Source organism: Numenius arquata, chromosome 10 (genome assembly GCF_964106895.1).
Source record: "Numenius arquata chromosome 10, bNumArq3.hap1.1, whole genome shotgun sequence".
NCBI classification, from domain to species: domain Eukaryota; kingdom Metazoa; phylum Chordata; class Aves; order Charadriiformes; family Scolopacidae; genus Numenius; species Numenius arquata.
Window position 1 is genome coordinate 31,176,786 of NC_133585.1, and position 144,179 is coordinate 31,320,964.

Sequence of the window (144,179 nt, forward strand, 5' to 3'; positions counted from 1 at the left end):
ATTAAAACGTCTGGGCTTGAACATGATGTTTCTGCTTTATTTTCTCTGCCTTCAAAATAGGAGTATATTCAAGATTTTAGAAAATTATTTATATAGTAATTACAGAGTGGAATCCATAAGTTTAAATATCAGCTATTGTTAAATATATCTACTTGAATGTCTTCAAATTTGAGCATCTCTAAACTTCACTGCATGTGGAAGACTGCAGTACATAAGTGACAACACTAATATTTAAAGCTGAGCATCTAAAAGATTGGCTTTATTAATAAAACATTCTATCACAAAGCAACTGAATATGTTTTAACATCCTTTATCAGATGTCCAAAGAAAGCGATGAATTCTAGAGAAAGTAAGATGATGTTGTCGCTGTTTTTAATAAAAGACAAATACTTCAGGGGATATGTTTCTATTTCCTTCCTGATAATGACTAAGGTCTTGCACAACTGTACAGAATACAATGAGCTACTGAAGGGTATACAAAGTTATAGCTGCACTCGCTGAGAACATTTCCTTAAATGTGAGCTCTCTAATATTACACATAACCTTTCATAATCTATAAAATCGTAGGCTTGAGGGGTTTTTTTGGAGTTGGTCAATGCCATTATTGCTTTCGAATACAAGCTGACTGACTATAAGATGCTTAAGAAATATGGAAGAAGCAAATCTTTAGTACATGTAAGAAGAGCAAAACCAAGAATAAGAAAAAAAATGACACAAGTTTCATTAATTCTAGGAATAATCACTAATTATTAAGTGAGTTTAAAGAGGTTTACATTAGTGCGTAATATTTACTTTGTTAAAGTGAGTGCCTAAAAAAGATATTATATATAATTATTATTATTTAATAATATGAATACATTGAATAGTGTTACCTGTGGACTGACAATAATAAGAGGGCACTTAACTAATTCATTCATCAATCAGGAAGGAATGATAAATGGAGGCATTTTAAATGTGTTAGGTAAATCTCAGGTAAAACGTGTCTATCTGAGAAAATAAAAATGGAGTATAAAAATACAGGAAGGAGAGAAGAACCGTGGATGGATAAACCACTCTGCTTTATAAAAACTGACTGACCTGCAGTTCAGAGCATAAAACCAAAATTTCTCTCCCATTTGAAAGTTAGAAGAGGCTTAGCTAAGAAGTAAAATTACTGAACAGAAAGTTTGTTCTGTTTTACCTCAAACCAGGACAGATGGTGACCTCATTTCTCCCAGGAACAGTAGTCTGTGTAAGGATGGACCTACAAGCTGCAGAAACCAATCCAGGGAAAAGCTCATGAACTGCATGATTTCCTAACTCCTTTTCCCAGCTGCTTCCTTTGTGGGTAAAAGTGAGTATATATGACCACGTTTCAAACCTATCAAGGTTAAATTTGGATGTCTTTATGATATTGCAGTGTTACCTCAGGTTGCTGTTATGCTTGATACTTGTATGGGTCCCTGCAACGTTCTGCCTGCTGGAGCCCACCTACTGTTTATGTACTGTATGTGATTTCAACAGTAAAATTCATATGGCTAATATTTGTAGAATCTAAGTATAGATCTCTAATGTAGTCTTAGTTTGCTGTTTTCCATTACAGAAAGAAATTCTTACTATCCTTATACTCAATGGCTTCCATACTGAGAATAATTCCACAAGCGAGCAATCTGGTGAAATCTAAGTTCCTGTGGATTTTGCCTCATGTCTGAGTGCGATGGTGTTCAGTATGCTGTGCACTACAAGTGAAATTTTCCCTCCCCTATTACTAAATTCATAGCTCCTCTTGGTAGCTCAACTCCTTTGGACACACCAGAGAAAATACCTTTGCGTGGTTTCACAAATCTGTAGAAAATGAGATCTTTTGAAAACTAGGATTTCTCTCAAATTAGACTTAAGTGTAACAGTGACTTCGGAACTGCTAGAGAAGAAGGGGACAGACTGATTTACACCTGAGGAGCATGATCAGTGTTTTATATCCTGGCCTACTGTTTAACTTCATGCATGTGCAAAATTCTTGCTCATTTCAAAACCTGGAAAATGGCCTAGAGAGTTAGCATCCTTATCTCCAAATTTAAATTTACTGCAGGAGATGAAAAATGGCATTTCAATACAAACACTCAGCAAAACATGGGAAAGTAACTTTAATTTAATAAGCCAATTATTTTCCTATTAATTGAATGTGTATTGATTGTTGCAAGAACAATTATTGAGTTTAGCAAGTATGAAAGAGATTAATCTAGTTGCACTCTAATTAGTTCAGAATTGCATGGGCAATACAAATACATAATTAGAAGGAATTGCACTTGTAGGAAAGTTAAGGATTTATTAATGAAAAATACTGTAACTGTATGAGTACATATCATAGGATTTACATAAGAATTCAGGGAAGTAACAGTTTTAGAAAACTGCTAGTTTATAATCTCTCCAGTTGCCTAAAGATTACACTTACACGTGTGAAGACAACAATGATGAGACAGGTACCAGTCATGCTTATAGCATCTGTATTAAAACTATTTTTAGTCACTAAATAAAAAGCACTTTCCTTGCCACCAAAGCACTGAAAACCTGCTATAAAGAAGAACAAAAATGCTGCGCTGTCAGTAGATGGCCAAAGAAGAAAATAATTTTAAAAACTGCCTTTCATTAAAGTTCTGTGTTCCCTCTTGCAGACTAGAGGCCGTGTAGCAAAGAAAAGCGCAGGATGGATGGGATCTGTTCTGCCAGAGGATCTATGCATGATTAAAACAACCCAGTGAGATTGTGGAACAGAGGGGTGAGTGGTGCAGGCTGAATGAGGCTGAATGGCCTCTTTTCCCTATACACATACACAGAGCGCAGTCATGAAAAACTTTACACTGTAATTCCTAAATGTTATTAAATTGAAATGGTTTCACTGACAGGCTTGAATGATTTTTATACAGGGATTTTTAAGGAGATGGACCATAAATTTTAGCAACGCTGGGCAGTATTTTATAACTCTATAGGCCAAATGAGGTTTGTGGGTCATTTTGAAGCCCTTGCTAGCTAAACAAGCAAGCAATGTATTTAACTCTATTGTCATTAATAGGAAAGGAACTGTTGAGATGCGTCTCATAAAATGCTTAGAGAAATTTGGTGAAGCATTATGTTAGGAGCAAAACAAAAACAATCAATCAAGGAGAAAGGAGGAATTAATCTTGTTGCTGCAAGATCACACAGAAGGAACTTAAAATGTCAGGTAGTTCAGAAGAGCTGTAGTTAAGCATTTAAACTTTTCCAGGTGTACTCAGACAAGAGCGAGTATTATAAGAAGTGATTTTTTTTTTTTTTTTCTGATAAAATAAATCTAGTTGTCTGGTGATCAGATGCAGTAGAAACAGAGATGTAGAGTAAAAAGAAAGTAGAAAATTCTTAGAAATTTTGAGCATGTTAATGAAAGAAAAGGACTTTTCTCAGATACATGGAATAGGAAAAACAGTGTATTTGTGAAAGAAAAAATAGAATAGATAATATTTGGAAAAGAATTTGCGTGTGTCTGAATCCTGAGGAAATTTTTTTCAAGACTGCATTTTCATTACTGTTTTAAAACCACTATCGGTTCATAACGTTTTCCAAAATGTGCCACAGAAACTTGTTGGCCCTATTAGTAACTGTCTTTCAGAACATAAAACAATAAAATGACTTGTCCAAGGTCAGAGTGGATCAATAGTGTCAGTGGGGATCAAATCTCATGAACTCCTGTTTTCGTGCTTTGCTTTTGTTACTAAGCTGTTTCCCATCAATTTCTTTGGCTGTGACAATTCAAAGCCAGTCAAATAACTGTGCATATTTCATCCTTGCTTCTCCTTTGTACTCTCTTCAAACATATTTATTTTGTGAAATAGAATGAAACTCCATCTGTCTCAATTTGTTTGAGTTCTCTCTCTTTCACACTCTTCCCCATTAAACATTCTAGGTCATAAGCTCACTGCAGATTACCGGCTCCTTGCCCATGTCTTCCTCCCCATTCACAGTTTCAGTGCCGGGAGAGCAGGGGGCAATTAGCAGTCTTCTGCAGCAGCTCTTTCATCCACTGAAGACACAGACTGTGCATTACTGGCTTTTAGAGTGAGAAACCCAGTAGTGCCCCTTGGCCTATCGCTCGTGTGTCAGTGGAAGAAGCTGAAACAGCTGTTTCTCAGAGGACAGCAAATGTATCAACAAAACACTTTGTTGTGATAGCTACCTTGCACAAATCTAGCCTCTGTACCTAGATGTGGCAAATAAAGGCTATTTTGGGTTGACAAATATATAATAACTCGTGTGTAGAGATTTGTAAAAAGCAAAGTTTGTTCTGCACAACTTCAGTCTTTTCGATGTGCAGGGCCTAGGAAAAGTTGGTGTTCTTTTAGGTCAAGGAGATGTGATTTGCAATGTTTTCGCTTAGGGTAAACTTTGTGTAGGATCCCTCTGCTCTGGGACTGTGTGTCCTGACGCAGCTGCTGCTCTCTCTTCCTGTTCCCTTTCCCTTTCTCCTCTGTTTCTCTTTTCTACTTGTGCTTTTTTGTTTATTAAACTAAAGTAACTTTTAAAAATTTTCCTCGGTGCATATTTCTGCAAGTTTTATGTGGTGGCAGGTATGGGCAGAGTGGTAGGCTTGTAATCAAACATACATATTGGTTCTTGCATTTGTGTACTTACTTTAGAAGTCACACCAAGAGGAGGAGCAGAAAGTACTACCTTTGAAATAGCTGTATTCTTATATTCCTAAGAATTACTGGGATATTTCTAGCATAAGTTAGACCTCAGTTCCATTGTCTTCCTTTCTTATTTGATTGCATTCTCTTTTAGTCATCACTGGTCTAGGCTAAAACCTACACCAGAGCAATATTCAAAGGATGAGAAACTCTGAAGAAAACTATTCAACATTCAAAATGTATGTATTTGTATGAAAGTGGATGAATAAGAGGGAATAACTAGGTAAGCTATTGCATTCTAAATATACTGTAAACCTAGCTAATGCATCAACTATTAACAACCATAACTATGCATTCACAATATATTTATTGAAAGACAAGAAAGTGATCCTCTGAGTATGTGTTTTCAGGACAAATATGTCAATGATGGAAAGTATTTGATTCTCTTGACATGTGTTTGAATCACTGGTTTTAAAAAATCACCTCTCAAACTTGACTGATGGTGTATGATATCGTAAAGTAATAAAAATGTATGTTCAACATACATCCATCTGCAAAAATGTTCATCCAATTTTTGTATCGTCTTAAAACACAAAAATCTCTTAAACGTGTTTACGTAGGAGCAGGTTATTTGACTCATGTATGGTTTTGCAGGCATTTGTTAAAGAAGAAATCCAAAATTAGAGACTGAAAGGTGTACATTTCACAGTGGGAGTAAGAAGCTGTTTTTTAAGCATGTGGGTAGTTCAACGTTTAACTAACAGCAACAAGGAAATGTATTTCCATTTCCAGTTTCCTATAGGCACAGTAGAATGCGGTAAACGAGGTCATTATATCCTACTGTACAGACTATAGATTACAGGAATTCAGTATGTTTCGGCTCCAATTTATTCTAAATCAGCTATTGTTAAATGCGATAGCTTAACCTTTTCGAAAATCTTATTTGTACTCCCTATAGCCTGTGGTGCCAACTAACTGTTGAACAACCATGCATATTTTTAAGCAAATTAAATTCAAGCTGTAAAGAACAGAGTTCTTTACAGAGTGATTGGACAATAGAAATTTTCACTTTGGTGCAATTTTTTACATTGCAATAGAAAGTCACATTGTGTGTGATTCATGGCATAAATGGTTTTGAAATACCCCATCACCTTTCAAGGCTTCCTTGGGTAGTTTTTAAAGATTAGGAAAGCTCTCTAGAGTAACAGGGCCTATTAATCCTGAAGACTCTCTCTAGTTGGGAGAACAGCTGAATATACAGAAATTTCAAGAACATGTGGAAGGCAGAATAAAGCCCAAAACATATGTAATGCTGAACAGTGCCTAGTAGAGCTATTCTAATCTCACCGGCACCACACCCTGGGAGCTATAATAAGTGTAGAGCTGTGAGGGAAGATCGAACAGATACATGTCTGCGGCAATGATTTTGGGTCTCCCAATTTAGACATGGCCAATTTTGCCTATAGTTTTCTCTGATACTCTGGGAAATATTTGCAGGATTCAATTCATATCTCAAAAATTGAATATTGATTAACTTCATTTGATCTTTCTTTTTTTTTCCCTGCTACAGTTACTCTAATTCTGTTGCTGAATGTGATACCACGAGGCTACAGATTGTAGCGTGTAGTTAAAGTGTGTTCTGAGTAACTGAGACAGAGTTAAATCCTATTTCTTGACCGTCAGAGGTCGATGTGCTGCTTTAGCACTGGAACTGTTCAGGGCTACAGGTGAGGAACACAGGTCAGGAACACTGATGAACTGATAAATAGAATGGCCAAAGAGAGGATAATCCTTTGAAATGTGGAGGGGGAGACAGAACATGCTCACTTTTTGAAATATGTTTGGCTAAAAAAATTCTCACAGAATCTCATTTTGGCCCTAAAGGTCCAGCATATATTTGTTTGAGGTTGTTTTGCTTGTTTGCTTTTGTAGCAGTGTGCTCAACAGTATGGAATAATTTTGTGTTGTATCTTCCCCAGGAAACAGTTTAGGTAAGAAACAGAAAACATCAACATTGCATGTGTAGCTGCCACTGTATATTTGTGCAGCTTGTCTGAAGGGTATGCAGTAGTGAATTTGATGAAAATATGTTATTTAAAACCAAGAAAATAGATCAAGCAGAATAAAACAGCCAGAAAGGGCATTATCTTTGTGACTTAAGGTGAATACTTCTGCAGTTAAAATGGTAATTTTAGTATTTTAGGAAATAAAAGGAAAAGATAAGCCAGTAGTGAAACATGTAGGACGTGGAGCAAAACTCCCTGTATCGTATTCTGACTAATATCATCATATACATTCAGTAAAAGACATCACCTGTCACTAGATTTTAGAGTCTAGCTTTAACCATTAGAATGGGAGAATAGTTTTAAGACATTCTTCAGAATCATCTGGTGAAAATACAGCAGCTAGATAATCTTTTCTCAAAGTAACCCTCAACTTACAAATAAGGTGTAAGAACTGATTTCTGTAGTTACTGTCTCAAACAGAAAAAAAAAATATTTTTTTTCTTCCATTCCAGATGCTACATTAGAAATTGATACTATGTCACACATCTTTTTAGGTGAAACTGTTTATTATTTCAAATCAGTTTCTACACTTAATGCAAGATGTAGTCTCTGTAGTTGACTCTAGTTGCTACCAGAAGAGCAACATGCACCATAATGTAGTACACCTTGCCTGAGAGTTCGTCACTACTTAGAGCTCCCATTTAGATTGGTGAGATTACGGATGATGTCTTCTGAATGCTGCACATCTAGTTCATCGCAAACATTCAGAGTAGATATTTTTTTTTATATTCGGTTATTTTTTTTTTATATTCGGTTATTTTTTTTTTAGCAGAACTCTCTGCTGCCTTCATCTTCGGTTTTGACATGCAACATTAACAAGGAGAGTATTTGCAATATCTATTGCCAAACAAGTAGTTTTGAAAATAGATGCTGACTGGATAGTCAATGTAGCTAACAGATGGTCTTGTAACATGTTCTTTTGAATCACTAAAAAAGAAAAATAGATTCACTTGAGCTTCTTTCTCTCAGCAGACGAGCTCTATGACAAACAATAGAATCCTGCTGGTTCCTTAGTCAATTGAAAAAATACATTGTCTGCCTCCAGAAGACAAGGAGACAGACAAATTTCCTAGGAAAAAGAGCCTGTAGGTGATATCTGCCCTCTTAGTCTAACTCTGTGTGCCTGAGAAGAAGTATGAAGAGCATAGTCCTTCAGTACACCTATGCTATTGTAATGCTATATTGTTAATGCTTCTTTTTTATTTGGTGTTTTGAAAACACTGATTATTCCTAATCACAGCCTGCACACAATTGATCATTATCAGCTGACAGATGGCAATGAGTTTGAAAAACATTCTCTTTATAAACATTTTCTTTGGATGCGTTCACATTTTCTATACTTTATTGCTTTTTCAGCCTTCGAAAAGAGAATTAATACAAAATCAGGATCTTTTCTTTTTAAAACCTCTACTTCATCTGCTGTTCATAGCCTGTGGCATGAACAGCTAGTTATTGTGTTGCAAACAGGATCATAACAAATCTGGATCAGCAAAAAGAGAATATATGAAAATTCCCTGAACCTAATTTTTCCATACTAAATCCCATGAAGTTACCGCTAAGCAGTAGCTTTTTACAAATCATAACGTGCTTTGGGAATGTTTTCTACTCACTTTGCATAAGTGCCAGCAAGCCCTTCAATTGACAGAATAATTTTGTCATGTGTTTTACTGCTTCTAAAGTCTTTGCAAAATAAGCCTGTCCAGTTATTTAAGTGTGCTTGGTCCTGAGATCATGTCCACCAAATCTTAATTTATCAGTTACATAGTTAATAATTTAACTATGGCTTAAGGAATGTAACATTTAGGCTCTAACTTTTGTATGCTTCTATTTTTAATAGAAGAAATAGGACTTTCGAAAACTTTTAGACTCTGAAGATGGCATCTAGACTTTAATAAGCAGGACCTCCAATAAACTTCAAACTGATCTGAAGAAGATGAATGAGTTTCAGTTGATTAAAACATCCATTTGTTACTAGGTTATTAAAGATGTCATTTGCTAAGATGAAAGTGCTTTTAAAAGCACTATTTTAACAAGTCCACCCTATTTCTTTTCACAGACTTGGTCAGTGAGCTTCATCCATGTATCAGCATAAATTGACAGAGTCAAGTGAAATGCATGGCAAGATGTCTGTATTGATTGGCAGACATGGCCTGTGAAGCTATTATGGGCACGCAGTGAATTACCCTTTCAGAAACTGATTGGCATCTTTGCAGCCATAAGCAGCTTGATGAGGGCTAATGTGAGGAGGGAAGAGGTTCCAGCATATGTCCTTGATGATATAGGTATATATCTATTGATTTTGAAATGGGAATGACAATGTCAGTGTGTTGTACGTGTGCTCTGTGTAGCAGATAAAGTAGCCACATTCTCTAGTGGGAGAGGAATGTGCCTTCTTCATTTTGTCATTCATTTTCGACAAGTTTTTTATTCAGCTCTGGGAACAAATTTTGATAGTGAAACGCTTAGGGATGTAAATTCAAGAAACAAAATTTCAACTTCTTGTGATAGCAGCTTCAGAAGGTATTAGAGTCGCGTTCAGAGTATAATACTCATAGTAGGGATATACACATGCGTAGTTTTGTATGAAAAGATGCAGATGCTACAAAAATGAAAAAATTTGTGTCTCGATATTGATGAGGTTTGTTTTGAGAAGAGAAGGAAATATAGTTAAGCCTCTAGTTCTGAAATTTTAGTATTTTTTTGTGTTCTGAGACTGCTTCTGGCTTTGAAAATACTTTGCATCTGTTAGAGACCTCAGAAAAAGATCAAATTGAAGCAAAACATCCATTTTTCAAAATATTTTTTCAAATAATATGATAAAATAATGTTCTGTTTTTCTTGCTTTGCAAACTGAAAAAAAAAAAAATTCTTAAATCCTAATAATCCTAATAATTAAAAAAAATCCTTTAATTCCCAGCAAACTAAAAACTAAACTGGGCTTCTTCCCACCACCACCCTCTTCCCCCTTTTTTCTTTGTAGTAATAACATATACTAGTTTCTGTAATATCTCACCAAAAAAAAAAAGATAAATCACACTTGTAACATTATGCAGATATGTTACATGTACTCAGGTAATAGTCTTTGCCAATGTCCTTCAAAGCGTAGTTAGTTTCTAAACAGTAATTCATTGTCTCAGCGTTATAAATCTGGCTTGGTGATCGGTACAGATGCAGTTTATTTTGTGTCACTACCCACATGTTTTTCCTGCTTTCCACATTTTTCTGCCACAGGAAGTATGAACATCTTTGACATACTGACTGCATTTGTCTATTTAGTCATGAATTTCAATAATTGTTTTAAAGGAGCAAAATTGTTCTGCTCTATACTAATTAAGAGTCCACAAAACAAATCCTCCAAGGCTACAATAGATTCAGCTCCCCAGTTTTTGTCTGAAGTTCATTCATTTCTCCTTCAAGTTAAAACTTTGTCTTGGGGAGGGGGAAAAAGCAAAGCAAAACAACACCTATATACAAAGAGAATAAAATCCTTAATTAGTAATCAAGGAGAGGAGACTCTGGAAGGAGATATCAGTGAAGAATAAATACTATGCAATAATAAATGCACTCAAAAATAACATTGCATAAGTGATGCAAGGAGAAAAGAAAAACATCATTAGGAGATTCATCAAGGAGATTCATGATTGTGTATTTTTTTCAAATATGATGAGAGTAATGTTAACATTTATCCAAAACATTTTTTCTTTTAGTGCCACTTTGAACTGAGTGCAGTACTTCATACATTGTACAAAATATATCCCATTAACCTTTCTCCCTTTGTAGGAAATCAAAATGATCCCTACTCTTCTCACAACCTCTGCCAAATAACAGTTCTGCCACAAGTTTGCATTTCATAGACTTGGCTCTATTCCAGATGATTGACCCCAAGGAACTTTGCTCAGAGTGTCTAATTTACCTAAGAACTTTCTACCATAGGTTTTATTGAAAACTGTAAGATCAATACTCAGAGGACTCATTTTTCCAGAATCTCAGAATATTGTAACCTTTAAAGAAGCAATGATACAGATCTTTGCTTTTTATAGTAAAGAAAAAGTGCTTTAAACTATTAGGAAATATATTAACATGTAGTGTGAGAAAACTATGAGGAAAAATAATGTACCCAAGAAGCAACTCACTATTTGCTGAAAGTTGTTCATGGGACGAACAAGGCAGCTCAGAGCATCTTATATTATTCAGTTGTACATCTTATACATCTCAGTTATCTGAATGTCATATTAATCTCAAACTAGCATCTTTTCCTCATATTTACGTAGCTCAAATTTGACTTGTGCTATGTTGTGCTATATTACAAGTTGGAAATTAGGAAGTCCTGTAACTGTTGGGTTTGGGGAAGTTGTTTTGCTTAGATTTTTATACTCCCCATGAAATCTACCTTGTCACTTCCAGTGCTACCATCCCATACTGTGCACAGTGGAGTAAACAAGGGAGCGTTTGGCAGTTGAGATGGCTTCTGTTTTATCTCTTAGAGCAATTTGTTGTTGAGTAAGAATTGCAGACTAGTCTGGGAGGTCCTGTGGTGTCCTAGTTTCTTATTACTCATAAAGATAAGATGGCACAAATTGTTTCCAGCTTTAACTATTGTTTCTGTTGGCAGTCTGGGGAACTGAAATTAGTTCTTTCTATTTTGGCTTCCACTCACATGTTGAAACGCCTGCCTCTGTCTTCACAGCACATTGGTTAGTTGCTGGCTTTTGAAATGGGAAAGTATTACGATCCTATTGCCCCCAGACTTCCTGCCATTTTTTGCAAAATGAAGTTCACAAACATTGTTATATGTTGAACTTTCTGAGGTTCTCCCATAACATCAAGATTAATTCTGCTGGTAAATGTTTCATATGAACCTTTGCAAAGGTTAAGATTCTGATTTCAGAATACAAGTTACAGTAATTGGAATTTACCCTCTGAGTTATTGCTGTTTTTTTCTATGAAGGTGTAGACTTGTTTTCAAAAGTCAAAATAAGCTTTTAAAATATCTGATTTTACTCCAACGTCACCCCACTCCCCAAAAACTGCCACCAGCTTTCCAACGCTTATGGTAAACAAGCAAAACAGTGCTAGCAATTTGTACTTTTATTTTCTTACAGACAAAAAAAAGGTAATGACTATCTGCATGTAAACAAGCATTGTAAGAGTCTGATTATGATTATTGCTCTTCATTGCTTAACATCTGTCTACATCTTATTGTATCTCCCTCCTTCATCTTAATCCATTTATCTCATTTTCATCTTATATCTTTCTTGTTAAGAAGATAATAGAGACTACAGTGGGAGATTACTCAGTGCTATGTTCTCTATGTCAGTATAGTGACCAACATCATAGTACTCAGCCTGGCTGAATGCTAAATTACTTATTAAACCTGTGCTCCTAGTGAGTGACTGAATGTATATTCAGTTGCCAGCTTCCAATTTTTATATCAAATAAGAAAAAAGTCCCACAGATGACAGCCTCATTCACTATGTGGCCCTAATTCATCCCTTGAGCACTGTCCATCCTACACAAAATGCAATTAAGTAATTAAAAACTGTATCAAAATGGATACACACAGGGGGGTATAGGGAATTAAAAATGCACAGTGTTAATTCTAACATTTCTTCATTTTTTTAGTGCTTTACACTGCAGACTTAATGATCTTTTAACAGTTTTTGCATGTAGCTTGCTATGTTAAAAAGTAAATTGAAAGAAACTCAGAACGGCTATCGGGGTGGGGGGAAGCATAGACGTCCATGTGGTTGGATAGGTCAAGTCAACAGGTCAGACTTCTTTCTATTCAGCTAACAAGATTTATAAACAGTACAAGTTATAAATTCTTGCCCTCTATGAAGGTCAGCCACAAGAGGAAGATAAGGCATGTATTTTTCCAGGAGTTTCTGTATAGTATTTGCTGATAGAAAACTACACTATGTAAGAACTGTAGTTTTTATTCCAGATTTTCTGTATATCCGGTCACCTCTTCCCTTTGTGCTAACACGGGATACTCTAAGCTCCGTGGATGTTTTCCTGAACTCTTCCTGCTCTGCTCCCTAATGTGTAAGATTATTAATTTCAAGAGTATTAGTCATAAGATTAGTAATTTTAATATGATTTTCCTCTACCCTCTAATTTTTCAGTGTGACCATGACTACGCGTGCCAGGGGGGCAGTCTACCTCTGACTTCAAAGGTCTGTGAAAGGGACTAAGACCAGACTCAAAATTAATGTTATAGGTGACAGTTAGAAGTAGGCAGGATGGTACTGGCTTTATTTATAAAAATGTTATGGTAAAGTGGAATGTGACGAACATTTGGTGGACAGCCGGCTTAACATGAGCCAACAGTGTACCCAGGTGGCCAAGAAGGCCAACGGCATCCTGGCCTGTATCAGGAATAGCGTGGCCAGCAGGACCAGGGAAGTGATGGTACCTCTGTACTGGGCACTGGTGAGGCCTCACCTTGAGTGCTGTGTTCAGTTCTGGGCCCCTCACTACAGGAAGGACATTGAGCTGCTGGAGCGTGTCCAGAAGAGAGCCACCACGCTGGTGAGGGGTCTAGAGAACAAGTCATATGAGGAGAGGCTGAGGGAACTGGGCATGTTTAGTTTGGAGAAGAGGAGGCTGAGGGGGGACCTCATTGCCCTCTACAGCTACCTAAAAGGAGGTTGTAGAGAGGTGGGTGTTGACCTCTTCTCCCAAGTGAATAATGGCAGGAGCAGAGGAAATGGTCTGAAGTTGGGGCAGGGGAGGTTTAGATTAGATATTAGGAAGAATGACTTTACTGAGAGGGTGGTCAGGCACTGGAGCAGCCTGCCCAGGGAGGTGGTGGAGTCACCATACCTGGAGGTATTTAAGAAACGTGTAGACATGGCACTTCAGGGCATGCTCTAGTGCCCGAGATTGTTGGTTTGTGGGTGGTTGTGGGTGTGTGGTTGTGGGTGTGTTGTGGGTGGTTTGTGTTTTTTTGTTTTGTTTGTTTGGGTTTTTTTGGTTTTTTATGGTTGGACTCGATGATCTCAAAGGTCCCTTCTAACCATGAAGATTCTGTGATTCTGTCATTTATCAGGATAAAATCTATGATAAATCTTAATATTTTTAAAGACTATGGTGAAACTACTTAGACCTTGAAGGACTTTATAATCCAAGCAAAACACACCTCCACATACTGTTGTGGCAATATTAAAAGTATGCAACATGTCAGAGAGATTTGGGCATAAGGTGAAATAATTTTTATATTTTCCAAAGTAATTGTATAATCCTTGCATTCATCATAATACTTGCTAAACTTACATGTATTAAAAAGATAAAATGTTTATATTTCATGTCCTTCTAAATGCATTTGAATTATTTCCGTGCTTGTTAATTCTGAATTTGAAGTACAATATCTGACCTTGCTGTCCAGTAGAATTATATTTTAAATGAAAACCCGTGTAATTTTTCATGGATCCCTGCAGGCTTTCAGTTAGAACTGTATGTCAGCGCGTAATGCAAGGTGTAACTGCTGTGTAGTCCATCAGCACAGTGACATCGGAAACCGGTTTTATAAGTTCTTTTTTAAACAAATGATTACACTTATTTAGAATCTATTGAGTCAATGATTGTAAACAATATCAGAATTTTCTCTGAAAATAGTCTGTAACTTACTGAGGAACATGAGAAATGTCTGCATGAGTATGCAGTATTTTGAAACACCTAGAGGAAGAGGTGTGGCTTGACAAAATAGCATTGAAAGAAAATGAAATCTAATTGCAATAATTATGATGTCAACAAAAACATTGTAGATACAGACTTTCACCTAACTAATCTAAAGTGTTAGAGGGAGATAAAAAGCCTCTTTTTTTTGTTAAAATAAATATTGTTTTCCTGACCTAGGTCTTGCTTTGTAGATTTTAAAGTCTGTAATAGCCCCCAGGGGAGACATCACTGTTCTTGAAATGTGTGACTCTAAGGCCTGTAGTGATGTTGAAAGGAATGACAGACAGATGCCTCTTTGTACATTTGAGTGTAATGCTGTTTAAAAGAAAATGCAACGTTTAAATGGTCCCTGGTCTTTTTTTTTTTTTTTTTTTGGACATATTCAGATTGTAGTCAGCTCTGCAGGGAGATTTAGCTGTCTATTCTGTCAAACGGAAGACTGGGAACTATACACAAGTTAGCAGAAGCCACAGATGAAATTTTCTTCTTCAATTACACGATAAATTCTGTTCAAAAGAAAATATTGTATTCCGTTTTTAATTTTAAATGTGACGTTTCCTTTCTGTTCCTGTCCTGCCAGACTGCTGATAACCTCCCAGCTGGAGGCTGTTATCAATGGGAAGGAGGTCGAAAGCACTGATCCCAGAAATAGGCAAAAGCTTGAGACACTAAAGATGTGAAATTAAATCTAATTCAAGAAGGAAGTTTACAATGTAATGAGTCCTAGAGTTTAAACCTGGGTACAAAATACTTATATTTCTAATATGAGTATATTTGAGTGAGGAAGTTTTCATAACAGTGAGAATTATTCCATACTGTTTCTAGACTTGCTCTATTGAAGAACCAGGACACTTGCCTCTTACACAGAAGTACAAAGGCAGCACAAATTTACCATCTCTGCATGTTGTAATGGTGATGCAACACTTCAAAGGTATTGTAATAACAAAAGTATTATCTACATTTCCTTTAAGTCCTTTGTACATTAGTTGTGTGTTAATTGGCTGAAGAATTTGCATGCATTTCTGTCATGGAGTTATGAAAATGATGTTTCCTTAAACATTCATCACTTCTATGAAAATACATAAATAACTTGCTCCAAATAACTTTTTCACTTTCAGGAAAGTTGCATTTAAGTGAGGCATATCTTGGGGTAAGTCCTGATATGGCAACAGTGAGCAGAACGTATAAAAGATATTGTGTGGTTTTAATTTTATATGCATGTTTTAAGACTAAATAAGAATGAATGGGACATCTATCTCAGCCCCTAAGTTTCTTACCATTGTGGTCTGGATAGTTCTACATGGAGAAACATCGCTAAATCCTTGCTCTGTTCTCGTATTCTTACTCTAAGAAACTGCTGCCTAGTTAGGTATGTATGTGCTAATTCTTTTTTTGTTTCTTGAAGTCACAATAGACATGTTTGTAGAACAACATGTACTTGCTTATGTTGTTAAAAGAACAGAAATTTGATTGCAAACTTAAAAGTATTTCTATCTTTCATCTTTTAAAGAAACGTTTCTTTACAATTTTCTACATCATTCATTGATGACAAGAGTTAATGTTCCTAACAGAACTGTGGATAGGTATTTTTCTCTCTCAAATATGCCAGAATCAACACTGTAGTTTAAATGTTTTTATATTTTAACTCAAGTTTTATAGAGAGTTTCTGCACTGCAGAGATTAAAATTTACATAGTGACCACAATGAAAGCATTGTCTGCAAGTGCAAAGAAAAAATACTCCACTAATGAAGAAAACATCGAGTTATAAGAACAGGTAAGGGCAGGATGGATGAAAGACCATTAGTGAATTCACAAAGAAATTTGGGTTGGATTTCTCACCATTCAGTAGAATTGCATCAATCACCATTCACATCCCTGTTACCTAATACTTCATGATTGATTCACCCCATTTAACCTATCATCTTCAACATTTGACTCAACTGATTTTTTTTGTGCTTTATACAGCAGAAGTGTGAGGCACAGGAGCAAATCAAAGCAAGAAAAATCTTTCAAAGTGGTTTCTGTTAGCCAAGATTCAGCTGAGCATCTTTCAATGCATGTAGGCTAAGCTGACTGTGAGGTGGGATTTTTCGGCATTAATTATAAGGCAGGTTAAATAGTGTCTGTTTCAGAATGGGTACAATCTTTAGCTTGTTGGCAAGTAGAGAGGTTCCAATTCTGCCTGTAAATGAAAGGAACTAGTGTTTGCCAATTATATCAAGCAGCTGTTTCACAGACAGTATTGCTAATAGCTACCAACTAAACTCTAAGCTGTTACTCTGGATTGTTTAATGAACTGCCTTTAATAGATAGTAAATGCTAACCTCTGTATCTCAATTTATTGAGCAAGAAGGGAGCGATATTTAAAGGCACATCTTCATTCAAACTTCTGTAGCGTCACAGGATCTGTGTGTGCCAGTGAAGCAAAGCAATATGAGACTCTTTCCTACACAATATAAATTTATAAGAATCCTGGAGACAATTGTGCTAGTTAAATTCTTTTTGACAGGGCATGACAAAAGTCACCATGCTATACAGTGACTGTATTTTTCTCTCTTAAGCAGGTAGTGTAGGCACTTTATGTAAACTTACAGCTTGTATTCCTCAGTTAACTGCAACAGACTGATGATAAAATCAAAATACATATCTCATTAGACATACCAATCTATGTAGCAGTTTTGAGTGGTAAAATTAATAATAGTATCAAAAACAATGTATAGTCTTCACCTAGAACATTAAGAACTTAAGAATTCTACCATAAGAAAACAAAAAAAAAAAAAAAAAGGCAAGGAAGGAAAAATTAAGGACATTTTTATAGACCTGTTGCAATCAGCATTCTCTGTGCTTTTTATGTTATTGTTTTATGAGCAAATCAGACTAGAGAAATTACATTTATAATAGGGGATGCAGGGAAACTACCACAAAGCAAACACACAGAAAACAGAGATACAAAATTCTGACTTTACAGATGGCTGTTTTTCTTAATTATATGGATAACAGTTTAGAAATACCTAATTGGTCATGCTTGACAAGTAATAGCAGTTTTTCCAAGATAAACAAATGTTCACATTTTTCATACTTAATCAGGGAGTTTATGTGCAAAAATGACCACATGTATCATCTATTCTAAGCTTCCTATGTTATTTTGTAATAAACCACCATCTGTACTTTGATTTTACAGAATCTGTGTGTGATGACCACGGAATCTGATTATATGGCAGATGGGTTTGGGGAAGAAACAAGACTTTCTTTTTTTTTTTCTTTTTTTTTTTTTTAAAGTAAACTACAGAAGCTCACTTCATTAATTTAGAGATGTCCCCAAAGCAAGTCTATTTTGCTTTTATTTGTCAGGTACTGCTCTGAATACTCAATAACTATCTTAGTCTTGTTTTCCTATGTCTTCCAAACTCGTAGATGTTACTTGATGAGTGTATTCAGCTTGTGATAGTGTGTATTTGTTTCTGTGCTGTATGTTTGCATATTGGTTGTTTATTTTCTGAGTTATTTATGTTGTAGTGAATGAACTTGTCCATTATGGTTAAGATATTAATTTATTCATATGTTGAGAGCTTGGCAATTTAACTTTATTTTTTCCTAGTTACTTGTTTCATGAAACTTTGTAACTCTGTAGGTTTTGTCCTAGTGAGTAAATATGCCTGAAATAACCATTCTTTACTAACTTTTTTGGTGAGCAGCTCTTTTGCACCAATAGTATTTCTGGGTTTTGTTATTTAAAACATTTCTGTAACATGCTACCAGATGGGCCTGTGCCGGGTGGGAGATTTGCAGTGGAGGGGAGTGTAATACAGCTGGCTCCCCACATGTCAAAGTGCAATCTTTCTCCCTTCCTCCTCAGAAGTGCTCCAGCCATGTCTCCAAGCCAAACTGGGCACACACCATGCAGTGCATCTGATTCTAACTATGTGCAGTTCAAGAGCACTTAGGTAGGAAGGCAGTGAGGAATATTTAATGCAATCCAAAATCACACCTTTACCTTATTTCTCAATAATTTCTCCATTTAGAAGAAGTCTTAGCTATCTCAAAATAATCTGAAAAATCCTCTCTACTCTACCCACCCCACCCCAGCCCATCACCTTCCCTACCCCAAATCCTGGAAAAATGGAATATGATCAGTGAAACTGGGAGGATATTCAACAGCAAGCTCTCATCTACTCTGAAAAAGCATATGGTGACCTGAAAGTCACTCACACTATCTTTCTACGCATTTTTTTCTAGTCTTTCTTCCTCATCATTCTCAGTTTGGCCTTTAAGAGTTGCTCTGTCTAAATTATGCTCCTTAGGATGCCTTGAGCACACTGCACTCTAGACCACTTTTACTGTCTACTCTTCATGCTTTCAGGGAGGACAGCTGACACTGGGATAGATGTTAACAAGATTCCACGTGATTAAAAATTGTGCTCAGTGGAGAGTACCAAATGGACATAATCTTGGCCTGAATGATCATGAGAATGTAATTTTCTCCACTGTCTTGAGCTAATTTAAGCTGATTCTGATAGTGTGAAATGACAAAATCAGAGTGGAGAAGTATTTTATCATATTACCAGATTTAGAGTAACTTCCAGTTGGGCTGAGTTTTGAGAAGCAGTCTATTTCCAGGCTACCGCAAGAGCATCTGCTCTTGCATCTTGTGCCTTACAAATTTGCTATTTTAGTAATAGTGGATGTGAAGAAGGAAGGAAAATTGTCATTGAAGATATTCCCAAAATACTTATGACGGTAGCTAGAGATGCTTCATTCTGTACTGCTTGTAAATGGGATGGGGACTTTGTGGGTTTTTTTTCTTTTTTTCTTTTTCTTTTTTCCCTTCCTTTGGTTGCTAGTTTGCTGTTAGAACTGGCTTGGGTTAGTTGGATATTCACAGCTCCAAATAATTGGTAGGTTAACACCTGTTATTAGGGAACAAAAGAGGAAAGATTAATTACACTTCCTAATTACTCCTCCTCATGAGGGTTGCATGCCCAGTTTGAGCTGCAGGTGGGAATGCCCTCTTCTGAGGGACTGCAGAAGAAGCACCAGGAGAAGAAAAGTTCTTAATATCTTTGTCCATCCACACACTTCTTTCCAATTGCCCTTGGGCCAGGAGGGCTCTAAATCTTGGGAATATAAAAATGTGAAAAGGTTTGCTGCAGACACATGCTCAGAAAAATAGAAATACATTTATCTGAACTTTACGAGCTTATTAAATTGTTGAGAACTGGCTTGAACTAATTTCAGGAGAATAGGCTCTCTCCCAAAAATCACTGGTACCTATTGTTCCAGGTCATGCGGGAACAGCTACAGGCATAAGCTTTGTTGTGATATTTCAACACTTTTACTTCCAATCTCAGCTTGAATCAGGGAGTATAAATGTATGCAAAATGGAAATTGGCTGTTAAAAAGGTGTCTTGGTTTGCTTGTTTGTTTTAAAGTTTTTAAAGTTCAGTTTGGACATGTTTCAGTTTATGGGCTAGAATTTGTGTTTCTTTTTATTACATTAAAATCCGTACTTTTCTCCTTAGCATATAAAATAAAAGTAAAATATAGAATGAAATATTATAAGAAAATATGCAAAAAATATACACAGTATATATAAAAATAAAATATATAAGAAAAATTATAAACAAATATACTGAGCAAAAACCTTCTAGAATTTTAATGTGTTGAGCTTTTACAATGTGAAATTCAGTATTTCCCAAATCAAAAAAGAAAAAACAAACAAACAAACTAGGAGATAAATAGTAGTACGGTAGGAAAATAAAAGTAAGATGGAAAGAGAAAAATCCTATACAGACAATCTACAATAAGCATATCATAGGCTGATTTACGTGCTGGCTGAACCTCATAAAGATCGTTGGCTTTTTCTGCCCACATAAGGCTACTTGCAAAGAACTGCTGTAGACTTGAAATCCAGGTTCTGTATTACTGTATTCCATTAGTAACTTGAAAGGAGTTTAAACAATTTAATCTTATAATTTTAAATCTTTGGGATTTAGGCAAACTGTTCCCAAGTGGTTTAAAACCATTGAACATCATTTAGATATTTATCAAAGCTTGAAACACTGAGGAAAATGCCAGAGGAGCAGAAGCACTGTTGTGCTAATATACACTAGAAAAGCTTGAACACAATCAACTTCATAAAGGTTGAACAGTTAGCTTGAATTGTTGGATAGCATTACAGAAATGTTCTTTTTAAATGTTCCTCTTGCATGACATTTTGATTAAAAAAATTCCCACTCTAGACTATCAATATACCTACATTAAGTGGATTTTTCATAGGTATTATAACAGGAAACCTTCCTCCAACAATACGTTTCCAGTTGGATCCTTCAACAATGTATTCTTAGCCCTATTAAATCTAGTATCTTCCGCACTGATTTATAACATATATAAAACCAGTTACATGTAATGTTTATTCATCACACTGAACTTGCTGGGACAATGAACAAAAATAAGTATATAGCAGCTGAATTATATTCTTTAGTAATATAGATTCAATTAAACAATAGGTTCAAACACAAATTCATATATCTTAAAAAAATATAAGCAGTCGTTTTTGTATGATAGGGACAGTTATAAAATGGAAGAGATTTAGGGCATTAGGTATTTATGTATATTTATGTGCATGTGTATAATAGTTATATATACATTATATGAAATAAGATGTAGCTAACTGAACATAACCTTTCAGAATAAAAATGGGGGCATGTCAAATGGAAGACAGCAGACAAAGATATTTCATTGTACGTGACGTGAAATAACTACTGAAGAGTTCATGAACATCCAACATCCACAGTTTTGAAATGAGATTGCAAAATTAAAAACAGAACTATAAAGAGATCTTTAAATCGGGGTGGGGGGAGAGGGGAGGTGGCAACGCGGGGCCGGAGGAAGCCATGGTGCCTGTCTAAAGTGTTTAGAACTGTTTAGTATTGCAAGGAGTTATGTTTAGCCTTGATCAGCAAATACAGATGTTGACATCCTTATGGGTGGAAGGTTCTTTATGAAGTTTCTGAGAGTCAAGGGGTGGGGGACAGGCTAAGAAAAGACTTAACAAGACGCGTAGGTGGTCCACTTCTGGGGAGGTGACATTAGTCAAATTAAAACTAGAAATCAACAATTATATTTCCATAGTGAGGAAAATAGTCTGGAATAAAACAGGGTAGCTTTGGAACATTTTGAACTCTTCAAGACCTTGCTTATTTTTAAATATAATCTCAAGGTAAAATATTAATTTTCAACTATATAGAAAATATTGTTTGATGCACCTGAGGAATGTTAAGATTTTTGGGTCCTAGTTGATGCGTATTCTGAGTTAGTAACAAAAAAGAAAAAAAACCCAAACACCAGACCCCAAAACCCCACACCACAAAAGCTCATATTGCAATTTTGTGAAAATATTAAATAAGAGCTAGAATTTTTTAGGGGCAAATCACTTGAGACAAGTAACTTTGCCTCTTAAAGGAAAACGAAAAAAATGTGTTCACAGACTCTTCCTCTCTTGCCATCACTGCTTGACCCCCAGCAACCTTTTAAAGCAAAAAGGATGAGATCCTGAGCTGAGGCCCTCAGAGATACAGCTCACGACACAGAGAGATGATGCAAGCCAAAGTTATCAGTTGTTACAGCAGGAGACCAGAATCCCACATACCTGTCTGAGATGCTGATAAGAAATCCAGCAGGGTTAAATCTTCCTGATTTGATCAGTAATGTTCAATTAAATCAACATAATCTTCTTCCTTAAAAAAAAAAAAAAAAAAAAAAAAAACCACAAACCAAAAACAAACAAACAAAAAAAAACCAAACAAGAAATTAAAAAAAAATCTACATTCTACAGAAAAGATATGCTGCTTGCATTAGCTGTACCTGGGAACTGAGTAAAGTCCATTTAAGATGAAGGTGAGATTTTCCTCATGGAGCGTCTTTGTCCCTCAGTAAAATCTGTTGACTGGTCAAGCGTCACTACAAGAACTCTGGGTCTGTAGTCCATGGCAGTTAAGCAGTCTTATGTGGCTTTTTGGCATTTCATGCGTTAAAGAAAGAAGCAGCCATTGCTGCCTTTTGCTTTGATCTAGTCATGCTGGTCACACTGTTATTCATATTATTATCCATAACTTTATGTTTTATTTTTAAATATTTTAATTTAACTGCAGAATCAGAAACTTCAAAGATGATAATGACTACCGAACTAGTCCATTGTTCAGTGTGACACAGAAGGAGATCTACAAAAACACGTCTCTGATCCAAACCTCATATAGCTGCGTGCCAAAGTGAATAAACCCTGCCTTAAGCAGTAGAGGATTCTCAGCAGTGTGTTTCATCATGCTTTGTGACAAATAAGGAACTTAGTAGAGGATCCCAACACTATTTTCCCTCAATGTTTTATCCTTTGTGTTTTCATACTAGAGGACATAAAATGCACTTCAGGTATGTGAGTATTAATTACGTGGTTTCACTATGGATCTCATCCACAGTAACTGCTGCTTCTCTTATTTTTCTGTGAAAAGAGTTAATGGAATGAGCTCTGTAGGTTACCTCTATTTTCATGGTTGCCATATTATGACCCTGATTTTCCCCACTCTGACAAAAGTTGTTCTGGATTAAAATGTCTTTACATATTAATATATCTTAAATACCTGTCCCTCCTGCTGTTAGTGTTCATTTGATAGTGTCCCAGTTGTTGTTTTCAGGCTGACAGATTTTCCTGTGCTTCTTAAAGCCCTGCCACATAAAGTATCATGAGATCATGCCTAAAAGTGACTCCCTTTTTTTTGAACGTTAGAATCATACAAGCTGAGAGATGTCATTATTTCCTAATTATTATTTCTGTAGAGAGTAAATAATAAATCAGTAGACATCCCTAGCAGACTTGTAGTGGTACATATATATTGACATCAAAGTTTCACTGAGTTCACTGGAGCAATGATAAGCCTACACAGATGATGATCTGTTCCCACTAATGGAAACATGACAGGATACTGCAACTGATATGTTCATTTTTCAATTGCTCTTCAGTCAGAGTAAACGTGACTTACAAGATCTTGGGGTGAAAAGTTTCCTTAGGTCAAGTACAGCTATTTATTAGGGTGGGATTCAGTTACCTAAACAGAGATGTGTGGTGAGTGACATTGTAAGTACCCTGGAGTGTCCAAAACATCCATGTCAGGCTGGCCAAACTGTCACAGGCTGACAAGGAACCTGCATTCTTATAGCAGAATACAGTCTAGAATATTTAAAACAATAATAAATGTTTCCCAGATTTATATAAAATATATAAGTTGGTACAAAAACCTTCATTCCATTCTCAGAATTTTTTTCTACAGTTTCTCTATTTTCATAAGCATTCTGTTGCTCTCTGCACAAAAACTAAGTTTACCTAACAAAGATAACATCAAACCCAACAGACTTTGGCCTCTCCCACCTCTGTATAGGGTGTTCAAGACTCCAGAAATTTAGGAATCAAAGATATTTCTTCTTTGTAAACATCAGACATCAATGATATCACAGGTCTGATTTTTTAGCTATTACTTACTTACAGGATTAGTCTTTGACATGTCAACAGATAGCTACAAATATTTTATTCTTTTCCAAAAATCTGAATATAGTTTTCTTGTTTAGTATCTCTATTACTATGCTTGGGGTTTACTGCTGTGAGCACTGTTGTTTTGTAAAAACATAGCCGCTGATGCTATAAAAGCTGCCCACAGATGATTTTTAAACTAATCTTTTTCATCCTGTTTTTTTTTTTGTTTGTTTGTTTGTTTTTAAAACGATATTTTAAAGAGAAGTCATCTTGGACCAAAAGCTTGCCTTCTGTAAACTTTCAGATCTTGTTAAAAATTAAGTTCTGAATTCTCTTAATGAGAAAGTATGTTCTGTCCTATATATTTGTTTCTTAATATAAAGAAAAATGAATGTTTCTGTTGACTGAACCAGACATAGTCTGAACAAGACACCAGATGTGTCTTGATTTTCATATATCATTTTGTACTTTCATATATCACTTTGTACTTTCCAATATTATTTGTGCCTTCAAACATATTCTGTGTGTTTTGGCAGCTAAATGTTCAAGGTCATTCTGAAATTCTGCTTTTTTTTCTTTTCTGCGTAGCACAGAATTTATGTAAGGAATAGTTCTCTCTTACTAATTACAGTCATTTATTTTCAACATTTCTGTCTTGTAAAGCCTAGTTCAATTTTTTTTAATAAAAAAAGAGAAACAGAAACAGCATGTTACAAATACAGTTTGATGCTGTATATGTGTATGAGATGGGAGCTGTATGTGTGCCCGGATTTTAAATCTGTGAGTGCCCTACTTAATAAGGTAATTTGGGGAAGGATTGTCTCTTACTAATGGTTTGTGGTAGCCTAGCACAATGTCCTGGACTTTGGCTCAGCTATGAAGGTCCTACTGCAATACAAATAAGTGATAATAACAATGTTCTAAAGCTACTGGTCTTGCTGAACTTAACCTATAACATCCCATTTCTTTAGACACAGGGCCAAGCTCTTCTGCACTAAATCAATTCTTCCTCTTGTTTCAACCTTCTTAAAATTCTACATGCAGATTGCCAGTTAAGTCATTACAAGGACATATTCCAGAGTTTTAGGCATTTGAAGAAACACCAGGGAATAAGGTGAAGCTTGGTACTTGCCTTGATATATTTTTATTTACTGATCTTCTGTTTAGTGCACTTAATTTATGTCAGATAAATCACTTGAATTCTTTTCAAAGATCAAGTGGGGAAAATGTCATAGCATTAAGCATAAGTATCCATTTTTTCCTAAAGGTCTTGTTGTCCCTAGGTACATGCATGTAGAAGGTTCTTTGAGACAAGCACTTATCCTGTATTTTGAACTCTTGTTCTCTGGTTTTTACAATATTCCAACTTTGTTTATATTTGGAATCAATTTCACAAGTGAAGATTGGCTACTTAAGTTAAAATACAGATAACTGAGATTAGCAGTTGAAAAAGAGGTATCTGTATTTCTGCAGCTGAAAATGTAGATTATTTTCTCCCTATTATCAAGACTGAAGTCACCAGGTGGTGCTATTACATAGTATTGCAAGACGTTCTTTTGTAATTTGTTTGGGTTTTTTGTTTTGGCTTGTTTTTTTGTTAGTTTTGGGTTTGGTTGCGGGTTTTTTTGTGGTTGGGTTCTTTTCCCCCCAGGAAATACTGTACAATCCCTTTGTTTTACAGTTGAAAGAAGCTACAGCAGCACATTGGCCAGTGGCTTTTAGTTTGGGAGTAGAAGGACTTTGTGGGAGGTGGGCATTGGTGGCTGAGGTTGTCTTCCTCTAAAACAATATGGTTGCCTTTGTTCCCAGTCTGCAATAATACATAAATTGATACAACATACAGTACATTTTTTGTGGCCCCTTGAACCACAAGGAAAGCAAAATAAAACTTGACAGTAGGTCAACAATTGTGTTAGAAAGAGAAAGCAGGTATCAGACGGATAACTGTGCTATTTTTTGCATGGAGAATAATATCATGACTTTGGGGATGGTTTTTTTATCCCTTTAAGAAAAAGTCTTCATGATTAGTTTCCTTTTTCCATTGGATTACATTACAGAGAATAACCATGAGAGTAACTATTCATTCAGATGACATTGATTTAGATTTTTATCAGCAAAACCAGTTGAAATCCTAAAAATGTAAGTTGAAAAAAAAAAAAAAAAAGGAAAAAGGTAAATAGTCATTATCTGCCAGTACATGCTGTAGCATAATAGAGTGATAAAGAAAAATACCTTAATGGGAAGGTAGCCATCTGGAGTTTAAGAGAGTAATGATTCAATCTGCTTCAAAAGATTCAGCAATTTTAACATAAAAAATCTTGTTAGTGACTGAGATGAGAATCTTCTATCACCCTATACATGGAATGTGGATGGTGCTACTTACCTCACCTCATTAGCATTTTAAGTAATAGCAAAGATAGTTATGTAAAAGGAATCTGATTGGGGGGAAAAAAGTTTTCCTGGTAACTATTGATATCTATTTATGTAGTTCACACAGGCATGTGCATTTCTTTTTTTCCAGGTTAGACTTTATTTTTGAAAAAGCTTCTGGTGATGGTTTCCTTGCTTTGAGGTTTAACTGCCACATTATGCCTCTACAAAGTTGAATGCAGTCACTTTTAAGAATACCCAAAATTAATGATGATCAATATGAACAATGTCCCTGTTCACCATAAGTTTTAAAGTAATTTTTGTAGTGGTTAATGCTTTTATGCTTGATGACTTTGGTAGGAATGATAAAAGTAGCTTAATTACACCAAAGTCTTTTCATGGACGATATCTAAACTAGATTTGAAATATCATTCAGCTAAGCTTTAGAAATAGACACTTATTTATGCTTTAAATATAATTTCAAAATGTCTTAAAATTATTCTAGGTATGTAACAATTGCCTGTGTCAGAAAGAACAAGAACTTACATTTTCCATCTTCCAGGGTGGTTGTTCTGTGGTCTTTTTATTAAGCAGTTATGATAAAGCTTTACAGTTAATGCAATTTAGGACATATCTGTGTTGGATAGACTGGGATAGTAGTCCAATGCAAAAGTTGTTCTTAGGAGAAATTACTTTTTTTATAAAATTCTGTCTAACCTATTAAACAATTTCTCATATGGGTAATAATAAATAAAAAAGGTCGCTGCCATCTTTAACAGTTTAATATTGTCTTCATGTATGTAGTGTTGAAGAATATAATTCATGCATTACACTAGATTGCTCTCACTAAAATGTACTTTTAATAGTTCACATCATTTCATTAACCTCTTGATACTTTATTCATCTCCATCAGAGCGACATCATACAATCAAACCAATAGAAACACATAAACAGACTATTCTAGTTACAGAAATAAGTAGGAAAGACAGATTTCGATGAGATCAAATCTTCACCTTTTTGGTTTTTTTTTTCCTCTTCACCAATTTCTTCTACCTGAGCATTTCTTGCTGTTACTTTCATCTCTATATGGCCTTCCATTCAGCTCTAATTCATTAATATGAGGAACTTGAAAACAGGCTTATGGTTGCAACGCTAAAAGCTTCTTAGAAGATATGAGAAGCAGCACAGTTTTTAATAACATTTTATCTAACACTGATTTTACAGTACTGTTATTTTGATGGTGTCATTAGATTTCCCCTTTCCATTCCTACATTTACATCATGAGAACTGAATCAGGTTCTCTGAATCCTAGAGAATGTTTCCCTTTTGATGATTAAGTCATTGCTTTTTTTATGAAAATAACACATCTCTGGTTTTCAAAATGGCAAGCTTTATTTTGAACCGTATTCCTGAGTTCTATGCTACAACACTTTGTTCTAAACCTTGATGATGTATGACTCAGAAGTTATATTCTACAAGGATTTTAATAGGGAGGAGGTCAGCAAAGTGAAAGCATATCACAGATAAAAGGGATGCTTACTGAATAGAAGAGTTATATTTACACATGCTCTTTAGCTGTCTGAGCACAGAAAACACAGGTACAATTATAAACATTCACAGATTGAATTCTTTATTTTAATCTCTAGATAAATACACAGTTCGAGATGTCACAAATAAGTTTGTCATCCTAAGAATATCTGGGAGACCTGTCTTGTTGGGAGGTGCTCCAAATCTTTGGGATTTAAAGAAAAAATGGTTCAATATAAGAATAGTATTTTATATACATATAAATTGTGCATCACTTGAAATCTCCCTCTGTCCTAAGAGAACAAAAGAGGTCTTAAAGGACTGGACCTGATTTGGGGCTTAAGGAGCATCTAGAAGATATGCCTTCTAGAGACATCTAGAAGAAAGGAGGTAAAACCACTGGAACAAGAATTTGAAAGACAACTTGTTTTGTCATTTGTGATGTGCAAGGTTTCCTCCTGAAGTGAAAGAAAGTTTTAAGTGTGTACAGAATAGGTAATTAATAGCAAAGTTAAGAGAAGATCCAACTGAAAGCTATGAAAATTTTGGAAGCAGTGAGGACAAATAAGAACAGAAAGTGATGTCAGGGAAATTAAAATATATTTTTGCTTAAGCCTTACAGGAAGTAATATAAATTTACACGTGGTGGTTTATTATCTCCAGTATATTATTTTTGTTCTCATGTTAAAGAATTTCTGCTCTTTACTGAGTCACAGCTTTGTTCTTCAGATATTCCATCTCAGTATTTATTTTTTTTGAACAAATTCTTCCCCATTCCCTCACCAATTAGTTATGCAAATTTTTCCAAACTCAGTTTATAGTCTGTCTGAAACTCATCCTAAATAGGACATCCAAATTTGAATAACAAAATAAGATACATACTATCTCTGATTATTTTCTATCTATAAAGAATGTAATTTCTGTAATGATACTACAGCTACTAGAAACATTTTCAGGAAATCAGAAATAGGCTAGTAGGACATGTAAAATAAAAGATAAAACTTTCAGATTAATACTACTTGTGAAGTCACCAAATATAGCAAGATATTTACTTTTCTTTTTAGATGACATATGTGGAAAGTAAATGGCTTTCCAAATATCAAACCAGACTTGTTTAATTCCAAAGTCTCTGGGCTAACTTGACTCTCCTATAATTTCCATTCCTCCCTTCGATTTTTGACATCCCAGATGAATCTCCCAGTTCCTGAACTTTTTGCTTATGATTGAGTCTCACTTCTAGAATGAGCTCCGTACTTTGTCAGCCCTCTTTCCTGAGACATCTCACCTGCTGTAGCTCCCATTTACAAGGTAAGGATGTCAGACAGTAGCTGAATCCTGAATTCTCCAAATTTCTCTTTCCTAATTAGTGTTTTGTCTATCTTTTCTCACAATGCTGCAAAATATGCAAAATTCTCTTTTGTAAGAGGAATGGAGGAAAAAAAAAAGAAAATATTTTGTTAACATGTAAATGGAAACTAGAGTGCATATGCATAATTGAAATTAGCAATACATTTTAACATAATGTAACATGGTAATAATGCAATTTAATCTGAAAAAGTCAAAATAGAGTTTTAATTTATGTTTCTGGATTACATCTTTTCAGCTTTAATTTTATGTGTATTTAATCTCCTCTATAGGTTCAAAACCAACACTTCACTGATTAAAAACTACAGCAAGTCTGTGCATTTCTTTGGATTAAATGAAGTGGGGATTTCTCTAGCAGGAAATAGTCATATTAATTAATACAATTAAAAACATGTTCAATGTTGATCTTGTATCACTATTTAAGAAGAAAACTACTGTATTATTTGCATATTGAATCACAATTTTGTTCAGTATAAATTTCAGTGGGAAAATTAAACTTCCCCAAAGATTTAGTTTGTATTACTAAATAGCAAGAACTAAGGAATCGTTAGATAAATGCTAAGCAAGTTAACTGATAATGGTTCATGTTTATCAAAAGATAAAAAGTAAAGAACTTCATAAACTTAATATACTTATCACTAAGAAAGTTATATATTATAACACTTCTGAGCTAGAGAAAGAAAAACTAAAGAATAAATATTAAATTACAAGAAAACCTATAAAAAAAAAAAAGGAGGACTCTTTAGAGTAATAATGATAACAAAGCAGATGACAAATGACAATATGTATGTTAATGAACACCAGTCAATTTATTTTCTTGAATCTACTTTGAAGGACATCACATCAAGAACATCTCACAGAACAAATGACAATCACCTGACAGTAGTCCTTTCCCTGGAGGGAATTCATATCTAAAACAGCAGAAGTATTTGTGAAAAACAAAAGAATTTACCATATGAATCGAAATTAGGCAAGGAGAAAAACTCAGATGTGATGAAATTGCTTTCAATGAAAACAGGAAAAAAAGAAAGCTGGGGATGAGAAACATATCTTGAAATTCATGAAGGAAGAGCAGTCTGAGTTTTCTTGGAATTCAGTTTATACTCTTACTTTTTCAAGGCTGAAGATAGATCTAGCTGATTTATGTTAGTCCTGTGACATTAAAACAAGATGAAAATGTATTTTTTCTTACATTTTTTCCTTTTTTTATTTTTTTATGGTATTCTTTTTTAAAGTCCTAAAGAGGAATTTTTTAAAGTAATGAAAAGATCCAGACTTGCTAGTGTTTAGGTTCATGTTGCTCTTTACCTGTGCACAGTCCCATGGACTGCAAAGGAATACCTGTGTTTTAAATCCAACACTCACATAGATAACTGCAGTATCAGTGATTTAATCTTGTCTGTGTTGTCCACTAATGGAAGATTCACTCAGAATACAGATTTATTTTTTTTTAAATAAGTAAATGTACTACTACCATTACATGTCAGTCTTGTGTTGACATGTGCAGTGAATGTATAAGTACTGACAACATCTAGGAATGAATTATTCTTGTATAACACTGTACTGTATTTGGCGATACTTACAGTTCTTGCAGTCCATGGCCATGCTGGAAAATGCTGACATGCAGCTTCAATTGTTCCTTTCCTCCGATGCAGTAAGTGCCATTAATCTTTTAATCAGCTGCCTCAGATGAGTAGCCAGATCCCATAGTCTTAAACCTAAAAGGAGTTCTATGGGCTGCTCCAACAGGCTTAGACAGGTAATTAGGAATTCAGGACCAAATCTAAAATATCTGTAGAAAAAATTGTTTAGGAATGTTGAGTAGGATCGTACACTCCTGTGATTGCAGCCGTCATATATTAAGTTAAATAACTGCAATATAATTTTGTGTTTGCAATGGTGTACTAGAACAAATATCCGGTCGTTACTTTGTCTTGCCTTCATGCATACTTGAAATGTGAAGATTTTTGGAGGAATAAGGTTTGGTTTTTTCCTTCTGTCTTTTCAAGTAGGGGTGGTCTGTGTACTGAAGCGCACAAGCTGTTTTCATGTTCTCTCAAGTAAATCATAATATGATGGGTGAAACAACAGGTGTTCAATTCATAATTGCCCCAGTGAAAATAATTTATCATCTGAGCACAACTCCCACTAGGGAGCTCAGAATATTTACTGTATTTGTTATTGTATTGGAAGAAAAACCTTACGAAATATATAGATATCTCTGCTACATTCAGATTTGCCTGGATATATCCTGTCTTCTGAGCATTTAATTTTTCTGTTATATATGTTGACAAATATATAGGTCATATTTTTTTGAATGATTTTAGGAGCCTTAAGACCAAGTTTCAGCTGACTTCTATGAATTGGGAGGATTAAGCTTTAACTCCTTCAGACTTGCTCTAACCCTGACTTTTATGTTAATCAATAAAGAAAACAAAATTTTTGAGGTATCTTTTGACCCTAGAGCCAAGTTTGAATAATTAATTATGCTATAATATGTTCACGGATTTCTGTAAACAAGGTGGAGCTTAAAAGAGGAAATGGAGAGGAAAGGACTATAGTTCTGCCTTAAAGAATGTAGGCATTCATCTGGACTGAGAAGATAGAGATTGGGATCTCTTCCCTTGAATTACTGGAAGCTAACGACTAGGGCCGTCTTCTCAGTTTACAAATCTAGATCCAAACTCTTTTCTCCGAATAAATGGTAAGAGGAAGATTGGGAATAAGAACATCTTACAAAAAAAAAAAAAAAAAAAAGCTTCCCACTGAGGTGTTCAAAAGTTACATCTAGCTTCAAGTTTCGTGAATGTTGTGCTAACCGAGGCTGATCATTTTTGGTTTTAAGAAGGCTGGCATCTGCTTTACTTAAAGACAGACAGAATATGCTCATGTTTGCCGACTAGACTCTACATATCCATATTAGACATCTTGAAATCAGTATCCTATATAATTATAAGTATGGCAAGTGGAGCTTTTCTGCATTGTTAGTGAGAGTGTTGAGTCGGTACTGCAGAACTTTTGGTATCAGTGGTGATGCATTAATCCTTTGCAAAGACCTGCGCTTGGAGTGAAGAGTACTTAAATATCTTGTTTAAATCTTTATTTTTAATCCCTAAGAAAGATTTACCTAGTGCAGAACTCCATACTGGCATCCTGAATGTGTGTGAACTTCACAGCATGTATTTGATTTTGGCACTTAGTCTGAAGGTATACACTGGAAGAACTGACTTCCATTTTGTGGTTCCTAAGGGATGCTAAGTGTTAACGCTCTCCACTATCTTCATGAGGCTTCAAAGTGCTCAGTAACTTCAGTATTATGCTGTTAATGTGAACTCTACAGGGATAGATTACTCATTCATAACCAGTTAAGATTTTGTGTGCTATGTGTTTTCTCCCTTTTAGGAAATGTTTGCTTATACTTTGCTACCAAATATAAATATATAAGCAAAAGTTGAAAAAAAAAAAAAACAACCCACAGATAAAACTTTAAGGTCCTGTTGTCATAGACACGTTCTTTGTAAGATTATAAAGCATTTTTTCTCTGTTAATTCTCACTTATATTGGCTGAATTCTCAGGATAATTTGCATGCTATATTGCGATTATTCCACTAGGAATTGCTTTGATGGTAAAATTTAAAATTAATGTATTTATTCAGGTCAGAAACAGAATCAGCAAACTCCAAAATGTATGCTGATAAAAATTGTTTTTAATTTAATTAGAGCTGTATAAGCTAAAAATATCTATATTGATATGTGCATACATTGAGATGTACTTTGGTATAGTTATGGGTGATTGTCTTTTAACTTATTTCAGACTTTTAACTCTCTTAAAGTCCCATTAAGATATGAATGCTGAGAAACTAGATTGACCATATAGAAAGTAGAGATCTAGAAAGAGAATACATGTATGTTTTTTAATTTACTTCTATTTATTTATCTAGTTTCCAAGATATGAAAATATTGCTGCTTTGTATAGCAATAAGGTCTCATACAAGGCATGGCTGAAGAAGTGAAAATGACCTTACCTCACAGGATAACAAGGTATCATAAATAAGATATGCTTTGAAATGTCAAAAAAAATTACGACTTCCACAAAACCTGGGCAACACTTTAATTCAAGATTTGCTGTGTTTTATTTTTATTATACTTTATTTCATAGGAGAAAAAAAAAAAGACTGCAGGAAAAAAAAAGTTGTTTCCCTAATGTAAGTTTTTCTTATATCTGTACCAACTTTCTATTTCTTTTTCTATAATTAAACTGGTGTGGAAACTATATAGCAAATATAACGCTATACATATATATTTGCTTATATTTAAGTTATATGACTTCTTTATTGAGCCATTCTTTTAACATTTTTTGATGTTTCTAGACCTTTGAATCTGCAACCTCACGACTTGTTATAATGTATTAATAGTAATAACATTCTAGGTTGTTATGTCACGTAGTTCAGAAATACTGACGTGATCTCAATCAATCAATACTTTTTACCAACGTGGTGGAGATCCTGAGGTTTACACTCATGGTCTCTCCTCTTCCCTCTGAAAGGTCATGGATATTTGCCATCTGCCTTCTGGCCACTCATGCCTGATATCTTGATTTCATCTTTGACTTGTCTTGTGCTTTGATCTGTGTGTATGAATCTTGCTGACTTATTTTACTTTGATGTCTAAAGGTGGGATATTTCTTCCTTGCTCACACTTGCAAATTCACAGCTAAACCCTGATCATCTTGCATCGTCATTGGTGTAGTTTCCTTCCTAGACTTGATGGCTGTGATCTCTCTCTCTCTGATTCAAAAAAGATGCTGCTAGAAATTAACTTTCTGGATTGTTTCTCTGTTTCTTCTTCTATTGCTCCTTCTCTTTCAACTGCTTGCATGCAAGTTTCTTGTCAAGTATTCATAGCCCTGCAAACTTGCTTTTACTTGATCTCTTCAATTGAAATGTTTAACATTTCCATTATAAGGTAGACACATTTCTGTCAGCAATGCTCCATCATGACCAATTCTCTATGTTCTGAAAAGCATGTTTGAAGTTCCTCTGACTCTACACAGAAGCACGGCTGTCCATCCGTCAGTTTATCCTTTCATATGCCCAAATGTGATGCTATTTCTGTCATCATCCTACCATGCTGCAAGCTAATAATGACTAGGCAGGAGGTTAGGTTAATTCACCATTCTTGCAGTCTTCTGCCTCTGTACCTACAAATGACCCTCAAATTCCATTCATCTATCATATGATAGAAGCAGGGGCATTTAGCATATTTTATACACTTCCCTGTGAAACACAGTTCAATATGTTTGGCCTCAATTCTCATCACAACTTCTTTGGAGGGGCTGGATTTGAGCCCTTTGTAGAAATCCCCATTTGGGATGCAGTGAACTTTCATATGCATCCATTATCAGTAAGAGAGCTCAAAGTATACTTCTTAAAGGTGGGATACTAACTATGATTATCTAATATTTCTCATTTTTTTTACATAGCAAAGTGAAATAGAACGGCTGTCTGGGGCCGGACAAAAAATTTCAAAAGAAAACTGTTTTGACAAAATCAGAAAATATTTCAGGAACATCTCAATTTCAAAATATGTTCATGAGGTGAAAGATTCCAATATTTAGCTTCAAAGTTGTGGAAATACTTTCTTTCAGTAGTGCTTTTTGAGACACTTTGTTTTTAATTGACTTTATGCTAATACATATGTGATATCTTACTGTCCAAATTTATATCTTCAATATATTAATTTATGTATTTGAATATAAAACATTTATTATACTGTAGAAAGTACAAGGGAATTTTTTTTTATGCTATCGCAGTGCTGAATTACATTTGCCTCTTCCTACCCCTCAAAATTCTAATTTTTTAAAGAATATTAGACTTTGTCTCTTGTGTTAATCCTAGAATTTTCTGGAGAGCAGAAATTCCTACTGCTCTTCCAGTCCTGTTGGTTTATGTTTTCTTTCTTCATTTATGCAAGCTGATTGTTTCTGAAAAGAATTATTTTATTCTACAAGGGGTTGGGGGTTATTTGCCATTGCTCAACCCTACACAAATGTTGGTGTATAAACCACATTCATGTGTATCATCTTGAATTTCCAAGAACTCAGCGTTCTGAGAAATTTCGGTGTAACTGTGCAAGGCTGTGAACACAAAAAGGGCAGAAATTGCTTATTAGTGACAAATATGCAGAGGTATTTTTTTCTTTGTCTTTCTGATAGAATTCAGCACAAGCTTGGAGGTAATGATTAAACAGCATTGAGTAAGTACTACTGAAAGAAAAAAAATTAACATATTCTACAAATTTAATTAGAGAAACTCTTGTAAGAGTGTGGAGTCCATAATAAAACATGCCTGAATTTAGTATCTGTTTAAAAATTCCATAGCTACGTGCAGGGACCTGTTTGTTGTAATGCTATTTGTCAACAGCTCCCATAAAAAAGAGTAGGAGCAGGCAGGTAGATGGTATGAGTCTGCATCCTGGTCAGTGTAGCATCACTTTCTGATACTGGATGGGTGATTTATTCACAGAAATCAACTTTGCAATTCTCTTGCATAACATTTACCTTCAGTGTATGAGACTTCACTTTGTCAATAGTTTTTGGTATTATTATCTATGACAGAACAATAACAGATTGGCAAGAAAAAAAGCCAGCATACTGTTTCTTGTAGAGAGGAAATGGCTCCTATTGAATGTAAGTGTTTTTATTTGATGCACTATTCCCCAGATGGCAAAATAAATATTTTAAAAGTTTGTACTGCATTCCTACTCCCTGGGCAGTTATGCCTTACAGAAAAACGGTGGGGGCCTTTTTCTTGTTTTTCCTTTTGTTCTTGGTTTGTTTTTTTTTCTCTTATCACTTCTGTTACTATAGAATTACTTGGTCTCTGTTTAAAGCCTGCTGCTTTAACTGCAATATTTTTTTCCATTCTTTATGAATAAGATCTGCTCTAGTAGATTTTTCTTTTGCTGCTTTACTCCATTTTATTGTGAAAGGACAGCTATGTATAGTTTTACTAGCCTACAGCAAACCTTTTAGTGTTTCTTAAGCATATGATGTTGAAGATAGAAAATAAAGGAAAGAATGTCTGATTTTATAAAAGTTAACAGACTTCCTTGAGTTCCTAGATGCTCAATGAATAACTAAGTAGAGACACAAATTTACATAAATCTGAGGGGCAATTAGGGGGAAAAAAAAAAAGATGCCTCATATTTTTATTGCATTCCCTTACTTTCATGAGTAAGATGTTAGAAATGTAAATCCTAGGTGTGTTAAACAGGGAGGAAGTGAAAATTCTTCAAATAAATAAGAGGAATAATCTTTTGGAGACGTACTAAAACGCAATGAGCAAAATGCAAATCTATAGGAAGGCATTTGAGATGTTAAACTGTTGCAGAGTTCTAGGGTCAAATCAGTGAGTAGGGAAACTGTTTAGAGAAAATTAAAGTTGTGGCTCTTAGTTATTACAATAAAGACTTTCATTAGTGTTTCTGGATAATTTTAAAAATAATTTTCCCTTTTTCAGCATTGTTTCATTTTACATGTGAAAGAATTGCCTTAACACAAAAATTCTTTTTTTTATTCTCTTATAAACTGAGTTAACAAATGCTTATAATATACTTCACAGCTGGCCTCATGACAATGCTGACACTGGGAATTTAGAGAAGCCAGGAAAATGTCTAAACATGCTTAGCTTTAAAAAGTAAAATTATATGGATAAATAAAACAGACAAAACCTCACCCCATCCTCAAAAGAAAGTGGTCAGCCAATATGTATTCCTTTATCAGTCTGACTTTGATAGGCAAATAGTTTTTATTTTTACTTCCAAAATATGCATACTGCTCTCTTATAGAAAAGAAGAAATATTTTGTTACCTCTGCAAGTTATCTAGAAGTGTATATTTGCAGTATGTTTCTTAATATTATAGTTTTACTACATTTATTTTTCTTCTAAAGACCAAAGAAGCAAGAAACTCTTCTGTCTTGACAAGTGGAAGAAGCTGACATGACAAGTCAGAAGTTTCTCTTCCTGTTTGGCAATAAGTGTAGGCACTAAAAGAAATTTTATTCTGTTTTAAACACTGCTAAAAATAGATTCATTAATAGCCTATGGAAGTTTGTTTTTCATTATCTTCGATTGACATTGACAACAACAAACACTTGCAACAAGTGAGATAATGAAAAAGTCTTTGCCATTTGCAGTACAATGGAATTAAAACCCAAAGTAGGACTTGTTTCAGCTTTTATACTAGAACAACTTGTACTTTGTAATTTATTTGGTGACTCTCCCAATAACTTCTGCTGACTTAGTTTAAATAAGAACTCAATCATGTGTTCAAGTTCTTAAGTTCATACTTTGGAATTTATATGTGTAAATATTCAGCCAAGTTCTAACAAGAAAAATCAACTTTTTCCATGCAGAAGGGTAGTTGATCTGCAGGCCTTTTCTCAAGAAGCTAGTTGGGGAACAGATAAACTCTTTGCCATGGTGATCTCACTACTGCTCACAGGTAAAAGATTATCCTGAACTACCAACACTGCAATGCCTACCCACAGAACAGGGTAGGCACTTCTGCTTATTGTGTCAAGAGTCCACTCAGTCACTGTACCACTGCTGACTCCAGGAAATTTGAACAAGTTGTAATGAGTTTGGTGCCCTATCTTCTAGGCTTTTGAGTTCTTGCTGTCCTGAACATTCTTCAGGACAAGTTCTTAAATCTGTTCTACAACAGATTTCTTGGTCATCACTATTAATTGATGCCCTGAGTAGATATTCAGGAGATGAGACAGAAGGCGCCCAAAAGAAATTGCGCCGCTTTCAGGCAGGTTCAAATATCGAGGCCGGGGAGGGGAGGAGAGGAACCACCAAAAAAAAACCCCAACTAACAAAACCCAACCAAACACAAAGTCGGTTAACTAAAAGATGTGTAGCTAATTCTCATTCTTAAACTCATAGAACACTATTCTTGAATTACAGAATATGAATTAGCAGTATGTCAACTGTGTAACTGTTGGCTCAGATCCATTCTCTCTCACTGTAAAGTGAACCGCAGCAATTTTATCACACAAGTGATGCCTTTGATCCGTTCAAGAAGGACAGTATTTTCCCCTTAGAAGTGGAATATCATTCTGACAGGTCTTTAAGATGTTATTTGTCATTTCAGATGAAGCGTCCTTTTTGATTATAATTAAAATCCATTGAAATTCAAAGGTACTTATGAAGGAACTGAATTTTTGAGTCCTCTAGGTACTTCACAACTTGGGTTTTCATATCATAGCAGACAACCCGGCACGTGTTTACCTCTTAGTTGAAATACCATCTTTTAGAAGAAGAAAATACCTTTAGAGAAATAGTGGAGGCAGACACCATACTAAATATCTCTTTTGTATTGGTGAAGACTTAAATAATTTAATTTATTTCATTCATCAGACTCTGAGAATGTTGACTGAAATGCTGATTCTATTAGACCTGAAAACTCCCAGTGAGGCCAAGGGTTTCACCTGAATAAGAAATATACAGACAAGTTCCAAGTTGGATTGGCTGCTCCCAAGTCACATGATGAGCTTTTAAAAGTTATTTTATTTTTCATTCTATGAGAGCTAGAGGGCAACATTGTTTCAAAAGACACTGCAAAAAGTCTGAGCTGCAAGAAGTTTTGAGCTAATAAAAAACTCTGTTCTTACATCTTCTTTTAAATAAGATACTTACCTAAGACATCATTCCATGAGGACTACTCAATAGGGTGTTTTAAAACTGGTCTTTTCATGTCCAGTGGCTGGTAAGGATTTATGAAACTGGTGGATTAGATAATACATAGGATATTCAGGATGGAAGATACATTCTCTAGTCTTTCACAGTGGCTGTGTAGGACAAAGAAACATCCCACTAAGACTCAGACACATCTAGGGATTAGAAGTGACCATAATTAGATTACACCTACTTTTTCTTTTATACAAATGATGCTTATTTGAAAAAGCAGTAGCTTCAGAGTTCATGTAAATTGGTATCACAGTGTTTACTGCCTGACCTGAATGTGTTTAGTATAGTTCTGAATCCGGTCAATGTTTTTTGGACAAAATGATCTAATAGATAATAATTCATTTATTTGTCCATCTGATGGATTCACATACTCTTGAGATCTGTTCTATTAATGTGTGTATAACTGTTCCTGTTTTATTGCAAAGCATGATTATTTTATTTTATTTTTAATGATGGTCATAAAAGACATTTTATGGAGCTTGTGAAGTTGGTAAAATGTCCTGTCTCCAAGTACCAAGAAATTCAGAAAGGTGAAATAAAAATTTCAAGCGAAGAATAATCTCAGCATCTATCAATAAATTCCACTGTTGTGTGTTTGGCATCCAAATGTACAGTAGCAGATCAATTGAATAACTACTCCACAGAAACAATGAGCTCAGAAGTTGTATGGCTGGATCATCATGTTCCACTTGGAAAGGAAATAAACACTTTAAAAATCAATCCTCAGTTCTGAGTGGAATAAAATCTAGAGTTGTAGAAATTATCCATATCAAATTGCTTTCAAGCAAATTGTTTTGAAAATATTGACTTGGGGTCCAACAAATCTGCCTATTTCTTCCTGTTTTATTTTATTTTTTTCCTTTTGGAAATTGGATTCTAAGTGAAAGTATTTGATTATATGAAACATTCTGATTTTAGCAAAACAATCTATTGTAATGAAACAGTCTGAATAAAAAATGTTATGACCATGGTAACTTGGTTATAGTTGCTTATGGTTAATATATTTTAATTCTTGGTTAAAAAAGATTTTGAGGTTTTGCTGCAAAACCCTACAGAAATATGTAAAACAGCAAATTGGAATAATGTCTCCCTTACAGAGATAAATTCACAGAATAAGTAAAAATGTCAAGCTGGGATTTCAGATTTTTTTACCTCATTGTTTTTTTATTTATTTAGGTATGTTATTCTGTATGCATTTTTAGTGGATTTTGAGAGCTTTAGAAGCTTTTTATTACTTGTTAATCAAGCAATAATTTAATATAGCAATATTAAATTATGTCTTGCTGTAAAGATAGTTAAAATATAAAAAATATAAAGGTCTTGTTTATCTTTCATTGATAAATGTGAGTATATTCATGGTAGCTTTGCAGAAAAGTATCGTTGAATTTTAGAATGTGTTGTCTATGTGCATGTTTGTGTCTTAATGCTATATGTGTGTATAAATATATATAACATCTATTTACCCTAAAGCTGTGAAGTTATATTTTGACAGTTGTCACATAACTTCAGAGTCAGTTTCACTTTTCTTCTCTTGTCTGATCTGAAAACTGTGTGATAAAACTTAGAAGCTCAAGTCATCCCGTTTCCTTTATGTAATCTCCTGCACTTTTTAAAGTGTCCCTGTCTATTTTGCTCCACAGGAATCTTGCAAGGACTATCACTCTCATGATCATCCAGAGTTCTATTCCCCCCTCATTAAATTAAGAAGTTTAATGAGTATATTAATTTTCCGGCACCTTTCTCATGCTGAAAAACACATTGGTGTTTAATATTTTTATATTAAGGAATTATAGTTCAAAATAGGAGAAAAATCCCAGAATAGCCATGACCCCATTCATAACTATACTCCAAAAATAGTGACAAAAATTAAACAGGAATGGAATTTGGCCCACAGATCTGAGTGGCTTTTAGGAGAAAAGGAAAAGGAAAAAAGTAGTATTGAGGGTATATTAACTGTGGCTGCTTTTACAAACCAGGGGGGAAATCTATTTGTCATTACCTTTAGAATGATTCATTTATATCTGCCATCAGAGCTCCAGTTTTCTTCTCATGCTTGTTGAGCATTGTTGACTTTAGTTCTTCCATAGCCCTCTCTCTTCTTCCAGTTCCATGATTATTTAATGAGAAAATGTTCACAACACTATCCTGGTGGTAGATTTTCTGTGTTTAGTTATTTCTGCTTTGAGATCTCTCAGCTCCTACTCCTACTTGCTGGTGGCACCCTGAAAGGTTTGGGCTAAGAGATCAAGCATGGAGCATCAACATTGGCATAATTTGTCTCTGAATTATGCAGTATAGGTTCTGATACTTAATCTCAGCCCTTTATGACTTCAGTGAATTCAGTCTACAGTCAAATGAAAGAAGTTAATGCATACCATGTCGTGATGCATAAGCCCATGAGTTTTAGGAAAACTTTTCTTCACGTGTCTGATATTTACGTACATAACTTCTATGAAGCACATTAGTTACCACGCAGCAGTTATTTATAACTGAAAGTTAGATTTAAAGCACAGCTGAAAGTTTGTTCTGGTATAAAAATTATAGCTGTGTGACCTCAGTTAAGGCTTATTGAGCATCATTTCTGCTGCAATTAGGTTACCAACTATATGGCACATCACAGTGCATGCTTTAAGGGAAGAGCTCTTCAGACTTCAGTCTTTTTAATACTGCTCAGGCATCCGGCAGTATGTCCACTGTGTCCGAGGAATTATATTGGCAGAAAGACCTGTGACCTGTATGTTACCTTAAAATAAAGCTTGATGAACATAAACAACAGATACTATATTTCTGAATTTTCTAGATGCAGATTAACCCTGTGCTTTTGTATGTTTATAAATTTTATGAGAAAAGCCCAGATTTTAAAAATACGCTACTAATGCTGATGATCTATTTAACATAAATAACAATGGCTCTGGTTTTTTAATCTTCACAATATGACTTTTATTTTCCAAATTGCTTATTTTAGTTAATCAGCTTTGTCTAAATAGTTCTGTTGCTATGAATAGACTTCAAGCCCCTTTTTGAGCCTTAGTGGAAAATTAAGCCATTCAAGGGGGAAATATTTGAGTCAGGCTTATTTTTATGATTTCCTAAAATAAATAAATAAAAGGAAAAGTTATCATCTTTGCACATTAGTACTTTTTAAAATAAGTCTGCGGAAATGAGAATTAGATGCTGAATACCACTTTTGCTTTTGTATTTCCTATTGCTGCTAGTACCTACATAATGTGAAAGATTCCTTTTGGTACCTTTCAACACATACCACTATTTTCTTTTTAATTATTTTTTGTTTATTTCAGTGTCGCATAAGTGGAAGCAAACATAAAAGAAGAAATCAGTGAATATCTTTTCAAGTGAGATGGATGCACAGAGGTCCCACAACTTCACAACAAGTAAATGTTAATCTAATATAACCTCAGGATATATATTAATGGCATGTTGGTTGAAGAGTTGTAGTAGTTTTCCCAAACATTCATGGACAGCAAGAGAAGAGAAAGATTTTTAGATTTTGTGTTCCAGCCTGCATTTTGGAAAGGATTAGCTAACATGTTCAGTCCTCTGATTTCATCAAGAAGAGGTCTAATTGAGAGTGTTTTAATTATACAGCTTCCGGTTCAGTTTCTATAATGTTCAGTTGGAATAACTTCAAGGAATACCCTTTCACAGGTTTGTTTAGGTAAGTGATTTTTAAGTAAGAGATTTTTAAGTAAGAGATTTTTAAATTTAAAGAACAGAACAATGATAGTTATATAAAATGATAATTCCTTGCAATCTCCAACCTGTTCCTGTTTTATAAAGGTCATTTTCCTGCTGTAACATTGTATTTCTGAATTGAAGCACAAAAGTACTACTCTGTTTTGATAACATAAATCAAGGTGATCTTGTAGGTAAGAGATGATTTCAAGCTTGCTGTACTTCATTAAGCTAGTGCTCTCATACTGTCACCCTATTTAATCATTTTCCCTATCCAGTTAGAATATTTTCGTTTGCTTTTCTTTTCCTTACTTGTCTTAATTTCAAGCTTTTTCATCACTCTAAATATCAAGATTTATCATTTTGCACCAAAGAATAATCATATCATTGCAACAGTTTTAATATTTGTCATAGCTTCTTAATGTTTTTAATTAGCATGACTGTAACCTCCCTCTGTCATAAAAACACTCAGTAGAATCTCCTAATCTAGAAATTAATGTTTAAGAGTAACTGAAGAGTTATTTATTCTCTGTTCTTCAAGGCTAGAAGTCTAATGAATTTATCTACTTGCTTCTTAAATACAAGTATTGCATCCTGGAAACATGCCCTTATTGCATATTAATTATGTGCTTTTTGCACCATGGCATGCATCTATGAGAAATATTTCCTTGTAAAATGATTCATATGATGTGCAATTAAATATCTACATAATAATTATATAGTGGCACTAAATTAATATGTGTATTAGGTAGCATTGAGCTATTACTGATTTTTAGATTACTTGCTACCTGAAAACCCTTCCCTTAAAGTCTGACAACATGGAGTGCATTTTCACAGTTCCTTAAACCTGGTAATTTCTTTTGTTATAGAGATATTATTAATTGATGAAAGCTGTCCTGGGGAGGAAAAAAAAAAAAAGTGTGTAGGGGGTATTTCTATGGGGAATATTCATTTTTGAATGTTACTTGTTCCACTAAATTGCTATAGGTCTGTTGTCCATTTCCAGATGAAAATACACGAAAGCTGGAAAGTTTCCCCAGAAAGGTCTGTAGCCAGACACAGTGTTAATGAAAATTGTAGCTACGTTGATTCAGTAATATTCTTAGAGTGAAGTTAACAACAGATTTTTAACTGTCCTTGTATGACTTACCATACACAATTGGCTTGTTGTGATGGAAGAGGTAAGGTAACATGGCATCTCAACTGTGCCATGAAGAGAGATCTACAGGAGACAGACAGGTTGTGCAGAACTGGAGCCAAAACTGGGGAATCCATTTGCCTAAATACAGCTCAGCCCTCTTCACCTTCCCATGCCAGGAAAACCCTGGCAGCAGCACTGAGTCCTTGCTTTGTTGTCTGTGGTTTCAGTAGGACAGCTGTGCCATGTGGCTCGTGAGATGATGATTTCCAGTCTCCATGTGGGCTCTGACTACTACTCTATGAAAGATTAACATCTCCGAGATCTGTGTCTGATACATAAATTATTCACGGGACTATGTCACATAAAGGTATGACTAAGCTCATCTTACAGTGTTGACTTCAGTTCCTTCTTCTTTTACAAGAGGACTGTTGATGGTTACATACTGAGAAAGGGGGAAGTATTAGCACAGGATCATCTTTCCTCTCCATTAAGTTTATGCACTTTGGCTTCACTTTACAATGCACAGCATGGTGGAACAGAGACTCCTATAGAGAGTGCTGCTACTCTTGCATAGCCTAGACTGCTGATATGGTTAAACATGCTCGCATAAATTCTTGGAAGTCGTTTACTGCCATGGAGTTAGCTAAAAAAAGTTTCAAACAAATAATTCAGTGATAATGCAGCACAAATTTCTCTGTTTAGCTCATGAAAAGGTCCTGAGTTTAAAAGGTACCTTTTAAACCAGTAAATTCAAAATTAAGCTAACATTCTGTCCAGGGTGTATTCTACCAAAAGAAGACAAAAGAACTGGAATGAATTCACTTTTTGTTTGGTTTATGTGATCTTTATTTTGCCCATTTGTAACAACACTTAAGAAATCCTGTTCTTCCAGGATTTTACTGGGTTTAAACATGGTTTATTAACAATCAGCACGTGAAGTTATTTCAGAGTAAAACAGAATTGATGCATATAGTGCAAACTCAGAATGTCTCAAAGCCAGTTTTGAAAGACAGGCATTTGTCATCTCTTGAATCTTTACACACCTGTTAATAGCACTTGACAGTGGTTTTCTGTTCCTTTCTTCTTTTCCTGTTTAAAACTGATCATAGGGATTTGCATAAGGAACAGAGCTCTTTCCAAGTGTCAAAGAATGTATTGATGATAATTTCTCTTATCCCTGTATTAAAAAAAAAAAAAATAGAAAAAGAAAAAAGTTAATCTTCAATTACATAGGGGTTACAACAAAAGCATCCTCCCTGCATTCAGATCCACTAGATGAAAAATTATTAGAATTATTTTCCACTTAGGATAGGTATCCTCAGCAACACAAAATTTTTTGTATTTCATCAAAAGAAATGAACCATTTTTGCATCATTCATTTGGTTATAGTCTCTACTTGACTGAAATGGTGATATCATTACTTCAGAGCTATTCTTTGTGTTCACAAACAACTAACCGAAAGAATAACAAGGGCTTACCAAAGTAAGGCTTAAACAGGGGTTATGGAGGTAGGGAATTTGTTTGTTTGTTTGTTTCTGTGGCTCCTGGAAAAGCAATGGAAGATTTGGTTCCTCAGCTGGGGATACTTTCTCAGGGTGTACTTCTCTGTTTCAAAGGCCAGCTTGAGCATGTCAGCAGATTGTATTTGATGCCAGTTTCCATACAAAAAACCCCAACCTCAGAGGTCACATTGTTTTCTAAAATGCTTTTCCATGATCCAAAGTCTGTCAGCTTTATATCCACAAGTGGTGTTTATAAAAAGAAATAACAACAAAAGAACCACAGTGCCGAACCATGTGGATTTTTGTACACGTACTGTTAGCACTGAGCTGCTTCTGCTCTTTCATTTCCAGCACTTGCAGTCATATTGAGGTAGAAAAGTTAGCTCCGAGTTAAGCAAGAGAGTTGCCAAAACACAAATTGTCATTTTCCTGATGAACAGAAAACAGGGTGAAGTTCCCTGCTGTTCTACAAAATCTGCTGGGCAGACAATAAAATCCAGTTTTGAAGTTTGATTCTTGCTCACATTCCACTTCCGTACTGTTATAATCACTGCTTACCTTTCTTATTATCAGCATCAGTCCTTGTTTTGGCTAAAGTAAGCATTAAAATAAGTATTTTTACATTTTCTATTTATTTTAAACATTGTATGGTTTTGTATCCGTCCAAGAGCTAAGTTTTTTAAAACCACTTTAATGGACTCTAATTATTAGTGCAATTTATAAATATAACTTCACGCAAGACTAATCAAATTGGAACTTAATTTATTCACCTCTGTAATGAAAAATAAACATTGAGCACAACAGTCAAGGCAAATATTTTCTTTTAAATGCTATTTCTCTTCCATATGTTATTGTGTTGTAATTTCTCAAATTTTATTAACAAATGATGAGAGTGTCTTTCCTCTCCATTTGCAGTTTAGATTACAATAAAGAGATCATCCTATTGGTAGATCCTTTCTTTCAGGATCACATTGTTAACAATTTTTATCTTCTAGCTGTTTCTCTTGACTTAAACCAAACAAGAAATAATTTATCCAGCTGTTCAGCAGGAATTGCCACGTAAGGAAAGTTGCAAAAGCTGGGATGTAACGACCACATTAACTAGACTAGTGCATCCATACCACTGTTAACGTGCCAGTGTGTAATTAATTAAATCTTTCTCCCGTGCTAAAACCATTATACAAAGCAAACCTACACCATAGTGACAAGCATAATATGGAGTTATACTTACTAATTTTTCTGTTATCAAGAATATAATGCAAATATTTTCAAAAGAAAGAAGGGAAGAAAAGAGGAGGGGTGGCCCATTCATTAAAATATGCCAAAAAAATCAAATCTGTTAATAATAATTCTATTGCTTTTTCTTTCCATTGCTTGAATAACACTCATTAAGTTTATATTTAGGAAACCTAGTTGAGTACTACACTACATGTTATTGGATAGGAAAAGCAGTCTACCTTCTCTGAGGAGCACCATGTTAATCTTCACAGTGCTATTCCTGTATGAGCAGACATCTAATGGCTTAGTGCAAAGTGGGAAAGTTTCAGGAGGATGAGCCTGAATGATGTGACAGGGTCACATTATTCCCTGTACCCAGCTTGGACTCCACGCTCCTTTTGTAGAAGGTAAAAGGGCTTTAAATCCTCTTAGAGAAAAGAATTGAATTGTGATTTCCAAATGAGTTGTAAGTGCTTTAACTGTAAACCCATTTGATTAAAAGGGAGATATATATACGTATAACTGAAATCTTTAAAATTAAAATCACTTATGCTTATGCCAGTTACAGAAAATTCCAGCTCTGAACCCCAATTTTATGAAGGCATCTCTGTATAATGGGAGTCTGTGTGTCCTGAAAAAGGAATTCAGTTTAAACAGCCACTTGCACTGTGCTAAGTGGACAGCTGGTGTGCTAAGATCAGCAACTCCCCTTGTTCACTCTTGTTAATCCTGTTTTGAGGAGCCTAATTCTCCTAATAAATTATGTAAGAAACCTAAAGCCAATTTAAGGATGCAAATATGTTACAAGAGTCAGGTACATATGAGATACGTTGTTATGGTAGCTCTGTTTGTCTTCTCTCTTTGATTATTAACACTTTCCTAATTTTAAGAAAATCCTTCTCCAGACTCAAGCCATTTTACCACTTCTCCTTTTAACTGTTTGAGGGCATAACTCTGGCCTATTAGATTATTATATACTATTTAATGGTTTAATGTGGAAAGAAAGTTTATTCCTTTATCCCTGGCTATCAATATTGTTATTTGTAGGAGAAATTGTCATAATTTCCAGTCTGGCACTCACACTCTGCTCAGCTAAATAATGAACAAAAGGATTAGAAGAGAAAGATTAACATATTGGACTAAAAAGCTCTTTGGGGGAAAAATCTAAACATACTTTATATGACCTCTATAATTTTATGTATTTAATGACTTCAAAACTACTATGTACTTGCACAGTCACACCAACACATAAATCCTATCAACAAGCCTGCTACAAAATGGTCTTGTATTTTTTCTACCAGATAATCCTTTCTTTTGTAACGGATACAAGCTTCCATTTTGACACTATGGCTATATCTGTTAATGGTTAAGAAAAGGGGGAAGGAGAATGATGATAGAAGGTGGTATGCCAGTGCACAAATGAATGGTGAAATGCCGTGACTGACTTAATCTTGCTTCAACATTTAAAAAAAAAAAAGAAAAAGATATGAAGCCAATTTACCATTGCCTTAACTAAACCATGTAGTTGTAGGTATCCACTACTTCAAATTTGAAATTCAATAATGGAGAACTTCACCAGCCTGTGGTGTACATAAGGTCAAACTTCATGGTCACAATGATCATCTTTGAACAACTCAAGAATCTATATGGATGAATCATTTCCTTGAGGTCTGATTTACTATACAATTTTTTCTGAAAAACAATTCTTAAAACATTGAATAAAATATGAACTTGTCTGATACCAAATTTCTTGAAACCAGTCATTAAGATTTACTGTTTCCATTATGAATAATGTCCATTATAAAAGAAGAAAAACATGACTGTAAGGCAAGCATATATTTTCTGTCATAGCACAGCAGTTTGTCTTCAATGACTGATGTTGTTTGCTGTTTGGGAAAGTAATAACAGAGAAACAGCAAGTAAGAATTGTATTTTTAGCAGAAACTCATTGTTCATCACATATTATTTTCATTCATTGATAAAGTGAATGCTTATTATTGTCAATAATAATGACAAAAAGACAGCTGACCTCATAGCTTAATAAAACTACAAACACCAATGAACAAAGCATAATGTAATAACCATTTATGACAGGTCATATGTACATTAATAAGAGACAATTGTTTTATGTTTTTTCTTAATGAGGAAACAGTAAAAGCATGGCTGTTAGATACACATGGAAACATATATGTTTCTTGAACTCTTTGAGAAGACAATCCTAGGTTTGAGTTCATGAGTTAGCAACCTCAGGAGCTGGCAGCAGCTCAGCTCTTCTGGAGGTACGTTACAGGTGGCTTTGTTTCTTCCTTCTCATCTGTTGTCATTCTCCTGTTTACTCTTTGTCTTGAGAGGAACATCTTCCAATCTCCTCTTTCTCTTGCTTCTGCTCTGTTTAGAGGAGGGCAACTACAGTCAGTAACTAGACATTTCCTGCCTCGTGTAAATACTTGAAGCCAGTAATTAAAGCCCAGTCTCATTTTCCACCCCCATCCCCTGCATTGTTTGAAGAACTGAATTGCTGATGACTCTGGGGAACCTGAGCTGCTGCTGACTGCGGGCAACTAATAGTTGGCAATATTCTCAACCTGTTTTCTGGCCTTGGAGGGCTGTGATTGCCTGCTTGAAAAAAGAATGAAACAAAATATTTCCCCAGAAGCAAAATGTTATCATCAAAGTAACAGTAATTTTCTGTGCAGTATCCCATTGGAGGAGTCTATGGTGTGTCCCTCATGTGCTTGCTTGCTCAGGCTTAGCAAGGGTGCTGGGAACTTGCATGCACTGTAGATGATGCAGGATAGAATAATGCTACAGGAAGCTCTCTGAACAAGGAAAGTACCGTACCACATTGCAGAATTCAGTTATTTATTTCCACTGCTCCTTTTCTCTTTGGTCCTGCATGCCTGCCTGCCTTGCATATCATTGCAAAGCCAGAGACTGTTGCCATCTCATCTCTTTGATTCCTTAGGGATCAACTGTGTTTATCAGAGACCCACACTGGTGCTGTCACTGTGTTTAGTGTAAGGTAAGGTGAAAAGCTGAATGCGAGGACAGAAAGCAACTCTCATCTTCCACCCACAATCCAAGCCAGTCAGTAGAACCCATGGCTGTTACAGGGTACATTCTGTGCTCCCACATGGTGCCTACAGTGCCTGTGGGGGCCATTAGGAAGTAGGCAAAGCTCTTCAAAATTTACACAGGTATTTCCTTCACAGATACAGATTAGAAATTAAACTCAATTTGTTCTATGTAATACTTCAGATGTGTAAAACATTCTGCAGCTGAACAAAACGACACTAGGACTCTAGGACTGAAATGATGAGGGTCAGTGTTAGGCTGTATTTCTACTCTCTCAAAATAATACTATATACTGTTACAATGCATGTATTTAAACTTCTATCAGCCCTACTACGAAATATATGGTGGTTTCTCTTTTTGACATGGATTCAAACTCTGTCTGTTTGTTAGTGGAAAACTCTGTCACCTTCTGTGTGAATGTTTCTAAGTATCTAAAATAATTTCATCTAATATGATCAAAATATTATAGAAAAACATTTTACACAACATATAATAGTGTGCAGCTACAATATATTTCAAAACTTGACCCTTATTATCTGTATATCTATGATGAGATTTAGATTTGCTTCTTCACTAAGGAAGTTTTAGGCAAACTTTCCAAAACAAAAATCAAAGAACACTTGAGGAGCTGAAGAACTACATTTGTAATGAAGACCTAGTGTTCTGTACAGATAGTGAATGAAACTCCAGGAACATGAACATTTTTCATCATAATTTTTCATAGTAAAGATGTCAATGTAATAGAAGTATGTTTTTAAATTAGTGACATTTGCAAATTGGTTTCAGATTTACGAGAAAGCTGTGCTGGTGGGAAATAATCCAAGAAAGGAAGCTCAAGAACCTGTTAATTACAAAGTACAATTCTTGCTATGTCTTGAGCTACCAGAAATAGCTGCTAATTGCTACCAGCCATCCCTTTTCACTTCAAGCTGATCTAATTAATTTCAAAACACACTTGAATTTCAGAGCCTGGATTTCTAGGTTTCAGAAAAATTATATGCTCTTGTAGACTTTAATAAAAACTCGCATATCATCTGAATCAAGTAGATGCTTTCAGATAGATCCCATGTTAGGTAGATCCATGGCACATTTTCCTTTCTGTACCCTTCTTTCTTTATATAAAATACTTCTGATGATACACAACGTGTTTGATGTAAACATTTGAGATAACTGTGCTTGTAGTTAGGAAATTTTAACTCTACTTGTATGTAGGACACAATGATAATTTAAAAAGAATCTACTTTTTTTTTAGTGGCAATATTGATGTACAATTTTTGTTAATTCCTCACCTCACATGAAGGTGAAGTATTGCAGAAATTAACTGTAGATTATAATATGCAGTTTATATTTTGCATTCTACAGCCCTTTTTCAGTATTTCAACTTGATTTCTATTTTGTGCTTAAGAGTTATCCTAGAACCCTCTCTGCTTTTAACAAATTTAGAATCTGTATTTGGAGACAAAGATTTTGTTTGAATTCTGCCTAATATTAGAAAATGCTGCCTGCCAGCTGTTTATAAGAAGCATATGTGGGTGGGTGGTAAGAATTCTTAAACACAACTGTACATTAAACCCAGATGAAAGGGATATCAGCCATTGTAGTTCAACACTATCAATTGCAAAACAAGACTATATAGTAAATTAAGGTTTGCACAAGTTTTCAGAACATTATACTTGAAGTTTTTGAAGTGGAATGAGAAAGCACATTCACATTATTTCCTTAGTGATATTAATATCCTTTCCCACCACAGTAAAATCAGGTGTGTGTTGATTGGTTTGCTTGTTTATTACCTGCAGAAATCACAAATTTGATGAAGGTGTTCTGCTTGCTCTCCTGTGTAAAGGTAGACTTTGGATCCCTTTTTAAGTTTGACTGAGAGACTTAGCTGTAGGTATTTGATTAGCCAAAGAATTGTTTGTTTAGTGAGTAACCACAAAGTGTGCTTTCCTTCAAGTATCTGGCCAATGATCTCCCTTTTAGCCTGAAGCAGTAATTGTCTGTGCATTTTAACAGTTCATTTGCTTTCACTACACTAGTTTCTTAGCACATTGGATTTTACGCAGTTTTGAAGTTACCCCTTGTGATGGTTCAAATGAGCGTTTGTATTAGATGCAGCGCAATAGAAGAGATTACTGATACTGGCTGTGTACATTTTTACACAGATAAGTGGTATCTATGGATACCATCTCAAAAAGGATTTATTTATATGTCTTGTCTTGTAGCAATGATAGATGAAGGTACCGCATTTAACATATAATAGTATTTTCCCAGGTTTTGTTTTTTCAAATACAAATACAGCCATAAATCAAATACTCTCTGTGGGCTATCAGCATTGAATTAGAGAGAGTGATACATTTATGCAATATAGTCTTAGTGGTGTCTGACCACAACAATCATTTCCCAGATGGATAAAGAAAACAAAAGAATTAAGCACACTGAATTCTGAGCAGTCTTTTGGCTTGAGGAATTATGTGAGGATGCAATAGCATTCCTGAGTCCTATAAAGTTATGTGGTCAGCTTCTGCTGCAAAATAGCAGTCTGTAGCAGAGCAGTAATAAGGGATGAACTTAAATGTGTGCTGCAGCCTCAAGGGGCAGCATAGCTAGGGATTATAAACACACAGTTTATAATATTCAGTTTAAATGCAGTACAGTGAAATTAACCTTATTTTAAATACTTTTTGCTGTTGAAGTTTGTTGGCATGAATTACTAAAGCTTCTCTCAATATAGTGGAGAGCTTTTTATTTATAGCAGAGTAACTTTAGACCAAAGAAATTAGAACTGCATTATAAGATTGAAACAGGAAAAGAACAGAATAAAGACTGAAGTATATTGCATTTTCTTTCTTTCTCAGGATTGTCCCTTCTCTCCGGGTTTGATCTTTAAAAAAAAAAAAGGGGGTGGGGGGCAGGAAGGCTTTGTTTTTTACCCTGTGCCATTACAATATTACAAGCACATGTCTTTTGTAAACTCCTGTATATATTTTTGTGTAAAATTGCCTAGTATAATATATTATTTCTAAAAAGTAAAAGTAGTAAGAGTTGTTTAAAGAAGAAAAAGGATGAGGAAAAATTATTGGCCCTGTAGAATTTATCTGAATGTGCTATTTTCTTATTGTTTGCTCTCTGAGATATTTTCAAGTATTATAACACTCTTTAGTTAACAAGGACTTGCTATTTACAGGGTGTTTGCTCTCCCTCATTTAGGGATGTTAAATTTAGCAATATCTTTTATCGATGAGAAGCAGCAAGTGCCGTACTATACCAAACTGATTTTCCTTCCTTACTTAAATATCTTACTGTAAATATCTTGTACTCTGTTCTCAAGATTCTTATTTAGGCCTGCAGTACAACCACATGCTGTTATGTAATATTGTGTAAGTTAACAACAGTCTGAAAATGTACCAAAAATGTCAAGAAGCTATTTTCATGTAGACGATCACAGGTTGCAATGCTTGAAGAATGTGCTTGTTGTCTTAAACATATATATATATAATTGTGTGAGGAGCAAATGCGATGAGTATCAAAACAAAACAACACCCAATTTTGAAAAGCGAGAGTTTATCCTAAGCTTGCAGCTACTGGCTTCAGCTGAAGACAGTGCTGTATCAGGTTACTGTCTGCTATAACTTTCATTTACTGTTTCATCCTACAAATTCATCAATTTATACATTAAGTTCATTCTTAAAGTGAGCTGCAATATTGCTGCTCAGTAATTTTTCATTTTGTTATTTTGGTAATTTTTTGGTAATTTGGTAATTCCATTAGGAATGTGTTATTGTGTTCTTTAAAAAAAAATCACACCACCTTTTTATTGCCTCCAAGGCATTCTTTAGACGATGGCTGGATGACAGAAGGTCACCAGTTATGTCACATCATAACTGAAACCTGTGCCTAAATGCTCTCAGTCTACACCTTTGCCTTTCGTGACAACTTGGTAAGAAAAGTTAAAAAAGGTGAGAGAGATGTGTGGAAAAAGTAAAGTCCCTGTGGCAGTAGACCCTGACCTTCTGGATTAAAGGGATGTTAGCCATTCTAGAGGCTTAAGGCATACTTAGTTCTTAGATATTTTTTTTTTAATTATTTAAATCAGTGGGAGTGTATTTCAGTGTGATTGGACTTTTGTTCTTCTGCAGCTGATAGCAAAAAAAAGGTGTGTATTACTGCATAGTTATGGTATTTCTCTGTAGTGTTCCTTGCTGTCATTGTGTTCCAATGTTATGTTTTCATGTCCATTTACATTCCTGATTGAACCAAAAATGTGGACTTGAAACACAGGGTAAGTCTTTAATAACTCTCCCGGTGGGATTGGGGTTTTTCTTTTTTCTTTTTTTTTTTTTTTTTTTTTCCTGTTTTTGGTTTTTTTTTTCCTGATCATGTCACCAGAAATGTGAATTGTTCCCTTTGATTTTAGACTGAGCTGTATGCTCTGAGATCTACATGTATGCATACACAGAACCTCAAAGAATTAATAGAGAGTAATTAAGATCACAAGAGTAACTGGGATCCAAAATCACACAATTGGTTAAAAAATAGTCTAATTTCAAGTCAGATAAACACACGGTATATGTTTATCATGAGTATCTGCACTAATTTAACATTGTGACTAGGAAAATTTTAGATATGATAAAGCAATAAAAATCTTCATGTTCACAGTAGGGATAATAGCTAAGATGAAGGGAATTTTAGCTGCTGATAACTTAGATTTCAAATTATTAAAAGAACATTTTAAAAATCTCAACACTTGGCTCTATCTGAACTAAATCATATGCCTCAAACTTCTAAGGAATAAGGTACTTGAAGTTATTAAAGATATTTCAGATGTAAACTGATTAAATGTATCACTGATAAACAATGTTAATTGGAACCCATATGGAAAATAATTAGTTTTTTTAAATCAGTGCTAGAAGACTATACCCTGAGACATCTACTCCCGCTCTCTAGTCTTCTGTCATCTATGCATGTATGTATGACATGGCATGACATCTTGCCAAAATAACAAATTTAAGATAATCAGTTAATCTCCAATAACAGTACAATAAATGGAACACGTCATGAACAGATAGCTACATCCAAACAGCATGCAATTCATTTTACCCAGGGAATCAAATGTTGTAGCACAAATTCTGTGAGCAAAAGCATTCAACCACAAAGTAACAGAAAACACTTACCCAAGCTAAGTTAAAAAAAAAATAAATAAAAAAGCATTTTGTAATCAGTAGCAGTCTTTATAAAACCATTCCTCCTCCATTGCCTTAGTCCCTATTCCTAAAGGAAACCTACAAATTACTGTCAGAAGTTGACCCTGGAGTCATAAATCTAAAAGAGATTAGCAAATTACAAATCACAGACTCAGCAGATATATTAGTTTTCTGGCATATCATAAATTTCCTCACACCCAACTTCCAACTTAAACCATCAATGTTCGAAAAAATCAATATGTAGCTTTCTCTCTCTCTATAGAAGAGGACTAATGACTTAATCATCTCCCTCTCTCCTAACAGTCTTTGCTATTCTTCTGGTTCAGATTGCTATTTTACCTCAAATTGTATAATTGATTTATATAGTAAATTAATCCCAATGAAAAGTTCTGATGTCTCTTGTTTCTTTTTTACATTTGTGTCAGTCTTTTTGAAAGAAATGTAAGAAGCAGCAGAAAAGCTAGAATTCTTTAAGAATGCAAACTCTTCAGTGACTTCAAATGACATTTGTACATAATTTCCATTTTAATTCCAATACAAAGGCACTATTTACTTGATAGAAACTGATAATTATGTGATAATTTGTGATAATTAAAATTTTATAAATGTCATATATCAGAAAGTTGCTCTATCTGCTCAGTGCACAAGATTTGGATTTAGATAAATACAACTAAGACATTGAAAGAGTCACAATTTTGTGCAAAGCAACTATACTGTCTTCACATTTTTGTGTGAACATTAGCTGCAAAGTTCCTCCTTACAAATACATTTGAAATTATATTCAGGGTAGTCTACTCTAAATTTTCACAGGTGAAATATTTTAATTCTCCATAATTTCTTAAGTTGTTATTTTTATTCTTGTTTAAAATGCTTGTCATATGTTTTTGTAGGCCAAATTGCTATATTAGGATGTTATACTGTAAAATCAAGTATAATTACTATGGCAATGCTTTTACTATTTCTGTGAATTGTCTGAAGCCAGGAAAGCTTCATGAGACATTCTTGGTGTGATAGATGGATTAGTGTGAAGTTTAATGTGTGTTAATCCACTTTACATGGGAGAAGTATGGAGGGTAAAAAAATGTAAGCAGGAATTACCTATTTTAAAGTACAGCATCATTATTATTAAATACTCATCCCTAGGGTTCCATTTTATGAGTTGTGGGGGAATCTAACCATGTGACTGTTATATCTGTATTGGATTATACACTTCAAGGCTTCCCTTACATTAACTTATCTTCTTTTCTGAACTTAATTTCATATTTTTCAGAAAAATGCTTCCAGCTAGTCAACATTAGAATCTGCCTCATAGCATTCTTTAAGGCTCTGCTTTCATGAATAGAAGAGAATTGTGCAGTTTTTGTTGTATGCAAATGTAATATATCCTAAGGGGTTTCAAATATGGATTCACCAGTTTCACTAGACTCCCTGAAAACAGCTTGAATAAACTAAACTGTACTAAGGCCCTCCAAAGCTGCAAAGCAAATGCTTTACTTTAACAGGTAGTATCACTGGGATTTAGGAAATTAAGATAAATTATTAATATGCCCATCTCAAGGAAATGAGTACACTTAGAAGCACCTGAGCAGGTCTGGAGATTCTGTTCCCTTTTCTAAATGAAAGATATTTGTGATTAATAAAAATTAGGAGCTTTTGAAAATTTCGTCAGATTAATAGCAGAATTTGCACACCAATCTAACATTTAGATCTATTTCAATAGTTTACTATTGACTGATACATCAAGAACATTGTACTAGGAAGACTTTCATACACATCTGTTAATTCTTAAATGGAAAGATCTGTAATTCTTAAAAAAACAAAAAAGCTTTCCAAAACAAATCAATTCAATTTGATAACACTTGCAGACTTTGGTAGTTTTGAAAGGGATACAAGTTGACAAAGAGTTTGCCTTGGAGGTATGTGGAAACCACAAACATTTTCCCATCCACAGCAGGAATTAATAGCTAAAAGTGGGATTTCAAAGACAGATTTTTCAAGATTGGTGTCATCCCCTGAACCATATTGAAGAGTCTATGTATCTGTGGAAGGGGAAGCAAAAACTAGCAAATGTAAGGAAAATAGCAGATTAAAGCTAACCAAGGAAAGTACTAAACTAAATTTGCAATGCCAGCAAGATTTGCACAATGAAACTTGACAGAGAAAAATGAAAAATTTTACAAAGTGTTTGAGATTAAATTTTTCTATTAAGGAAAGACTTGCTATTAGTTTGGTGAATTCCTTATCAATCAGCAAGGACTGAAGATGAACTAAAAGACATATAATTTTTTAGTTTTTTTTTTTATTTGAAAAAAAGTCCTATTGTGGAGAAGTAAACAAGGTATTTGCCTTAAAGAACTAACACTGAAATGAACAAAGACATTTTAGAAAAACTATTTTGAAAGTTCTGCAGTCATATGGCTGTTGTGAAAGCCAAATATACATGTATAGTGAGAGATTGCTGTAAAGGTCTGAAAATTTAAGGCAGATGAAACATTTTTTTGTAAATGGCAGCCTTTTCACGATTCCATATATGTGTGATCTCCTTTGGAAGGAAAGCCTCCAGCTTCACTTAGAATTGTAAACAGAATCTGACAGAAATCTGATAAGAAAAGCTTAAATTGATACCATTTAATATGTTGTTTTGAAGTCTACCCATAGATAAAATTTCTGAGGTATATACCCACTTTTCTACATAGTCTAACATATAGGACTGCTTATTGGAGACTTCAGATGCTAGTATGGCTTGAGTACATTGAGGGGATGACAACATTTAGGTACAGAAACAAATTACCTAGCTAACACAGGAATGTATAGCATCAGTGTTTTTCTTCTTTGTAGCATTCTTTTAAGGGATATGGATGAGAAGTGGCTTTTCAGTTTAGCTTAGCTAGCCGAGGAGGAATTGTAGTTATAGTATAAATAATGCAATTTATCCTTAACAACATATTTCGGTCTTCAGCAATGAAGAAAATGCCTGGTATGGAAAAGAACGACAGTACTTTCTGTAAGTATGGAAACCAACATCAGTTTTCTTGCTATGATAACCCAAGGCAAATGCTTACACCGATGATTTGTTTAATTGACCAAGTCAGAGAGCAGTCAGCTTTGAAGAAAAATCATCTTGGAAAGTTTGTTACGCACGGTTTGAAATAATAAGCGAAATGAACCTTTGGACTGAGGAAGAGCGAGCACCATTGCTTGCTGCTTGTTTGAAGGGATGTGGACGTATTTTGCTCAGCAATTTGTCAGAAAAAGACAAGTGTTTGCAGACTTTAGCAAGAGCTACATTATCTTGGCATTCTAGAGCTGGGCATCAAATAAAATTGGCAGACCTGCAGAATTATAGTAGATAAAGTGAAGCATCTATACCATAACTGTCCAAAGAGAAGACCATTGAAGATTACTATGTCAAACACATCTGGTTGTCTCTAAAGACCTCTGAACTAGCTTATCTAAAAGACTTATTTAAAAATGATTTATTGATAATAGAAAAGACAATGAAAATAAACTCCAACTCTTTGTTAAACACTCCTAAATATAATTTGACTGGCATTATTCAATTTAGCGAATCTCTAAAATCAAAAATAAATGAAGGTAGGTGGATTGGAGAAGCAGTTGGATCAGATGCATGGAAAAGTAAATGTCAGGGCACATGCTAACAGAAGATAAACAAAACCCACAAAGAGTAATAGGTGCTAGTTTTTTCATCACTGTGAGAAAGAGTCCAAATCTCAAATACAGTATAAAGGATTTTCCTTACAATAACAAAAAAAACCCGCAACAAATGAAAAAACCCAAGCAAATAAAGACACAAGCCCCCACCACCATGTTTTTTCTGTATAAGCGACAAAAATTCTGTGTGCCATAAGGAACAGGGTTTTTCCTGAAGGCAAAAAAAATAAACATTCCATTCATTTAAATGAGCATAAGTATAGCAGAGATGCCTTGGAAGGTAGAGGCATCATATAATTTTGATAGCAAAACCTTACCAACCTATGCATTGTGGTATTTCTATTTTAATAGTATATATTTTCCTGACTGTCTTGTCTTTCACATTTTGATTGATTGTAAGTTCTTAGTTGATAGAAGTAAATTTAGTATATAGATTAATGTCAATTTACACTGTCTTACTATGTGGTCCTAAAAAAATAATTAAATTGTTTAGATTATTTTCATTTTGAAGGAAGATAACTGAAAATCAGCTATGCAATTTTCATCAACTATGCAAACAAGAAAAGTGTTTTCTTTGTTTTCTTTAACTTTTCATTTAACTTTATGTAAACATTTGACAGTGAAATTTGAAAAGTTCAAAAAAGGTGTTTAAAATTCAAATTAGACTTTTTAATCAGCACTTAAAAATCTTCCAAATACTTGATTAATAATAAATGCAGTTTTCTTCATTACTGTGGTGATTTGATGCTAATGTTTTATGAATATATTGGCTTTTAAACTTCCACATTGTTTCCAGTCATCATATAACTGTAAGAATATTTGTACTTACATACTTTTCTACTGTGATTTTAGCTGCTGCATATATAGTTTTGGCATACGATCTTGACATAATATACAAATCTGGCCATACTCTTCCATGCTGAGAAAAAACAACGTCCGGTCCAAATATTTGAATCAAGAAGAAGCAAAAATTATTATGTGTTATTTTGAAAAGTGTTAAGCTTTCAGACTAGCTACCCTGACTTGCACAGGTTCCCATGATCCTCTGATTTACATGGAAGGTGCATGTACTGAGCAGCTTTCAGAATTAGGCTGCATTCCTGAATGCTTTCATATAGTTGACAGTGCAGGAGTATGAATTTAGATGCTTACCTGATGGTATCTGGCCTTTTTGTAGTTGTTACTCTTTTTACTCTTTCCTCCAAAATGTGAAGAATGAGGTGGGAACTTGTGCCTTCCCTTTCCCTAATGTGCAAGCTCAAGGAAATACTAATGGGACCTCCTGCTTTTTTCTTTATCGATGTTTCTGTCCCTGTTAGCTACACACATAGGATCATGCCAGTAGCGTTATTAAAACAGAACTGAAAAATATGAGTTTGTCGCTGACAAAACAGACTTTGTCTAGTGGCAGGTAACTAAATTATCTGAAATAATAATTTTGGATTGTTTTCTAAATGATCAAACTGGATTCAATATTGCTGCAACAGTATGTTTAGTATATTTTCATAGGGGCAGAAGTTAAGAAAAATTCAACAATATCAGCAATATTTTAAATAGGCTTAACACATGGTATTGATTCTCCTTACATTTTTTTTTTTAAACAAGTTAACATTAGAGAGGAGAAATCAGCTTTTTAGTCTCTCTCCTCTTATTTCTGTGAAGACAGATCTCTTGCCAATCTTCTCAGAACTTAGAGGGAAGTGCAGAGGTGGTGGGAATACAGAAACCCTGCCTGGAGAGCGCGTGTATGATGCTAGTTGAATTGGGGCATCTCAGGAAATAATTCAGTTTATAAAGAGCCAGTTTAGTTTTACAAGTGTGAACATGTCCTAGGAGGTTTTTTTGTTTAGTTTTACAAGTTTAGCTTTACAAGCATGGTTTGTTACCCAGCGTGCAGCACATGAAAAGATGACTGTTAGTGTAGGAAATCCCTAGAAATGAAGGCTGCCTTTAACAAGCAGACTGAAGCAATAGAAATTTAGGATTGTGATAGGACTCAGACCACTGGGAATACAAAATTTCCAAGGAAAAAATTAAAATTTACAGGACTCGGGAACTGCAGATGCAAGAACAAACTCTGGATATTAAAGATAAGAAAAAGAAGGTAATATTTTTTTTAATGTGTGTGTTATTTTTCTATACAATCTCAGGAGGAGGGGGAAAGTGCAGGATGAGAAGAAATGAAGCTAACAGTGCCAGGAATAAATCCTGACATGCTGAAAAAGCTGATAAAAGTTGTTAATTAGTACTGTTATTGCAAACAGCGTAAGATTATATGAGAACCACAGTTGTATTTTTTTTCTGGTTTTTTTGTTTTGGTTTTTTTTTGGTTTTTTTTTTTAATTTCTGGGCTTTTGCAAGCAACTCAGAAATATTAAAAATTTAGAGATACTACAAAATTCAAAATTTAAGACAATCTATCTTTTAGATTTTAGTTTTGATAGAGGACAGTGTTTAGAATTCTCAAGAAATGTAACTTCTATTTAAATTCTTTGGATTGTTTTGAAAGAACCTCCCAAACCCAAATCATAGGTAGTTACATGAAGAACAACAAATAAACACAAAAAGTAACAGCCCTATGAGTAAAATGAGCTATTACAGTTTTTGTTGAACTAACTTAAATTGGACAATACAATTACCAAATCAAACTGGGTCAGTGGGTTAACTACAATTATAACACTCAGCAGCCAGCAGTTACCAAATTCATACAATTCATACAATAGGATAATGAGATTAATTCAGCCAATAGCCAATTCATACGAATTCCAGCCTCAAGAATACACAGAGATTTTCTCATTCCAAAGCACAAACCAAGTGTAATGAACGCATATAGTTCCTAAAGGAAATATGGACTGCTGATTCCCCTAAAAAATACTTGACTATAATCATGTTAAAAAAATCACAAGAATTAATACAGAATTGTCTTGGTAATATTTTTTATTCAACTCTGGCAAGACATAACAATTCTAACAATTTTGTTTGCTTAGATTCAGGGAACTACTGTGGGTGCCTTTTTCTAGAAAATTCATACTATATTCAGGTGTGTAGAAGAATGTATTCATTCATATCTCTGAAGAAATTCAGCAAAGTGTGTTTGGTGTGATTTTCTGCTTTTCCCAAGAAAGAACAGATGGAAAAAGAAAAAACCAAAGTTGTTTGAAAGGTAGGAACCTTTTATAGTTCACTTCTATAGTATGAACTTTATACTTCATAGTATATTCAGAATCAGCTGTTATCACATCCAGGGTTTTCTTTTGGTGATATAACTTGTGGCATTTTGTCTTCATGAATCCTAAAGTTAGGATTTGACTGTCTTGATTCACATCTCTCTACAATATCATCTTCAAAAAGCAGAATTCATCAGTCTGTCTTAACTGAAAAATTCACCATTCCTAATTCTTCTAATTGTGCTCTCTTTAATGAAAACTAGTGTAACTATTAGCAATGGAAACTCAAAAAAGTGAGGAAAAAAGAAAAAAAAAAGAGCTAGAGAACAAGAAATGTGACGACGAAGAAATTTCTCCACCCCAGATACTTGCTGACATACCAGATAATGTGCATCTTTATGAGTGTTGTTGGTGATGCCAATTTTATTTCTATACCAAGATGTAATTCAGCAAATTATGGCAACTTCTCCACAAATTATGAGTTTTATTGGACCTGCTGAAACTAAACAGACATCTACTTCTGATATCTGATTTTGGTTTGGACCCCGAGAGCCTTCAAGGATACTCCTGGAGCAAGTAATTCAAAGGAAAGTTAGCAATGTAAAAAGACTGTCAACAGTCTCTCTAGATTTTTGTGAAAAACAAATGAGTTGGAAGGATTGGTTTGGTCAAATAAGCAAAAAAAGACCCCAAAACTATAAATGAGACTTACAATTTTTAAAGAATTTCAGAGCTCCATAAAAGCTAAGATCACAGCAAGAGAGTGCAGGAGCCCGACCAGCCACACTGCAGCAAAATCCAGCATCTCACAGCATTTTCTGGTAGAGCACCAGCAGATGCAGAAGTGGCATGTACTCAGACAAAAGGAGCCACTAGCTGTGTTTTTTTGGAACAGAACAGTTGCATCAACTCGTCTTTGGGCTCAAGTTGAATGTTAGAGTCTGGATCCAAGGCACTGGTATCATGAAGAAGCCACTGTCGAGTTCACCCTCATGATCACTGTGCACATTATTTAGATTCCAGCCCATGATATGAAAATAAAGCTCTGCCCAAGAAAGTCACTACTGGTGGCAGACGCACTGAACAGGGCATACCTTCCTGAGCACAACACAGATGGCACTGTGGAACAAGAGAGAAAGTCTATCAACATGCTACATTACCTTCGCATCTGGGAGGCTCCAGGCAATCCAGCAAAGCACTGAAGAGGATCGGGTGCTGCAGGCAGAAAAACAGTGCATACTGTGGGCAGAACCAGCGATGCAGGAGGTTATGCCTATTACACGAGAACTATGTAAAATATATATATTCAATTTATTGAGTAAATTTAATTAATATCTAATTAATTTATTTAAATTTGTATTTAGTTTCTTTAAAAATTCCTTGAGTAGAAATACCAACAGATTTAAGAAATGATATCATGAAATAGCCACGTGCTTGAAATGTCCAGGCAAGAACAGTTGACCGAGAGCTCTATAAAGCAACGTGTATTGCACAAAGAGATTAGTGGCAGGCAAAACAAGAAAGCTTTATAGATAGATTTGTGCAATCCCACTCTTAATCTAATGAAAGACTGGAATCCAAAGGCCATGCTCCGCAGAGGATGGGAACTTAATAGTCAGGAGATTATTAGTTTACTTTATAGAGCTGGACTTTCTGGAGAAAACTTAGTCAAGACTGAGGATCAGAAAACTAAAGGCACGTTCTGCCAAGTATTGTAGATCTGACATGCTGTGATTAGCAAATAGCCTCAGCACACAAAGCCACAGATTTCAAATGTTCAGAGCCAAAAGGAAATTTGAATTCTGATTGTTTTTTTCAAGATACATACTACACAGTAAGGAACAGATTTTTTTTTAGTAATACAGCCAGGAAATTAATGGTCAAGGCAGTAAAAAAAAAAAGGGGTAACCTCCTTTCTCCATGTGCCTGGAATCACTGGACCAACAAAGATACTTTCAACTGTAATCAATGCAGTGCATTGCATATTCCCATTTCCTTTTCTGTTCTAGTATTTGATTCACTAGCTACCTTTATCAGGGAGTACTGTAGAAATGCTGGGTTTTGGCTGTTGGCTCAGGTGATTTCTGAACACTACAGATGGGGTTACGGTTAGAAATAGGTCTGGCTGCAGGTGACTTCCCCAAGGCCCCGTCAGTACTGGAGGGAGCAAATTTCATGAGATAACACACTTTAGCATCATTTTTTAATGGTCTATGGTTCGTTTGGGAGTAGTATTAAAAAGTTCTGCAGAGAAGCCTGTACTTAGAAGTGAAGCGAAAAGGTCATCTTTACTTATTCTTCCGTGTTGCTCCTTTGCCATTGGGGGAGGGAAGGGAGGAGAGTCACACAATAAAAACTGCTGGAAGTTTCAGAATACTTTTTCTCTTCTGAAATTCAAGGTAGGTGGAAAAAAATCTTGTGCTAAATTTTCAAAGTATTTTTTTTCCCATTTTTGAGTCAGATAATAGGGAGCTAGATTATTAATAATTATGCTACCATGAGATGTAAATCTGAACCTTTAGGCTCCTTGTGCATTGCAGCTGAAAGAAGAAAAAAAAAAAAAAAACCACAACAAAAACAAACCCTAAAAACCAATTCATGAATACTTAACGAATGAGCAAACATTTGCATCATATAAATATTTTCTTTCTCCTCATCAGTATTCAGGGGCTGTATTGCCATCTGGCAAAGGTTTCAGTTGACTAACACTGAAGCAATAAATTAATACAGTAAAAGATGCTACCAACAGTTTTAAACCAATTAAAATGCTTGAAGCAGACTCTATGCATGTTAAAATGTCATGTCATGATCCTGCTGCACAGAACCAAAGAACTGTAATGAGCCAAGTGTGAATGAGCAAAGTTTGCAGGATTCAAGGGTATTGCTTGGTGTGAGCCTTCTGGCATGCACAAATATTCTCGTAATTCAAAATGTTAAACAGTCTGACCCATATTAGGCTGGACGCTAGTTGTACTATAGAACAGAGATTGTCTCATGCTCTTGTAGTCTTTAATTTGGATCCAATAAGAACAAAAAAAAAAAAAAAGAGTAAGCCGCCAAGTCTGTATTTTAGCTCTCCCATGACCATTCAAAAGCTCCACAGAATAATGATTCTGAAAACCCTCACATTAGAAAAGGGTTTGCTGCGTGGCGACAGAGAACAGCAAAAGGGAGTTCTGGGGGATAACAAAGACCAAGCAGCAGCCACCTGTGTGGGTCTGTTTTGCCTGGGTTTGGATTGCAGGCTAATGCCTGGGCTGCACAGGATTCCCTGTCCAGAGTAACCTCCTCAAGCGCTGGGTACCTGCAACCATTCTTCCAAGAAACACAGCAGAGCTTGCTGCTCTCTTAAAAAAGGGCTGGTTTCCTCCAACTCTTTATGGAGACTGTAGAGATGAGTGCTGTGCTTAGAAGTTTGAGACTTTCCTTACAGAAACCCCTAGTGGTCTGACTGCTTTCTTCGGGAAAGATGTCACTGGATTTGCAAGCTGCATGAAAAGCTCTTGTAGCAGTAATGCAGAGCAATGCCATAACCTCTCGTGAAACAAGCTAAAGAATTTTATTAAACTTTATGGATTTAATTTTTTTTTAAAGCAGTATAACATACTTTTAAAAAGTCTGTCAAAAGGATCCTATCAAAGATCTATTTCAAGGTTTCCAAGTCAGGAAATGCCTGTGGGACCATTCAAGACAGGAGAGAAGCACGTTCCCAAACCTGTCAGTTTGGTGTGTTGGTTTTGTACAACATAGGAAGGAAAGAAAAGAAAAAAAAACATTTTCTATCCTGCAAAAATGACTGCATCAAAAATGAGAAAACAGTTTTCAAGAACATGCCACTTATTTACTTTCTACAAACATTGTTTATGAAGGTAGCAATTGTGTGGCTGTGTTACTAGAAAATATATAATGCTGTTAATGTCTTCTGCAAGTATAATGCAGGAGAAATGTGAGAAGGGTGTTTATGATTGTAAATTAATATTACAAGAAATAAGTTAAAACAATGTAATAAGACCTACTAATGGCAAGATTATGCTAGAACATGTGGGGTTTTTTCTGTTAAGAGTCTATTGCTGAGGATCAGAGCTAGCTGAATTATACATGAATAAAGTACTAGAATAGATTTGTGTCTCTCAGAGATATGAATGTTAATAGATGATTGTTACTGAAATATTTGAGATTTTAAGGTAATATAATAGTTGTAAGTATTTTGGAAAGGACAAATGATCGCTTTTAATGTGGGCTGATCACATCACTGCAGGAGAGAGAAGAGAAAACTTATCCTTTTTTCATGAATGGCAATGATTTAAAGAATGTTGAAGGAAAACGCTATTTTTCTGTGGGTTTTTTTTCTAAAGTATGTATTGCTGCTGCCTTGTACACTTGTACAAGTCAGACATCCTAAGATTTCATTTCTGACAGAAAAAAATGTTTTCTAGCTTAATGAATTAAGTAACTTTATCTATATTCTGCCAAAGTAACTTAATTTGTATATCTGCCTTATATTTTAAAAAAAAAAAAAAAAAAAAAAAGAGAGAGCGTAAACAGTTCCAAATCCATTTAATGAAGGAAAATGTCATTTATTTGGACTGTAAGATCTAACATAATGTCTGTCATAATGAATTCAAAATGCTCAGAGTCGGAGTGCTGGAATGTTACGGGGGAATGCTACACAGACTCCTTAAGCGCCCCTTGATTATATAACATTATTGTATGACGTATTTATTTATGTTATATGTAGAGGAGGTTGTTTTAGATGAAATTTCAGTCTTTAAATAATGGTTGTGATTTATTGAAACCAAATCATTTTTCATGAAGATGCTTAAACAATGTAAGGTTATTTTCTATGTGAAGCGAGACATTTGAGAATTAATTTACAACTCCCCGTGATAAACTTTCCCCTTATTTCTGTTTTGCAGTGATCTCTTTAAAATAACTTCCATAGACTGTTGTATATCAGGGAAAGAAAAGCAAAGCAGTACTTGGGAATTGAGGTTGGTTTTCAGCATCCTCATCTTCATAATCACTAAGGAACATCAGCCTGCACCTAAGCAATCTGCACCAATCATGCAAAAGTAAGTTCCACTAGCTGAAGATTTTAAGATCTTTCAACAAAATGATTGTACTGCTGGCATGATGTATCTCCACACAACTATCTGTTCTGGCAGTTCTGCAGTTCCTTTGATAGAGAAGGCAAACTGGTTTTTAAATTGTTTTCTTTTATAAACATAAAGAGCAAACTCTGAATTATCTATATCAGATTTTGATCTGTTATGTGATATGTGAGAAGGCAATTAACTATAAGAAGGTATAGAGTCTTATTTTTCAATAGCTTCCAGAAGGGATAGTGTCTCCAATGCTTTCACTAGTATTATGCTAGCAGCAGCAAGCAATGGTAAATTGTCAAAGATAAAATCTAAAACGACTTTTTCTTCTGCCACTATTCTTAACCTAGTTCCAGAGCTGCCTTGAAAAGCAGAGCAAAGAATGGGTTATTGTGTAGTAACAAAATGCTTTAAGAAACCTTTACTCAGATGGGAGGTAATACACCATTGAAAATATATGAAGCAGAAGTTTTACCAAATATTCTCTTTTCAGGTATGGGCAAATCTTGGTAATTAGCGCTGCTGAAATTTTCAGTCCCAGCCTGTATTTCCTCACCGGACAGGGGCAAGTTCCCCTTGCTAATGGAGGGTGCACCAGACTGGTGCACAGCAGCCTGGAAAAGGCAGACAGACCACCTCGTCCCACCCTTTCAAGAGAACATGACGAGCAGTCAATGGAGAAACGAGGTACGCCCTTCATCACAATGCATGTAGAAGCATCCTTTTTCTTGGGCTTCATAAATTGTTGCTTGAGATCACATCCTTGATCATTAACCTTGTGAAATGATGAGATAGTTACAGGGAAATGAAGCAGTTTCTGCACGTCCTTCAATGACAGATGGTTGAAGGGGGTCTGATTCCTCTGCTGCCCTTCCTCTCCTGCCCAGCACAGAGAATGGTGGAAAGAGCCCTCTCTCTTCACTCACCACCTGTACTCCTTGCACAAGATACATTCCAGAAAATACGTCCTTCTGCTCTATTTAGCCCTAGGAAGCACTTCAAATTTATTGAGGTGGGGGGTCTTTTGTCTTTCTAAATAAGCTCAGATTTAAGTGGTTTGAAGATTGGTCTGGCTTGTATAGTGTCTTTCCATCTCTAACAAGGTGACTGCATGGCCACTAGTCAGCCTCAGCCTGGACATACAGGAGTTTTCAGTTTCTACAGTGCTGTTTTTTACTGGAAAGGGCGAAATATCCAGCAGAACATGGGCATTCTTTAAATTCAGACACCTTGGATCTTCTGGCGAATTGAATTAAAGTAAATAATTTGAAAGTGTATCCAGTGACCTTGCAGAGCACATTGTAGCTGCAGTGAACCACTTAGCTGATATGTTTTAAGCAGTCTTCTATTATTTGAATAATGTAGTGTTGCTATTGATGTTTAAAATACAGGTAATTCTTCTGTACCTTCCCAGTTGATGTATCTTAATGAACTAGTGCCAGCTGAATGGGCTGAGTCATTGGTCTATTGACCCATGTTCAAAATAACACTCAGGAGTTAGTCTATTTTTGTCTAAAATGATACAGGGCAGATATAATCTCGAGGGAAGGCTCTGTATAAAATAGAGATGAAGATGCTATTCCCAGACTAGATAGATAAGATGGTTGAACAGGCCTTTTGCAGGTATGATTGTTACTGCTACTGCTCCCATTGAGTTTTAATATGTGCAGAAAAACTTTTTTTTTTTTTTTTTTTGTTTCAGGGTCTTTGCAAACTTTTGCCATGTTCATTTCAGTACAGAAATTTTGAAAACTCCAGCTTCAATTAGATAAGCAACTTTTAAATAAAAGAAGACCAGGAGAATTAGGAAACATAAATTGATGTATTCAGTCATAGTCATCTTTATTTTTGCAGTCTGCACATAATTGTTATAAGTGATAATAAAAACCTCTTTTTGTTCTAAAACTAAAACATTAGCAGTATGCAAATTGGCAGAAATATCAGCGCAGCAGTTCACACAGGTGTAGAGTGTAATTCAAAGTTTCCTACATAATATTCTGCCCCAAACTTGCTTTGATAGCTAGAGAAATATGTAGATTGAACTTATGCGCAGAGAGTTATAAAAGCTAAGATGCTGTCTTTATTTTATCGTTTTAGTTGCAAAATTATTATCCCAAACAAACCCTGATGGAGTTGTTATTGTTAGCACATTTTACATCTCAAGCATGATACTTCTGCAAAAAGAGACAAGGATTTTCAGCAACTCTAAAAAAGAGACTTTGTGAGGTTCATTAAGACTTCTGAATACTGAGAATTAGAATGGAAATGAAGATTGAGAACTTTAAGGCTTACCCCAAATTATTTACATTTGCTTAAAATTCATTAATATGAGAATATATTTTTAATTGGTATTTCCTGCATTTTACAGAAGCCAGAAATATACAGCTAGAAAGGGGAGAAATTTCACAATACTCTTTTCAGAGAATTTAGTGAATGATATCCTACCTGAGCTTTAGTGTCTGAATCAAAAGTATTTCAAATCTCAGCCCACACTGAGACAAAAAATTTAGTATAAATCTTGTATAACCAGAGATTTTCCAAATTCCTGAATTTTACCTTAACTTCCCCTCTTTTAGTTGCCTTATGCAAAATACCCCACTTTTCTGTACACTGTGAAATAATAATTTAGTAGGGGGAATAGTTATAAATATATCTTGATATATCAGAAACCTGTTTTCTCAGGATGAAATCTGAAATTCAATTGTCTTATTAAACAATGCTGCAACTTCATTTACATACTATTTTCTATTCTTATTTTTCATATATCTCTTGTATCATATATAAAATTGTATGCGGAATATGTTTTGCTATATAAATCAATACTAATATTTGAGGCTACAGTTGCAATTGCAGTACTAATATTAACTGCTGCTTAATCTGTTGATTGAACAACTGTTTTGTATGGTATTATCAGAGATGTTGACTTTTATGGCACTGTGGTTACTACAAAAATCTACAGAATTTATAACAGCATTTAGAAATATGTGACTTACAAACCCGAGAGTGTATCTTTCTGAAGTCACGTATCATTGCAGCCTGCAGCTCCTACAGGAGCTTCCTTCAGGCAGTGTAGTGACAGGACAAGGGGTAATGGTTTTAAATTGGAAAAGGGGAGATTTAGATTAGATATTAGGAAGAAATTCTTTACTGTGAGGGTGGTGAGGCACTGGAACAGGTTGCCCAGGGAAGTTGTGGATGCCCCATCCCTGGAGGTGTTCAAGGCCAGGCTGGATGGGGCTTTGAGCAACCTGGTCTAGTGGGAGGTGTCCCTGCCCATGGCAGGGGGGTTGGAACTTGATGATCTTTAAGGTCCCTTCCAACTATAACCATTCTATGCTTCTATGATTCTATGAAATATGTAGGGACTGCAAAGCATTTAAAACTTGGTCAGTATGAAGAGGAGTATTTTGAGACAAATTGACAAGCAGCCTCCAGAACATCATCTAAGTCTTGGACAGCATGGGAACCCAAGCAGAACGTGCTATTGTACCTGTATCCTGCCTGGGAACAGCTGGAGGTTGCACAGGAGAATGTGATTACTTTTCCTGACTGGTGATCCTCAATTATAGGTCTTCAAAAGCAACTTCATGTGCTGCCATGAGGCTTTCTACCTGTGGCTTGTCTTGATGGTGTCTGTCTTTGTTAAAATTCTCTTTACAAATATTTTAACACTAAAATAAGTGTTAGCATTTTCCCAGTAGTTTTTCATCTGAGACAAGTCTTAGCCAACCAGTGGTACTGTATGCCATGGTACCTATGTCAACAGCTGTAGTATATATGCGACACTGTAACGCAGATGATTCGATCACCTTGTGTCCACTGTCAGCTTGAGTTACTTGAGTAAACTTACTATCGGTGGTGTGAGAAGCATGGTACAGTACCTCAGCTGTATTTTGTTGGCTAGGGAGGGATTCTTTCCTTAATATTCTCATCCTCAATGTGGAAAAGTCACATAATCGGATGAAAAAAAGTATCTATTCTAGATCCTGAATATCTCAACTTTCATTGGTTTGCCATTTACCTTAGTGTTTGTTGGGTATCAGGCATTTGAATTAAATAGCCATTAATAGTACAGTACATCCTGGCAAAACTCAAGAAAGCTGAACCGTTATTGCAGGGTAATAGTTTTGTTTGTCATTATTTTTAGCAGTAACTGTGATTTAGATGTATGCTCCTAGCAAAATACCAGCCACAGAAACATCTTGGGTCATCATGACAGGTATTTACTATTCTGGTTTATGGTTACATGGGAGCATCTAGATATTTTTTTTTTCTTTTGTGGTCAAAAGGGAAACTGCTAACTCTGTCATTGAACCCTTAACTTTTGTAGATCTGTTCATCTTCTGGGAGTTGCATGGGAAGGGAAGTTATATGCAGGCTTTTCTTCATGCAAGCTATAAAATGGTTTCCTCTATAAAATTATTTAACGTTTCAAAAGTTTTATCAGGCTGGATATTGTGGTTTTTTGCTACAATATGAGAGAGATTTATTTAGAAATTTTCTTAAGCCAACTAGAGAAAAAGCATGCGTGTGTGATGGCTTAAAGAGAAAGCCATCATCTTGGTGTTTCTAAAACACTTTTTTCTGTTGTTGTGCTTCACCACCCCCTATCACCCCTCCTTTGCTTTGTCACATCTCAGAAGATTTGTGGAAGGAAAGTGTAAAGAGATTTTCTCAGTTTCCTAGGCTGCAGGCTGATTAGACCTGTTGAGGTGCACTTTGGCTCTGTGACAGCGCTTGACAAAACTTGTAGAGCTGGTGATTCCCTTGAGGGAAGTTTTTAGTACATAACTCTTAAATAAGAAAACATCTGCTGTTTTTCTTACGATGTTTCTCCCTTCTCTTATTCTACCTTTCAAAATTAAAGATGTAGGAGACAACTGAAAATAGTCTTATTTTCCCCCTAGAATAAAATAATAAGCCTTTTTAAAAAATATTGCTTCCATACACAAGTTAAACTGTTGTTGAGGTTCATCACAGAGGCAGATGGGTCAGAAAATCATCACAGAATTTACATTAGTGCCCATAATTGCTAGCTTTTTTTTGCTTTTTTTTTAATCTTCCAGCTTTTGGCATGGGTGTTCACAGAGCAAACTAATTATGCTGTTTATCCTTCTTTGTGATATAAAAGCAATTCTATGGTCTGGCCTGGACATCCGTAATAAGTAAACAAAAAAAACTTCTTCATAAATTTCTGCACTGGATGGTTTTCATAGATCACTGAAATTGCCATCTTTAGAGGTCACACAATTACCTCTCAAATCACCATCAGTATGTTTAGAATAAAGTCATGTTAAAATCAAAGCAGCAAATAATCCAAAGTCACCTGGGAGTAATGCATTCGGATCCAGATGACAAATACTCATAGAAAAACTTGCTAAAATCTTCATAATCTAGGAAACTCGAGGATTGCCTTACTATGTATTCAAAGGGACACTTCTTCCAACTCAAAAAAAGTAAAATTTACTCCAGTCATTCAATTATATACAACTGTAAATAGTTCAAATAGAACTGGTAATTTTTACTAGAATGTATGTGACAACTTATGTAACAATACTCCATTTCTCAGGATGTTTTCTGGCAAATAATGGACACATAATAAACCCCTTCTGTATTACACTGGGACCAACAAACAATGTGGCAGGCTGTATCATATCTTACACCTTGGCTGCTTTTCTGCTCAGTGCTGCTGAGAGAGAATATTGAGCTGGCATTCCTGGTGCAGCTGAGTTCAAGACACAAAACACTCATTTCACTGATGGCAAGGTTCCGACGATCCCGCTTCCCTAAAAAGGCAGCACAAACCAGTAGGTAATCACAATAAATAAGAGCAATAGCAAAAGGCAAAACATCTTTGCAATATTCTCTCTTTCACAGGTCCAAGTTACACTACAAAGGTTTTCAGGAATTCTATAAAATGCTTTTATTTCATATTTTCACACAATACAGTTAAGGAAATTACTGTCTGCTGCAGGAGCGGAAAAGAGAGGAGTCAAAAAAAAGCACAGTAGAATCATGAGAGAGATTTAAGGCATGAAAAAAATCTACAGATTTTGAAATTCTGTTATATAAATCCAAGAGCAACATTTTAAATATCTGATTGTTTGAAAGTTTTGAAATAGATGTTTTTGGTTAAAAATTTAGTGTTGATTTCTAGTGCTGAGGGATTTTTTTGTCCCATCAAGATATTACGGCGAAATTAACTGCGAATTGTTTGACAGGAAGATTTCTAGTAGTCCATATTCAGAGCACAAATTACCTATACCCTTGTGTTTGTGAGATTTCAGGGCTTCTACACTCTCCTCATAAAGAAGTTACTGAAACAAAAATTACTTTTTTCCACTTAGATGCATTCAAAACCTTGCTATCACTTTTTATTAAAAATGTGAAATGAATTTTTAGCAGAGCTTTGACACTTGCATTGTTAATGTGCCTTCAGGCATGTAATTAGTAGAAGAGTTTAATCTTTTATATTCCATACTGATCAAAGTAAATAAGCTCAGAGAAGCTATAAAGTATTGACCAGCATCTTTGATAAAAAAAAAAGTTGTAAGCACCACTTGAAGATACTTTCATAAACTTGAATGCACATCATTAGTTCTGCATATAATAGAGAGCATGTTCACTTATATTGCTATTATTGGTATATCAATCCAGCCCATAGATTGTTGGGGCTTCTTTTCTCCCTTTCCCTGTTTTTATTTAGAAACTTGTGTTGTTTTTCAACATTCATGGAAAAACTTGAAAACTGCTATCTGTAGCAGCCCAATAAATAAATGATTTATTCTACAGCTGATTCCATGCTAAAAAATTTGATTGATCATTAACAAAACGTATCTGGTAGGCTGACTGGTAAGATGCAGCTTTTCACATTAATATTTTTGAACACATAATGAAGACTGAAATTAGGGTGCCATGAAACTAAAATAAGAATTTTTCATTGAATTAGCAGAACAAAAATCAAGTTTGAAAAATTGGCCCTTTGGGTTATAGTAACAAGATTCAAAACTTTTATAAAATATCATGTTGAAAGGTTTGAATTTCTTAATTCTATACTTTTCTCAAACCTGCATAGATCAGACCAGTTACTAATTGATGTTAGTGGGTGAAATACTCAGCAGATTTCTTTCATGGAACATCTAAACCTTTCCCTGATGTTTGGTGTTCTAAAACATTCAAAATAAAATGAAAATTATATTTTTCAAAAAAATTAAAATGTTTAGGCACCTCATAGTTAATCTATGAAAAAAATTCAATAAATTTGAAAAGATACTCCTTCCAGTACCTGAAAGGGGCCTACAGGAAAGATGGGGAGGGACACTTTATCAGGGATGTAGTGATAGGAAAAGGGGTAATGGTTTTAAACTGAAAGAGGGGAGATTTAGATTAGATATCAAGAAGAAATTCTTTTCTGTGAGGGTGGTGAGACACTGGAACAGGTTGCCAGAGAAGTTGTGGAGGCCCCATCCCTGGAGGTGTTCAAGGCCAGGCTGGATGGGGCTTTGAGCAACCTGGTCTAGTGGGAGGTGTCCCTGCCCGCGGTATGGGGGGTTGGAACTTGATGATCTTTAAGGTCCCTTCCAATCTAAACAATTCTATGATTCTATGTGTTGGTTTAAAGTCCTTCAGTTTTTAAAAAAGAAACTTGCGAAGCCACAGAGAGAAGTAAAAAGCAGACACATTGTTTTGTTTGTTTTATACTGATATTTCCATTGTTTTTTAGAGGCTTTTGGTGCTCCATTTCTGCCTCCCTGTCTCCTGCCCTAGTGAGCCTCCATGCACCCCTTGTGAGCAGCCTTTCTGTTCAGGCAGTTTGGGTAGAGAAATCAAAATCACACATTTCCTGTTAGTTTTTTTTTTTTTTTCTTGCTATTCAGCATACACAACAGTGCTATTTCAGTGAGTCTAAGTCTTGGTTACCTATCTCCCAAGGATGACAAATTTCATTTGGGAACCCTGAAGTGCCTTCTTCCACTATTGACTCAAATCTTGACAAAAAGGGTGCTGAGCATTCATAAACCAAATTGCAGTCAATGCAAAGAGCCTCCTGGGCAACTGTTAGCATAGTTATTTTCCCGTTTCTTCTTCCAGGGGGTTTCCTGCATACACCTTGTCCGGCATGCTAAACCACAGAGAAATTTGAGGTTCCTGGCATATAAAGGGTGAATTTCTAGATGCACCTACATATATATTTGCCATTGCAGGTAAGTGTCATCTTGAGGGAAGTGTTGGGCCCAGCCTTAAGAGAGAAGGCAAGATTAATCAGAAAGTCTAATGACCAGATTCTGGTAATTTTTTCTTGTTCAATTTATTTCCATAAGAAAAATGAAAATGTCTTTTTGACTCTGAATTTTACAAAACTAAATTGATATACTTGTGATGTGATTCAGATCATACTATAGACGAATCCTGAAAGAAGAACTCTGTTGTGAAAGTACATATGCTCAGTAGGTAGTACATGAAATACAGGACATAATGAGAAAAATGTGACCCTAAAGTATACTTTGTGCTAATTTTAGGAACAATGAAAACAATACAACTATTTTATTTCATATAGCATTTGGTTGCTTCACAGTTTACAGAACACATTTAATATTCAAAGGAATTATCTTTGAGGAATATCAGTTTATGTATTTTAAATATGGCTTACATCTAAACAAACCCACTTAAATATAAAAGCATTTTAAAGAATTGTGGGTGTCATCTCTAAATTATGAAACTAGAAATAAACTCATGACTCCAATCTATCTTCATCGCAAACCTGAATCCAGCACTTGCATTTTATCTCAGACTGTTATCTCATCCATTTCCAAAAGCAAACAACAATAAGGTAACAAGAAGCAATGATTTAGCATCAAGAAAAGACAACCTTTTGAAATTCCTTTGTCTTTCCTTTTTATAGGGCAGATCACAGCTTCTACATTTTGTGATGGCATTATTGAGACTTCAGGCATGGGGTAAAAGGAAGTTTGACAGACATTGCTTAGAGGTTAGATATTTCAAGGTATTTTGCAAAATAAGATAGTAACAGTTTCTCCTGTCAAATATCAAAATCATTTAGCCTAACTATTCCTGAAGAGGAGATGCACATATAACTCATAAAACTAAATTAAATAGTGGATTTAATGTGATTTTAATTAATTTACCTACCTCTAGACAATTTCTCTATACTTTTTCCCTTTTCAAAGGCTTTCCTTTTTTTTTTTAATTAGTTAGATTTACTTGTTCATAAACTATTTATCTGTGAAAACACAAAAATGAATTACTTTCCCATCTTTATTCTAAATTATTGTGCCATGTGTAACTTGTGTTGATTTATTTACCAAAACAGAATTAATTTTGTAGCTAATATATTTTGATCTGGGTTATCAAAAGAAAAGTACTGTAACCAGAGACAACCTCTCTAAGCACAATCATGCTAATTTCTCTCAAAACAGACATTTAATTTGGGGGTTGTGATGGAAATATGTTACATTTATTGTTTTATGTTCCTTTTAATGGTAATAAAAATTATATAGTCATAGTTTAATGCATGTCTTGGAAAGAAGAGCAAGGGACTCTAGTGATTAAAAAAGGAGCAAGTTAAAACTCATGACTTTTTAAATAACAACACTTAGTTCGACATTATTTTTTCTAAATGACAAATTCAAGACTATATGTTCATTAAAATGCAATACTTTACGCACTAGTTAGTACCCTCTATATTAAATTAGTGTGCTGAAAGAGGTAGGAGTCTGTCAGGAAAAAAAATAAAATAAACTGGTATGATTGAAGAGTGCACCATAGTGTATATTTACCAAGAGCTCATTTAAAATACCAGAAATCACATAAAGTTAGCTTTTCATGGAAAGACTCTTAGATAATATCTTGTATTTACAAATTTTAGATTCCATTTTCATGTAAGGTTCTGAGCCAATCAATTTGAAAATATATTAAAAGTAAAAAAAATAAAAAATGCCTCTGTTACTTAAAAATTGTGTAATTTGTGTTTTGCAAGAACTTTCTAACCTAACAAAAAATAATTGTGTTATTTCAGATAATAAATAAAGCCTGTAATTAGGTTTTGAAAAGCTTTAAAGCTTACAGATATTGAATAAAGTCATAATGCATATATATACGTTTGTGCTAGGAATACAAATCTGATTTTTTTTTTTTTCCCAGATTTATTACAATAACCTAAATCGTCATTTGTTAAAAATCATGTGAAGGAAGAATCAACATTATAAGAAAACCCAGCAAATTTTACCCTGAAAAAGAGTTTCAGCTGTAGACTAGCATTGCCAGAACTATCGTACCTCTGTAGCTGGCATCTATTCATTGTGCCACAAGCTTCATTTAACCTGGGCAGTGGCAGGGCGAGACACTGTCTCGGCTCGTGACCTGCTGATGGTTTTCTTCCTCTCCTCCCTTCCAGGGGAGCAGGCTCTTGCCATGGGTGACCAGTGGTGCTGAACATCACAGCTGAAACTGAAACTTGCCTACCAGAAGCAGAGTGAAGATGGATCATCTCTGGCCCCAGCAGGGAAGTGGTAGCTATGGGCTGTGACTTTGCAGTTAATTTAGAGAACAGCTAGATGAGGCTATTTCTCGGTGAGGGATGGCAGCAGCTGTTGGACTCCCCCTCCCCAGCAAAGAGAAAGCAGCTGCCCACCCAGGTAGGACAGCTACAGCACCCGCACGATTTACTCTGGTCTTCCATGCGGACTCGCTCACTTGGAGGGACTTCAGGGTAGACTAAACTTTCTACTACAGCGGAGAAAAGCCAGATTTCCAAATCACAAGTTATCTTTCATTAAAAAAGTACTATTTCTTGTGGCTAGCACAGATATACCCATGAGCATCCACATAGGCACATACTCCGTTTCCACCCTGAGACCAGTAGACGTGATGTATACAGTCAGCCTGAAAAGTATTGCATATATAAGATTTGACAGAAATGACACTAGTACCTGATCACATATGGTTGTTCTGCTGCTATAAATCACAAACTACTTTAAAAAAAAATTTAAAAATCAAAATGTAGTTCTCTTTTAGTTTTCTTCATGTTCTGCAGTTTCCTCGTGAGCTGTTTGTGTTTTGCATGTAGTATTGATATGATGGGTTAAAGTTTTTGTGTAAGAAGCTAAGTGCATTAAGGGTAGCTGGGAGGGTCTGAAAGAAGGCTGGACTGTATCGTTTGTGGAATATCTTAGTCATGAGAATGGCAAAAACCTGTGTCTGGTGGAGCAGAGATGTCCAGGGCATGGAGCCATAATGTTAAGGAACTGCCAACAGCATAACTCTGATTTAGAGATGTGAAAACGCTTAAAATTTCTCTAAGGGAGGAAACAGTGCTTAAAACTACACACAGCTTATTTCCGTGCTTTTGTGTCAATAATGGAATCCTCCTAGGGTAGGAAATTGAACACAACAGCTGTTTATGTAAATTACTTGATACAGCTTAAAAAAAAAATCAACATTTTTAGAAAATCATAATATGTACTTAATAGACAGCTGTTGAAGAAAACATGAATATGGCAACATTATCTATATTCAACTTGCTTGGAGGCTGGAGGTTTTTTCCTGATTTTTTTCTTTTTTTTTTTTTTTAATCTCATAAAACTTACTGCTTGACTTGGTGATACACAGAATGTTAAAATGTCACTTTGTTTGTTTAGATGAAAGTTAACAATCCTACACACTGAAGCAATGTAAAACTAAATTTAACAAAAGTCAGATGGTTGTTATTTGTGTAGTATAGCACAAGCGCTGGTAACTGTGCAGCGATGGAAGATCAAAGCAAAACAAACAAAACCTTACAATACTTCTATGCTTCCCCAAAACAAAACAACAGTAATTAATGTTGGATAAAACACTTTTGGCTGTAAGCAGTTGAATATTACTCATAGAATACATTATCCTCCCAAAGTAGCTGTTATTCATTAAATAAATTATTCAAGAATAGTCTTTTGCAGTATTTGACCATCTCTCTATCTGGTTGAATGCCAACTTATTGAACAAATTGTTCAAAAGATAACAGCTTGATTCATGTATAATGTATTTGAAAAGCTTCTTTTCTAGTTTTTACCAGCTCTGCTTAGACTAAGTAATATCCTGTGCATTTATTAATAATTTGTCATTTGGTTGGCAAAAATGAATAAAGGCAGCAATAAAGGACAGGATCTGACTACTCCCGAGGTCAGTGGGAATTTTGCCATTGACTTTAAATGGGTCCAGGCTTTCTCCCGCAATGTTTAAATGATGACTTTGAAATGTGATGCGCATTGTTAGTGTGTTTAGTTTGTCTAAACTTTAAAGAACTGAATATATTCTAATATCCTACAGTGATGACAATGTGCCATAACATTTTGGTATAAACTTTCTACAGATGATTGACGTAGGAACAGAATCATTATGCAGCATGAACAGAACTGTGTGTTTTAAGGGGTTACCTCTCTTAACAGTTATTCTTTAAGCTTATATCAACATATCCACCTGTAAATCAAAGTATGGAAATTGCAGTATGAATACAATGGTGATTTTGACACTTTTGGTGATAAATATATAAAGAAAAAGCCCTGAAAATTTATATTGTCTCTCTGCGTTATATGAAGCTAGAGTCAGAGGTGATATACAATAAGCAAGTTTCCAGAAGCCTGTTTGCTGAGCGTTCCCTGCATACTGGAGACGAAGTGACAATGATAAAAGACCCATGCTGTTGATTACATTAGACAAGACAGGACAAAATAGCACAAGATGTATTAATGGTGAAGTTAAATTTAAATCCAGGTATAAACTACTTCAGGCAGCGTGCATAAAGCAAAAGACAGCTCAAAAATAAAGCACCATGTATTTATCCAAGGCTAGGGGTTCATCTATCCAGGTTGCAAATGTTTTTAAGATTGAGTTTGCAACAGCAGCATTGTAATTTGACTTGGAAATCCATGGAGTGCTTTACCACCTTCCGTACCACATAATCACTACCACATACCACTACCTTACTGCTTTTAGGCACTGCTTTGTCCATAGAACTCATGATCAGTTATTTTCCCTTGTAACCTTTCAGCCTTTTTCTCAGGCATTACTTTCCAAAATACAGTCATCTTGTGTGTGTGACTTTGAATTTCTGCTTATTGCCATGTTTAGATGAGATCAGCTTATTAAATCTAATCTTGGCCTGTTCTTACTATTATGTACTATTCCAGTAATTGAGTGGGGGTTTTTCATTCATTTTCTAAATGCATTACAAAGATTTTTTTAATACCATTAAGCTTTGGAAACTTGCTTACAGAATCCCCACTTAAAATGCTTGGATGGTAAGTATATAAGAACTTTTAAAGAAAGAATTGTTTGCTACTTTCATTTTGTACAGTATCACAGTTTTACTAAGTGTAACAGTTAAAAGGAGGTTTAAAGCCTGAGACCCTTCTGTACAAGAGAATCTTCCCAGGTCCTGATCACAGCTGTAACTGCAGTCACTGATTTGTATTTTCCTTATTATGGAAGATGGAGAGAGGAAAAAAATTCTCTGGGAGGAATGAAAAACTCTGGGGCCTTTTTTCCATATCACTCTAAAATGCCCTTAGCATGAGCACCTTCTTCTGAGTCCTTATTTGATTGTGTTTAGGGATGTCTGATACTATGGGGTGTTAGTGAGACCTTTTCTAATATATTGGAGTATTGACTGAGTCTTATGACTGCCTAGTGATTTTATGGCACTAGGAAGATCATCCTATCATTCTATAATGTAATCAACCTATTCAGGTACCTGAAATATTCATACCTGGTTGTTGTTATTTTTTTTTAATTTAATTTTAAATGAACTCTATGTTGACTTCATTTAGCAGGATTTTCCAATGATTGCAAACATTTACCCACCTGAACTAAGGAGGTGGTTGATGATAGCTAATGAGGTTGGAAATACTTTTTTTACAGAGTAGAGCGGTGCATTCCCCTAAGAATAGCATAATAGAATAAGGCTCTTACTCTAGAAGGGCTAAGAGTCTGTGATTATTAGGACATTGCAGTACAAATGGTGGGTAAAGCAGGGTGTACCTGCATCAACAGCATGCAGGTGTAATATTCTTTCCCTTCCCTACCTCTTCCCATTCTACTGTTATGTCCTGCAACTTAGAGGGGCAAAGAATTCAACCAACAAGAAAAAAAAAGAAGTATAGAATGTGTAAAAACATTTGAAGATGAGTAACCACAGCTAACAAAACACTGCCAACTTTTTCCTCTAGCTCTTCAGCTTTGAACTAAAAGGTGGAAATATCACAATATTTTCTTTTGGGGGTTCTGGGGACTGGGTAAAATATTTGTATCTGTATTTTTAATTAGTAATTGAAAAATCTGAATGAAGGTCACATCACTATAAACTCATATATTTGAAGTAAGTAGAAGTGGGATATTTAGATGATACATATTAAAGATATTTAAGACTAGTTTCTTGTATGCAATTTCATAACTCCAGATCTTGGTGTTTTGCTTTTCTTCCCATTGTTCTCCAAGTTCCATTATTGCATACAGATGGCAAAGCAGCGCTTCGGTTGTCAGATTTGGGTTTTTATGCTGTCTTGTTCCAGTCAAAACATAAGATAAAGGGTTTTTTCAGACTGTAAAGGCTTGGAAGTTTCACTTTGATATCAGCACCTGCCCATAACATTACACTTAATTTGTAAATTTTCATTAGAAAGAACAACAACCAGATTATTTTTACATTCTGAATAGTCATTACGATGCTGGTTAGGGAGATCAGAAGTTAATATTGTTATGCTTTATTCTTACCAACACTGAAAAGTTTTATATCCCTGTTTTTGCATTGCTTGGAATTTTAATTATAGTTAAAATAATTACAGTGGTTCTGCATCAGAATAACTGGAATACTATTTGTGATTAGTGTGCTCTCTTCTCAGAAGATGACTCTTATTTTCTGTTTATTTATTTATTTTATGCTTATTTTCTGTTTTTCTCTACTTCATTAAAAGAATGGTGGCAAATTTAATTGCCTAAAAATGAAAGATTGTTTAGAAATAATAAATTATGTTAAAATCGGTTTCTACTTGCTGGTCTTTGCTAAGACTGATTGAAACTGCTTTAAACAGGGCCCCAGTTTGAAAAAAAATTTCTAATGAAATTAAATGAACAAATGATGATTGCCAGTTTTAATGAATTTATCAAAAGACCTCATCTGAGGGTTGCTGAAGTTCAAACAATTTGTCCCCCAACCAATGTGAAATGCTTCTTTATTCACCTTTAATGTAAAAAATGTGATCTACTCAAATCTTAAATGCCAGCCTGTTGTTTGAAATATGTTTGAGTAATGGAAAATAGTTTTATAGATTTTGATCACTTTTTTCGAAAAAAGAAAAATTATTTGGAAAATCTCAGACACGTGAATGGAATATACTTATAAGGTTGCTTAATAATTTTTGAAAGAGGAAGAGGTGAAAGGAGTTCACTTAGTGTCTTAAAGAGTCATCAGTTTGAAACAATTTTCAACACTTCTTTTAATCAAATCCTGCTTCTGCTTAAGTAGTATATACTCTTTCTCCTGCAAATTAGCAGTGGACCTTGGGTTCATGCACAAGGTGGTAGAGCTTTCAACTGTAGATGTATGATTTTTGCTGAAGGTGATCCTCTCTGTTGTCATGATTTTGATAATAAACTTAGTCAGTCTCATACTACCAAGGACTGAAAATACTTAAGGCTTTTCTAGTCTTAGGTACTAACACAGAACAATTGTGCATCCTGGATGTGGTAAGTGAAGATTGAGAAACAGAAATAAATAAAAGCAGTAAAAATCTATAATAAGGTATTTGGCTTATAGCAGAAGTATATCTATTCTTTGACATTATGTCTATAGAAGGCAATTTGAGTAAGTGTGGGTCATTTTAGCTATAAAGGTAAATACCACAAGTATCCACCTGTGGATAAACTGAAATCTCATCAAGATGGAGTGCTATAATATTATTTTAATAGAGAATTATCACAGCATTAGCTATTAATTTTATATTGGTGAGGATTTGTTAAAGGAAGTGGCCAGAATGTAATTTCATCTCGGTAAACTTTTTTTAACAATGAACGTATCTAATGGATCATATTTGAAATGTGAGAACATTTAGATATTAGGTTTATAATGCAGTATCTTTTTTTCTGCACTCACTTTTCAATTTCTGATATTTGTGCTTTGTAAAAGATCTATTCTTTTAAAATTTTTTCCTTTTTCATTTCAATTAACACTGAAGGCATTCTTATTGCTTGCCAGTGTACCATAAGGTGCTGCTACAGAAAGGAAGGTTTTACCACAGGTACATTACTGTGTGACCTCACTAATGGAACCAAGAGGAAAAAAGAGAGGATGGGTTTCACAGGACTCAATTTTCACTTTCTCTCCTTGGCATCATTCTCTGCAATCTCAGCAGCTACTTCTTTGTCTTAGTTACAGTCAGAGGCTGAGTACTACTTTGAAGTCTTGTGGGAGACAAGAAGAGGTTAAGAGATGGATGGGTGCCTTGCATACATACTACAAAATTAAATATAACTCAGAAGATAAGTTGAAATTGATTCCTGGAAATTCAAAACAACTCCTGCACCAGATCCGTGAAGGCATATTTTTGAGTCCCGGAGATAATTTATTAGGAAATTTCTCTGTGTTAGCTTGGCTTACTGTTTGCAGCTAGTTATAACTCCCTACCACGTCCGTTGGTCACACCTTATCTCAGAAGAATGGGATAGACAGGAGTACGCTGGAAACTTGTCTGTACTCTCTTCTAAAACTCAGATGTCCTGAATCTCGAAGGAAAATACCGATTTCAGGACTTAAAGCCTTGCAATTCCCTTCCCTTCAATATCAGTTCTGACAGCAAATACAAGGGGACAATCATTGTACAACTTCATTCAAACCCAACATTTTAAAGCAGATAACATTTAAATGATACAAAGATGATACAAAGAGACCTAATATACAAAGATCCCCTAGAGATTATATGTTCACCCATAATCAAAACCTACGACAAGAAATAGTATATGACAATAAAATGCTTATATGGACTTATATTTCTGTCCAGAAATACAATTTGAGAACAGAAATATAAGAAAAGGACTCAGAGAATAGACCTACAGAGTTGTTATTTTCCTAATTATTTTCTTATTATTAACTTAACAGGAATGAGCTTATCCTGCAGCAGGTGTTGCATAGTTACTCTTACAAATTTAACACAGGGAAACTTATCATGCCTATGCAAATAGGCAGATACTACAATATAGGTACTGTGCCACTGCAGTAACCTGCAGTGGTGTGTTAATGTAGTCATGCTTCATGGCTCACAATTTCTAGAGAAAATGTCAGAAAAATTATTAAAGAAATAAAAATATTTTAAAAGCCACGAGATGCCGGTAAGTCTCTCCCTGGATTAGTTCTTTTATTCTCTGCTCTCCCCCTTGAGAGGTCTCAACATGTGACAGTAGTTTCTTTCTGATATTTGGAAGATACAGTGATTTAAATGGTCTTTCAAGTTGTGTTAACGTTCTGAGACATTTTGTATTTTTTGTAGTGCTCAAAGAGTGGTAGGTATTTAAGGCATGCTTATGCCTGACAACTGTACAGACAGAGTGATTATTTAAAACAGAAGGTTAAAGTTACTGTTCTATCCTTTTGCGTTGTTTCCACCAAATTTTTCTAATTTTTTTTTTCTCTAACCCCAGAAAATAAATTTGGTTTTGTATTTACCGATTTATTATGCATAGACAGTGGTTACATTTAGATTAGAATTTTTTTTTTTGCTGCATATGCAAAATAAAATAGGAAAGATAGTTCTAGTACTACCCACAAACTCTCAACTGTTTCTCAGTTGATAGACTGCTATATCTATAATTTCCTACCCTCTCCTATTCCAACCTCCATCTGTTATTTCCTGCTAACACTTTATTGAAGGCTGTTCTATCTCTTGACTTCTGTTGATTCACTTGGTTATTTTTTTTTCCTGAGGCATAAACATTCTCTTTCTAAATCTCCACCCCATATTTTCTTTGCCATTAAAATTAACCAGCATAGTCACTTTAGAGTGTCATCTTTCATGGAGGGATGCATATCATCAAAGTTTTTTGTCCTTGAACTATTTAAGAGGAAAGAAGAACTTTGAGTTTGGTCTTCATTCACTAATGGTTAGAAATCTTATTTCCCTCAGGTGAATGGTTTGTAAACCTCATAGTGAAAAGGGCTGCTTTTTGTTTTTTTCATATAAGGCAAAAAATCCTGGGTTTTTCCTTAAAATTTTATGTCCTTTATGATTCTTTTTTAAATTAAAATTTTAAAATCAGTGGTATGTCTTCAACCGTTAATCATATTGTGCAAAGAAATATAACGCATAGAGGAAAGTGTTCATACCTTTATATATATATACATATATATATGGAAGATAGTGTTAAGGAAGATATGGAATAAAAATGAAATATGGAAGATATTCATAACAAATAGTTTCTGCGTTGTTTGGAAGTTTCAGGTTTTGTTTAGGATTAGTAGGATGAGTAGGAGGGCTCATGTTGGAGAATTAAGGAGGAAATAAAAATACAATCTGAGTTCAAACAAGAACTTTGACAGAATTTGCTTCTTTTTTTAGTAGGGATGGATCCTTTTAGTTATGTTAGTCCATGCACAGCTAACTGTATAAATATTGAAGTTCACTAAAAGGTGTGTCTGTTTTCACCTCAGCAAGGGGCATTCAGAAATGTGTCCAGGATCTTAATCTTATCCTTCACAAATTCAAGATGTAGTGAAAGATCATCCCATTGACATCATCAGAAGAGAAAGAGAACATTAAACTGAGAATTTGGTAAATCACAAAGGCATAATAGTTTTCATTATGGCTGATACAGTAATTTAAAAAGAAAAAGATGATTAAACATCCTTAACTGCTGGTGACGATTGGTACCAAACATCAAACTTTGTGCACTTTATACAACCTTATCATTAAGCAATTAATTTGGCCATGATGAAATTACTTGAGAGTTAAGATCAGTCCAGTCTCAAAGAGCACAGCAAAATAATAGTATACTGGCGAAGAATATAGGAACAATTAATTTTAAGATTATTAATATCTGGGTCAGCTTCAATAGAAAATAGTTATTCTCACAATTAATTTGGAAATTATTTGCATCTGAAGTAGAGGTGCTTGAGGGGAGAAGGAATATAAGGCAATACTGAGTCAAAACTGGTAGGTCATGAATGTAAAGTGATCTCAGACACCTACTGTAATGGCTGTTAAATGAGTCTGAAGTTCTCTGCAAATCTGCTGCTGTTCTGCCTATTTGTGCACCTGCCAGAAATCCCTATTCAAATGCACATGGTGTCTGAAGAGCGAGATAAGGTCAGGCTGCACAATCGCTCCAAATTCTGCTGAAACCTGATCTGCTTGAGAGAAGGAGATATCACAGTGCATAAAGACTGCAGCTGATAACATCCCCTGTGAAAATGAGGCTGACTAGATTCACTTCTTAATAGAGATGGATGCAAATGAAAATTCCAGATTTGCCTCAGAATTCAGAGCTTTATGTAGGAAACTCAAGTTTATATTAAAGGCTTTTGTTGCTGCTCACTATGAAAGTTTGAAATTTGAAATTATCTTTAACATTTTGCCATATTCTGCATTCGTACTTTTTTCATTCCACTTCCTTTTTTTTAACCTATGAAAGCAAAGCAGATATTGAGTTGGAACATTGTACATCATTGCCTTCCATGCTTCAATAGATTTCACTAAAGAAGAAAAAAAATATTTCTTAAGCTTCTAGTTCTAATCCTGCTGCCTTAAGGAGATAGACTCATCATCCTCAGCATCTGTTCAAAAATGAAACCCAAACAAAAAATCTAGAGATTCACAACATTTCCTAGGCTGATATAGGTCATTAAAAGCACCTGAAATCAACTAATGCTCCAAGGCAAAATATTGAGTAGTAATAGTCATAATTCAAATATAAATCTGTCCAGGCATAAACTGAATGCCCATTTTATGAAAGTCACTGTAACTTTGTTGGTATTTATTCTTTTAGTTTGGGATATTTACCTCATTACCTATTATGTCCTGCTGACAATCTCTTATGTTTCCTTTGTCAGGTGAGGAGATCTGCGGTAACAACATGAAAAGCAAAAGATGTAAGTAGACAAACTATTAATATTTCCGGTATTATTACACGCTTTATATGTATTGTAAAGATTAAAAGACAAGTGGCAAATTAAAACAGAATACATAGCAGTGCCCATACAAATTGCATTCTGATGGCTTGGCACATCATCAGCAGTAAGATAAAGATAAATTATCTCAGCATAAATAAAGTAAATATTCAGCAGATAAACAGCCTTCTACATCTCAGCTACCAGTAATGCTCCCAGGTGTATTCTCTCTATGGTTTGCTCAGTTTTGCTGCCATGCAGAGGAAGTATTTTCCCTGAAACCCAATTACAGTCTTGTCTACATGAGTCTGTGTAATAATATCAATGAATGATAGATTAAATTGTCACTTTCTTTTACATTTTTTACAAATATTTTGCACTTTAAAACAGTCCACTCTTCAAAATCTGAATTTGTTGCATATGCTTTTGCTATGAAATGCCACACTGCAAATTCACAAACAGTGATTATTTATTTGTAAAATATGTAATGAGAAATTTCCTAGAAAAATTTTCATTTCGGGTAGAAATGGAACTGTTTTCTCTTGAAATGTTGCCATACTAAATGGAACTTTCATAGGGCAGGAAGTTAAGCTTGTGCATAATTCTTTGTGAGATTATAGTTCATAGATGCTGCTGGAGAAATTACTTTGGTGCTGTAGACCAATTTTAATATGATATTTTGACTAAGGGAAGGGGACTTTCTTTAAAAAGGCATGGGGAAAAGTGAGAAGATATAGCAGCTTATCTCTTTTACAGCTATAATGAGTACATCATTTATTTGCCCTGAAGAGCTTCTGATCTAAAGAGATGAGATGAACAAAAGAATGAAAAGTGAACTGCATAGGTTCATGAAGCAGGTCAATACCAGAGTTGCAAAGAGAATTCAATGTGTCTATTAGCCCACGTAGCTTTGGAAAAGCTTGTGTGCTATGCATAAATGGACAAAGGATTATGAGAGATCACTCCTGTAGAGTTGATTTTAAGGTGTCATTGTATTTTTTTGTATAATAAATGTAAACCATTTTCTGTTTCTGTAACATACAGGATTTAACTTTTCACTTTAGGATTCAGCATACTAGAAAAAGAGGCTGCAAGATGAACAGAACTTGTTAAAACTCATTAAGGAAGTTATGAATTCCACCCCCTTCCCTCCCCTGACACTCCCACCCCCCCAAGAATTGCAACCTATGTAAGTCTAGAAAGAGGAAAAAAAAAGTAAAGTAAATAACATTTAAATTCTTCAAGGAAAAAAAAGCAACTGTGCTACTATTACTTGAGTAGCTACTGATGAAGCTGTATCTATAGATAATATAGATAACTTACATTTCAGTAGCAAAATTCACTGCATCTCTGTAGTTCTGCTTTGCTGTCTACTACTTAAGAGTCTTAGGACAGTTCTGCAGGTCAGTGATTATCTCATGTCTGTCTCAAGTTTCTTTCAAGTCTGATCATGTTCCATAATGAAATATTTCTTAACATGTGAGGATATTCTCTGAAATAAATGTCCTCTGAGAGCAATTAAGGAATAAGTTTCTACACAAAAAGCAGTCACATCTTTTCTTAAATATGACGGAACGTAAAAGTGATGCCTTCTTTTGTTATTTCTTGAAAAATAATTACAAAAAAATTAAAATCCCATAATAGCTTGGTTGTCTCAGCACTTATGTAGATAACAGAAATGTAGGTATATTGAATTTAGTGTACCTACTCCTACTCTTCTCTATCTGAGACAACATAAAACTGTATCTTACATTTCTCTGGATGTTACATCAAACACAGTGTCCTATAAAAGGAGATGCTTCTTGTCCGTGGGATCCAGTAGGGATTATGTTCTGAACTGGATGGAAGACCCTGAGTTCAGGCCTAGATTCATTAAGTGGCTTGAGGCACTTTCACTCCTAGACCATTTTTTGGAAGTTCTATTGCCACCATATGACACCACGGTGGCCCTTTACAACTTGGAGTCTGTGAATGCATCTGCAGGAAGCAAACTCTGTGCTGCAGGCTTTCCTGCTGTGGAAACATGCTGCTTACTACTCTGTGGTAAATAAGATATGCACACAAGCAGAGCCCTTGCAGCATCAGGAGATGAACTCCTACTTCCTATTGCTATTGAAGCAGCTGAGGCAGAAAGCGTTGTGCAGCCATGCAGTCTTCTGTATCTGAGCAGGGAATGTTGTGATATGAAGTTTTAGTGCCAATAGCCAATAGTGTCCCCATTCTTCAGTGACAATAAGTGACTGTTAACTCACTCATCTCAGCCTCTGTCAGTGTCAGCCTCTGCAGTCTGGCTGTTACTAATTCAGTGGAAAAACAGTGCAAGTCCTTTAAGGGTAAGGAAGAGAGAAATCAAAATAGACATCTGCCTTTGCCCCTGGAAACCTCTACCCTTCTTCCTTTTTTTTTTTTCCACCATAAAAACTTTTACGCATCTCAACATATTGTAGGTTTTGCCTCTAGGTTGCAGAAAAGTCCCTTAAGTGTGTCTGTGAACTGTGGCCTCTAAAGCTTGCTGTCAGGTTGTTTCTCTCTAGTTTTGGTTTTCAGCTGGCTAGGAGTTCCCAAAGTCAGATATTAAAGTAGAAGAAGTTCTTAAAACTTAGTTCTGTAGCCTAATTCAGCATTGAACTAAAACTGTACTGTTTCAAAGACAGCCGTGTGATTTCAGGTTTTCAGAGAAAAGGGCAGGGTTTTTACACAGCTACAGTTTGTTATTTTGGTATACAGGTTCAAAAGAGTTCACCTTGTGTTTTTGAGCTAAAACACAGCTCAAAATAGTATCCAACACCAGTCATCTTCTGGGGACATTCTTATGATATTTCCTCAGGATTTTCTGTGCACCAAAACTGTATGTTCATGTGTGCTCCTCTTATATGTTGACGAATACTGTAACTTTCTTGGCAACCTGTGTACTTTCCAAACAAGTCCTGAAATGAGAGAGGATCATTGTATTTTAATAGTGGGACAATAGGACATAACTCAGTAGTGCAATGGCACGTAAAACAGTCTGTCAGGTCATGAACCCTGGAAAGGTCTTTTAAAAGCTGGGTGATACAGCTCAGACTAGCCAAATGCTGGTCGTGTCCAAGGTATTTTAAGAGTAGAATCAAAGCAAGAGGCCATTCTTCCCATCTTCCTATTCTTCTCTGTCCATATGCAAATTAATTTGCATTGAGCATTACCCAAAAAACTCAATCAGGCCATATGAATTCCATGCTATTCTGCATCAGTTATTTTCAGATCACAATTTCTTTCAGAATTTCTTATTTCACTGCACACTCTTCATGTGTATGGAATATGTCTGTTCCTCCTCTTGGCACTTTTGACTTTGTGTCCAAATTCTGGACATAAGAATATACCTGAACTTTTGTGTACTCTGCTCTTGTATCCCAGTCTCACACTGGACTGAGAAAAATGGATTGAAAAGTCAAAAATGCAGGCTGGAAATGGTAATACTCTGTCCTGGACCCTTATTTGAATGATTACAGGAACTAAGTGATTGTTATTATGCAAATACTGTTCATTCTTAGCATAACCTTTGCCTTCTCATGAATGAATGAAACCCCATAAAACAAATTTTAAAATGAATGATAATACATTATTTGTGTGAATTGGATTATGAGGGTATATCATATTTCAAAAATAGTATGTAGTTATTAGGAGAGATTAACTGAAAACAAAGACTTTGTAAAGCAAATACTGCATACTGAATCAAGCAGGATACCTGAAACATGAGTGGGTTTCCTGGCACGTAACACCACTATCTCAAAAATGTAAACCCATTCCCAAAATTATGGAAAATGACTCTCCAAGGTTGTACAATGACAGCTTTGTATGTCCTCTCTTCATTTAAAAAAAAAAAAAAAAAGTTAAAAAAAAAATTGAAAAGAACACTGTAAGGATTTTGCAAAAACAGCTTCCTGCTTTAGAGGAAGCCTGCCTACCTTGATGCTCAGCTGCAAGTAGCAGTCTGGTCAGCAAGACAACAAAAGTGTTTGTCTATAAGGCAAACAGAGCTTTTTCTTTTTTTTTTTTTTCTCTTTTTTATTTTTTTTACTCTCTCCTGTTTTTTAATACATTCATTTTTAAAGGTCAAAGCTAGGCTCAGTCTACCAGTGTTCTCTTATCAAAATAAATTCCCTAAGTCACAGTGAATGTTTTCAGACTAAACTGTTGAACTTACGATAAAAAATGTCAGTTGTCATCAACAATCAGATGCTCTGTACAAAGAGACAGGAGAAGAAATGTCTGCAGCTCGACACACATCGTGCATAACAGATTTCTGCATGGGCTTGAAAACGCTGTGCACATCCCTTTCACAGCTCGAGAGTTCTGCCCTGAGCCTAGACAGGTGAATAAGCTACTATTTTTACAGTGCATTAGAGTGTATTCAGACAAAGGAAAAACATTTAATACAAAAGAAATTTCTTATTTTAAAGTATTTGTTAAGTAAAATGGAAATTTTCAGAGAAAATGTAATCAAGTTATCTTTCTGTATTAGGCAAATAGATTTCATTTGGATACTCAAAGAAAATGCTTTTGGAAATAAAAGTTTAGCAACAAATAGAAATACCTTAAATAGAAAAGTGGAAAGGGAAAATGCAAATCCTTCTGAAGTGAATCACAGTGGATCTGCCTGGACCCATGCCTTCCTTTCCCATTTCAATTATAGCATCACATTTTACTGTTTGCTTTCCAATTTTGCTTTGAATGCAGCAAAGTTGCTGAGAGAATGAAGTGTAGGATAGAAGAAATGTCATTAACGCAGTTCAGGTCTTGACATTGTTACTACTTCTGGACACAACCTTCTAAACAATTACTCAAATATTGATTCAGTTACAAGGCCTAGCTGATACGTCTTAAAAGTCTTGGGCACAGATCCATACAGGGATTTAGTGACTCACCCTTACTGTGTTCTCCCTGGGCTCCTGCAGCAGAACTGATTTCGTTGTGCACAGCCTGTGTGAGACACAGGGAGTTGGGCACATCAGGGTGTGATGCACAACAACTTACAGCATTTGCATGAACCACTCATTGGCTAAAAGACCCTATAGATAGTCCTTAGAGCAGAAACCAAAACACAGTCCAGCCCCTGGATGAGTGCCTTAACTGCAAGACCACCGAGTCCTGCTTTCCCAGCCTATTAAAAATGAAAGATAAATGAGTGAGTGAGACATCCCCTGATACTACAACACACTGACTGGCTTGTATAGTCAGTGTGACGAGGATACGAGTCTACACAGAATCAAGAGAGGAATGAAGTTGAGTCCTTCTCAGCCCTGTGGAGTCCTTTAGCCCCAGAGCTGTGGAGGAGAGGCCATTGTGTGCTGTCCACCAGCTTCCACTTCTGTGATGCCTTGGAGAGTCATACCTACCCCTGAGAACAGTGAGGAGCTTGATCTGGCAAAGGTGGTGGGAGAAGGCTGATGAGAGCAGGCGCGTCGGGCAAGGCAGGTGAAAGGCACGGTCTGTGCATTCCCAAAGCCCCCCTGTGCCACGCAGATGACCAGCTGTACAGGCTCATAATCAGAACTGTGCTGCCTAGAGAGCTCTGAATATGGAAAACTTCGCTATCCCCAGGCTTAAGCAACTGTAGAGCAGGGTTTAGCATATCTAATGTTGGATTTAGTACCTAATGCCTCTGTGAGTTGGCCTCATTGTTAGCAATTAAATTTGCATTGCATTTGATTTTTTTTTTTTTGATCCTTTGTATTATATCTTCCATTAATATCAGAGACCTTTATGCTGTCTACAGCGCATATCCACCATGAAAGAAGGTCTTTCCTCTGGAAAAATTAGTGCTGGACATCCTTAACCCTAGGTTATGAACCATCTGCTAGAATCATTATTCCCTGTTCTCATGGTCTCTGAATAGTCTGATCCTTTTCATAAAGGAGAAGTGTTATCTTCCATGTAGATGTGAGGAACAGAGAAAATAAATATTCTGTCTAAGATTCCCTGTGAAATTTTGGGCTGGGAGAGAGTCAGGTATTTGATTCATAACTTTTACCCAGTCCGGAGCTTTCATCCTAATGCTGACTTTGTAACATCGGCTGTTCACACGTGGAGGAGTAGTTTTTTTGTTGCATCTACATGTTCCCTTCATGGAATAGCTGCATATTTGAAGTAGTCAACCAGTTGATTTTCAGAGTTCCAGTTACGTGTACTCACCTGGTAAAGACAGTCAAAATCCACAAGTTTATTCCATTATTTTATTTTGAGAATGTCATACATGTGCTTGCTGCTTTTACTTTTTTTTTTTTTTTTTTTAAATTTCTGATCCTTACCTTTAGCAATCACTGGAAACTGTTTGGTGCTAATGATTACAGTTGAAATTTTCTATATTTTTACCATTAAAAAAATCACAGTTCTTACCTAAAAATCTGCATTACTGTAAACATTTATGATTTATCATCTTAGTTTTAGAAAAATATTTCTATTAGAAATTCTGAAATTTGCAGAAATACGGAAATTGATACAGACTAGGGTAGATTTTCAAATGCTCTTATAAAAATATTTTCCTCACTGAGTGCTGAGCATAAACACTATCAAATCGCTATCAATACAGACTGGGGGATGAGGTATTAGAAAGCAGCCTTGGGGGAGGAAAGGGACTTGGGGGTGCTGGTGGACAAGAAGCTGGACACGAGCAGGCAATGTGCGCTTGCAGCCCAGAAGGCCAATCGCATCCTGGGCTGCATCAAGAGATGTGTTGCCAGCAGATCCAGAGAGGTGATTCTGCCACTTTACACTGCTCTGGTGAGACCTCACCTGGAGTGCTGTGTGCAGGTCTGGAGCCCTCAATATAAGAAGGACGTGGACCTGGTGGAGCGGGTCCAGAGGAGGGCCACAAAAATGATCAGGGGGTTGGAGCACCTCTGCTACGAGGACAGGCTGAGGGAGCTGGGGTTGTTCAGCCTGGAGAAAAGGAGGCTCCGAGGAGACCTCATAGCGGCCTTCCAGTACCTGAGGGGGGCCTACAGGAAGGCTGGGGAGAGTCTGTTTACAAAGGCCTGCAATGACAGAATGAGGGGTAATGGCTTTAAACTGGAAAAAGGCAGATTTAGATTAGACATTAGGAATAAGTTCTTTATCATGAGGGTGGTGGAGCACTGGAACAGGTTGCCCAGGGAGGTGGTTGAGGCCCCTTCCCTGGAGACATTCAAGGTGAGGCTCGACAAGGCCCTGGGCAACCTGGTCTAGTTGGGGGTGTCCCTGCTGACTGCGGGGGGGGTCGGACTAGATGACCTTTGAAGGTCCCTTCCGGCCCAAATGATTCTATGATTCTATAAATAGCATATCACAGAAAGAATAAGAATAAAATAAATACCTTGCATAATAAACATTATCTCAAATATAAAAGTAGCTTGTCAAGAATTTTAAATAGCTTATAGAAGATATAAAAATGAATAATGTGGTAAAGTACAAAGGACAAATATCACCATAATAGATGTATTGGTACTTCCTTTTAATAGGGGAATAAGAGATGGGGGGAAATACGACAAGAACAGAATACACAGAGAAGCAGGTGATGAAAGAGATACTTTTTGATCTCTGCTTCTAAATTATCAGACTGGGTAGATCATAGAAAATGATTGGGAGTAAACAAGTATTCTATAATTGTCATATATCTGAAAATATTTGAAGTGCTGATTGGAAACTTTATACACCTTCCCATAATGCTGAAGCATATGGCAATAGCTCTTGCTTCACAATATGAATCCTCAAATAGTACAGAGGCTGAGCTAATTAGAACAAACTACAATATATTCCATATAACCATATTTGAACAAGCTAAGGACTCTTGCATAGAATATTGAATGACGACTGTGAGGAAAGTTCAATATAGGAAATCTCTTTTAAAAAATAAGTCAGTATTTATATAGTATCTTCTGTAAATATCACAATTAAGAACAGTCCTATGACTGCTTTCTTATGTCCACCTTTTCCTACTTTTCCTTTTCATGAAAAGTTAGTTTACACTCCCAATAAAGTTTATCTATGGTGTGATTAAATGAGCTAATTTTTTTTTCAGCTTCTGTATAAATAGTGGTGGCTTCTTAAAATATTAATACTTGTAGAGGTTTGATGGGCTGTTTGTGCAATTCTTAGGCAAAATTTAAACTGAGATCAATGAGAATTTTGCATATAAGAATGCATAATAGTGTCTAAAGATGCATCAAGTAGTTCAAGAGTGGTCACGGCCATGCCAGCAATAAGCTTGTGGGGTGGTGTTGACAAAAGGCCTGTTTGTTAATTTGACTCTCAGTCTGTGGAAAGAAGTGAGTTATCAGGGGGAGATAAAAGTGGTGTATCATGAAATTATCCTAGAGTGCAGAAACATATTCAGCCTGGTCCTCGTCAGTGTGGAGCAATAGGGCCCTGGAAAACATTTTTCTCTCTTGCTTGTGAACCCCAAGCATGCTAGATGTATTATTTCATTTTCTGCTTCTCAGTGCCATGACCGTTTGGGTCAGAGCTCACAAGATCAAAAAGATTAGCTAGGCTGATTTAGACAAGAATGTAAAGGTAACTGTTAGAAAAGAAAACTTTTGTCCATTTCAATAAATAAGTAGTCTAGAGCTTCTTAACGTGCACTGACATGCAGCCTAAATCTTGAGTTACTAACACTTCTTAAGATCTGGTTTTGTAGTTCCAAAAACACCCTGGTTTTCAAAACCCTGAGAAGCTTCCCCTGTATGCTATTGGAACATGGCTGCCTAATGTACATAAATGCAATATATGGTTGTTTTGTTTTAAGGTTCTCAGGTACGTGTCATCAGCTAGAGGAAATATGACTTTATCTAGCTTTCTCCTTGGGAATCAAGAAACATATCTGTCATCAGTGTCTGATGCTACCAAACTGCTTACCAGAACTAGACATCTTAATCCAGGTACACCCCAAAAGGTCTTTGATTCTTTCAAACAATTACTAATGGGGTGATGTTCCATCTACTGATTAACTCAGCCACATACGGGGAAGAGTTCACATTTCACAGAACGTGAGAGGCTTTAAGTAAGTTTTTATGTCATCTTTTTTATGAATGTGACTTTCCTCTGGATAACAATTAAAGCTTTGAATTTGATTGTCAACGTTCATTTGAATTATGCACTCAGGGAGTAAACTGGCAGAATTGTATTGTCTTTGCATTTTTAACAGTTGCTTCTAAATAGCTTAGAGATTAATCAAATTTTAGTTTCATTAGCCTGATTTAAGTTATTTATGCTAACAGATTTGCAAAAGAAACCAGCTTTATTACCCATTTCTAAGATTATTCATATTAATGCTGATGATGATACTTAGGAATGCTGAGGAATCAGTGTCCTCACTCTTCTGCCCTCCCTTTCTCCTTTTTTAGAAGATACTATAAAGCTGCTGACTGGACATCTGCTTGAATTATCTGGGAGAAAAGATTCTTGTAGATTTAATACAGTTATTTTTTTCATTACCTCTTGTTTGTACCTTGTGCTCTGATGTTGAAATTATCTGTAGCCATACTTATCAGATTTTATTTGAATGGCTCCTACCTTTATTAGAAATATCTCATCATGTTCTGTGACAACAGAGAAAAATCAAATTATTTAACTGAATCACGCTTAGTTGAGATGGAATGCAGACAGAAAAGGCTTTTCTGAACAGTTATTGATTGGACTGTAGCAGCATTGGCTGCATGCTGTCTCAGGCATTCTCCTTTAGGTTATAATTAACATCTTATTTACAATCATTATTTGACATTTGAGCACCCGTGTCTGTGTTATCATAACAGAGCGTAAGAATCAACTGCAATGAACACAAAAGCCTTGTGCAAGATACATTGCCTCTGCTCTTCCTGACTTTTAGGCAGTTTGGTAAATTATATAAATAATGATATTTTACTGCTATGGATACAAGGAAATTGGATATATTTCAGTTGGAGCTATATGAATCTTATTGTCTAACACTTTTAATTGCATAGGTTATAGTTTCTAATGTTTAAGATTTAAAAACTAATGTCATAATATAAACCTGTTTACCATTCTGTTCTCATTTCCTTCATATAAGTACAACATTTAAGATTCAATTTTACTTAGTCATGGAAAAGCAAACAAACTAAAAATTTGAGTTAAATTTGGGAAAGCAACATCTTGGTTTGCAGAATGTAATGTGGATATAGAAGGGTGAAGAAAGGTGACATTCTAAAGAGAAAGTTGAAAAACGCCAGTGGCCCAATGATTAGGACGCAAGGCTACAGGACAAATTGGGAACCCAGTTACTTTTCTGACTATAATCTTCTTTGTGTAAAAAAAGACACAAAAAGACAAACTCATTTTGATGTACTTATGATAAATGAAAACAAATACTCAAAATTATAATGACATGAAAGACTTATTACCTTTCTAGCCCTACGTAGCTGTATGAAATTGTATAAAATTTGTGTAAAGTTCTCTTATACTTAATTCTTTAAATATAAACAAAATTGTTCTGTTTAAAAATTTGAGCCTTAAATACTCATTAGGTTTGGAAACACATTACCAGTTTCCCTCCTCCGTTTCAATGGTCTTAACTTGGCAGTCCATCTCACCTTAAAACTAGCAAGGATAATTCAAAAAAATGTAGATGATAATTACGCCAGGCAGAAGACAAGTTTGAATCTGTCTCCTGAATCTTACGGGGAACTTATATACGTTTCCCATACCTTTGTGTTATGCTGTGTTCTTCAAGGCAGGTATGGCTGCAGATTTCTGGGCTTTGTTTCTACTGGGAGGGAAGGAGTGCTTGTCTTTTTAAGATGTTTTCAACTATCATTTTTGAAACAGAGTTACCTTGTCTGTATAGCTTCTCTTTCCCAAAGTAAATGGTAAATCCTTTATGACTGCGTTCAAGTTGAGTTTAACTCACTAGGTCCTAAGGTATTTCTAGGTTTGCGCATCACAAAGGATACAATGGCACCACTCTACAAACTATGACAGATAGGGAATATGGGCAACAGCAAGAGGAAGTGGCAACAAATGGTTTGGTTTATTATGAGGCAGAAAGTGATAAAGTAACAGGTTTTTGTTTGTCGAGGTTTTGTATAATAAGCAATTTAAACACCGTCAATATTGACATCTTAACATTCCATAATACCGCACTCAGAAACAGAGATTTGCCAGATGTTATGACTAATTAGGCATGCATAGGGATTGTTGATAATATCTAGAGGTTTTTTAACAGACAATTGCATTTCTTTCTCTTCCAGCTTCCTCCATTCTTTGTCCTAACCTTTATTCTTCGAGCAAGGAAACGGCAGGGAACGTTTTATTTATAAATCAATCATATTGACGCCAGGATCACTTAGACTGGTAGCCACATGGACGTGAAAATAACTTTGCTTAATATTGTAATTAACACACATGAAAATTCCAGGTGAGTATTTTGTATAGAAACAGTAAAAAAGTTTAAAAATATATCTATTGTCAGTCTTACTGCTTTCATGAGTTCAATATAAAGACAGAAATTCTGTCCAAGCAAGACAGAATTCAAGCAAGAGCAAGGAAAATTTTCACATTCCCTTTTACGCGCACACTCAGGCTACTGTTCTCAAGATACTTGATTATCTATTTCCAATCTGTGTTTTCTTCTACTGAGAAAACCAAATAAGCTGAAAATAAATTTTGAGATATAATGTATATTCATGATGTCGACTCACACCCATTAAGATATGAACCAAGAGAGTGAACTGCAACTCTGTCGCTATTAAAAACCCTGAAGGGAAACTGCATGGTTTATTGACCTAAATATTGTTTTCAGCTCTGTCTTTGCTCTGCAAGTTAACCATTTCCACTGGTAAAATGAGGATAAACACGTTGATCTCATTGCTGTAGTTCTTATATATATATATGGAGAGAGTTACAGTATATATTAATGGTGTTTTGCTATAGTCAGGATACGGTATGGAAAAAAATGGTAAATTCTTCCCTAATTAATCTTGATTACTTCACTTCAACTTAATGAGAAGGATGTAAAATAGCTTTATCTAGCGTGTCCTAAAGTCTCCTAGCTGCTTCAAGCACTCTTTCATATTTGAATACCCTTAGGCTGATTGCAACCTGGAACTCCGATTTCGATTTGAGATTTGTCTCTTTCATAAAATAGAGATAGTGATTCCATTGACAGCTTATATAAAATAAGCTGCATCTCTGCATTTTTAGGGACACCAATGCTACTGGTATCTGCACGCTGGAAACACAAGCTATTAGTCATTAGTCATTTGTTACACAGTCCTGAGACTTCTGGGTCAGCTTTGTCATATGTTAGATGCCTTTATCCTTCCTACCTTCTGCTTTTCTCACCTGGATCGTAACCCTAAAGATTTATATTTGCTCTTCCCAGTGGGATCTGATGTGGTGAGTTAATATGAATGACTCTGAGCTGACATGAAAAAAAATTTTTTTGAAGTCTCAGACCTCTTCTGGGCCCTATTTGCATGTGGAATGCAAGTTTTGAGGCTAGCGGAGATAACATTTGTCAGCTTTGCAGTTTAGAGTTGGTAATTCAAATTCCAGAGAACACCTCCAATGTGACCTTCTTACCTTCCCTGCTCTCTTCTCTTCATCCCACCCTCAGTGATTTGAAGCAGCATTTGCTGTACAATTTTCTGTTTCTCTGGCTAATGGTAACAGCATTGCCAGCACTGTGCAGCCAGTTCCAACTTCTGCTGTAAATACTTTCTGAGCAAGTCAGTAATTAATGTTGCACTGATGACTGGTGGCATCTGTATGAGTTTATTATCATCTGTACTGAAACACAATGCACAATGAAAATATGGAGGACTCTAAAGAAAGAGTCTAATAAATTTACATGAATTAACATTAAATTTAATTTGCCACATGCCAACCAAACTGTGCAGCAGATCTAAATCCTTTTGAAGATATAGATTTCTCTGTTGTAGCTTCTTCCCAGGCCTGACTGCTACACTTATTTCAAGACTTTTCTCTGGTTTTTACCCAGAAAAAATCTTTTCCATACATGTAAGGTCCCTTCCAACTCTAACCATTCTATGATTCTATGTTGACTCGTATATATGGATTATTTTTTTCTCAATGAGAGAAAAACTTTCTTCACTTTTATCTTTTTAAAAATATTTAAACCATTAATTTACTCATGCATATAACATCATCCACATAAAAAAAATATGACTAATTACTATACTTTTCTCTTTTTGCCTAAATATGAAAGCGTACTGGAAAACTAACATGGTACTATTTAGGTTAAAAACATGACAGTGTTGAAACTTGATAGTAACATTGAAATAAACATTGAAATCAACAGGGCACTAACACCTAGTAAAGAACTCTAAGTTGACCACTTCCATAATGGACTATGTGGTGGCTTCTGACATCCCCCAAAACACCAAACAAGTGAAATGAATAAAGTGAATATAATGTTTGTCACTGTTTTAGTAACAATGGTGCCAAAAAGATTCCAAATTCAGAATAAATATAAAACACACAGAATAGAAAGCAGACACCGGACAGATAGCAATAAACATAACTTTTTATCAGAGAAGTTTGTCATGCTTTAAAAGCTCAGAAACATCTTTGCTTAGTTTTGTGAGAAATGAGTGTGAAATCAAAGTCTAAATACAGGCCTCAGCATAGTCTATGATAGCTTCCAGTAAACTCGTGAGTGTACTGGATGTCAGCAGAAGAAAAAAAAGTTGTAAAATCTTCCTGGGAGCTTGCAGGTCTTTTGAGGACAAACTTTTAGGAAACTCTTTGTTTTAAAACAAATCAAATCTCCCAAACCAATGCATTCAAAATGACATCCAGTTAATAGATTTTTTGAAGGATCTTTGGCTTGATTAACCGAATCCAGTGAAAAGCTGAAAACTGAAGAACTTGCATACAAGCAGAAAAAATCTGCTGACTTTTAACTTTGGCTTAAAGTCTTGGCAATTTCTTCAGTCCGTCCATGGGTCAGGCATGGCTGGCTCCCTCAAGGACCTGGGAGCCATATGATCAGTGTACGTGAGGTGCATCTTTCCTGGTGCCTACTGGTTTAGCTGCAGCTACAGCTCCTGATGGCACCTTTGTCCTTACATCTCAAAGACTGAGACTGTGCATAATCCTAGATAAAAAAACTTTCTGGATATACTGTGCACCAGAACACCAGCTTGATTTTTACCATCTGTGCTTCAGAGGAGAGAGCATATTTAAGCAATTTTTCAGCAGCTACATTGGTTGTTACTCCTACTGTAGCTGCTTTAGTAGGTCAGAAAGAAAAACAAACAAACAAACAAAGCATCCATGAAAATATTTTGAAATATAAACTATACATTTATCATAAAAGCAAACTGTTAACATATTATTCTGAATCTAGCATAGTTTGCTGTGGAAAAGTTTGGTTGCCAAGTTGCTAATTTCATAGCAATAAACTACTGAAAGAGAGGTGGCTAGTCCAGGTATGTAAAAATTAACGTAATAAGAAAACATTTTATTTCTGCTAACTCGTCTGTCTTTCACAGCTTGTCAAGGTATATGGGTAAAAGGAAAATGGCAGGATGATGAGAACTTATATATCACAAAAGGAAGAAAAGAGGTTTGAAGAAAGGTGAGAGCTATGCAACATTCTCATCAGTCACGTGCATGTCATCACAGATTACAGGATGATGAGAACTTATATATCACAAAAGGAAGAAAAGAGGTTTGAAGAAAGGTGAGAGCTATGCAACATTCTCATCAGTCACGTGCATGTCATCACAGATTACGTCGGAAAGGAGTCAGGTGCTGTCAAGCCGGCAGTGCTTAGTGAGTGTACTAAAATTAGATTTTCGATCTAAGAAATATGATGAAAAGAGTAGAAAATGTAATTAGTTACTTTTGTTTCTAAGGGTCTTTTAGTTTATATAAGGATTTTACAGTTTACCTATACTCTGTCCTTCCTTTTCTCCTTCCTTCTGTCTTTTTTTAAAAACTGAAGATGAAAGAAAAGACTGGTGGAAATAGGATTAGATTAACACTTTCAACAAAGTATTTTAATGTGGCTATGAGAAAAGAGCTCCTTTAGTAACAAAAAACCTTCAATACTAAGTAGCCAAAGGATCTGTGAAATAGCATTTTTTTCCTGAATGAAATATAACAGGTTGCATATTATATTTTTAATTATAAGAAGAAACTAAAATGTGTTGTTGACCTTAAACAAATATCTTTGATATCTACTAAGTCAGGACACTACAGAATGTTTTTTGTCAAAGATTTCACAGCAAAATATAATGTTCTGAAAATAATTGCTACCATTTATTTTCACATGTCAAGAAATTTCACTTGGCAAGAAAACTGTTTCCACCTCCCCTTTGAGCTGTGTTTTAAAAGAAGCAGCCTAGAGCCTGGAAAGCCTTTGGGGCAATGCGTACTGACCATAGGTGTTCATCCTTTGCAGTCCAGATTCCAACACCAAATCAGAGAGATTTAACATGACTGCTCCAGAAGTGAACAGCTTTTTAGCATACAGCAGTTTTAACTCACTAGAGAAACTATAATTCTTCATATGAATCATATAGAGAAACTGTAATACCCTAAAGTTGACATATCAATTCTTCATGTTACCATGTTGGCTCTAGTGCAATGCCTGACCTTTTTCTCACCCTACATGTTCAGTTCTTTCATGTTTAGTTTTATCTGTTACAAGTAAGCAGTGCTTTCTGTTCAGATCTTCTGACCTTTGAGAAGGATTAAATGTTTCACCTTAGTCTGTTCTGTTGTCAGATTAAATAGTTTGAAGTAAATGGAGAGAGAGATATGATTATACCTGAAGCTCTACTGAGCACATAGGAGTGGTTATATTGAGTCTCTCTGTCCATACAAGACTCACCTAGCTTTTTTTTTCTATAGCCTTAGTCTGCAAAACACAGCATAAATTTACTGTTCCAGGAAAAGCTTAAAGAGGGATTAAGAGGTATCTCTGTGTTTCTGTATGACTCCACCGGACAACTTTTTCATAGCTTCTTCTTGAGTCAAATTACACAACCCTCATCATTACTTTATCTGCAATGTCAAGAATAGCATAGAGCCAAAACAAATCTGCCATCTACTCCCTGTCCTTCTCTCCCTACTTTCTCCCTTGGACAAGTGCAACAAACAGGTAAAAGAAGATCTGATTTCAAAGGTGAATATTATCTTGGTGCTCCTCAAAACTGAGACTCTCCTGTGCACATGCTAAACTTTTGATGCTCAGCGAATTTTACCAGGGAAAATGCCTAAAGGTGACCCTTTAAAAGATTTTGGATGTAGGCTTAAATCACAGAATCACAGAATCTTCTAGGTTGGAAGGGACCTTCAAGATCATCTTGCCCAACCATCAACCTAACTGACAAAAATAAACACCCACAAAAACAACAAAATGCAACACCTTCACTAAACCATGTCGCCCAGCACCACGTCAACCTGTCTTTTGAACACCTCCAGGGATGGTGCCTCAATCACTTCCCTGGGCAGCCCATTCCAATGTCTGATAACCCTTTCAGTGAAAAAATTTTTCCTAATATCCAACCTGAACCTCCCCTGGCGCAACTTGAGGCCGTTTCCTCTAGTCCTGAACTGTAACATAGAAAAAATGTTCTCTATCCATAAAGTAACATCTGTGTTTCATACCATATGTATACATACGCATTTATCTGTTAACTTGATATGCTAATTCAAATGCCTATATGAAGTTACAAGCACAGTTGAATGGAAGAAGACAGAAAAGTGTAAGTAGAAATAAGTAGTTCTGTAACAGAAGATGTGCAAAAATGGGTGAAATGCCCATAATTTTGCTATATTAATCATGTTGCTCTCATCCCAGGCAAAATATTCAGATGAAATATCGTTTACAAGAAGTTAAATGAAAGTGTATAATTAGTTTCAGAAATGTATTTTATTAAATGGAAAATGGGTCTTATCAAGGTGAATTTACTGAATTTTTGGAATTTGTAAGACTGGCTGGTAAGGCAACTCGGGAGATCTATTATATTGCCTCTTATGCAGGCATAAAAGATAACTAAAAAACCCAAACAAAATATATGTAAAACACCTATTAAAAGGACTGTGAATTTGCCTACTTAAAGATGGAAAAATATCTTAACAAAAAGAAAGAATCAGTAATAGCAAATAGCTAGAGTGAGGGGTACTGCAGGAATCTGCACTAGGCCTTGCAGGATTCAAGATCTTCATCAGTGACGGGAAAATTAATATTAAATTGCATGTAAATCACATTACAATTAAATCTGTAAATGATGCCAAAGTTGAAGAAATGGTAAGAATTAGAGTTAACAGTCTCATATGCTTGACTCATGTAAACTCGCTGAAATAAAATACTTTTTATATACATCCAGAAAGACTGCAGGCTGTTACCTCAGAATGTCAGGCAATAGCTGCATCCATGTTATCAATTTATTTGAGTGCAGGGTGATATTTATGTGAATCTCCCACGTTTGTGCTTTGGTTCACACTGGGCTGTGCTGTTTGCCAGCTCAGAGAGAGACAACATGTAAGGGAAGGTAGTGCATCTCTCTTGCCTAGGTACGTGCCTTGTTCTGAACTCCCGCAGTGATACCTTTCTGCAGAAAGGGCTGATGCTATCCTAAGGTGTTTCATCAGGGTGGTAGTAAGTAGAAGTGAGGAGCTGAGTTTCTCTTCAGTACCTTTCCCCTTTTACTAATTACATTAGTTGTAATTATATACTGTTAGTTGCATTACTAACAACGTTAATGAGTCAAATACTCTAACACTGGGCCTGCTCCTGCCAACCAAATTTTTGAAAGGCTGTTAAAAACTTGGAGAAAGTTTCAGAAAAGATCTATGAATTATTCAGTGGGTAGTAGACATGTCTTAATGTGAGAGCTTTAGAGAACTCAGTCTCAAAAGATTTAGCAGTAACTTGATTATTCTGCACAAGTACTTTCCAGCAGAGAAAATAGTGGATTCTGAAGGACACATAAATCTAACATAATAAGAGCTAGAAACCCAAACGAAGCATATGTTTGCTTTTCCTGCCAAATAGGTGTGCAGAGATCCCCTAAAACCCAATTCTCTTTGAGATAGAGGGTATTCATGACCAATGTTGTCCAGGCGTATTAATGAATGACTGCTATGGAATAATCAGTGCAATCTATGTTATCTTTGAACAAGCTGGTTGGGATTCTGAAGGAGATGTAGTCTACCCAGGAAAGGTGCCCTTCATCTTGGCATAGATTGGTTAAACGGCTGTGCTAATCTGCCTTTTGAAAGCTAAGCAGAAATGATAAAACACTTTAGGTTAATAAAGAAGTCGTATGAAAACTAATGTTAAAATTACAAAGACATCTACTCTGTTGCTGACTAGCATTCTCTTCTGTTCTCTGGCAAATCATTGAGCTGTTTTAACTTCTTTCCCATCTATCAAATCTAAAAAAAAAAAAAAAGTGTGAGCCTTTCTCTAAGGAATGTTTGTATTTAGTTGTTATTTTTAATATCCTGAAAAGCAAAATCATAAAATATAAAACTTATTTAAAAGATTTCTTTTGAAAAGATATCCTCAGATATCAGTATTTTTCTAGTTTCCTATATAAACAAGTTTTTATTTGATTCTTCTGTTGCACTTGTATATATCCAGATGAATTCTTCTCAGTCTGTGGAGTTACAGTGGTGTGAATAATAGAACCTTTTCCATTTATTTGACAAACCTGATGATTTTATAAATCTGATTTAGAGAACTGTTAAGAATTGCCACTATATCTCACATTCCGGCAATATTTACATTAGAGTGAATTCTTATTTGACGTTACGTGCCTTTATTGGCTGGAGATAGGTTCAGTTCAGCTGGGGAAAATTGACTTATGTTAGACTGGTAAGTTAGACTGGTAAATACTACTGTAACTTAATGGCAGTTGTTGCTTCGGTGGTTTTGCAAGATTAAAAAATTCTCAGAGTAATATAGCCTATAGAAATGATCACCCTTCTGAAAATGAAAACACTGTATATTTAAACCAGTAGGAATGAATTCTAAACAAATTCTTTTATGAACAAGTAGTATACAAGAATTCGAATGCACTGTAGTATATACCTTTCAGTTATGACCTTTGATTTTGTCTGTATTTTTAATGAGCTTTTCTTGAAGTTCAATAGCAATTAGATAAATTACAATCAGAAAACCTTAATAGAACGGTTAAAAAATACAACTTGAGAGTATTTTTCATATTATCCTTGGTGACTTCCTTGGTGTCACCCTTTTAAGGGTGTCTTCCTTTTAAATCCTAGGTTTATCATATTCTAAAATATGCGTAACTTAAAAAAGAGGAACATTTTGTTGAGCTAAATCTTTACCTGAAGAATAAGCGACATAGAAGAGAGGGAATGATTGAGATACGCCATTCATGACTCGTGGTGCACTTTTGATGCACACAACACCAAACTTCCGACCAGAGGAAAGCACCCCAAAAAGGAAGGGTAAGTCTCTGGTTTTGGGACAAACCAGCTTGTAGTCTAATTTAAATCAGGGATTGGGCCCTGCCTGGAATTCTATAAGCTTTGACCTTAGCTCAGACACATTTCTCACACAACCCTTAAACGAGAACTTGCAAAAGGTCTACTAGAATCAGCTTTATGCCCAAGTTGTACACAGAGCCTGCCTTTAGTAATTTCATTCTATGTGTAGAGAAGGCATTTCTCCAGTCAGAGACAGGAGAGTTTCGCTGTTGAAAATCACAAAAGAAGAACAAATTAAGAAAGAAGTTGATTCACTGCATTAATTACTAAATTTAAAGCTTTGCAACTAAAAAATTAGAGCAACAACCACTTTTTTTTTCCTTCCTTCTGAAATGGGAAAAGTCTATTATAAACTATTTTGAGTGATTTAATATTAAACAAAAAGCTGTTTTTTTGAAATTTGCTTATAATCTTTCCTGTAATATTTTAATGAAGAAACCAAATTACACAACATTTTAAGTAGATGTATATCCAGCATGGAAAACAAAGCCATTATAAAAGGGAAACAGTACAGTGTAAAGAAACCATGAGAACATACCAAATCACATGAATGTAAATTAGCAATTATAAAATATAATAATCTGCCTTCTGTTAAAAATAAAAATAAAGAAAAAATCAATCCCCAAAACCCAATCTTTGATTTAGCTATAAACTATTGCCCATGTATAGCAAAGCAAAACTGAGACATTTTTCCAGAGGAGATTTTTTGTTTCTAGAGTTTTTTTATGAAGGATTGTTTACTTTGAGGGGGGGATGTAGAAAAAAAAAAAAGGCAGAAGTGCTTGTATATGTCCAGTTCTTTGATTTCTTTTTTAAACAGATAAAAAATTTTAAAGGATTTTTATTTTAGATGATAATGTTTCAGAACACTTTATTTACTTAATTAAAAGCTACCCATTGCATATTAAAGTAGCAAATACAGGAATAATTTAACGGCAGTAATCCAGTATTTGGTGAACAAAAACAATTTAATCAATTGCTTCTTTGTTCAGAGAAGAAAAAATTGGCCAATTTATCTGGTATTCTGACTCTGAAATAGAGACTTTTTTTAATCCTACTTCATTTTCTTTAGGCCAGGTAGGAACCTGTGTCTGATATTTTAAGTATGTGTCCTCATGACAAGGTCACAGCCTATAAGAGCTCCTTGATTTGCCTCACATCTTTCCTTCACCTTTTCACCAAAAAAATCCCCCTCTCTTGCTAGCACTCCCAAAGTCATAAAATCTCTTCTGAGGCATTTAGCTGGAAACTACTTGATGGGATTTGAAAAAAGGAAAATGAGAAGGTGTTCACAAGGAGAATAGTTTGAAAAGAAGAGGGGGTGATTTAAGAGAGAAAATCTCTTATTGCAGTATGGGGACAAATGCCTGATTTTAATTGATAACTATTATTTAATATGTCAGATGAAAATCAAGCTACTTAGAAAGCATTCAACTATGGACATGAGAGCTTGAAAAAAGGCTCCCTTACTTTATCCTTTTAATTTGGGAACATGCCATCTCTATCCTTGCTTCCTTTACTACTCTTGTTTAACTTTTGCCCCAGTGAAATAAAAGATAGGGGGTTCCTTAGTCTCCTCTTTTTCAGAAATAGTTGACCCCTTGACCGTCTCTTTGCAGTCGTTACACACAGACACACACACCTCCCCCCAATAATTTGTGAGCCATGCTTCTATGCTTCACCAACCCTGAGAAACTGTAAGTCATTAAAACTTTGCTAAAACAACTTTTCTACCTAGTGACTGTTTGGTGGTTTTGTTATTAAAAATGATTAAAAAATAATGGGAATTTTGGATCCCTAGAAGGTTGCACTTAAAACCCAATAAAACCTCACCTCATTACTAAGTCTAATAATGTTAGATGCAATTTAGCATGAATATTATTCAAAAGCTGCTATAGTAGAGGTTTGCAGTTGGAGTCTACATCATTGTTAATGCTAAACTGCTGTCATTGCTTTATACTATATATTGTCTTTAAGTATCTTATAATTTTACAGACTTTTATTACAGTCAGCAGGATTTCATTCTTCAGGTGCCCCCAGTGGGACATTAGGAACGTGTGGAAAACCAGAACATTTGCAGCAAACCTTACATAGCTCTACAGGAGTTCTGCTTTGTTCTTGCTGCGATTAGTCACCTTCGGGTAGAAATGAAAAACTCATTAAATCCTTTATTACTTATACCTATTAGAGAGGATATTTACAGTGCTGTGGTTCAGAACTTGTTTCAAACATCTATGGATTCTTAAAAAAGCCACGTTTTGCTGTTCTCCCTCTGCCTGCTCCTTCCCTCTCCTCCGTTTCTGCTTCATTCTCTAAAGCATGTCAATCATTAAGCCCAATTTTGGTCTTGGAAGGTTTATGTCACTGCTGGATCCTTACAAATGAACTATTAATGTGCAAGTACCAGGATCCTCCATTCCCCCACAGTAGGCACTTCGTCCCTGAAGCTTAGCCTTCCACCACTCTGATGCACACCGTTGGCAACCTCATGGCTTGGAAAAGTGATTTTTTTTTCCATTTGAAGATTCTGTGTACACTACATGGCCCATCTATCAATGACTTTCTGGTTATTAATTGCTCATAAATGTTCATGAATTTGTGTCACTCTGATGAACCTCTTAACTTGCATACAAGCTATTAATTATTCATTTGTAAGTAATTATGCTGATGATTTTTGCATCCTCTGTAGCTGCTCATTATGTAAACTAACCATGTTAACAGTCCGTATACTGATTCAGACTTGAGATACAGCTCTCCCTGACAGCAGCTAAAGATTGTCAGATCAAAGATTTTTACAACGAAATAAAAATTAGTTATTGATAGATATTAGTTATTGCCTTTGTAATAGACAAAATGAAAACCTTTGTTCATAAATATACCTACAAATATCATACTTTACTAATTTTTTTTAAAACCTATGATCATTGCCTTACTTTTAAAAAGAAAAGATGAAGTATTAAATAATTTTTTCAATGGATTTTTTTTTCTGAAGAAAAACATTTAGTTAGATGGCTGGGGGGAGACATTTTGGGGGTATTTCGGAGGGCTGCCTGATAAGGAGTGTCTTGGGATCCCCCAGGAGAATATTTGTGGGAGGGATGGGGTGGTTGCCACAATAAATTGCACCACAGCATTTTTCTAACTTCTTACTGAGGAGCAACTTTCATAAGGTGACCACAAAAAGATCTTGAGACTATGAAAACATCCATAAATTAATAAAATAGGATCTTTTAATCTCTAGGAAAAGAACAAGCTTATAACAAAATTCTGCATCTTTGGGGGAGAACAGAAACTTGGGGTAAATTGTCATATGATAGAAATACAATGGTCTAAAATCATCTTTTAATTGGAAGTGTTGATTGCAAGGTAAGTTTCAGGATAGATACACAGAAAAAGACACAATATCCAAGGATATCAAATATCATATTTTTGAGTTATCAAAACCATGCTAAGTAAATTAATGATTTATTGAGACGATAAAGCACTTGTGAACCCAAAATTCAGTGAGTTGTAAATAGCATATAAAATATTTTCAAGCATTATGGAAATCAAAGAGTTTTTATCTTCTGTTGCTTTTTTTTGGGGGGGGGGGGGGGGGGGGCAGTTAAGGGGAGGGCTGAGAGACTTACTTTACTGCTACTTAAATTCTGCTGCTCTTGATTTGTGTTTATGTTCCTGGGTTTCTATTCACACTTTACTATTGGGGGCTCACATGGAAAGATAAGTAAATAAAACCCCTGTGAGTCTTGGGTCTGAGTGTCCTGAAGATCCCAACTCCTTTACATGTGGGCACTTCACAGCACTGGATACAGGCACGTCTGCTAGATGGGGCTCCCAGTGGCTCTAGAACAGCCTTCTAGGGGCAGCCCACAATATGCGGAAAAGAATCAACCAAACCCTGTTCTTTTCTTCTTTTTCTTGCTAAGAATTGTGTCACATATCCTTTTGTAAAAATCAACATATGAAAGAAATGTAAGAAACACTTCTTTGTCAATTCACTTGTTTTCTTTTTGTTGGATACTAAGTAGCAGAGCTTTTTGCTATTTCACGTGTACTCTTTACTGAGGAATTGGTGTGCTGCTATACTGGTAAGTCTTCCCTGTTCTGCACTGAGATAATCCTCTTCTAATTTGCAGTAGAGGTCTTTTGGGTAGCTTGCAGTGTGCTTAAAGCCTTCAGTTGGTGTACAGAGGAATTTAGTAGTTTAAATTATGTAACATGACCACTTTCTGTCTATTATCTCCATTTTCTTTCTTTGGAAAAGAGCCATATTAACTTGAGAATATATTATTTTCTTTAATGATAGAAACTCTTTTGAATATACTCGAGTTACCATAAGAATAATGAATATTTGCTAATAACTATTGTAGTATTGTCTATAATTCCTAGATTGCTAATAGCTTTAGACAATTTCTGGTCTATATGAATAGATACATGTTCAGGGAAACTACCAAGCTGGTGTAATACTCGAGCTACAAGGATTACTAAAGAAGGAGGAAATTATTTTTGAAATTGCTATATTTTTGGCAGTGACAATCACAAATACAATTTAAGCATTTAAAGATCATGTAGGTACTTTCAGAAAGCGATCAATAGTGCAGATTCATCAGAGACTTATTACCAGCCAACACACTACATCTACCAAAGTGCTCTTCCTTTCAACTTAGGTTGAAGTATCAGTCTTATTAGTGACATGTATTAACCATCTTCATTTGGGATTTTGCATCAGTCAAGTTAACTGTAAGATGGTTAGTTTATATAATAAGCAACAGTACAAGAAGCAAAACCTTCAGTATAATTAATTAGAAATGAATAATTAATGACTTGTACACTAACAAGTTCATCCAGCTGATGTGTACTATAAATGCATGAACATTTTAGAAATTATCAGCCAAAGCGATATGAGTGCATGATAACTTAATGCTATTTTTAAACTTTTTTTTCAAAATCCTGCTCTCTACATCGGACTGCAAGCTCTAGTGGAAGCTTTGCCTGTGACTAGTAAACCACCAAAGGTAGGCTTGGGCTCAACCTATACTGCAGGATTCTCACAAAAATCAGTTACTGCTCATAATCCTGAATCTGAAATGCATCCATTGTTACAGCCTGATACAGTATCAGTACAAGTGCGATGCTTTGCTTTGTTTTGTTTTGTGCATTAAGCAACACACACTGATGTTCAAAATTCAGAAAATATCCAGATGTGAGTAACATCCTTTTTGTGGAACAGATATGAGAAGACACTAGTATGTAAGGTATAGCTTCTATAAGAGTATATAGAAGATATTAGTTCTTTGTATTTTCACTTACTCAGTTTCACATATATTTGTGACCAGGGGGCTGATTTACTGTGAAAAAAACACTCGGAGAACTATCCTGTTTTTATAGATGTTTGACGAGCCTCCTTGACTGACAGAAGTAGAGGGTTTCCAGGGACAGCTAACTCTTACACGCTAGTGAAAATCGGTACTTGGGATACAGCTGATAAAAATGTCTCAGGTGAGAGAAATGCCAATGAGCTCCTGTTACTAGAGACTTCAGCAAATCCTTATAGAAGATAGATCTTATAAGTGAGTCTACTACAGGAAAACCTTCAGTTTGTGCTCACACCTTTCTTGACTCTTAAGAACATCCTACCACAGGACACAAATCAGAGGACAGGCTTCATTAGTTCCATTTCTACAGTTTCATTGAACTACTTGTTTGCTTTTTTTTTTTTTTTAACTTAAATCCTTGGTGGTTTAATTCTACATTGTCTAATTTATTGGCCAATAATGGTAGTTTTGTTTTCAATTTATGGATGTTTTACATTAATTGACGTTTCTGGGTTTTTAAATTATTTCTGCATGGAACTCATTCTCACAGGGTTTAATTTGGTTCTGTGTAAAATTTGATGAATGTACAGAGGAACGTGAAAGAATAAAAACAAAGAGCTGGATACAAATCTCACAACTCAGAAATAGCTCCCCAAAGGGGGATTCTTTCAAGCAGATCAGTGTCTTTCTGTGTTGAAGTCAATGGAGCTACACTGGTTTACACCTCCTGAGGATCTGGATACACACCATTAATACCTGATTCAAAGCCCATAGAAATAATTTGCGTTTAGTATTGTAACTTTATGGCTAGCATAATCTGTTGGTATTTATGAGCCTCCTGCTTAATGAGTTCTGACATGTTTGTTAGGGAGCCTGTGATCGTTCCTTGCCCAGGGTGAATCTCTGAGGAACAGTTTCTTTCCTGGGATGCTCTTATAGCAGTGTACACCTTAGTGATTGCTGGATATAAATAGGCAGTCCAGCTATTGCATTTGAGGAGATGTTTGCTGCTTGGGGGGTATTGTTTGTTTGGTTTTTCTTTTTTTCTGAGACCCTTCTCAGACAGTTTTTGGCCTCTAATAGAAGAAACCAAAGTTGTTAATTGTGAAGCCCATGTGAGAATAGTAGTGAAACTTAACACTTAAAAGAATTCAGTAAAATATACACACACAGACACCCCATTCATTTATTAGTAACAATATGTCTACAAGGTAATTTGTTCTTCTAACTACCTAGGTACTTATGCAAAAATGGAATTTGTTTGTGGTTTTTTCCCTCAGGAACAGATGGAGTTACACACCTTGCATATATGCTTCTGGAGCTCTTTGAGAAAACGATCTTGCTATGGCAAGAGAAATAGTTATCCTGAATCTTGACTGAAATAGGCTTCAGAGCAGCAGAATTGTAGCATAAAAATGAGTGAGAGATGACTCAGTGTATGCTTGGCAGTGACTTCATTGTTTTTTATTATCTTAAAATATGAACATTTCACAGTTCTTATTCCTTTTCTGCAGAACTCACCTGAGAATCTCATGAGACCAATGAGAATTTTATTATGACACTTCTGTATGTTCTTTTTTCCTGTAGGTTTCAGCTATAGTATTTTGGCATTTGTACTTCCAGTCCCAGTACAGTTAGGCCTGGGCAATAGTAAACAGCAAGCAGCATGCCAGACAGAGAGAGCTTGAGGAAATACAGATGGCTCTTCATAAAGTTTGGGGTTTTTTTTCTTCTCATTTCAAAATTAGCTGGTAATGCGCGTCACTTACTAGATGGTTTATCACTGTTTTATCAGACGGCTCATGTGAATACCTACCAAATACTTTTGGGGGGCTTGTTGGGTTTTTTTTGTGAAGTACCAGATACTTGATGAAAGTAGTGCTGACACTTTTGGATGTCTACCAAAGGGAAAGAAAAAATCATGCTCACACCTCCCTGTATCTTAATATACAGGCCGTAGTGTTTTCATCTCAGCCCATCAAGGTGTAATAACTATCTATTGCTCCAACAAAAAAACATTAAGAAATCAAAATAACTTATGCATCTCAGAAAGCACATCTAATAAGTTGATGATGGGATGTATGATTTAATAATTATATTTTGATTATTTGTCCCTTTTAAAAAGTCGTTCCTTGTTGATAGGTGAAATTCTCAGCTAGCTATCAATGCCGTTAACGTGCACTCAGATCAGGGAACACAGCTGGCAAATCACAAAAATAGCAAGATTAGAATGCTTTTCTTGTTTCACTTGGAGATTAGCAAAATATTTGCAGTTACTGCTGTGCTGATGACCTTGAAGTCTCACATAGTTATGATGAAATTCTCTTTTTTCCTACAAATTCAACATGATAAAATACATTGAATACCACCACTCTGAAGGCTAAGTCTAACTAAATTAGAGTAATGAAAATTAGAAAAAAGCAACTCTTAAAAACAGAGGAAATGTAAGTATTGTGGTTCTCAATCTGTCCTTGTGGTGCAGACTTCTTGCTTGATACCATTAGAATTCCTTTAAGCCCTTTTCTAGACTCCTGTGCATGCATTCCATTGCTCTTCATTTCAAGGTGCATAAAACCTACATCATAAACTGCATGAATTTTAGAGTGATTTATTTAACACTTTTAAATACAATGTTTATAAAATTTTGAAAGAGATTTTTTCATCTCCTAATTCAGAGCTGAAAATACTGATATGTCAGAACATCTGACTTTTCTTGGATCTGACAGTAACTGGATATCATAATTAATTCTCTTTAAAGGCAGCATTAATTTTGCTTATACGATATAGTTTATACTTTTAGGGGAAATAAAAATTCCAAAAGCCCAGACCAGAACATTTGCATTGAATTTAATTGCTGAGATAATTAATTTCAGTAGTGTTCAGTTCCCACTAAATATCCAAATTAGAAGAGTTAGGATCCAGGGAACTTGAGAACAGTGACTTTGTGACAGCTATAAGATGATTTTCCTAGTTGCTAGGGAGCTTAGAAGCTCTGCGAGTGTGGTAGCATTGCCAAAGTGTGCGGTGAACAGGAGACTGGTATGTCCTAATTTCATGGCAAGCTGCCATGCTGTCTGGCAATGAACTGTGAAAAAAAGTGCGTAGTGACATGTAAGCTGTTAGGAAAGTAGGCAAATCTTGCCAAAACATAAAATTATTTCCTCAAAGACAATTTTTTTGAGTCAAATTTTATTGCCAGGTTTGACAACTATTGAGTAAAAAAAACCCACAACTGTTCTGGCTCAGACTTATGGGAGCAATGGCTAGGAGGGAATTTGAGGATCACTTTTACATTTGTTATGTATTCCTTTGGTCATCTAGTATCCTGTATTAGTGATAAGTCTCACTCATGAGGGTATGGCATTCTAATATCAATTGTCAGCAGAAACTAAGATATCTTTTATGGATTAGTTTTTTAATATTGCTGCCACGTATAAAACACAGTATGACATCCCTACCTCATTGTGAAGCTGGGAGGATAAATATCATTGTACGATGATGTTTAAATACTGTGGACATAAGAGCTATATCAAAATTCTGAACTTTAAATGACAGACCCTTTGGGATAGCCAGGGGGGTTCTATGGTTTTTGTATGTTTCCAACATGTTGGTTCTAAATGTACTTCTAATTTAGCTGGACTATTTTTTAAACAGGAAAAAGAAAACAGGCAGAGTGAACACCGTCATCTTCAATGTGAAGAGCTAAATCAGGTGAATATTGAAATTATCCATGTCCCCTTTTGTTCATTGGCAATCTGCTATGTTTCACAACTCAGACCAGAGAGAGGACTTCTGAACCATACAGAACTGTATGTTTATTTAATTACAATACAATGCATGGACAGGCACCTCTAATGAAGATATACAACTGTAAGGTGGAACGTTACAGTAAGTAGGCTGTGATCACATCTGCTTAAGACTTTCCTTACATCTTTGTCATAACTTGATAATAGAGGCATCCATTAATGTGGATGCATCAGTAGAGTTTCATGGCTGCAATAGTCCTTCCCCTTCAGGGAGTAAAAGAATGAAAACAGTAATCTAATTCCACAGATTAAATGCTTCTGAGTCACAAGCCAGGAGCAGTGACTTTTCTAATTATGTTTGTTGTTAGGTTGTTTTTTTTTTATTTGACTACTTCATGACCCTAAAAATGTCAGCACAAAGTATCTTAGCATTGTTGCTAAGATGCCACAGGTATGTACTAGCTGTGCCTTTTTAATAAAGATAGAGCTTTTAGATAGAAACCTAGGCTTTTTGAGATTTGTAGAACATATACAGTATCTAAAATGTTTAATCTTTCTCTCCCTTCCCTTCCTTCTCTAAGCAGTCACTCATTGGATAGGTAAGTTATATTAAGAAAGCTACGAAAGGTTATTACTGTTTCTATTATTCTGGAAAATCACCTTGTTATAGTACTTGAGATATTTATAAAACTACCATATTAAAAAAAAAATAAGAGATTCTTTAGGGTCAGCAGGAACAGAAAAAAAGATATATGCCTTGTAAAGTTCTCTGTAAATACGAAAATAAACACCCAGAATAAAGGTATGAGCTTACTAGAGAAATATAAATGATACAGATAATATTCTGCAGAGATCAACAAAATCCCAAATCTGATAAATTTTGTATTAGAAGAAAGATTAAGGCAACAAAGGGCAAGAGTAGGGTGAAAAATCATTTCTTACATTTAAACTAGTTGAAGAGTTTCATAAACACTTTTTCGTGACTGACTTTCAAGTGTGACAAGTGGGACTGAGCTCTAGACAAGGTTGAGGTAGAGGGCATATATGGAAAGTACTTTCCTTTTTAATGATCTTAGCATTCTCCATCTATTTTACGCCTCAAAAGATAAGAGACAAATTTTCTTGTATGTTTTTTCTAACATTGCCAGAGGTCACCTGCTCCTGGAAATAGCCCCTCAATGGAATAGTTTCCCACAGGCACAGATCTTGTTTTATCAGAGCTGTAGTAAAGTCATGTTTTCCAAGAGAAGATGTTTTTAATTATACATCAGATCTACATTATTTAGGTTTAGAAAGCTACTCTGAGACTGAAGTTTCCTTTCTGTTAAACTGAAACAGGGGGGATGTTTTCTTCCCTTTCCAAATTTTCTACCCAGACTAAGCCTGATAATAAATATCTTCACAATTTTTTCCTAATTCATTTAACTTCTGCTGTGAAAAATGGTGCAATAACAAGATCCAAGCTCCTCAGATGAATAACTCAAACTAACAAAGCATTATATGTCTGTTTCTACATAAACCTGTGCATTATTTCAGTCATCTAGCATACCAATCCTCCTTTGCTGCTTTGAATTAGCATAATTTCAGTCTCCATATATATTTCCTTAAAAGCAAGTAGAAAAAAAAGAGAAAAACTGTGTAGTTCTTATTATAACCATCTGGGTTTATTTGAAATTACAGACTGTCCTTCCCTGCTTACCTCTGATTAAAGGAAACACTGGTGAACATAGCGGGTCTCTCCTGGACAGAAACTGGACTGGGGAAGGGGGAGGAGTGGTGGGACTTAGGTATTTGGTTTTGAGGGGAAGGAGAGGTCACTCGTATAGCTGAAAAGAAAGCCCAACACTGAAAATTTTAAAATTATACTGGGATATAACAGATATAACACAGAATTGATGTGGACATTACTTCTCTGGAAGGAAAAATCCTAATGAAGTATTCATTTTTTTTAGATTAACTTATATACAGGATAAATACTGAAGTCACAAAAGGATGAAATCAAGGTTAATTAAAACATTTAAGTCTTTGACTACAAAAGTGATAATTACAGTAGAATAAAGAGTAAAATAACTCTTATTGAATAGCTCCTTATTAGGTATGCTCAACCTTTTCTATCAGATCTTCAAGGAGTTTTTAATACCTTCTTTGTCTCTTTATTCTTATACCTCTTGTGCCCTAGAAAGATAGAGAGAAAGGAAGGAAAGGAAAAAGGAAAGAAAGGAGGAAGGGAGCAAAAAAGACTTGTTACATCTATGCAAAATACCTGGTTCCTCTTTAGGTAACCTGGTTCTATTCTGATATACTTGTTTATTTGCTTTTCTTCCAAGGCACATAGATATTTGCTGTTTACAAGAATTTGATATATCAACTGTGGGTAGAAAAGTCAATTTATATTGATATCTTGATATTGGTAATTTTGCTTCAAAAGCTGAAATGGGGAGAAGGATAACCAAATATTTTTCCAGGACTAGGAGGTAAAGCTCCTACAATAGCTAATAGAGTCTGTGCTGTCAACTGCAACTGTGACTTTCCAGGAAAAGAACTGTAACTGAGAAAGGCACATTTCTTTTTATCTTCCACTTTTTTATTCTCTTTCCCCCTTTATGCGAAGTCTGCCTTATAAGAAGACTGGAGTAGACTGTAGCAACAGGAGTAAAAGTGCTGCCTGAAATATATTTCTTTCTTTTCTCAGCAAGGGCACTTCAAATTCTTGGAGAGAATAGCTGAAAGGAAGAAGGAACAGGAAAGATTATTAAAATGGATATGTATTTAAGGTTGTTTTGGGGAGGTTCACCAGGTGGCACTGTTTCATATAATCAAATATATTTTTTTCTAATGAAGAATGTGCTCCCTGTGGCTCCAAGAGTCAGATTTGTTGAGGCAGGTATGATTCATAGGGTTGAACGTGCCTTTTGCCCATGCCATCCAGGGTTAAGCGAGCTCTCAGGGAGAGGTTGCCACCCAGTGTTCAGCTTCCTCCAAGAGGGGGCTTAGTGGCCTGTTGCTCAAGGGCTGCTGCTCAAGGACTTGTGCAAGTAAGCAAGGAATAATAGCACCATTATGCTGTGGGTCTCTGCAAAATATATCTTGCCTAAAGTACTTCTTTCCATGATCATGGCTTTAAATGACAGGCATAACTGCGTTAATGCAGTAGACTTTGCCAGGATGCTTATTCCACATAACATCTTGATGATCGACAGCACCGTCTTGAGTCAGAACGACCCATATTAAGCAGGCTGAGATCGATTAGGCAATAGTGTGAAACAGGGTGAATCATTACACTGCGGCCTGAAACGGGCCTCCAGAGGTGTGCCAAGGACAGTCTCTTCCAAGTTTAGATGAGGACACAGGACTGCTTCATGGCTGATGGGAAGCAAGAGAGGTCTGCTGACGATGGGGTATCCATGAACGAGGGCTCCCAACCTTGTGGAGAGGAAGGACACATTGCAGGACCCTGGGCTTGTTCCTGCCAACGCGTCCACACACAAGTGCCTGACAGAGAGACCGCAGGAAGATGAGGTCTGTCGGGCACCAACTGGGAAAAAGCCAGCCGCTCCTGACAATTCATCGCCTAAATGTTGCCGCTTCGCTGTGCCTTTGTGGAAAGACTTGAGAGACAGGCATTTTCTGTCCCCAGAAAATGGTTACAGACTCTTAAAGCACCTGAATGCTTCGCTACCACTGTTTGCTGAGCAGCACAGGTCCAGGTGTGGATTGCTCTAACGTACTTCTGGGGACTTCTTAATGCATCAGGTTGCCCATGATGTCCCAGGGTGGTGGCCAGGGCCAGCACCAACCCTCCCCTGAGGGCCAGCAGACTTGGGGCCAGGCCAGGCACATGCTGGCCCTGCAGCTGTGGCCCTGGGCGCAGGTCGTGGACCAGCAGCCAGGCAGTGGGGGCTGTCCATGGGGCCGTGGCCTGATGGCTGCTTGGAGGCCTGGCCAGCTGCCTGCCTGCTGTCGCACCCACACCACCTCCCTCAGCCCAGGGGCTGCAGGCTCAGCCACCTCCATCACGGGTTCACCTGCATCCAGGGCCTGGCACACTGTGGGTGCCCTGCCGAGCTGTCACAGCACCCTGGGGAAGCCCAAGGTTTCAGCACAGGGACTGCAGGTCTTGGTTTCTCTCAGCAGCCATATAACTGCCTCCTGCCTGCCTCACCTTGTGCCTGAAGAAGTGGCTGAGGAGGAAGCTGCTCTGCAGCTAGGAAAGCCCCTGAAAACATGGTAAGTGGGGGCGTAATATGTTTTGTATGGGGGTTTTCTTGCAAAAGATATCTTCAAGGTGACCCATTACCTTGCATGCACCAAGAGAAATCAAAATGTTGTGGCCTTGAGTAGCCATCACCTTTGAGCAAAATGGCTGGCTTATCCTGGCAGCGTGCATGTCTGTATGGATACTGTCACTTAAATCCTCTACCCATCACCTGCACTTCAAAAATTACATAGACTTCAGAAAATAACTAAGGGATTGGGCTAAACAGCTCGGCTGTGATCACAAACTGTGGTGAACTTGGGGCCTTACATGTATAGAGGGAGAAGAAAGAAGGAGGGAAAGAAATGTTGCATTTCTTGCTTGTTGTTTATCCGATGCACAGAACGCTACAGCTTGAGAAATTTTACATTTAGCTGTCTTCATCATAATTAGCTGTTATTCTTTATTTGCTAAATAACTGGAATAGCATTTTGGCAGGAGGGGCTGGGAGCATTTTTCAGCTGTTTCTTTTACTATAGCATATTCTTAGTCAACTAATTTAGTCTTTCTGTGTTTTGCAGCTAATATTACAATATTACCAGAATAACAGCTCTTTCTCTGGTATCTTTAGTATTATAAAATTAAAAATTATTAGAACTGAAAAGGGCATTTTCCATTAAATTCTTCATTATCTTTTGTAGAAACAAGTGAATTAGTTTTGAAATTCATTGCTCTTATTTCATGCATGAATGTTGTCAGTAGGCAAACAGTTTTTCTTCTGTTTTACTATTAATCCCTATAAATCTGTCTTTGAATTTTAAAGTGGGTCTTTTATTTCTTATATAAAATATTATTTTGATGTGAAATTTTGAAATTCAGCATTTTAGGGAAGATTTCCAAGATGTTTATGAAATTAGCTTACAAGATGGTGTTACAGATACAAGCTTTTCAGATCATGGCTTTACATGTTGAGTTTCCAGAAAATCAGCCCTCTGGCTGCTCTTCTGGTGAATGGAGTGTGAAAACATGCCTGATTTCCTAAATCTGCCAAGTTTAAAAATGGCGGTTGAGTAAGCAGGCCTCCTATTTTTCCTTTAGACAGGCAGGTGTATATACATACTTTTGACGTTATTTTGAGCTGAAATTTTACCACTCAAGATCATTGCACGAGAAAACACCAGAAAAGGGAAATCTTAATAATTTGTTACTGGTTTATTTTATTTATGGTTTGCATGTGTTTGAATTTTGATTATAAAAAAAAGAGGAATGTGGATAATGTTATAATTTTCCATTTCCAATCTAAATTAGCTACCTCAATAAATTAATTATATGCTGAAAGAGCTTCCAAACTGATATATCTTGATGTAGCACACTGAAGAAATAAAAAACATTTAACTCCTGAGAATTTTCTTTACCTGTTTTAAAAGATAAGACAATCTGACTACATACATTTATTGCCTGACTTGTCACTTTTTAGTTTGGTCAGAATTGGTTTGAGGTTTTAATATTCTTAATTTTCTCCCAAGTATTGTTAAGGAACCTATTTTCTCTGAAGTAGAATTAAGTTCAGTACACTGAGGTGAGTAGTGTTCCTTCTCTTACAACTGATACATTAGCTTGAAGTCTTAACTTCAAGGGAATTTTTAGAAGAAATCTTTTTTTCCTTTTTTACTAGTGTTTTCTTCTTCCATGTGAGTTTGTTAATTCTAAAATTGTGAACTATGGGTTTCCTCTGCATATGAGTATGTCCAAATTTTCTGTGACGGGTAAAATCTCACATCATTCTTCCAAGTTTTCTGCTAAATTTTAGAAATGCAAGCAAACTGTAGTAACAGTGTTCTCTTTCATTTCAACTTGATTTTGATTGGGTACCCCAGCTCTTCTTGATATAAAGTATTAAAATTCTTTGCTTATTCTTATGACAAGGTGTATGACCTTTCTCTTTTCTTGCATTATTATTCATCCTTCTTTGATATCATTGGCATGTTATTTTCAGTGCTCTGACATTCCTGGCATTCTGCCATGTTCTTCACGCTTTTGACCCAGAAATGTTAGAAAGGGAGGCACATTTTCAAAGAAATTTGTTCCTACAGGAAAGGTAAACACATTGTTTTAAAGAAACTACTTTTCTTCTGCTCTTTAGGCTCTTGGTTGGCTTTGTTATTCTTTTCCCCATGAACAATTAATCTTGATGTATGCAGTCACCTGGTGGATAGTAGGTTTGAAAGGAGCTATGGACTGACAGACTGTGAGGTAAACACACAGCAAAAGTCATGTAGCTATTGTGGCATAAAAACCGAGTTAAATCAGATTGTATGTTCTTTTGTTGTACTCCAAGCAGCAAAGTTCATTGTGATTGGTGAGATATAAAATAATTTCAGATCAAATTCTTAATATAGAAGTCTTTGCTTTTGTGATATATGATAGACACATCTGAAAAATCTGAACAATATTTCTATGGTCTATGTCCTTATGCAACAAAGAAAAACTTTCAAATATTTTAGATAATCCCAAAATTAATTATTTTAGGGAAGGATAAATGTCAAGCACACATTTTACATGAAAAACATTATAGAAAAAAATCTTTGTCTGATAATTCTGTTCTGCTGTTTTCAATGTGTTCGAATGCAACATGAAGGTCCATACCTAAAGTATTGTTGCAGATAAAGTATAAAAATCTTTATAATGGATTTTTTCCATGAAGTGTAGATCACTGCATAGTGATCGCTGGCTAGAATTTTATCTGTGCAATGTCCTCATAATGAACAGAAGCCGGTTGTACTTTTTTTTTTTTCTGCTAATTGAAAACGATGAATTCTGTAAATAAACATATTGTGCACTGATTATTAACTGCATACTCCAGAAAGGCTTACGAACACATACAAGTTAAATTGTCATCGACAATTTGATGCCTGGTTCCTGGAAAAGATCATAAAACTCAACAGTCCAGTGTCCTTAATTTATGCATGGAAACATGAAGTTGTGCAAGGAAGGCAATGCCATGAACTGGCAGAGATTTGCATAGAGTTTCTCAACAGAGACGTGTCTGCCTTTCTACTGGAATCTGAGATTTAGGCATCTAAATTAGGTCTGCACCTATGCCTAATCTATGCCCAAGACTTCATGACAGTAATAGCCATTGACAGAGGTAATGACTCATGGATTATGAAATTCCTGTTTAGGAGGAGGAGTAGAAGACGTGCACTACTTGACTGTTTAAAAATCCAGAGGCTAGAGCATTTGCCAGGCAGTGAGATGGCCACGTTAAACTGCCTCTAGATAAAAATCTGAAGTAAATCTGAGAGTGGTATCATTTAAAGATACCTTTTTTTTTCCTGCTGTGTGCACTATGCTACTTTTTCCGTATTCTTAACAGCAGGAATTTTGTGTTCTTTGCTATACAACGAGCCAGCTTGGACAAAAAGGCCATCCACTGGTTCTAACCTCTAATTTGCCAGTTAGCAAATTCCCTAGTGAGGTATATTCACTAAATTTAAATACTTACTGGCTGAAATAGCATGTTTTCCATTTTCTGAATGAGTCTGTTTACTTCTGAGATATTGAATAAGGCAAAATGACAACATCTCTTTTCATACCTATGTTAAAAGACAAAAGGCAATGAGAAAACTTTTTGTGACTGACCTACACCTGACCGGATGTTTTGGGCGTGCTCTAAATTCAGAGTTTCAGGTAATTGTCCACATAACTTCTGGCTCTCAATGGACTCGGCTGTTCAGAGGTGAGTACAAGGCACCTCAACCAAAGTTGTGGTGGATTTCTACACATTGGGGATCTGCAGGTGCACAAGGAATCAGATTTATAAGAGCTGTCCTATGTGTTCACATCTCCCCTATAATTTGTGTATGTTTTATACTGACTGTGTGTGAACACTCCTCTTTTAATCAACTAATTCTGGCTATGTTTCAGTGCAACACTTTTCAATGCAATACAGTATTTCACCAGATTTGCTTGAGACTTCAGTGGCTAAATGAATTGTCAGAATAATATGAACTGTACAGAAACTTCCAGTACCAAATACATAACTTTAGCATGGCTTTTTAATGAATATTCAACGGAAAATTAGTATTGCTTGAAGAAGACCTGAGCAAGTCTGATTTGTGACTCTAACTGCTCTCTAAGAGGGAGAATACACCAGAAATGTATGTTGTTGTTATAATTAACTGATTAATTCACCAAAATTAATTCATTTAAATTAGTCAGTTAATATAGATCAGTAGAACAGAATTCATACTCTGTCATATATTGTATGAAACCATTGTTCCTCCTCGCATCTGTTGCTACTTTGATAGCCTTAGGACAATTATGACATTGTTACTGAATTTCTTTTTGTGTTTGGACAATACCTTTTTTGCAAGCTCAATAAATCTCAGAGGGGTTTCAAGTTGGGTTATTTTTTGTAAGATTAACCAAAAAAAAATTATATCCATTTTTCATTCAACAGTAACAGTATCAGGAAGATAAACCTATGAGATTATTCAGGTCTTTTATTAAACTGTTTTCCAATCCTCCCTTTGATTGATGGTTTAAAAAATATTTGTCTCAAGTTCCTTGCATTTGCAGATAAGATAATATGCATTCCTGTATTGAGAAGTTGTACAGGAGGATTGTGACGTACAGTGTTACCAAATGTTGTGACAATAATTTATTGTCCCAACAGTTATTTGCCTTTGATTATTTTACTGTGAGTATATCACTCAAGGCACTTTTTTAATAAGCAGTCTACTGTAAGCAGTGCCCTTAAAGTACTATTAAACACTTATTTTCATCCTTACTTTAAAAGGATAATTAAAGACTATACTATAATCTTATAGAAAATTGTATGTATTTCCTGACCAGTTGAAGTTCTTTATCAGTACATATTGAATGTCCTGCAGTAATCTGACTGGAAATATCTTTAGATCTGATCCAGATTTTGGAAATTGAGGAGTTATTTCATATTCTACCAGTAAATTGAAACAAGAATATAACAGACTTTAACTTATAGATTGCACAAATGGAAAAAAAAAATTGTAATCAATGTCACCTGGTGAATGAACTGTGTTTTGTTGCTTTTTCCCCACTCTCATTAACTGTTTTGAAGTGAAATATCCCATCTTGAGTTAATTTCTAAGTATTCTTAATTTCTAATTATTCTACAGCTTTTTCACCACTTTTTTCTAGAAGGTGCGCTAGTTCAGATACTTGCCTTAATTTATACACAAGGAAAATTGTTAACAGTATTTGGTTTTTAAGCTTTTATATTACCAAGTACCTGAAATTTGCTTCATTGCTTTTGCTTCATGCTGTCTTTTCAAGATTTTACAGCAAAAAAAGGGGAAAATTTGACCTACGCTTTTTACTTACATGATAGCTCCGTATTCTTGGAATCTTTTTTCTGATGAAAAGCACTGGTGCACAAGAGTAATGAATAGCAAGAGAATTATGTTTTTATGTGGACTATGGACTTGTAAAGGACCTTATTGGTGGCTTTCTATACAAGGGGTTTCCTCCATAATGGTTCTGAATCTGAATAAAGGCTTGTCTAACAAAACATGAAAGTTTAGCCTCTTCTAACCTGGGTGGCCATGCTATTCACTTTTAAACAGGAAATTAAGAATATTTGTCTATGTTTTAGACCTGAAATTTGTTACTTAACACACTGTCATTTCCTTCTTGGATCCCTAGCTTTGCTTTTGTTTCAAAAAGATAAGATGAGGGTAAAATAAAAGACTGAAACGTAATGAAATGTTTAAAAGGTTCTAATTTATCACCTTATGATATTATATGACATTTTCTCCAGAATTATGAAAAGACTATTGTAAAACAGGACATGAATAACCTAACTGTTGGGCTTAGGTAATGACTGATTAATATATTTTACCTGAAGATCTTTTTATTCCTGTAGCTCTTTCAGATACGTATGATATTGAATAACTGCATAGTAAAGATGTTTTCAGTTTAGATTTTGAGGTCATTTAAATGACTTTGCGTGCATATTATTTCTTTAAGTAATAGAAGAAGTGGTTTTTTTAGTGCATTCTTTATGGGTAAATCTGTGATAATAATAATAATTTAGTAAACTGAACAGACTGTGCTGAAACTTAGAAAACAACTGAATTGATCAAAACTAAACCTGCCATAAAAATCTTTTATTTTGCAGCATTCTTCCTACTTAGAGTAAAACAGAATTCTGGTAGGTGGTATTTTTTATAGCGTGGAAAAATAAGCTTGGAAAAGCAACCTGGTTAGATTGCTGAGAATGAGCTGACCAAGTCACTGAAGATTTCAGACGTAGCAAATCACGTAACAGGATATGAAGCAGCCAATACACATACACATATATTTATAAATGGTATTGACCTACACAAGTAAAATGGTTTATAAGGCAGTGACTTTGGCAGGTGAGGGAGAGAGATTACTCTCCAGTACGTAGATTACCTTGGGTGGAGAAACATGTTGGAATTTGTTTTTCATAAGGCTCAACTATGATTTCCATTACATTCTTCTGCTGCTGCTGCTGTGTTTACAACATGTCATTAGTGATAATATTATTGATGACTTTGATTCTTTTTATACTGGGGGGGGCTGTGTGTGTGTGTGCTTATTACATTGACATTTTTCTATTTTATATCAATGTCAAATGTTATCCTGAAAATAGGTGTGCTTGAAGTCAACACTCTGCAGCTTCAGAATTCACCACTGTAAATCCATTACACTTCCTTTTTTCCAGTTAGTTTGATCTCTCTGGGAAAGTATGTCATGCATCTTTATAAACAACATGTTCTGCTCTGTGGAGATGTGTGTTAGGAAAAAAAAAAAAACCGACACAGAAACAAAACAAAACAAAAACCCAACATAGATTCGCTATGTAAAAATACTTTCCAGTTGGTGAGCTTTCTCCATAGTTATGCAAATTAAATTTGGCAAGATTTTTGTGACAGCAACAATGCAGTCATGTTGACAGTCATGTCAAGATTAGAATTGTAGGTAATTATCCTGTAGATTTTACTATATGGTGCCATGTCTCGATCTGAGACACAAAGTCACTCACAGTGAAATCCACCTGCTTATAAATATTGATGTTCCCAACATGACTTGTCAGATTGGTGATGAGTACAAGCTCTTTCTTATAATCCAGCGAATTATTGAACAACATAAGTTCACTGTTGTTTATCTTGCCAGCTTTGTTGTGATCAATTGCTGTATACCAGATGTCAGCTGCCAAAGCAACACATTGAAGTCATCCGTGATGAACAGTTTGCCTGCCACAGGATCTGTGCCAGTGTTGCAATGAAGGCTGTTGAACTCTTTTATTCCCTTACTGTATATGGGGCTTTTTTTGCAAGTTCCAGTGATGTGGTAATGTTGAACTTCCCACATAATGGTAGTAGCTTTGTCCTGAGATTCCTGCCTGGTGATATTTGGGTTTGGTTTGTTTTTTTTTACTAGAATATATAACTTTGTAATTGGAAATTCTGCAAGGTTATTGGCATTGCCTGCGCATGGCCTCTGTGTCTGGATTCCTGAGATGATTAGTCCAGCTGTGTCTTCCTAAATCCTCTTTCAGTATTATTCAATCTTCACAATACCCTTTACTCCATTAGGGGAGAAGATGGGGGACGACACTGGGGGTTTTTTTGTTGCTGTTGTTTTATCCTTCACTCATACTGCTATGGGCATATCGGTACTGATCATTTGTTATATTTTGAGCCATCACCAACCCACTTCAGTTGTCAGTAGGATCATGTACATTTTTTCTGGAACATCCGCACACATATATATACACTTTCCAGGGACACCTTTATGTGGCCTTTCGGTACTTAATGTAGTGTTTATAAGAAAGGTGGGGACAGACTTTTTAGCAGGTCCTGTTGTGGTAGGACAAGGGGTAATGGTTTTAAACTAAAAGAGGGTAGATTTAGATTAGATATAAGGAAGAAATTTTTTACAATGAGAGTGGTGAAACACTGGAACAGGTTGCCCAGAGAGGTGGTAGATGCCCCATCCCTGGAAACATTCAAGATCAGTCTGAACAGAGCTCTGAGCAACCTGATCTAGTTGAAGATGTTCCTGCTCATTGCAGGAGGGTTGGACTAGATGACCTTCAAAGGTCCCTTCCAACGCAAACTTATGGTCTTGCCTGTTTTCTCTTTTGCTTACAAGGCAAACTGGTTGTACTTGAATCGTATATTCTTTTAGAAAATAATTTCAGCTTAGTAACTTCAGTTTGTTTTTTTTTTTTTCTTTTGTTAGTAAATATAGGGGGCAGTATTGAGGATCTTCTTGTAACCTTATCTGTTTCATCTAGTCTATTTCCTCTATCTAAACTGAAACTGACACTCTTCTGATTGTGCTGTCCAGAAACTGCTACGCTTAATATGATTAGAGATTTCACGAACATTTAAAGGTTTAAAAAAGGTGGAGCAATGCAATTCTAAGGAACTGGAGTCATTGAATTGGACAGTACATAGTGAGGGATAAGGAAAATGCACTGATTACTCCTCCCAGAGCTATTCTTTCAGCAAGCAGAATGATGTACGTGTTAACTATCATCCAGATCATATGAAAAATTCCACATTAGCACACAGACAGTTGAAGAAAGCTTCTGAATGGATCACCTGAGATTTTCTGCTGCAAACCTCCATTGTTTGGAGATTTCCCTGTCTCACTTCTGGGCTTCAATTCCTGACCCCCTGGTGAGTCTAGATTTACAAGCCTATTCCTGTAGACATATATGACTCAGTCAGGTTACTTCCTCTCCTTCCTAGCAGTCCTTTTTTATCCTCAAATGAGGTACCACGATTGAGGAAGCCAAATTCTTGTTGACGACACCAGCTCTGCAAACAGGTGTTTGCCAGCTGATCACATCAGCTCTGAGCAAGGCCTTTGTAGCTGATGTGGAGAGTACCACCTGGAGAATTCGCCTTCCTCCCTGTGTCCCCAACCCGCTTTGATCCGCTAAAAGTTTTACTTTCATCTGTGATACCAGCTGTATCACTGGTGCTTACTTGAATAAGCAGCAAGAGATACACAGTTTCTTATTCTTCTCCTGTCTGGAAACAGAAGCAAAAGCTCAACGATAACTGAGAGGTGTATATAGCTTTGTTTAGTCCTACTAGCACTTTTATGCACTTTTAGAGAGATGTTGTATGGCATATTTGAACATTTCTTTCTAAACAGGTCTCTTTCCTGAATAAGTGATTAAGGGCCCTATGAGGAATAAATTTGAGGATGATATGACTACAGAACACTTAAAGCACCACTTCTCCCAGTTAGGGAACCCAAATGTCAAAATTAAGCCAATTTTTTGTTTCTTTATGTGTTTATATGTTTTTCTTTCTTATTGTGTTTGGTGGTTGTTTTGTCTTTTGCAATACTTGTTATATTATTGCAGTGAGCATTGTACGTTTAATCGAAACGTGCATGTATTATCTGTGCATCTAATTTTTATGTTACAAGCAAGTTCCTCATTCAGTATGAAATACTGTGATAACCAGCTTCTTGTTTGACAAGGATATATGAATTGAACAATATTATAGGGAGAAGGAAGACTCACTGAAGCTTGAACTAAAAGACCGGGGAGTTTTGACAGGTCATTTGGTAAGACTCTCAAGTTTCATATTTCTTCAGAATTCCCAAAATAGAATAGTGGGGTTTTTTGCCCTGCCAAAGAAATATTCTGGGTTTTGTTATTCTGGAAGGAGAGGTAAGTTAATAGCTTTAACAGGTATATGTGTTAGACAGCATGTTAAACTAATATGTGTGTATGTATTTATAAAATAAATGTGTCAGAAATAGAAAAAAGTATAATACTAAACATAATTTTAAAAATTCCTGACATCCTAATCTGCTAAGAGAAAATAAGATTCCATGCCACAAAACCAATAACTGCTGGCAAAATTATATCTTTGTACTTACAGATATGAGGAAATGAACATTGATTAGAGTTACAGATAGTAAGTTGGTAAAAATATGTATATATACACAGAAGAGGATCAACATCTGTATATTTCACATAAGATCCATGGAAACCCTGGACCAGAAAGAAATAGTCTATTTAAACTGTCAGACTTAAATGATAGAGGTAACATTTTTGAAAGTAATATGAGAGCTGGAAGAGATAATATAAAATCCCCAATGAATCCTCTGTAGTCCAGATTTGAGTCCCTCTACACAAGCAAGAAGAAAGTCTTAATGCCAATGATGACTTTCTTCCAAAAAAAAAAGAAATAGACACGACTGTATTTCCTTGGAAAAAAAAAAGTTGTTAAGCAAAATAGAAAAGTGCATTTCTTTTGCATGTAAAATGGACAGAGACTGAAGAAGAAATCTAGGAAATATAGTTGGAATTGAACATAAAAAAAGATTAAATTATATTTTTTTCTTTTGAAGTAGAATGATGTGCTGTAAGGTATTAATGATCTAATAATTAAGTAATAATCTCTGCTTTCCAACTTGACATTTTAGCTGGTGCAGGGTAAACAAAGTGTTCCCTGAAGCATGTTAAGAACATCTTAAACTCCACTGGAAGGGGGACATTGCTCTCTGTATACCTTTATAACATGGTAACTTGTCCAATGATATCCATCAGAGTTGAATTTAATATGGTAGGGGTGAGTAGCTGAAATGTGTAAAGGGGTGAAATGAAACAAATTGAAAATTATTTAAACCAGTATACTGTAATGTTGACAGTATCAACTGACAGAGCAAGCATCTTTTCTGCATTCACCTGGAGCTCAAACCTTACGAATTATTCTAGTACAGCTGTTTTGTATCTGATTCACCTAAAAGGAGGAAGGGAGGAGTTGTTATCTACTTCTTGCATAAATTTGTAACTGTAGAATCATGGAATATATCCTGAGTTGGAAGGGACCCATGAGGATCATTGAGTCCAACTCTTGATTCTGTTTTTGTCCAGACACTCCAGGACTGGGGCCATGACCACCCTGGGGAGCTTGTTCCAGTGCTTGACCACCATCCCAGTGAAATACTTTTTCCTACTATCCAATCTGATGAAATGGTGTAAAGCAGGTGGTAGCCTCAGAGATCCAATTATGTAATATACATTTATTTAAATGACTATTAGATATCTCAAACAGCAAATGCAAGCATTGCACAGATTATTCAGAAAATAAATGAACAAAGGTGGAATGCACTGCTAAGACAGCTTAGAGTCATTCCCAAAACTTGGTCCTTTGTCTTGGTTCAGCTGACAGACTTCAACAGGATGGTGGTGTCTGTGGTGAGAGAAGAACACTGGAGAAAGGAAGCAAGCACAAAGGTAAATCAGCTCAGCCACTCTTATGGAAGTCAGTCTCCTCAGCAACACTTAAACCAGCTACAGGGTATCAAAAAACATAAGCACAGGCCAGAAAGATATGAGGGAATAGAAAGGTTAATGGTAAGGCAAGATGTTAGCTTTTAGAATGGAAATAAAGGGAGAGGAGGGAAAAACTTCAATTTCTCTCAGTGGCCTGCTTGGTAGATAGAGGGAGGTGCTCCAGGGAACCCGTTGTCAGTATTGAAGAAAGCCCTGAAAATAAAACTTAGAAGTCAGAGCCCTTTTAACACCAATCTGGATAGTCTTACATATTTTATTTTCGTTTCACACTCAAATACTGTGTAGTAGTTATAAGGCTGCTAGTCTTATGCTTTTCTTTTTTTTTTTTTTTTTTTAATCAAATAGTATCCTAGAGAAAAATTCGGTGTCTATCATTGAATGGAAATAAAATAATATCTTTGCATATTCTCTCTATCTTTGGTCCTGTCTCCAAACTGCTGACTTCCAACTATGCTTCCATCAAATGTATGAAATCTGTACACATCACAAATTACTTTATATATTTATCAAGTATCTTAATATAATTTTTTAAATTATTATTTTATATCAAATAATAAAAAATATTGGGTGACTTAAGCTATGTCTATCCTTTTACATTAACTAAAATTCAATTTTGACCCCAGACTTTCCCATAGCTTATGTTTTGTATCTGCTTTTGACTTTGCAATGAGCTAGTTCACTCATCTGATGGGGAAAATCTTATGACATAAACTGGTATCATAAGTCATGCCTTTGCAAAGGTAAGTTCTGCAAATCCTTTTGGGTGCATGGGTGATGATGCATTCTCCAAACAGTGTACAGTTTTTTCTTCTGTTGGAGCAACACTCTCTAAGGATAGTGTTGAAATTGTGATTGTAAGAAATATCTCTGTGAGCTTAATCAGTGCAGGTAGAGCAAAAAAAGGCAGAGTCATCCAGTAGACTCTGGGGACACATTCAACTCTTTACCTTTGTGTGTTCCAGAAGCAAGTGCAATAGTGCAGAGGTTTTGCCACAAAATGCTGTGCTGATGTGGGTGAAGGGGGAGGGAGGCACATTGCCTTCTGCCTGCAGGAATGCTGAAAGGCTTTGGCACATATATAGTATAAACACATAATCTGAAATGAATGAACCAGAAATAGTAGCAAGTTTGAATGTGTTGCAGAAATACTGTGTGTTCTTGAGCCATTTGATGGCATAATTTGTTGAAATGTAATTTCAAGCAGAGTTGCAGTAGTAGCTCAGGTGCTCTTTTCTAGATATATGCACGTTAGACAATGAGCTAAATTATTTTGCACCTGATAGATTGCTTATACAGTAGAATGTATGGCCCCATGGTCAGTTCAGTTTCATTACTTTCTCTGAGACTTTCTGGATAATGTGAAAGAAAAACAGTTTCCATTTACCAAAGCAAGATCAATAAGACAAAGTGATTTAATCTTCCTTATTGATTTATTTTGTGGAGTTTCAAATTAATATTTCCATTCAAGTATCTAGAGTTGAACTTGCAAAGAGAGAGGCTGAAAGGTTCTCTTCAATCCCAGCAACTAAATCCATAATACAGATACTCTGACAAGACCATTTAATGGTAAATAAATAGTAGATTCCTAACTTCCAGTTTGCCAAAGCATTGACTCTTATTTTCCCACTAGTGTCTCCAGATTAGGAATATTTGTCTCAGCAATATAGATATAATTTGCTAAAGTATCACAAATCCGTCATAGTATCTTTTCTGCTACCATAAGGTGAAAGACGTAGTAATAAAAATCTGAGAGGTAACTTTTCCCCCTCTATGGAGTCAAAGTTTGTACAAAATCTCCCTGTCAATACTCTTTCAGTAAGGTTTCTTAATAGTAGTAATTCATTTTAATTTTCTTAAATTTAATCCCCAACCTAGCATTCTGAACATATGCATTTTAGAATTATTAAATGAAATCCTAAAACTAATTTTGAATAAGCCCTGATAGCACTTCATTCAATAACAGGTAGAATCCCCTTAAAAATCCAGATGCAATTAATCACTGCTGTGATGGAGTAGTCAATTCTTTATGATCTTAAGACGTTTTACAGTAAGGTAAGATGATCTCTACATTTTATGGAGATTTATCATCCTCTTTTACAAAGAACGTATGCAGTATTTTTTCACCTGATTCAACTAAACCAGCTGAGTGATCCTGAAATTTAGGTTAATTAAGTTATAAATGATTTTCTACTGACATATGGTTTCTGTGGAATTGTAAAACTAGGTGTAGTGTCAGCAATTTTTTGTGATTAAAAGGAGTTTCTCTAAATGAAGACAAACTAGTCCTTGCACAAACAAATTACAACCATTGTGGTTTTTTTTAGTTCCTCGCTAATTGAAGGTATTTGAAGTTTTTTTACCAGGTTAAAGAGATTCATAGTACCTTTTGTAAAAAGCCACAAAGACTAAAATAGAAAGGAGTGAAGAGATTATTGACGACCAGAGTATCTGCCTGGCTGTTGCGATAATGCATAGAAGTATTCTCTTCATCTGTAAGTATCAGTTTGCACTGACAGATGTTTGTCTAATTTTTACAAGGTTATGACATTTCATATTCCCTGTAATCCTTCAGTTTGTTTAGAAGTTTACTTTTGCTCTATGTGTTTTTTCCTTTGTCTAAGAAAAAATGTGATCAAACTCACTTGTTATTCAGGATATTGTAAAGAATTTTCTATTTTAGGGTGTTAATATGAAATCTTGTAAGCATGCGTATAATTTTATTCACACAAATAATAGAAATTTTTTGCTACAAAGGACTTTAAGTCACTCAAGATAATTTTTTCAGTCTGCTCTGAAACAGAAGTTAGTACACCTGTGGAATCCCACGCTCATGGAATTTAGTAGGTTTCAAACAATGAAATCATTTAGGATATAGAAAGTATTCTTTAATACATGATTTGATTTATTTTCTGGTTTATTGTTTCTTCTTCCAGAATTCTTGTGCTGTCTATTCTTTGTTCAAATCATAGCTGACGCTTAAGGCAATCAACCACTGCTTCCTGTATAAAAGGAAGTCACGTTATCATTATGCTGATCTCATTCTTCTACTTTCGGAAGACAAACTGGATCTTCTTGCTGTCTTTAGGAGTGTTTCCAATATGTCTATAAGAAGAATATAATAACGTATAATGGGTTAGCCCTGGCTAGCAGCCAAACATGCACTCACCTGCTTGCTCACTCTCCCTCGGAGCGGGACAGTGGTGGGGGAAATAGGAAGAACAAGAGTGAGAAAACTTGTGGGTCGAAATAAAGACAGGGAGGTCACTTATCAATTGCCATGACGGTTAAACCAGATTCAACTTGCGGAAATTAATTTATTAACAATTAAAATAAATTTGTAATTACTGAGTAGTGAGAAACAAAACAAACAAAACCCACACATTTGTATACTTAAAGAAAATATCTTTCCTCCCCTTTCCCAGGCTCAACTTCACTCCCATGCCCATCTGCACTCCAAGCACCTCTGCTCCTCCCCCCCCCGCCATTATCACTGCAGATAATACTGTAGCCCTCCAGTGAGGCAACAAGCAGCACAGGGGTGGGCAATGCGGTCAGGACTGGTGGTTTCTCTCTGCTGCTCATTCCTTCTCTCCCTTTTCTTCTGCTCCAGTGCAGGTCCTCCAGAGGCTGCCGTCCCTTCAGGGAGTACCTGCTCCAGTGTGGTTTCTCCACGGGCCGCAGTCCCTCTGTGACACGGGGGTGGAGGGTGGCCTGCTCTGCCGTGGAGCACTTTCCCCTCCCATGACCTTGGTGTTACTTGTGCTTTTTCTCACTCTTTTTGTTCCCTCTTCTTCCTGTCTTTTTCTGCTGTTTTCTGACCTTTCTTAAATATGTTTTCACAGAGACATCACCAGCAGGGCTCATGGGCTCAGTTGTGTCCTGGGGTGTGTCTGTTGCAGAGCCATCTGGAACTTGGCTGCGTGTGGCATGGGACAGCCCCTGGCTTCTCCTCACAAAGGCCACCCCTGCAGCAAACACTTTGACACCTATGCCCTGTGCAAGCATCTTAAAAAAATTTGCTTAGAAGGAAGGTATGTGTATACAAAATATGTTCTAAAACTCTTCCCTAAGACTGTAAAGGAAACCAAGTAAGTTTCTCCTGCTTTCCAGATGAGTACTGTAACCACTAGCCTGAGGGGAAATGAATGTTCTGCTTTCAGATGTATTTTTAAAGTGTTGCACTTCCAATATGCAATCATTCTTTCAAAGTCTATTTTTAGTAGAGGGTTCATTGCTATGAATCCTGAATTCAAAACGGTAGCAAAATACCTAATCTTGGCTGGAGTTTAAGACAAATTCCTGTTAACAGCGTTTCCAATTAGTTAGTGATAGACAAGATTTATTAGCTAGGGTTCACACCATGATGACTATAGTCATGTTAGCACAACTCTAAAGTGCTTCTCTCAGAAGTGGTTCAAGAGAAAAGGTATAAATATCTTTCCAGACCACAGTCAGTTCCTAGATTGTTCTGGTAATGCAGAAATTTACATGTTGAAGAAAATCATGAGACTAGCATTTTCCCATTTAATTTTTGGTCTGTAGCTCATTGAAGGAAATCCAAGTTTTTTTCATTAATTTAATGGGATAGCTGCAACTTGCACAAAAGGTTTTGATTTCTGTTTTATTTCTTGGTCTCTTCAAAGGTCAAAAAGGTATCTTATAAAAGTGCTGAGCCTTTTGTATTATTTTAAGAAATGGTACTGGTGCTCATCATGCTTATACTTTTGTTTAACACGGACATATTGAGTGCCCTACTTGGCCAGACCGCTCATCCATCTAGCATAGTATTCTGTGTCCAGAAGTAACACAGGGATTCTGTTGCCCTCACACTCTGCCAGCATCAACAACTGTCGTGTTAGGAATATTTGAGAGACTGTCACTGACTAATCCTTTTTGTATCCCTGTTGTCCAGCAATCAAATTCATATGTCAACCTGCTGATAGTGTCTGCCTCCACATGTTTTTGTCTCTGCAAATTCTACTACCTGCTATGTAAAGAATTATCTTCCTTTATCTCTTTTCATCTGATCCTCTACTACTTTTATCACAGACCCACTAGTTTTGTATGCGAGCACCAGCTGTGCATAAATTACCTGTTGTCTTCATGATTTTGTAAACATTGATCAGCACTTTCTCTCCAAGCATAGGAACCTCAGCCATATTAGTCTTGTACAACAGCTGCTCCATGCCTTTGATCTCCTTCTCTGTTTCTAGTATACTCTTCAGAGATGCAAAAAGCAGAACCACATGCAGTGTTCATAACGTGGGTTCACGAAGTTTTTATATGGTAACAGAATGGCAAGTTTTGTTTTTTTCTCAATACCTGTCATGTTGACACGCAACATGTCATTGGCTTCTTTGCTAGATGCTGAACACTGAGCTGATGATTTTCAAGAACACTAAGAAATGATTAAGAAAATCTCTTCTGAACTGTGACAGCTAATTCTAAGGTCAGCATTGCAGAGGCGTGGCTCAGTTTATTTTTTCACTATTGAAGCTGCTGCATCAGCTTTTTGTCTACTTGTTCAGTTTTGTAAAGTCATTCATCATTTGAGTGACATTTGATTATCCATTCACAAATCTTGAGATTTCATAGAATCATTTAGGCTGGAAAAGACCTTTAAGATCATTGAGTCGAACCATTAACCTGGCACTGCCAAGTCTCACTAAACCGTGTCCCTAAGCACCACATCTACATGTCTTTTAAATACCTCCAGGGTTGGTGACTCAGCCACTTCCCTGGGCAGCCTGTTCCAATGCTTAATCACCCTTTCAGTGAAAAAATTTTTCCTAATATCCAATTTAAACCTCCCCTGGTGTAACTTGGGGAAATTTCCTCTCATCTTACCAGTTGTTACTTGCAAGAAGAGACCAACCCCCACCTCTGTACACCCTCCTTCCAGGTAGTTGTAGAGAGCGATAAGATCTCCCCTCAGCCTCATTTTCTACAGACTAAACAACCCCAGTTCCCTCAGCTACTCCTCATAAGACTTGTTCTCTAGACCCCTCACCAGCTTCATTGCCCTTCTCAGGACTCACTCCAGCACCTTAATGTCTTTCTTGTAGTGAGGGGCCCAAAACTGAACATAGTATTTGAGGTGCGGCCTCACCAGTGCTGAGTACAGGGGGACAATTACTTCCCCAGTCCTGCTGGCCACACTATCCCTGATACAGTCCAGGATGCTGTTGGCCTTCTTGGCCACCTGGGCACAAGGTGCTGAGCACTGATGGCTCGTATTCAGCCGGCAGTTGACCAACACACTCAGGTCCTTTTTCAATGGTCAGGTTTTTTACTTACTTCCTCTTCCAGGTCATTGATTATACATTGAATAAACCTAGTCCTAGGACCAACCCCCTGTAGGGGGGTTGGAACTCGATGATCTTTAAGGTCCCTTCCAACCTGAACCATTCTTTGATTCTATTCTTCCACACATATTTGAATCCCTGTAGCTCTTAATTTCCTTGAGGTTCCTTCCTTTCTTTGCTCCTTTTTCTCCATGTCCCTTTTTCTTTCTCATTCTTCAGTTGATCACGAAATCAACAGAACTGCCTTGCAAAAATCATTAGAAGGCAGACACTCTAACCATATTTGCTTGAGTATAGCAGTTACGCAGTGGCCTGAGAAGAGAGAAAGACTTGTTTTAATTCCGTGCATTAGTCAAGGCAGGAAAAGGCATGATTATTCACAATTCAGAATTTAGCAACAGAATGTGTTCTTTTTTTTTTCCCACAGTGGAAAACGTGTTTTTTTTAAAAAAGTGTCTTTTCAGAAATAACTGAAATAACTGAAATAGAAATACTGAACAGAAATAACTGAAAACTTTCTCAAAACTGAAATTGATGTTTCAATAAATTTCAAAATTATCAGTGAATTTTCTACTCTTTGCCATGAAATTCAGAACCCCAAATGTCATCTAAGCCTAAGGCACTGCCATGCTATAAGTGATGGATCTTTGTGTATATTCATTGTATTAAAATTGGTAATGTGGGACCTTTAAAATTTATTTTGGAGATTTATGTAATGTTTTTGACTGTACTGACATAGCTTGCTCTGTTTATTCCAGATTTCTGGTATTTTTCATTTGTGAATAAAATATGTAGAAGGCTGTTAAGCCTCACAGTCCCCATTTTAGCAGAATTAAAATTGGCTTATTCAAGATCAAGTTCTCTATAGATTGATTCAGCTTCATTGATGTATCAGGCATAGTGCCAATTTCTGTCAGCAGAGAATTTTTCCTCATTTAAGGTTCTATCAGCTGGTTGTATTCTGCCCTTTTCCCTGTGCTTTTTCTAAATACTCTTTCATTATGTGATCATGGAACATTATGTTACCTAGCATAGATTAATGCATTAATATCAAGGAATCATCCTTTTCTTTGACTGCAGATGTCCATAGACGTGCTTTGTTTCTGTATGTTCATAGTCGTTTGAATGATAAAACAACCCTAGAGTGAATATACGTATTTTAGATAGCAATAAAGTTGGTATTTTCTTATCTGAATCAGCTTCAGGAATATACTACTATTGTACCAGTTCCTGAATATGCTTGCCTTTATCTCTGTTTTTCATGTCTACTTTGCTCGACTTTTGATTTTGACTTGATGGGGGTTTGAAACCTATTATTAACCTTTCCCTGTTGGTTATTTATTCTGTTCCTTCCAGATGATCTAGCGTGTGAGGAACAGAGAGAGTCAGAGGCTTGAATTCTTGTAAAGATCTGTGTTCTTCACATTACAGTCAGTATAAAGCTGCTCTCTCTGTGACCTTTCTTCCTTTATTACAGGCTGTTCTACTTCTCAGCAAGGTATAAAGATACCATTGCAATGGGACATGCTTAAATTGGCTTTGCTTTTATAGCCTGTCATCCATATATGCAAAGCTTCTTGAACTTCAGTTTCCAAATTTTCTTGTCTCTAACAATCTGCATTGCTACATCTTGTGCTTGCTCAATAGCTATGAATTAAGGCATGCTGCCCTAAAGGCATTTGGTCAAAGCTCTGATGTTGTTTAATATTCCCCCTACATACAATTCTTTCTCAGTCTCACCATTGCTTTCATGGTAATACACCTCAAGGCCAATTTGGGTTGCTTGAAAAGCCTTCAAAGACACTCTTACAGACAACAGTTAAACATTAGCAATTAATGTGAACAAAACCTCCTAATAGCTATGCTAGAAATTTTGAAAACAACGGAGACAAAACATGTCCTTAAAGATTCAATGCCAAAAGAAAAACCAGTGGCTGGTACAGAGAAGATTTTTTGGAAAAAATCTAAAACATTTATTTTCTCCGGTGGAGATACTATAACAACACTTAGAGACTGATGAAAGAATGGAGAAAGCAAGCCTGAAATGAAAACTTAGAAACATTTTATTCCAAATGAATGAAAACTAGGAAACCTTAAGAATCATATAACTAAGAAGACATACAAGTGAAAAAAATACCTTCATTTTAAACAGCCTTATACAAACACTTCATAATTCAAAATATAAGTGACTGGGAAAATGTCAAGGCTCTACTTTCTGTTTACGTGAGTGTTATTCACAGTTGTAGACAGTATTACCTGCAGTCAGATATTCTCCCTATTTCTAAGTAATAGCTGGCTGTCTTGTACAAAGCCTGTATCTTTTTTTTCCTCCAGCTTCCCCACATCAGCAGAATATGGAAAGAGTTACTATGCTTCGGTTAGCTGCCTAATATTTTCTGCAGCAAGTACTGCAGGGGGGAGAAAAGACACACAAAAAAAACCCCAAACCAGTCAGTGATCTTCGATAGGACTTGCAGAGTCAAGATTTGCTATCATGCTGTCAGTGAATAAGTAGTATGTCATCATGAATCAATACCTTTTCAAAGCTATCCAAAACCCTAGACTCAAATAATGTATACAGATGGCAGAATATAAATCACGTTACTGGATTTTCAATGCTCTGTTTACTAGTGTGTTCATTGCCACCGGAGATGCAAATGTATTCTTACTGTCTCACAACAGAGGGCTTTTTAAGGACAGTAACTACCAAACAAAATAGAGAACTATTACGTTAAATGTTAGCTAAATTAGGTTTTACATAGGTAGAGCCTGATGGCTTTCTTCCTATGGTACATAAACATTTAACAGAAATAATGTCTGGGCCATTAGCAATTATCTCTGAGAGGTTTTACAGGACAAAAGGAGGGTCCCGGAAGAGTGAAGATGGGAAAAGATAAATTACTACCTTAGAAAGGAAGAGAGGCCATGGGGAATTATAGGCCTGTAAGCCTCACTTTGCTAACAAGAAAGGTTCCAAAGCAAACTGAGAAGCATTAAGTTTGCAAACACCTTGAAGGGACTAAGTTCAGGTTGATAAGAAGCAGCCATGGCTGTTAGTCATCATAGAACTGGCTCAGTGAACGGCAAAAGCAGAAGATACAATAGTTCTAATTTACCAAGTCCTGCTGTCTTCTTCAAACATTCAGAAAGTTGTTATAAACTGACAGTGATCAATTTCCCCCAGAGGCAGGAAAGGAAGAACAATCAAGCTAATTTGACCACCACGCATCTGTATTCAGGTTGATAGCAGGATAATTGTTTCCACTTACAAAGACAGATTTTTCACTTGCTTAACAAAGGCTGTAGGGATTTTCAAGAATTGATAGACAGAGATCTTTCAGAAATAGTATTAGTAGTCAGTCCTGCAATATAATCGGGAAGCAGATTATGTGATTCGTATGCTTTCACAGTGTTATGTCTCTACCTCCAGAGGAAATGATTTTTGCATTGTCGGGCCTCACTAGTTTGCAGTGAAATCAAGGAGCTCTACTTCCCATCCTCAGTTTTTATATTGATGGATCAGAAGAAAAATCAAGTATTTCATTGCCAAGTACATCTTATAGTAAATAATTAGTTGTGAGAAGAATGAAACAATAAAACTTTCTTATATGCTGTGTTGAAAAAACTAGGAAGTTGAGAGAGATCGAATATTGAACATATGGAGCCCACAGGTCTGTTTACCATCACTTCACTTTGTAGAGCTTTGGCAACAGTGATGTCACCTGTTATTTTATTCTTGTCCAATTTCTGCCTGTCCTCCCCAAAGATTTAATGTGTTGAACAACCTGTCTCCCAGAGAGTGATAATGGGACAGCCTAGAATGGGAGGACAAGTTACATGCAGACCTTCCTGCCAATGAAGAGAATAGCTGATGTTAACTCATTTTCATCCGCCCTTAACTCATATTAAAGGTTAATGTAAGGGCACACAGAATACAGAGTTGTTACAGAAGGCATTTATTCCATTACTTCAAAAACTATGGTGTGTTACCAGCTGTCAATAGAGAATGGTAGCGATGTATCTATTAGCAAGTTGTCTTGCTTGGACCTGACTGTAGGAACAGCTCATTTCTTCTTCATGTGTTACAGAGGGTCCTTCACCATGTGCTCATCTCTAAGCACTTGAATTGTGTTTGCTACTATGGAATTTTATTAAGTAGAAATCATTACAATTAAAATAGCTATTCGAGTCATTCTTCAGCAAAATGTGTATTAGCAGAATCAACCTTATAACTAATTGGCCACTGGAGAACATTAGTGTTGTGTGAAATTGTTGCTTGAAAAACAATGTTTTCTTTGTACTTTGAAAAGCAGACATAGCAGTTTCAGGTATGTGCAAATTTCATCTGGTCTATGACCAATTATGTTGAATATAATGGATAGACTAAAAGAAAAAGTTCTCAAATTATAAGATATAACATTAAAAAAGCATAAAAAGGAAAATACTGAAGCATAAAAAGACAGATGCAGAAAGAGAAAATGAAAATTAAATTGTATGGATTCCAGCTGGCTGTTATAACACCTGCTAATAGGTATGGAAAAGTTTCTTAAACTAGAATACATTTTTTATAAATAGAAGCATGAGAATATTATGTAACAGATCTTCTAAACGTGTAGCTCCAGTATGAACAAATACAGTTTTAATGTTTAGAAACCATTTTATGCATCTTTTTTTTTTGGTATTTTGGTGGTCACGGTTCTGATTTTAACTTCCTGTGAACTTTTATACCTGGTAATCTATCGTGCCACTATTATTTTCATTGGATTTTGTTTGCTTTATAAATAAAGGTCAAATTCTAAGGCAGTATTTGAATTAAAAAGTGTCCCAACAGTAGAAGCAATATTGCAATGATAGATTTGCCACAACTCATTGAAATTTCTGATTTCTTGGTATTATAGTTGGTAGGGAAGAATAGATTATTTTTTTAGGCGTCAGATAGTCGTGTACTCTTATACACATGCCTTAACTCCTTTACTGAGTAAAAAGTAGCTACTATAAGTTAAATACTATATTGGCTTTTATGATAGGAAAACTAATATCACTTAGTAATGATATAGCCTTTCATTTTAAAGATAGTGATTCAGGGAACCTCTCTAAACCTTTCCGAATACTAAAAAATTCATGGCAAACTTATTGCTTTTAAAGTGTTCTTAAGTTGTAGATGGTCATAACATAGTGAGAATGGAAAATACATAAAATTGCAAGTATGATGTTCCTCTGTATTTCAAAGCATCTTTTGTTTTCTGACATTGCAGTAACTGTGCTTGCAAAGTAATTGCACCATGACAGGAATAAGTTACCTATTAATTTCTGATACTTGGTACCATATTAGCTAAGTAAGTCACAATGTATAATGTAATTTCCCCAAAAATATTGTGATTTAGATATATGTATATATGTATATAAAAGCACATATATACCCTAAGAGCCAAAGCTGAGGTCTTGAAAACCTTCGCCTTCTTCAGTGCATCTTTGCAGGCAACATGTAGCTAAGTTGAAAACTCATTGCCCCAATTTTTTTTTTTTTTTTTTTTTTTTTTTTTGTCTTAGTGTGTTTAGACTCCTTAGCCTAAAGGTCAGTCCTAACTCCAGCAAGGAGGTTACTTCTGCTGAGGTCCTCAAAACCTATAGGTATACTCAAATCACTGCTAGTGTTTAGATGAAATGTCAGAGTCTTTGTAGAAGGAGGGTGAGTGTTGTGATGTTCTCTTTTCTGCAGTAATGTGTGACTAAAGTACTATAATTCAGGCAAGAGCATTTTCTTTGTGAAGAAATCACTGAATCCTAGGAACTTGCATAACTTCTGTGAGTTTCTATGTCATTTAGCAGGTGTCTTCCAAACCACTGCGTTCAACAGCTGGAATTTGTCCTCAGTTACAAGAGACTGTTGGTAGGACTCTTCTCTTTCACAAACAGCCTAACTTTTCTTTTTCCCATTTACTTATAAACATAATGACAATAAGATTTATTCTGCTCTTGATAAATGATTAAGAAAATGTAGGTGGATGTATTTGAGTAGGAGAATGTTTCTAAGTGGCTGCTAGTATTGTATAAAGTTGAGAGGTACCTTGACCCTTTTGTCTTTCATTTTCGTGAAAGAATAGCAGTTAAAATTGTTTTGTGCATCATCATAGTTCCTGTTCTAAGGAAACAGTCATTCTCCAAGAGTAGTACCAAAAATTATATTACTGGCTATTTCTTGATATAGATTTATATAATGTGGCAAAGGACCAGAGTATCCTAAATTGTGGTGTCTTGGTGAGACAGCAGAACTGCCGCTCCTTTAATAGTAAGACTGTAGTGTTTTGTACATTCTTTTCAGCAGCATTTCACAAATTTTGATGAGCATGTTGTCATTATCACTAGCTGGCGATGGCTTGTGTCTTTGTCTGATAGAAAATAGAATCTGACTGCAGCAAAGATAGGAGCAGAACTTCTTGGTTTTGAAGTTTTGATTCCTGTCAGAACCAGTGAATGACAAAGGAATATAGAAGCAAAAATATGCTTCCCCAATGTATCTTTAGGATCTTACATATCTTTATCATGCTTTCTGTAGGAAAAATTAATATTTCAGACTGGAGTTGTTTTTCTTTCCCATGCCTATTTTTAATGCAGGAATACCTTTGAAGCCTGTTTTGGCTGTACTTCAAAGAAGGTGGCAGCATTGCCTAGAAGAAAGTAAGGAAATCTGAGAATTCGGGACTTTTACATATAATCGTGTCTCTATCAGTGGCTCACCGGGTACTTGAGTGAACAACTGACTTGTGTATGTGCCCAATCAAGTAGTCAAGCAGTTTATAGGATTAGATTGAGCTCTTAGCTTCAATTCATCATTTTTTTTTCAAGTTTTGAGGGGAAAAATTGCTTTACTGTAGTGCTGATGGAATTACTTAATTAATAGTCTATAATTTGTCAAGGGCAGTAGGCTTATGGCTGCAATTCAAAACTTCTACCTTCACTTAAAGGTAAAACTTT